At 41.6% G+C, this 129,725-nt stretch overlaps 1 protein-coding gene, 4 long non-coding RNA genes and 1 pseudogene across 7 annotated transcripts; 2 read left to right on the top strand and 4 right to left on the bottom strand.

The window, feature by feature from the left end:
* Positions 1-12,316: 12,316 nt before the first annotated feature.
* On the bottom strand, positions 12,317-57,189 carry LOC104666067. Its single transcript, XR_748499.2, has 4 exons — positions 56,634-57,189; positions 54,141-54,214; positions 47,294-47,344; positions 12,317-12,769 (listed from the first exon to the last, which is right to left on the bottom strand). It is a non-coding gene; the product is annotated as an uncharacterized LOC104666067 (long non-coding RNA).
* Positions 16,266-17,114, top strand: LOC104666066 (annotated as a pseudogene). The gene has a single exon (XR_748498.1). The product of XR_748498.1 is annotated as a nuclear transport factor 2 pseudogene (transcript).
* On the bottom strand, positions 23,234-35,587 carry LOC115894625. The gene is made up of 3 exons (XR_004054768.1): positions 35,563-35,587; positions 23,935-24,037; positions 23,234-23,277 (listed from the first exon to the last, which is right to left on the bottom strand). It is a non-coding gene; the product is annotated as an uncharacterized LOC115894625 (long non-coding RNA).
* Positions 27,369-69,137, top strand: LOC104666068. Of its 2 annotated transcripts, none has more exons than XR_748501.1 (5): positions 27,369-27,432; positions 58,644-58,824; positions 61,857-61,929; positions 63,020-63,157; positions 68,711-69,137. It is a non-coding gene; the product is annotated as an uncharacterized LOC104666068 (long non-coding RNA). The 2 variants fall into 2 exon arrangements; XR_748500.1 differs by lacking the exon at positions 27,369-27,432 and adding an exon at positions 57,382-57,751.
* Positions 61,546-73,266, bottom strand: LOC104666069. The gene is made up of 3 exons (XR_748502.1): positions 73,066-73,266; positions 69,010-69,109; positions 61,546-61,721 (listed from the first exon to the last, which is right to left on the bottom strand). It is a non-coding gene; the product is annotated as an uncharacterized LOC104666069 (long non-coding RNA).
* Positions 73,267-73,603: 337 nt separating this feature from the next.
* On the bottom strand, positions 73,604-75,890 carry SMIM2 (small integral membrane protein 2). Its single transcript, XM_010368073.2, has one exon. The coding sequence runs from the start codon at positions 75,888-75,890 to the stop codon at positions 75,504-75,506; it is 387 nt and encodes a 128-aa protein (XP_010366375.1). The 3' UTR covers positions 73,604-75,503.
* Between the last annotated feature and the right edge of the window lie 53,835 nt (positions 75,891-129,725).

Here is a 129,725-nt window from a genome sequence, read left to right as displayed (position 1 = left end):
TATTTTAGTAGAAACAGGGTTTCACCATGTTGGCCAGGATGGTCTCGATCTCCTGACCTTGTGATCCGTCTGCCTTGGCCTATAGATTTTATTTTTAGAGCATTTTTAGGTTTACCGGAAAAAATTGAACAGAAAAGCAAACTTCCCAAAATACCCCTTCTCTACCCACTTGCATCCCCCGCAAGAGTTTCCCCTATTAACATCTTGCACCAATACAGTACTTTTGCTACAGCTGATGAACAAATATCAATACATTATTGTTAACTAAAGTCCACAGTTTACATTAGGATTCACACTGTGCTGTGCAGTTCTACAGGTTTTGCCAAATGCATGATGTCATGTATTCACCATTACAGTATTATACACAATAGTTCCACTAAAACTACCTCAAGTTCCACCTATCCATCCCTCTCTCTCCCCCACAACATACTCCTGGCAACCACTGATTTTTTATTTTTATTTTTACTATCTTTGGTAACTTGCCTTTTCCAGAATGTCTTATATTTGGAATCTTACATATGTAGCATTTTCAGACCAGTATTTTTCACTTAGCAATATGTAATTAAGGTTCTTTTTTGTTTTTTCATGACTGATAAGTTTTTTTCTTTTTGTAGCTAAATAATATTCCATTGTGCAATGTACCATACTTTGTTTATTCATTCACCCACTGAAGTAAAATTGCTGTAAACATTCATGGGCAGATTTTTGTGTGAACCTAAGTTTTCAATTATTGTGGGTAAGTAGCAAGAAGTATGATTGCTGAATCATTTGGTAAGGTTATGTTTAGTTTGCAAGAAACTGCCAAAATGGCTCTACTGTTTTGCATTTGCACCAGCAATGAATGAGAGTTCCTGTTGCTCTACACCCTCACTTAGCATTTTACATTGTCAGTGTTTTGGATTTTACTTACTCTAATAGGTATGTAGTAAAATGCAAGCTTATTATTGTTTGAATTTATCTAAGTATGTTTCAAAGCCTGTTTGCATCATACTTGCTAGTGATCCCTTCACCAAAGCAAGCCATACAGACCAAGCCCCATGTCAGTGTGGGAAGAGAATACCCAAAAGGCATGGCTATCAAGAGAGAATTGTGAAGTCATTTAATAAACAATCTACCAGGACTTTGTCAGTTTTTTATCTTGGTTTTGTAGTTTGTGATATAGTGATTCCAAGTTCTGTGTTATAACCATTACTTGGTTTTAATAATCATCAAGCTAAAAAGGTATCTACAAAGATCACATTGAAAGTTGTTGACTGAGTTTACAATATAACATTCTGATTTTTTAGTCTCATTTATAATTATATAAAAAACCTTTTTGTTAAAATTTAATTATTAATTTCCACCTTCTCTGGCATCAATTCACTTTTCTTACAATTTTGAAGGTGAACTTTTTTATTTTTTGAAACATTGATTTAAAAATTTAGTGAAACTCTCTGAAAGATATTTGACATAATAAAACATTGTCTTGAATTTTATAATGGTACAGACAAGAGATTTCTAAATAGGTTGTCTACATTGTTTTCAGCATCAAGATCACATAATCAAGGAGCATTTTCAAACATCTTTTTTCAGATTCTCTTTCTATAGCACACATTTCTTTCAAAAGCAATTTCTTTCTCACTTATCATTAAAATTAATGTGTTAATGTTTTAAAAATATCAACTAGCTTAACTATTAGCCACTTGTCATGGTAGAAATGGTAAGCAATTTTGGAACACTAGTGTCTTTACAGAAGGAAGTAACTCATTTTAAAATTTAACAGTTCTTCCAAGTAACTTACTATGAGATAACTAAGGAAACTCCGTGTAGTACAAAAGTATTTTATGGTCATGGTCACAGGCACATGTAAACTGCAAAATATCAGAATATGCTGAAAATGAAAAAGTGGGGGCTGGGCGCGGTGGCTCAAGCCTGTAATCCCAGCACTTTGGGAGGCCGAGACAGGCGGATCACGAGGTCAGGAGATCGAGACCATCCTGGCTAATACGGTGAAACCCTGTCTCTACTTAAAAATACAAAAAACTAGCCGGGCGACGAGGCGGGCGCCTGTAGTCCCAGCTATTCGGGAGGCTGAGGCAGGAGAATGGCATAAACCCGGGAGGTGGAGCTTGCAGTGAGCTGAGATCCGGCCACTGCACTGCAGCCTGGGTGGCAGAGCAAGACTCCGTCTCAAAAAAAAAAAAAAAAAAAAAAGAAAATGAAAAAGTGCTGGAAGGTGCTGCCATTAACATCTCTGTCTTGTGAAACCCCTGCCAACTGTGGGTTACACAAACCTCTGACACTTGAACCAAGTGTCAGTCCTTATGTTAATGGCGAATTTTACTCCTTTATTTATTATTTAAGATAAGTAAATAAAAGTCTGTTATGTTCAGCTCTGGGATGCCTGCACCCTCTTTGGAGACCCTTATAACAAACAGCGATTGATTTTAAGGTACCTGTGAAATGGGTCTTGGAAGGGGATTTGTGGCATGGTGTCAAGGAGGGTTTCTTCAGCGTCAGGCTGTATGGTACTTGTGTCATACTGGACTCAGAATACATTTTTCCAGAGCATCCATGTTGTGATGCTTAGGGTCTTGAGTTATTTCTCAGATTTAAAAAAACCTATACCATAGCTATTCATCTATAATCTAAACTAATTAAAATACTCTTTTGGTCACATAATAAATTAAGTCAATTTTATGAGCCAGCTTTCAAAATTAACCAATATCAGGATAATTCTGAGTGTCACTTGTTTTACTTTAACTCTTTTGTACCACCATGAATACATCCACCCACTTTGCCCCCTCAATGCTGAATGGAGCAGTGGGACACAGAGAGAGGTTGTCAGGACAATCAAACATCTTCCAAATGGGTTGTACCGATAATTGCAGAGGACAGTCATGGGCCCTTTCTTTTCTGAAACCATTCACCTGCCTTTCCTTGCAATGATAATAAATATACTACATGCTGAGAATGACAAAATCAGTTCTTTACTCAGGGGTTCAGTTGATAGGTGTAAAGCAGGACTTCTCAGCCACAGCACTGCTGGCATCTTGGGCCACATAATTCTTTGCTATGAATCTCTGTCCTGTGGATGTAGGATGTTTAGTAGTATCCCTGGCCTCTACTACTTCTAGATGCCAGAAGCACTCCTTTCCAGTGGTTACAATGACCAAATGTCCCCTGAGGGGCAGAGCCATCTGTTAAGAACCATTGGTCAAAAGGTTAAAGGATCAAGGGAGGGGTTGGATGTCCTGCTACTTCTTTCTTCCTTTGCACTAAACAACAAAGGCTGTTTCCCAAGTGAATTTCTTTTCTTTCCCTTCCTACCTCCCAATCTTCTCTTCCTGAAGTCTCGTTTTTATTCCTTTCCTTTCTTGGTATCTTTACTTTCCCTATTTCCCTGGACATACCATTTAACCCTACAAAAATTATCAACCCCCAAATACACTCTCATCTTGTCAATTTTGCAGCCTCCATTTGCACAAGAATATCAAGACTTTTCTCCTTTATCCTGTTTCTGCTACCTCTGCTGAGTGGAGGAGTGAGTGCATTTCTCAGTGTTTGTGGACTCGAGGGTGGGATGAGGACACAGGAAGGGATCCAGTCATTTCTCACAACTTCCACTGTTATCGAGCAGGTCAGCACCAGCTTTAGCTCTTGCCTGGATCACTGCCCTAAATGCCTATCAGTCTCCCTGCTTCTACCCTTGCTGCCCACCATCTGTCATCAGCCCAGAAGCGAGGGGTGACCCTTTCTAAACATGAATCAGATTATGCCACTCCTCCTTTGCCACTGCAAAGGCTTTTACTCAGAATCAAATCCAACATTCTTACAATGGCCATAAGGCCCTGTATGATCTGGCCCTCACATTTGCCTCTGCAATACCTCAGCTGCTATAGCTGTGCCCTCCTTGCTCGCTCTGCTTCAGTCATACAGAACTCCTTGTGGTTCCTTGACACAGCCTGCATGCTGCTTAGATCCTGTGCCCTGGTTCTTCCTTCTTCCTAGACTACCCTCGCCTCAGACAGCCATCCAAATAGCCACCTCCCTCACCTCCCTCAGGTCTCTGCTCATGGGGCAGATGCCTCATGAATGTCTTGGTGCTGCCCTTGCATTAATGAGTGAGTTCTCACTCTTAGTTTACATGAGAGCGGGTTGTTTGAAAGAATGTGGTACCCCTTCCTCTCTCTCTTGCTTCCCTCTCTGGCCATGTGACATGTCCGTTCCCCCTTCTCCTTCTGCCATGAGTAAATGCTTCCTGAGGCCTCACTGGAAGCTGAGCAGATGCTGGTCCCATGCTTGCACAGCCTGCAGAACCATGAGCCAAATAAACATCTTTTCTTTATAAATTACCCAGTCTCAAGTATTCCTTTTTAGCAACGTAAAATGGACTAACACCCTGGGTATTGTGCAAAATGCACCAGAGAATGGAGGGGGCAAATTTCACCTGAGCATCAGTTTTAACTGATTAAGAAGGCTCATTTAAATGGCATCATAGAAATAAAAAACAGACTTGGGTCCTACAGAAAATTAGTCACAAAGACGGTTCTACTTCATATTTCTTTTTCAAACAGACACTTTTTTTTGTGGCATCAAAGGTCCTTCTTAATCTGGCTACTCTATTACTGCAGTCTCCTCTCTCATGACATTCTACCACAAACCCTACATTCCTGCTGTAGTGCTTTTTCAGGTCATGCCACAGGATAGAGACTGAATGTCATGTGTTGAAATCTATTGCCCGATGTGCTGCTATTTGGAAGCATCCTAATGTGATGACTTTAGGAGGTTATTAGGTCATGAGGGCTCCTCACAGGATTAGTAGCCTTAAACAAGAGATCCCAGAGAGCTCCCCATTTCTTCTGCATTGTGAAGACCCAGTGAAAAAAGGACCATCTATGAAACAGAAAGTGGACTCTCACTACTGAAACTGTTGGTGGCTTGATCTGGGACTTCCCAGTTTCTAGAACTATGAGAAATAAATTTCTGCTGTTTATAAGCCACCCAATCTGTGGCATTTTTTTATGGAAACCCAAATGGACCATGCTTTATTTCACTTCTGAATCTCTATTCATAACATCCTTTTGGACAGAAATTCCTATTGCCCTTTCTTCTCTAACTCTGCTTGGGGAATGTCTGCTTGTTCTGGAACCCAACCTTCAGATAATCTATGAGGGCTTTTCTAAAACATTTTCACTCTTCAGGCCTCAAGGAGAATTTACCACTCTCTCTGTATTAATTTGCTAGGGCTGCCATAACAAAGTACCACAGACTGGGGGGTGGCTTATATAACAGAAATGGATTGTCTCACAATTCTGGAGGCTTGAGCTCAAAAATCAAGGTGTCAGCAAGGTCGGTTCTGAGGGATGTAAAAGAATAATTTGATTCGAGGTTCTCTCTTTGGTTTGCAAATGGCCTTCTTCCTATGTCTCTTCACATCACCTCTCTCTGTGTGTCTATGTCCAAATTTCTCCTGGTTATGAGGGCACCAGTCCTATTAGGTTAGGGCCCACCCCAGTAACTTCATTTTAACTCTAAAAGATTATCTCTACAAATATCTTATCTCCAAATAAGGTCACATTCTGTGGTACTGGGGGTTAGGACTTCAACTCAGGAATTTTTGGGGAAATAATTCCACCCATACCACCCTATTTTATTTATTTTCCTCTATGCTGTAATAATTTTTTGAACCAGTGTATTTGTTCCTGAATGACATCTTCCACTAGTGGGAACCATATTTGATTTTTCTTTATTCCTGACCCAGTGTAATTCATAGCACAAGAGGCTGATTGCTAAACTCAATCGGTTGGTTTTCTTTGTTTTGTTTTTCATTTTTGAGGCAGAGTCTGATTCTCTGTCACCCAGGCTGGAATGCAGTGGCACCAACTCGACTCACTGCAACCTCCATCTCCCAGGTTCAAGTGATTCCCGTGCCTCAGCCTCCTGAGTATCTGGGACTATAGGTGCACGTCATTATGTCCAGCTAATTTTTGTATTTTGAGTAGCGACGGATTTTCACCATGTTGACCAGGCTCGTCATGAACTCCTGACCTCAAGTGATCCACCTACCTCAGCCTCCCAAAGTGCTGGGATTACAGGCATGAGCCACCACACCTAGCCTCAATTGGTTGTTTTTCTGATTGAATGATCAACAACAATCCAAAATGATGGTAGTCAACCTTCCCCATTTAATGTTTAAGAGGGATGATGGAAGTACGTGTGTGGAATTCTACATTTACCTTTTATATAGATCCATCTTCCCCATTAGACTATGATTTCTTTGAGGACAGAACCAGGTTTTATTCTTGATATGCTAGATAGAAATCATTAATTAATATCTTATCTGCTGTCTACCATACTCTTCCTTTTAAACAAAAGCTACATTTTGTAGTGGAAGGCAACATGTCTCAGACTCCTCTGCAGATAAATGAGGCTATGGGATGGTGTTTTGGCCAATAAGAAGTAAATGGAAATGTGGATAGGACTTCCAGGAAAAGAGGGGAGGGCCCAGCTGGCATGTTTTCTTGCCCTTTGTCATTTCCCATTTTCCTATCTGGAGTGCAGAGGCAGTGTTCAGAAGTGAAGTGACCAGTCTGTAACAGGTAAATAGAATACAGTAGAAATGGCTAAGCAGAAGGATAGAAAATATCTTTACTTCAACCTCTTTCTTGAAAGATGGTTTCCTAGCATAAGATTCTAAGTTGACATTTATATCCTCTCAGCATGAAGAAATTATTGCTGTCATTATTGCTGTTGAGAAGTTAGCCACCACTCTAATTGCCTTTTCTTTGCAGGTGGATGTGTCTTCTACTTGCTGTTTTTAAAAATCATTTTTTCCCTTTCTTTTGGTGCTTTGCTTCACTGTAATAAGTTTAAGTATGAATTTATCTTGTTTATCAGACTTGTGACTCACTGGCCTTCTTGAACATGAGGATTGGAGTCTTTTGACAACTAAAAGCAATTATCAGTCATTCTCTCTCCAAATATTGCCTTTTTCTCATTATCTGAATTATATCTCTCCAAAACTTTCACTAATATATGTCAAATATTCTTACTATCCTCCATCTCTCTTTACTCTCTTTCATACTTTCCATCTTTTGATGTCTCTGGACTGTATTCTGTATAGTTTCTTTAGCTACATCTCCCAATTGACTAATTCTCTCTCTAGCTACATCTGTCTTATCTGCTGTTTACATTGCCTTATTAATTTCAAGTTGTATATTTATTACTTCTAGAAGTTCTAAAACTTCTCTAGTGACACTTTTACAAATATATTTGGTTCTTCTTAGAACATTTCTTATTGTTGATATTCTTCCTTTTATTTCTCAAAACATTAAATATATTTTACCTTTAGTATCTGATAATTCCAGTATATGAAGTCTTTGTAAGTTTGATTCTTCTGTTTATTTTTTCTGCTGGTTTTTACTTATGGCTTCTTTGTTCTTTATGTGCTTTGTGAGTTTTGACTGTAGACTGCTTATTTTTCTTACAACATTTTCAGTGGGACTTCTTTGAGGCCTGACTTGAAATTCCTCTAAGAGTATTTGGATTTGTTTGGCTTACATAATATGATGGAAGACACCACTAATGTGGGGCCACTTTATATTCTTAATGTTTTTTTGAAACACAAAGACATTGTGAATTAGACAGCAAATCCACCATGAAGTCAGGTTTAATGGTTTGAATTCTCAGGAGAGATTCCCCTCATCCCCTAGGCAGCACCCAGGTAGAGCCAGGCAAATTTCTTTGTTATCCCTTCTAATGGTGGTTTTACTTCTTGTTTACTATTACCCTTTGGATACCAGCTTTATGTTGGGTGTTCTCTATTAGCTTCATTTCCTTATATGGACCTTAAGTTTCACTTCCTGACTCCTCTGATTTCACTAGACTAGCTCAACTTTTCCAGAGTTCAGCAGAAAATCTCAGAAAGAAAGACAACTTTGGCAATCTCTTGCTCCATGGGGTCTCTGCTTTCACTTTAGTTTTGACCTCTGTGGATTCCTTCCTTATGCACCAGGCATTAGATTATTTCTTCTCCAGCATTATGGTTGTTTCAGTTACCACATCATTCAAGGCTATCTATAAGCCATACCACAAGACACAGAAACAAAAATTGTTTGTTTACATTGGTGAAAAATTTGCAAATCATCTGCATATTTACCCATAAAAAATTTATAGTACCTATACATGTATGAGCTGTACATATAAAATGTCATGAAATCATGAAAAGGAATATGGTTGATGTACAGGTACTCACATAAAAATATGTTTAACATATACCTTTAAATGCAAAGAGCTAGTTGCACAACAATATACATAACATTACTCTGTTTATGGCTTATGTTTTAGAAAATGAGAAACGTATGTTCTTTTGCAAAGACACATTTTTATTTAAATGCACAGAAAAAGATCCAGATGCTTACATACTAAATGTAAAGGAATTTTATTTATACCTTTTTTTAACTTTTTAAAATGAAAATGTATTCCTGTACTACTCGAGTTTATTTAAAAATAAACACAAGTTTAAGAGATTATAAGTTATAAGGCATATGAAGCACTTAGTACAGTGCCTGACACATCATAAGACCTTAAAAAATTTTTGCTTGTATTGTTATTTTCATTTAAAAGAAAGAATTGTTGATACATAGTGAAGTATAGTATGATATGATGGTGGATTGTGCTGCTCTACTAATCAGTAGCAGACCTCAGATTGGAAATTTCATCTTTTTTTTTTTTTTTTTTTTTTTTGAGACAGAGGTTAGCTCTTGTTGCCCAGGCTAGAGTGCAATGGCATGATCTCGGCTCACTGCAGCCTCCACCTCCTGGGTTCAAGCACTTCTCCTGCCTCAGCCTCCCTAGTAACTGGGACTACAGGCATACACCACCATGCCTGGTTAATTTTTGTATTTTTAGTAGAGATGGGGTTTCTCCATGTTGGTCAGGCTGGTCTTGAACTCCAGACCTCAGGTGATCTGCCTGCCTTGGCCTCCCAAAGTGCTGGAATTACCGGCATGAGCCACCGCGCCTGGCCTGGAAACTTCATCTCTTTTTTTTTTTTTTTGAGACGGAGTCTGGCTCTGTCGCCCAGGCTGGAGTGCAGTGGTGCGATCTTGGCTCACTGCAAGCTCCGCCTCCCAGGTTCACGTGAAACTTCATCTTTTGATTAAAAATACCTATCTATTTCCAAACTATAATTTATAGATCACTTGTTTCACTCGCCACTTTCATATGTTAATGGGTATTATTAAAAAAAAAAAAAATCCAGGATCAAATGTATTTTTAAATGCTGGGTTACACAAGTATAATAGTTTTTTGTTTGTTTTGGTTTTTAACAGAGTTATAAAATTCTAATATACATTACGAGTCTCAAAGAGGGAGATCTTGTATAAAACACTCCTCAGCTTATTGAAACCTAGACTCCTTTCTTTCAAGCATCCCCAGGGACTTCTCTTCCATGAAACACCCTTTTGGAAACACTTCACTAGACCATAATACATATAACAGATACCACAATATCCATTTACTGAGTCTGAATAAATTGTGAGTTTTTGTAGCCAAGTTGTCATGATGTTTAATGGATAGTGCATTCTCTTTTGTCCTTTAATTCATCTAGAACAGATTCCAAGTATAAACAATGACTTGTTTTGTAACTGAAGGCAAGAGACCTTCCCTGTCGAGACATTCCCTGTCCATGTCTCAGTATACGAAACAGTTCTTTGGATTAGCGTTGATTAATGGATGGAAAATATGATGCATCTAGAGCTGTTTCTTGGCATCAGATAACCTAAAGCCAAACAACAGGGCAGGCATGAAAAATAAGAGGAGACAAAAACAAGGCCCCTGATGTCCTTGTTCCTGCTGACTGTTACTACACAATTAAGATCCCTGCTGATTGGGAAAAAAAATACACTACCATCTGTAATTGGATGAAAAAAATATTTTTTGCACGTTTGGACTGTATAAAGGAAAACTCAATGAAGTCAGAAGATACCAAAACAGAACATGCAATTTGTTAGCTGTAAGCTATATAAATAAGCTATGTAAATAATGAATGAATGTATACATAATGCTAAGTATCTCCTTCCTCCACTTTTTACATCTGCTAATTGTAACATGTTTGCAGAGAGCTGTTATCTTGGCATTCTTCATCCTTTTGAAAATACACCATTCACACTTGTTAATTTGTTCTTACAGCATCAGTTAACCAAAGGGCAGGCATGGAGAAGAAGAGATTGTTACTGGTGGTAGGTATATGAGTTACTGGTGGCAAATCCATATGGGTCTGCAGCAACCTCAGTTCTTTTCTCCTCGGAAGAAAGAATTTGACTGAGGGGCATAAAGCAGAAAAAGAGATCAAGGCAAGTTTCAGAGCAGAAGTGGAAGTTTATTAACAAGGCTTTAGGGGTGGGTGTGGTGGCTCACGCCTGTAATCTCAGCACTTTGGGAGGCCGAGTCGGGTGGATCACAAGGTCAGGAGTTTGAGACCAGCCTGGCCAACATGGTGAAACACTGTCTCTGCTAAAAATACAAAAATTAACCAGGCGTGGTGGCAGGCCCCTGTAATCCCAGTTACTCGGGAGGCTGAGGCAGGAGAATCGCTTGAACCCAGGAGGCAGAGGTTGCAATGAGCTGAGATTGAGTCCCTGCACTCTGGCCTAGGCAAAAGAGTGAAACTCTTGTCAAAACACACACACACACACACACACACACACACACACAAGCAACAAACAAACAAACAAAAACAAGGCTTTAGAATAGGAAAGAAAGGAAAGAACACTTGGAAGAATGTGAAGTGGGTGACGTGAAGAACAAGACTTAGTTTATTCCAGATTGTGGGTGAAGAGCAAGTGTGGTATTTAACCATGATCCTAGGACTTTATAGGCTGCCATCTTGCACCCCTTTCCCATGATTCTTCTCTTGGGGTGAGCTGCCCACATGTGTAGTACACTCCTTACCCTTGGGAAGTGAGCAGTCACAGTGTGTTTAGGAAGTTGTATGCACGTCCATCTCAGGCTTTCTTCCCTTTTCCAGTGGAGTGCCCCCAGAAGATCATATTCTACTATTTTCTCTTAATGCGTATGCCCAGGAAGTTGCTTCTCCCTGACATCGGCATTCAATTAACACTTTAATGTTAACAGCTGTGGATCACCTGAAGCTTGTCTCTCCCTGGCTCTGGCCACATTTTTTAGAGAGGCAGTATGATAATTGTTGAACCATCACCTGACATCCTAGTGGGTGGCGGAGAAAAGCCCTCTCCACCCTCACTCATGTCTGTCTAACTACCTGTAACAAGAAGATAAAATGAGATCCCCGATGTCCTTGTTTCTGCAGTCTATTAGCATCTTCAGACAGGACCATCCCTAGGCACACGCATTTTTACTATGAATGGCATATTAGGAATACAGAGAGAGTACAACCTGCAGATGTAGAATGGGGACTTGTGACTTCAATAGAAAAGAATTGCTTCCGTTTTTAACATTGGAGATTAGGATAGTTTTGCTTCTGTAGTATGTGCAACTGGGCTTAACTTAGATTATTCCAGACTGTGGGGGAGAAGGAGGTCTTGACTTCCAAGAACTGTCTGAAGAACAGAGAACTCTCCCTGGAACATGATTTTTTAAAAGCCTTCTAGAAAGAAAAGACCTCTCTGGTGACATCAAAGGGCTTCCTCATTCTAATCCATAAAGAAGTTCAGTTGAAGTGAATAGAAGTTCCTCCATGGCCTGAGATTGTAACGTTACTTTTTTCCTCAATTACGTAGAAAGCAAAAAGTGATCATTTGGATTCTTTAATTTTTTAAGCACAAAAGTACTAAGTACAGTGTTTCCTGACCCTTGCCTCTGAGTTGCTTAATGAGGGGAGGGCACTGGTGAGAAGGAGGTATATAGATTACTGTCTGTGACCAGGAAGTTCTCCATTCTCATAAGGTTGAATTTGATCATTCTATTAATAATAAGTGCTAAAGTCTGGACTACGTCTTCTATTGTCCTATATTTGTTAAAATTGTTCATCTGTGCTCTCTTGCTACTCATGAAAATGACAGTGAAAAATAGCTATCCATTAACACAAAAGCAAAATGTGATGCAGTAATGATGCTTGAAGCTTCCTGCAATGTTACAGTTTTTAGAAATCATTAATAATAAATTACCAGCAATGCAATGGGCAGCTGATAACTCCTTTCTTTGGTAGGTAGAACTCTCCATTATAAAATAGTAATACACTAAGTCATATGCCATAGCCTTCAGCAATTTTCTTAAAGTTATTTTACATTAAGACCAGTGTTGCCAACACTGAATTCATTTTACAGATAAGAAAACTGAGGCTATTTTACTCAATGATAATGTCAGAATGACTCGGAATATTGTAACTGAAATCACTAGCTTAGTTCCAGATTTAAATGAAGGCCTCTCTCATATTTGTAAATGTGACAGGCACCAGTAGAGATCATTGGTTAATGAGTGGAGGGTGGAGTGGAGATAGGGTTTCATTAATCACAAACTGTAGGCCATATTTCTCAATGTGTGGTTTGGGGCCATATGGGGAGTAAGAAAACATACTCTTGGAGGAAAAGAAACAAACATAAAGCTTGCAAACAGGATGCAAAACACTCTTGAGTCAAAGACCCTTGTTTATCAGCTCAAGGGCTCAATACTCAGTTATCAGTGTGTAGCAGGGTCCAAGGCATGCAGCAAGTCCAAACATACTCTGAGATGCTTCTCTCTTCTCATTTCCCTTAGTTCCATTCAGCAATTATCCAAGAACCTGACGGCTTCCTCTTTATGATAGAGTCTGCAAGAATACAAAAGTGAAATAAAAATGGCCATCCAATTCCCAGAGCCCACATCTAATTCCCAGAGCCCATAAAGAGGGACTTCATGAAGGATAGTTCTGTCCGGTGCTATCATCCAACAGTTTATCTTTGTAATATGTGAAATCAGTCTGTTAGATAAAGATTAGCTCACACACTCAGTTCTTTTTTCTGAAGAAGAACTCATAGGAAGATGAATTCTGAAATACAAATTGTGTGACTTTTGGCAGGACACTTCCCTCTGTGCCTTTGTTTCCTTATAGATAATGGGAGGTGGAAGGATTAAAATAAGTCAGGATCCTAAATCACTGGCCCACCAGAGAGCGGTGGCTTAAACACGATAGTTTAAGTTCCTCCCTGCTTCAAAATTTGATGGTGCTTTTATGTTGAGCAGCATTGATATTAAGCAGTCATGGTTCATTGTTCCACCCAGTTCTAGGCTAGATATATATAGCCTGATACTTTATAGACTCCTAAGGGATAATCCTCAAACACATCAGAAATACAGAAAACCATAGAAATAACAAGTTTCTGAACATCTACCACTGCTTGTGAAATAGTTGTAAATCATTTGTCTCCAACTATACTATTTGTATAGTTATAAAATTCAGGACTCCATTCCAAGTGAGGAAGCAGATCTTCTCTTCAGTTCTGCAACTGTTGAAACTTTAGGTAGACTCAATAATAATGGCTTAGGGCAAAACCTTAAAATTCAAGCTCTTTTAAGGAAGAACGCATAATTTTAACCACATAAACAATCTTACAGTCCTCATTCAAATCAGATACCATAACACATTTCTTATCAGACCTTAATGAATAGAAATTCAATTTCTTATAACTTAAATTCTGAAAGAATTAAGTGACATGAGACAGAAGAAGGAAAAATGAATTGAACAAAAAGAACCTGATACATCCTCATAAGGTTATTGGTAAATATTTCAAAAAATAGAGAAATAATCATGAATACATGTCTTTTTTTCCTGGATATAAATAGACTTCACTTCAGGCTGCCGTCTTCATTGTGTTCGTTCTCTCTCTCTCTCTTTCTTTCTCTCTCTCTCTCTCTCTCTCTTTCTTTCTTTCTAGATGGAGTCTCGCTGTGCTGCCCAGGCTGGAGTGCAGTGGTGCAATCTCAGCTTGCTGCAACCTCCACCTCCCAGATTCAAGCGATTCTCCTGCCCCAGCCTCCCAAGTAGCTGGGATTACAGGCATGTGCCACCATGCCCAGCTAATTTTTGTATTTTTAGTAGAGACGAGGCTTCACCATGTTGGTCAGGCTGGTCTCGAACTCCTGACCTCATGATCCACTTGTCTCAGCCTCCCAAAGTGCTGGGATTACAGGTGTGAGCCACCACATCGGGCCAACTGTGTTCTTTCTCATGGAAAGAATTTCAAAATGACCTGCCAACAGGGTCCCAACCAGCCTGGAACAAAAGAAATGGCATCACCCACCCTGGTGTTCTAACAAGAAATTGCTTTGGAAGAGTTGATTGGCCTTTCTTTTCATACGACACCTGATTCATATCCTTGACAGAATTAATTTTCAGTGAAGGGAGAGCTAGTTAGTAATTCATTGAAATGGCCCTGTGCATTGAGAGCCAATTCTCCTAAACTTGAACATCCTTGTCTGGCATCTTCCAGGAAAACAATCTTGCCTCCTTGAATGGCTTTTAACACCTAGAGCCAGGAAAATTCCCTGACACATTTAGACTCTGACTGAGGTCAATGTTCAGCACCCCACCAGCACTCCTAGGGATAGTGACACATTTTCCACCTTCTCTCTTGTTTCCATTACTCCCTGGGAAGGTTCAAATTAGGCAAGCATCAATATTTTGATGCAGTGACATGACAAATATCCACGGTCAAGGCTTGCAATTGCATTTTTGAAATGTCAGACAGAAGGGAATAAAACAAGCAAATAAAACCAACGAAAAACACCACAAAGAGAAAATATATTAAGTGCCTTGAGAGATGTCCTATAGAACAATCTCTTATAGAAAAAAAAAAAAAACCTTAATATCAACATGCCTAAAACAGAATTTATTATTTTCCCTTTAAAACCCAGTCTGTGTTTCTTAGAGAATGGCATCACTGTTAAACCCACTTGTACAACCAAAGAACTAAAAAGACATCCTTGATGACTCCCTTGCCCTCAGCCAGCATGTAGAATTCTTCACCAATGCCTGTTGATTTTACCCCTTAAATATCTCTTGACTCTGACTCCTCTCCATCTCCACTGTCATCACCATCATCCTTCATCTCTAGTTACTGGTTGTGTTAGGTCATTCTTGCACTGCTATAAAAAGGTATCTGAAACTGGGTAATTCATTCAAAAAAGTTTAATTGGCTCACAGTTCTGCAGGCTCTACAAGAAACACAGCAGCATCTGCTTCTGGGGAGGCCTCAGGAACCATCCAATCATGGCAGAAGGGAAAGGGGGAGCAGGCACATCAAATGGTGAGAACAGCAGCAAGAGAGAGGTACGGGGGAGATGACATACAACTTTAAATGACCAGATCTCACAAAAACTCACTATTACAAAGACAGTACCAAGCCATGGGGGATCTGCCCCGTGATCCATCTGCCCCCATGATCTCCCACCAGGCCCCCACCTCCAGCATTGGGGATTACAGTTCAACATGAGATTTGGGTGGGGACAAATATCCAAACTATTATCACTGGTGAAAACTGCTGGATTGTCTAGCCTCCTCTGTTAACTCTGACCTTCTACAATTTATTCTTATGCCACAGCTAGAATAATCTTTTTCAAACATAAATCCAATAGTAATATTGCTTTCTGGATAAAGTCCAAGATCTGTACATGGCTGACAAAATTCTGAATCTTCTGGCCTGACCCACCTCTTCAGGTTGACTTTGAGCTACTTCTCTTCATACACTGTGATACACTGTGCTTTAGTCACTTGGACCTCCTTTCAGTTCTTCAAACTCATGTTTCCTCCCAACCATAGCATCTTTTAAGATGCCATGATGCCCAATGTCTAATGCTCTTTGGTTGACATTTCTTCCTCCATTCACCTAATTAGCCATTATTCATCTTTCAGAGCTGAGATCAAGTGTCGCTCTCTCAGAAAGGCCTTTCTTGATTCCCTCAGTCCAGCCATGTTCATTGTTATAAAACTGTTTTTCTTTCCTTCAGAGCAAACTGCTAACGTGCAATTTTACATTCATTCATCCTTTAATCCATTGTAAGTTCAATATAGGTGGAGACCATGTCTGACTTTCTTTATCAGTGTTTGTTTATTCTACCAGTTTCAGTGAGAAATATGTTTAAAAGCTTCCATTGGGATTGTGAATTTTCTTGCTTCTGCTTTAATTCTATCTTTTTTTATACATTCTGAAGCTACACGATAAAACACACAAATTAAGACTATTTTATCAGCCTAGTGGATTGACACTTTTACAGAGGGTCTTCTTGACTTGCAACTTACTTTGTTTAATATTAGTATAACTCAGACCGCACTGGGTTGCCACCACCGCCGCTGCCGCCATCGTGCCAGCCCCTCGGGTCTCCGTGAGGCCGGGTGACGCTCCAGAATGGGAGACAAGCCAATTTGGGAGCAGATTGGATCCAGCTTCATTCAACATTACTACCAGTTATTTGATAATGATAGAACCCAACTAGGCGCAATTTACATTGATGCGTCATGCCTTACGTGGGAAGGACAACAGTTCCAGGGGAAAGCTGCCATTGTGGAGAAGTTGTCTAGCCTTCCGTTCCAGAAAATCCAGCACAGCATCATCGCGCAGGACCATCAGCCCACTCCAGATAGCTGCATCATCAGCATGGTTGTGGGCCAGCTTAAGGCGGATGAAGACCCCATCATGGGGTTCCACCAGATGTTCCTATTAAAGAACATCAACGATGCTTGGGTTTGCACCAATGACATGTTCAGGCTCGCCCTGCACAACTTCTGCTGACCTCCTCTCAACTAGGCACTCACGCTGTTTCCTCCTCCCTCCTCTTCCCAATACTATTCCCACTCCTCCAGATGCTCCAAATATCATGCACAAATGAGCAGGGCCGCGGCGGGAGTGGGCGCAGTGCGCTGCTGCCACCGAGGTGTTGTGCATGATGTTTGGACGCTAGACTAGTTGCATCTGATGGGAGAAATTTGTGTTGTACTAGCGCATGCCTTGGAAAGACTTAAGTAATGGAAAAGGTTGTCCTTTTTTTTTTTTAATCTACTGACAAGTTGCTCTAGTAACCCAAAGAAGTGAAGGAGAAAGCAGCTGCCTCACCGCCCAGACATTGATTTGTTCAGATGTTTCAATGCCTTATGATACAATAAAACCATAAAAATTTTCTTAACAACAACAAAAAAAATTAGTATAACTATGGCAGCTTTCTTTTAGTTAGGGTTTGTATGGTGTATCTCTCTCCATTATTTCACTTTTTTTCCTGTATCTTGTATTCAAGATGCTTCTCTTGTAAGCATTGCGTTATTGGGTCTTGTTATGTTTTAATACAGTCTGACAATATAAATGTTAAGAATTATTTACATTTAATATAATTGCTGAAACCCTTGGGGTTTTTTATGTTATTTTTTCCAATTTGTTTCATCTGTTCTACATTTTTTTCTTTACTTTCTTTGGAGTTAACCAAATTTGCTTTACTACTCCATTTTTTTCACATCTTAGCAGTTATAAATAATCTTTTGACATTCTTTCAAAGGTTATGTTAGAGATTCAACATGCATCCTGCATTGGTTAATGTATAATACAAATTTGTACTTTTATCAATTTCTGTACAATTGAAGCATATTTGAACATTTTGACTTTATCTTCTTTCTGCCTTTTAGGCTAACATTCTCATGTATTTTAAATCTACACATTAAAAATTTAAAACCTTTATAAGGACATTATTAGTATTGGCTTATATAGTCAATATTTATTTAGATTTACTTACATATTTATCTTTCTTTTACTATTCATTCTTTGCTACAATTTTTTCCTGTCATTTAGCATCACTTTTCTTCTGCCTGAAAAACTCCCTTGTATTTATTTCCTTTACAGCAGGCATTAGTGACAAATTCTTCCAGAAAATACAGTGTTCAAGGCTGTGGGTCCAGCCAAAATTTTACTGGAAACACAGAGAAGAGAGGACTTCTTGAGCTATATTCTGTGACTATGAGATTAATGAAATCCAGACTTCAGGAAATTCTATAGGTGAAACATCCCTAGATTTTCAACAGATAAAGTGTGAGGAGAAGAAAGGATTAGAAGGAGGTACAGTGGATTAAAAGAGATTTACATATCAAACATTTCTTAATGGGCAAGTCTAGACTATATTGTCTAGGGATGCATATGGGGGTAATAAAGCTATAAACACAAGAGAGAGATTACAATAAAAGTGTAATAAAAGTGTAAAGGTTGCTTCTAGGGAAGGTGGTGCATTGTGATCAGGCTAGCACACAAGGAACGTTTCCAAGTGGCTGGAAAAGTTCATTTCTTTATGGCTGTTACAAAAGTTTCTGCCTTAAAATAATTTATTAAGCTACACATTTGTTTTGAGTGGTTTCTGTCTTTGTGCTTTTTATTTTACAATAAAAACATACAAAGTAAAAAGTGAATTAGAAATTAGTAAAATTTCAACTTCAGTATTTTTTGTTATCTTACTTTGGCAGGGATATTTTACACTTTAGGGTGACTTACCATTGTCTTTTGCATCCATAATTTTGGTTGAGAATTCAGCTGTCCGCCTTATTGTTTTTAAAAACAATATGTCCTTTTTCCTTTAGCTATTAATATTTTATCGTTGTCTTTGGTTTTCAACAATTTTATTACCGTGCACCTTGCTGAAGTTTATTTGCATTTGACTATCATTGAATTCATAGTGTTTCCTATAACTGTGGCTTCAAATATTGCTTCTACCCATTCTTTCTTTTCTCCTCTTTCTGACATTACGATGTCCTGAATATCTCTTACTTTCTTTTTATCTTGTTTGAATCTTTTTTCCTCTGTGATTCAGTCTAGATATTTTCTACTGACCTATATTCTAGTTCATTATTTCTTTCTTCAGCTATGTTCAGTCTGCTCCTAATTAATTTCTTGAATTTAAATTTTGTTTATTATGTTTTAGTTCTAGAATTTCCTTCTTACTCTTTTTTATAGGTTTTAGTTTTCTGTTGAAATTCTCCATCTCGTCAACAACTTTCATTCATACGTTTAATAAAGTATTTAAAGTCTGTGTCTGATAACTCCAGGATCGATATAGTATCCAGATCCCCTGTGGATCTCTTTCTATTGTCTCTGAATGATTTTTGGTCACTTGGCTTATCTCCTCATATTCTAGAATATTTTTAAAAAGAATGTTGGGCTTTATTCTTTGAAAAATTATGGAGATTATTTGAAGTTCTGGATGATGTTATTTTTCTTCCTGGAAGTTAATGCCAGCCAGTTAAGTGAACCAAGTCACCTTAGTCCAACCGGGTTTAAGCTGATTTTACTTTTTGTGAGAGCTGGTCTATACCTAGTTTGCCTTTATGCTTAGAGTGCTGTCCTTGAGGGATCCCAGCTGAAAGCCTAGGGTGTTTCTCAGTGCCTATCCTCCTTGAGCCATGACCTCCAATTTTGTTCATGAGATTGCGGAAAACTATCTTCAGTCACTTACGAGCAGGCTAATGCTTCAAGGACAGAGTAGAACTGCATTTTGATCTTAACTTCTTTGTATTTATCTTCTGTCTGGAATGTTGTCTACTGATGCCCTTGCTGCCTTGATAGCTCTCATAATCCTTCAAGTAGTTTTTAAAATATATCATCCATTTTGTTCCCAGTTGTTCTTTGTGAAGGGTTTGTCTAATAGAAGCTAGTCTGTCATAGTTACAAAAATAAGTCTCTTTAACTACTATTTATTGATCATTTACTCAGAGGTCCTGTTATTTTCTCACATCACTCTTGAGTTTTTTCTTTATTGAACTCTCTATAGTTTATAATTATTTTTATGTTTCTTTTTTTGACATCTGTTTTCCCCTTAGACTGAAAACTCAGTGGGTCATCAGGAATCATGTGTTTTGCTCATCAATGAATCCTTGATATCTAGCCAAGAATAGGCACTCAATAAATATTTTTAAAAAATGAATATAGGCTCTTGGTCTAAGCATTTTATATACTTTATCTCATTTAATCCTTTCCATAACCATATGAAGCAGGTATTGTTAGCTCTGTTTTAGTGAAGAGATAACAGAAAATTAGAGAGATAAGTAACTTCACATGGTCACTAGATGTAAAATGTTCTGTAAAACTCCTCTTCCTGCACACCTCATCATTATGCTTCTGCAACCTGTTACGTGCAGCCAGCTTTTTATTTTTCAACATACAGGTTATAAAGTGTGTTCCAGTTCCTTCTCTTCATTTTCTCCTTCCTCCTTTTGTTAATACTTCATGCCTTGTTTTTTTAGGCCTTCAGTGCTCATAAGCATTTCATTACCCAGTGAGCTGGAAAAATAAAAGACGATGAAGCTCACATAGCTGAGCAAGGAGTCTATGCTCCAAAACACCAAGAGGAGGGTGCGTCCTCCCCTCCCCTCAGGCCACAATTGGTAGCTTTGGTAACTAGACTCATTCATTTAAAATTTTTAAACATTTAATTTAATTTTCTTCTAAAATACACTGTATTTTTTAGAGCAGTTTTAGGTTCACAGGAAAAATGAGCAGAAAGTACAGAGAGTTCCCACATACCCCCTCACACACATACAGAGTGGTGCATTTGTTACCATCGATGAACCCACATTGGCTCATTCATTTTTATGCTGTATAAAACCATCTGGGATCGTGTGTTTGCCCAGTTTCAGCTACCTTGTGTTAAGAGTCCTCTTTTGACCTGCAGTTAAAATTAAAAAGTCTCTACTTCTTTGTCAGCATTCATTCTGTTCTTAACATGCTGCAGTAAAGTTCACTTACCCCTGAACTTTGACCGTTCTAGCACATTTCAGCGTTCGCATGCTCAAAATCAAGCAATTAACTTTAATATGCATTCTTAAAGGAAATCAGGTACAAACTCTGGAAGCCATAAAGGATCACATTGTCACATTGAGTCTCAAATCTTTGTGATGCTGCTCACACTCACGGTGCTCTCTCCTCCTGCCCAACAGACCAAGGCCTGGCTCAAGTCCCACCACAGCTGTGAAGCCTGTTCTAACAAGCTCCATCCCACGACAATTTTTTTTTCATCTTTGGCATCATATCTGGTATCACACGCTCCCAGAGAAAGTCATTAACCCTCTCTGAGCTTCAGTTCTCTTTTCTGAAAATGTGGATCAAAACACCTCCTGACAGGCTTGTAGATCAATTTATATGCACCAAATGTGTCCAGGAGAGGCACAGAGCAGACAGGCAGGAAACGTCAGTACTCCCCTTCTCCTTGCCTGCTCAGAGAAGTTTTCCTAGAGGACAGGTACACAATGTGGGAGACAAAACTGTAAAACTATATGCAAATGTGCTTGGACATAGATTAAAACGAAGAAACAAAACCTCTGTGCTATCAAGTCCTTTCTGGATTTGTAAAGAAAGGGGAGTAGGAAGTTGCCGGAGCAGAGCAGGGGAAAGATAGTAGAGCTGCCAGTGAAAGTCAAAGAAAAAGTGGGGAACAAGGCACCATGTGGCCCAGGAATATCTTATGAATCTCCATCCATCTCAAAAGGAAATGGAGCATGACATGGCTACTCATCAAGACAGGTAGCCCTGTGCAGTCTCCATCTATGTGGAGACTGAGCTTCCAGTCACAGTACAAAAGGACATGGGTGAGATTTGGACAGACAAGGAAGAGGAAAATGGTTTCTGAAGGGGGAAGACAGAGAGATCCATAACTCTAGGGCACAAAATAAAGGTATTTAAGCACTCTCACCACACACCGAGACAATGAGCAAACCCACTCCATGGGGTCAAGTGCCTGCAAAGTCAGCAGGAAGCTAATCATAAAGGATTTTGAATGTCTGGTTGAGGACAATGGGTTTTGTAGGGAACTACTGGGGAACTTTGAGCTGGCATATCACATGACGACTGAGATACTTGAGCAGCACACACTGCACGGGAAAGACGCCAGAGAGCAAGTGCAAGGTTCTTACAACAGTCCTGGCAGGAGCTGAGAAGGCTTCACCTTAAATGGTTACAATGCAAATGGAGCAGAAGGAATTTGTGTTCAAGCCCTGCCTTCTAAGATATTCCCGTGGCCTCCATTTCTTCTGGATTCTTTCCCAGTATCACTATATGGCAGACTTCAGGTGTTTAAATATGTTTTTTTTAAAGTTGGTGAGCATTAAATATATATATATATATAAAATATACATTTTAAAATATATTTTAAAATACATTTTAAAATATATTTTAAAATACATTTTAAAATACATATTTAAAAATATATCTATAAATATATATTTTTAAATGTATATTTACATATAAAATATATTTATATAAAAATATAAATAAAAATATTTATATATAAAATATATATATTTTAAATATATATTTATATTTAAAAGTAAAAGAAAGTAATAAAATGGCCTTAATTCTGAGGATTTATTTAAAAAGAATTGTAACACAAAGAATTGGCAAACCTTCTCCCTAACCCACCATCAAAGAGAGATCCAGAATACAATATAATATAACATCAAAACTGGTGCTATTCAACTGAGGAAGCAAAGAGCATAACTATGACAGCCATTGTGATTTTTCTTATATAGTAGACAGGATCAGCACAGGCAGAAAGAAACAAAAGCTTCTTAGCATTCATGAGTATATTGTTCCAAAATGCAGAAGGTGAAAGTCATATATGGTCATGCAGAAGTCAAGTGACCTGGGAAGAGAATTGTCCATGGCTCTCCAGGTGAGGAGGAGACAGAAATGAAGCTGGGAGACCTACACCCTTCACCCTTGCTCATGGAACCAAGCTCAAGCCTCGCTCCCCTGCTCGCAGTATAAATTGAATAGAGAAGTATCAATGAGTATCCAACTGAAAGGCTTAAGGAGGAATATTTTGGGATATTTCAAGATGCAGAAAAGGATCCAAACATCAGTTCTCAAATGAATGATGAAACATAGCTACCATTTGTTGAGACCTCTTCTGTGCCACGCTCTAAATGCCCTTCTGTTGTCATGTCACCTAATTCTCACCATCAAAGTGGATTTGGGGGTGGTCTTCATCCTATTTTATATATAAAACTGTGAAGCTCAGAGACCTGCAGTAAGTAGTCCAAGACCTTAGTGTAGAGCCAGGATTAAAATCCAGCTATCCCTCCCTCCAAGGACCTATTCGCTTGCCTTGTTATGGCATTGAATATTATCACACATAAGGCTTATAAAGTGGGGAGAAGACACCTTTATGCAGTGCCCGTGTTTTGTTGGCCTCATTTGAGTCTTATTTTCTAGTCCAAAACATCACAGTCCTCCCACTGCACAGCTGCCTCTACCTGGCCTGTGCCTTCTTGCGAAAAGCTCTTTGGTGTGGCTGGCAAGACTTCGGAACTGCATGTTTCTGTTGAAGAAAAAAAAAGTCTGAGTTAGGAATTTAGTCTCACTCAGACTCAGCCCTTTGGCCTGAATGCACAGAAAGAAGTCCAAGTCCCTGAAGTCCAGAGAAGGGAGAGTTTCTGGAGTTAAGCCAGGGTGACCTTTCAACAAGAAACACCCTTTATTGAGGCAAAGGACAGAATCTTTGCTCTTTTGCTGAAGGTGCCCCCTCCACTTAGAAAACTGTTTCCCCCACTCTCCACTTGGCTGACTCCTGCTAGGTATTAGTAACCCCCAAGTCAGGAATTGCCCCTCTAGGACACTCACCCTCCTACCTCCTGTGTTCCCACCACACCCGTGCTTTCTTCTGACATCACACTTGCCCTTTAGGTGACTTCTCTCCTGCTAAACTATGAGCTACTTAAGGTCAGAGCCGGTTTTACTCTGCTAAGAATCCCTAGTGCTATAAAATTCATAAATGTTGAGTGAATGAATGAACAAAAGTGGCCAATCCAAGCCTTTGTGGGGAGTATTAGAGTAGGGTTTAGATCTGGAGTACAGAGAGGGCCAGATACCTCCTACCTGACTCCAGAAACTTCCCCTCTCCTCTGTCACCCCTCAGACTTTGATGCTCTCTCAGTCATTGGTAGCAACGATACCAGAAATACCCTAGGAGATTCACCTTTGTCTGTGAAGTCAGAGGTGTGAAAGCAGTTCAGCTCTTTGCTTTGGGTTCACGCTTCATTCTAGGAGGCTGAAAGCTGAGGCTCTGCCCTGGTGGGTTCCTAGCAGAGGAGAAGGAAGGTGCAGTTTCAGAATCCCACCTGATTATATTTACTTCAGACAGTTATGGCTAAAGGTGCTCTAGGTTGGGGAAACAAGAATCAGAGGATGCTTGCTTCCCATTCGACAGTATATGTCAATCAACATGACCTTCTTGAGTTGACCACAACATCCTGAAGTATGATTTAGAGGCAGCCCAGAGAACCTGGTGCAAGCCCTGAGCTGACACAGTGCAGGATGACAAGGCAGACACTGGGGAAGGAAGTTCATCTCTCTGCAGGTAACTGAGTGTGCATAGGGTTTTACCTGCCCCAGTCAGGCCATGCCCTGTTCAACTTTCCACCAAATGTCTCTCCTCTGTGCCAGCTTCTGAGGGTTGGACGGAAGCCAGGTGCTGCTGCAACCATGAAGACCAGTTATTTGCTCACTTGGGCTACTCTCCTTTTGGAGTAGCCTCACAGGAGAGCCTCACCTGCAGGCAACCCCCATGCTGTATAGCTGGCTCAGGGTGGCGGTGGAGCCTCCTGTGCACAAAGCTCCTGTGGGGTGCTGCTGCCCTGGGCTCCTTTTTCCTTGTCTGTGTGCTCTGTCTGTTCACTCTACTTAAGGATTCATGAAACACATGTGAAGCAAATTGGCATCAGGGATTGGTGGCCAGACAGACTCAAGGTTGAAGTCCCTGATCTTGTACAAGTTGTCTGTTGACCCTGGGCCCTATTTTCTTTATCCATCCAATGAAGCTAAAAATTCCTACCTTGCAGGTTGTTGTGATGATGAAAGCTGTGGTTCTCAACCTTAGCTACACATTTGAATTCCCTGGGGAGCCTTAATGTGCCAATGCCCTGGCCCTACCCAATCAATCTTTGGAGAGTAGACCCAGACCCCAGTATTTTGAAGACTCCTGGGTGATTCCTAAGCGAACCCCAGGTTGTGACCACTGGATTACAGGCAATGTGTATAACCTGAGTGGCATACTGCTTTTGGAATAGACTATCCCATTAATAAATGATACCAATATTACTATAATATTATTGCTGCTCCTAATCTTCCTTCTGCCAAGAAAGGAAGTATGGTTATGGGGCTAAAATATCCAAACTGTAAATAACAGAGCACATATAAGTGACATCACTAGCCTCCAAGCTGCTCAGTGAGATAATAAGAAGAGTGGCTTGAAGTAGCCAGTCAGCTGTGAGGACCCCAGTTCTTTAAAATACATGCATGCCATCTCTCACGTCCTTGCCTCATCCAGCCTGGGTCTGTGCCAGTAGAAACATTTCCAGTTAAAGTCCAGTGCCTTTATTTCTAGTACTGATTGTCTCCTGGGAGACAGCTGTCAACTCGTGCATCCCAAGTTACCTTTGCTCTGCAGTAAACAGATGAGTCACAGTTGGCCCCAGCAGGTCAAGGAACAAGCAGCCCTGGGCCATCCTGTCTGGTAGCTGAGGCTACTGAGACAATGCCCTTGGTGCCTATGAAGGAGTCATAAAGTTGGGCTTGACACTCTAAAGTTATCTTAGTTTGCTGATTGTTTGGCTAGAGGGACTGGTGTTGAGCCCTTCCTGGCCGTATTAGGGCTTTGCATGATAAGCGTAATTAGGGTGAAGGGAGGCTGAGCAGCCTGCAGTGTCTGAGGCAGCAATGGGTCAGGCAGAGCAGTGCAGATCATTGACCTCAGTAGAAAACCCCCAAGCTGCACTTTACGTACCAGGTCCCTTCTTTTTCCAAACTAAAAATGCCCTGGGTGTTGGTAGCAGAAGGGCTGACTATAGGTTAATGTTGCTACGTATCCTGATTTGTGGGGCAGGGAGGGCTAGCTTTAGTTTTAAGTCAAATGTTTAAATGATTCTCAAATCTATCTGCCTCTTTACCTCCAAACCACCCAAGTCTGGGGCAGAATCATTAAAGGATGGTGCACTTGTGCCGACTCGACAGCCATAGCCTCCCACCAGGATCTCCACCTTCTCTCCTGCCTCACAGAGCAGCCAAAATGATCCAGCCTCACCTCAGGTCAGACCATTTCACTCCCAACGTGAAACCCTTCTGTGATTCCCTGATACTTTCAGGAGCAAGTCTGACCCTTTGACATGGCCTCCAAGCCTAGGTCAGCCTGACCATCATCCTCTTGCCGCCTTACATTGCTGCAGGTGGGTGGAAGACCTTGGCTGCTCTCAACTCCAAACTTCTTTTCCTTTTAGGTCTTGGAACCACATTCGTCCACCTACCTGGGGCTCTTTCTCAAGCATAACTCTCAACCCCCTTCAGTTCTGAGCTTAAACTTTACTTCTTTCTCCTTCCCCTTAGAGTTCCTCACACATGAGCCCCTTGAACTCTTGAGTTTGGGATCCTAACCCTTCTTAGGTTTTATTATTACCCCTTGCCTAACCAGAATCTAAGTTCCACGAAGGAGGGACCCCATCCATACTCCCCATGCCAGTGAATACATTTCGCGTAATCCCCGAAAGTATTTGCCAATGATAAGGTAAAAGCAGTGGGTTCACAAAGGACAATACCATTTGCAGAAGAAGCACTATGTAGCAAGGAAAACCCAAATGGTTACTCAGATTATGTGAGGGCCACAGTCATGGGCAAGGTCCCTGTCATGTGTAAGAGACAATGTGAGTTATTTTATCTACGTGAAATATGCCTTTTTTTGGTAATTGTCATTTTTTTCAAAGAACTTTTTGCTAGGCTATCAAAAAGGTGAACGACTCAGGAGAATGAGCATTGTAGTTGATGGTTATTTAGCACTACAGTGTGCCAGGTCCAACAACCTTATGAAGTAGGTGCTATTATTACTGCCATTTGGTGAATAGGGAAACTGAGATGCATAGGAAATTAAGTAATTTGCCCAGTGCTGTAGAGCTGATCGGTTGAAATTGTATCTGAAGCCAGGCACTGCTGTTCCCGGGCAGACACCCATTGTACTGTCTCCCTGTGGAACTGCAGACCACCTTCCAACACTGAGGGTCTTCCACATTTGCCAGAAAATACCATGGGCTGAAGATATGCAATAGGCTTTACCTCGCTCTCTCAAGAGGTGGAGCTGGTGCATGCCTCAGAACATAAAAGGGTGGGGTTTGATTTCTTATCTTCGTGAATTATTTCCGAAGAGTTTATTGTATAATCAGTGACTAAGTAATTGTGGCCATGAAGAGATACAAAGTTGTTTCATTACGGACGGTGTAATCTTGAACTTCATGGAAAGGCCCCAGGGCTCTGTGGCTTCCCATCCATCTTGTGATCCGGAATCATGCTGATCTGAAAGAGCACTGTGACTCTGGGAAATTTGTTACCAATGGATGTTAGCCACAAGTCCTGTTGGCAAATGGACCCCAGGTGGCCTGCAGTGCCAAGCTGTTTCCCTGCCAGCCTCCCAGTCTGGCCCTAACTCCCCAATGTAAGTGAAGGGCACAATGGAAACGTTATTTTAGGCCTTTCCACTTTAATTTCATTTCCTATAAGGGCATCTGCTGGTTTTTCTTCATTTTGCTGGTGCTTCCCATATGATTAGTGGAGATCCACTGAGCAAGGGCATTGACCTACTAATTGTTAAATGCATGTAGAAGCTCTGAGGGTTCGGCTCTCAACGATATCCCAATTATTACTATACATTGTTTAGATGTTCTCTTCCCCATACTGCGTTATTGGGTTCATACAGGCTTGTAGTAGTAAAATCACTTGCTCTGTTTCTAAGCCTGGTGACAATTCTGTTGTGATTAACTCTTTCCCAACTTCTTGAATCTGAGAAATATATTATTCTATTAGAAGGAGCTCAAAAATGGTACATATATGTTTCTCTTTTATAACACACTTCTATGAAGTGAAGTATCAGACATTTCATTTGCACTTTCTCATCTAACCTTCGCAACATCCTTATGCATACTTATTATTATTGTGTCCATTTTACAGAGAGGAATATTGAACACACAGTGTTTGTTTGTTTGTTTTGTTTTATTTTGTTTTTAAGTGATTGACCTATCAAATGTCACACAACTAGTAATTAGCAAATTGGGTTATAAACTCAGGCAACTGGCTTCAAGCTTAACTATTTCATGCTTAACTACTGTACTGTGCTGTTCTACTTGACTCCCTTGTACTGTTTTTAATTTGAGTGATTTTATCCATTATAGTTGAATCGATGACTACTTGTTTGTTTATTTATAAAAAACATACGGTCTTGAGTAATTAGGATGTATTTCCCAGCGTCATTCAATTTCCATGACACATATTCTTCCAACCCCAACACACACAAAACTGTGCACAACATATCATTGGATTCAGACATACAAACGTTCGTGTATTTTCCTTTTCATGATATAAAATTGTTCTCTTTCTTATACCCTATCACCTTACCATTTTTTTCAAGATGATCTGGAACCTACTCTTGGTGAGCCACTTTGGAAATTAGGGGGACTTTTCTGAGACAGAAATAGTGTCTCTAATAAATATGGAATTCCAGGGAAGGTACACATAGTGTCTTAACACTGGATGGACAGTGCTTATCTCTTCAAATGGTTTGAAAGAATCCTTCAAATCTTTTTGGAACTGATTTCACTTCACCTTAGAAATCAACCACATAACACATTGGGTTGGATCAATGCATCCTCTGTATCTCTTGGAGCAGCAGCAGTGCAGAATTTTCCTTCTAAGATCAATGGCAGGCTCGGAAAATACCCAGACATTGTACCCAATGTGACAAGCAATAAGGAGTGGAGGTAAGAGATCCAGGCCAAGTCTTGGCCTCACCCCTGCTTACTGGTCTTATGATCCTAGGCACATTACAGCTTCTTTGAGTCTTGCTTTTTATTTGTTCACAATGGACCTGACAACACCTGCTCTCCTTCTAGACTTTTCAGAGGGTGAAATGAGATGACAGCAGAAGCTGCCAGGCATGGTGGTGAGCACACAGCAGGCCCTCACTAATGTGGAGTCCAAATCCCACACCTTAGCAAGGCTGGTTTAGGAACACTCCAGGGAATGTCTCAACATTTTTCCTGTAAGGTAATTTCTTAAAATGAATACATTGCTATATCTCAGATCCCCAAATTTCCAGAATATAATAGAAATGAAGTTTCAGTCACTTCACAATGAAACCGCAAAGAAACTAAATGGAAAGTAAGTGATTTGAAGACTGTCAGAGACACAAGGAAGTAGTCTCTTAAGAATCATTTTCTTTCTTCTAGATTAGGATTTGGGAGTAGATTATTTAGATTCTTTTTTAAAGTAATTTAGATAACTTTTGAACAGTCGGACTATTTGAGGTTAGAAAGAGTGAAGATAGATAAAGGTTAACAATCATTTGATAACAGAAAAAAAAAGTGTAAATCATAGTAACTGTAACAGAACAAAATCCATTTTCCCCACTTACAAACAGTAACTATTAGGTGGACAGAACCCAGAGAAAACACTTTAGCAGTATTGTTTGCTAAAGAGAATTCCTGTAACTAAATCAAAAATATTATTTTCGTGGGCCCTCTACCAAGGCATAGAAATAATTTTGTTATTACAGGCTCAACTTTCTAGAGATGATTTTGTGAGAGGATTTCACAAATGGTTGTGCTTGTCTTTTAAAGATAAATGGTGATGAATACACTGAGAAATCAACTACAATCTTCAGGGTATGTGTGAGTCTCAGACTCAACACCTTCATGACCTGTTTCTTTTTCCTGTGAGAGTTAGGAATCCCTCCTACGTGTCTGTGCTGTTGCATAGAGATGAAAATTTACTTTCTGTTATGTTGGGTACTGGAACTGGCAGAGGTAGATCTCATCCCTCTTGGTCTTCCAGCCATTTGCCTTCTTCCTCTCTCTGCAGAAGCACATCAGTAGACACTGCTTTCAATATTCAGGCTTCTCAAGAGGCTGTGTTTGTTGTTTGTGACTTACAACTCATTAGAAGAAGGTGAAAGATAATTCTGTACCTCCGTGGCTATTTAACTCCTTGAGAACTGTGTGCTTATGAAATCAAGCAAGACTGGAGAGGGTGCTCTGGGACAGTGAAAGAAGCCCAGGACAAATGATTTTAATTGGCAGAAGCAGTGCTGACTGGGACCCCAGACAGCCACCTGAGACCACTATAACTTTTCTCACTGTTGCCTATCTCTGTTCTGGTAGATGCTGGGTTGTGGGTTAGATGTTATTTTGCTTTTAGAAAAAAAGAAAAGAAAAAAGCACCTGAAATTATCTCTGCTTGTATTCATTCATTCATCAAATACTGACTGAGTGCATATTGACAGGCAAAGATCTGTGCTAGTAGCCATAGTGATCAGTGCCAGGCCCAGGGTAAGGCAAGTGGGACACTCATCCCAGGGGCATCATTTAAGGGGACACACACACACACAAACAGGAATCAAGATAAATAACACCTTAATGCAATATTTTAAGAAATCAAAAGTAATGCAAAAAAAGTGTAGTAAAGACAGAATCAGTAACAGTGCTATGCCAGGCCATACTAGTGCCTGAGGCAAAAGGAGAAAATTGAAAGGAAAAGGGAAAGTAGAAGGAAAAATACGGATCTTGTCTTTATTCATAATGTTGATATATTGTTCATCACAGATTTTGCACTCATTTTTTAGAGTGTCACATTAAAGTATTATTTATTTTGACTTTTGTTGGGGGGGCCCTTTTAAATTCTGTATCTGAGGTAAACACCTCAGTGGCCTCACACTAGTCCCAGTCCTGATGGAGATGCAGAGCTCCTGCCCTTCAGCAGTTTATAGTAATAATGGGAGTGCTACATGTACTAAAAAAATTTCTGTATTCCAGGGTAAAAAGTGATACATGCAAGAAGAGAGGTTATGGATAAATAGCATAGGCAATAACAGGAAGGAGAGTGTATTTCTATGCAGGGGTCAGTGAAGGTTTTGGAAGAGATTGTGTTTAAATGGGATCTTACCATGTTCTGGTTGGAGATTAAGAGAGAGATGACTCCAGAAACCACATCAAGTTTTTAAATGAAGAAAGAAGCCTTACCAAGTCAGAATAGAGTAAGGGAGCTCACAGGCTTTAAATGGAGAAGGCGTGCCAAGTGTGGATGAAAGGGTGTGTTTATAGGGTGCAGAGCGTGTCTGGGAGTCCTTCCTGTGGCAAAGGAGAAGGCATGTAGGGGTGGATTCATTTTACAACCACCTTATATAAACAAGACCCTTCTTTCCAGTTCTCTGGATGGTGACAGAAGCCAGTGTGTGGAAACGAGTGAATAAATCCTGCTTGTGAATGATGAAGGAGGAGCCTTGTACCTAAAATTATCTTCATTCACCAAGTTAAATCTTGCCTCAAAGAGTGATCTCTGACCCAGCAAGCAGCATTCTGCAGCGGTCAAGATGCATACCAATGACAAAAATCTTAATGTAGAATATCAAATTGTTATAAGCCACAGTTACACAAAAGCAGAGGATAAAGCATGAATTCAGAATCTTCTACAAATTAATATCCAAGATCGAATCAGGGCTGAGCTAGAGGGTTTGATTCTGAATTCTGTAATTCATTCAGGGCCCAACCTCCTTTATTTACTACTAACCACCTCCAGGTTCAGAAACAGAGATTCTGGGAGGTTGTTTTACCCTAGTTCTCTGTTTTGAATAAGAGGAATCATTTGCGAATCTCCACTAACGCAGCTGGAGGAGGAGCAGAGAGAAGGTTCCCGCTATGTAGAGTGAAAGGGAGTGTTAGCAAGAGTCAGTAGAGATCACCTGATCCACAAGTCAAACCTAGACTGCTGGGCAAGCAATGAATAGTCACCATTAGCAATTATTTGTTGAGTTAAGAAATGAACAGCACAAATCCTGTAGATTGTATTTTTCTAAAGTCAGCTCACAATCACATAATATTTAACAGGAAGGGGGAGAAACAAGCCACCTGAAGATAAAATTGATGGCATTCTATGCTCCCAAAAGACATTCACCATCTTCCAGGAGGAGTGAAGGTATTGATTGTCCACTGGGTGACTTTACACTCACATCGTTAAAGCCTTTACCTCACCTAGAGGCTCTACTTTCTCAGAAAACCAAATGATCAAGTTACCAGATTAGAAAAACAATCTGTTTTAAGAACGAAAAAGTTTTGGCCTAATGAGCATTGATGTACTTACTTTTAACAGAGTGATAGGAAATAGTTTTTCATAGACTCAGAGGAGGTGAGCATAGAAAGGGGGCATGGATGTCACTAGCCCAGCAGTGGTACAACTGTGGAATCCCTTCTCCAGGGAAGGCCCCTCAGCTACCCCGGTATATAAAAGAAACCAAAGTGAGCTGCTGTGGCCAAAGTCAGAAAGGGCCTGGAAACCTCAAATCACAGCTTTTGCCTAACCCTAAATAAGCCAGTGTAAAACCAAACAAAACAAAACAAAAAAGGAGAAGACGATGAAAAATCCCCAAGGAAGCAGAAGCTGTGAAAGTTTGGATGATTTGCTCAAAGACACACAGGTGTAAGGGATGGGTTTGGGATACAGCTCCTGACTCCAGGTTCTGGCTTTTCCTGCTGTGCCCACAGAGAGGATGTCAAATCCAAAAGATGCCATTTCCCCTTGCAGTGTGTGCACTCACAAGACCCACATGGTGTATCTGTAAGGCGCACTGGAGTAATGGATGGAGGTCATTGGTCCTTGGGGATTGGGTGGTTCCAACCCTGGCCCAGCCACCCTGAGGGGCAAGAGACATTTTTCTCTCCATACACCTGTAACCCATCCCTGTGGGGAACATGAGCTGGGAAGCTCTAGGCTAAGTAGTCTGGCTCCCTACTCTTCCAGAGAAAAACAAGAGAGGAAAAGATTTGGGCCTGATCATGTTCTAACTGTGTCTTCAGTGCTAATCATGTACTGTTTTCAACACTTGCTCAGCAGCAAGATCTCCTATGCACCTGGAACAGGGCTGTGTGCTAAACCACGTCAGCAGAAGTTGGCTGTAGGGATGGGGAAAGAGGATAGATGCCAAATGTCTAGCACGGTGGTGACAACAGGAGATACTCAATGAAGAACATTCTCTCCCACATCCCCACCCACCCCTAGGACTGTTACCAACAGCAGTCTGCAAACCACAAGGGGTACATCAAAGCTGACTTCCAGTAAACCAGGCTTGCTCAAACTGGTTAAGAGAAAAAAAAGGAACTTTTGCTTTAAACATAGCTTTAAGGAGAAGAGTTGTGTCTCTCAACTAATACAAATATATTTAATATTTGAGATGTTGGCTACAACCACCCTTAATAATGTTTTGAAACGTTCAAGCAGTAACAGACCACAAATTGAGAGATATGCAGGCTTCCTCGATGTGCCAGCTCGATTACACTACTTACTCTGTGGACTTTCTGCTCAGAGATTAACTGTGACCGTTTCATTTCATTTCACACTTTCCCATTTAAAATGGTATGTCGCTGAGCTAATGCACTTAGCATAGCCATTTCCTGTTTGGTTTTCCTTTTCTATTTAAATACTGTAAAAGATATTGCACTATTCCCTGTGTGGGCTTTAATCAGTAAGTAATTTTATTGTGTAAATTACATAACCAGTGACCTACAAAGGCATCTGCTTCTAGCCAGTTGTGTGACCTTAGGCAAGTTTCTTATCTTCCTTGGTCTCAGGTCTTCGTTAAAAAAAAAAAAATAGGATTAATAATGCCCCCACTGTTAAGAAAATTAATTGTTGGGAGGATTGAGATAATGTGTTTACATTTCTTGGCACATAGGCCCCTTCCCAGATTCTTGTAGGAAGGTAAGAGAGTAATAATTCAGATTCTGAATGTGCTAGAACTATTCTAAATGCTTTCTGCATACTTACTCACTTAATCTTCTCAAGGACCTTGTGAGCTAGAAATTATGATTATTCCCATTTTACAGAAGAAGAAACTGGGACATAGAGAGGTTAAGGAACTTGACCCCACACACAAGTAAGCGGGGTCAAGTTTATGCAGTTGGTTCCAACGGCTGAATTCATAGCTCTACGACCCTTGACAAATGTAGGTTCCTAACATCAACATTTTTGGGTGATTCCATATGTCTGTGATTCATAAATTTTTGTGAAAGAAAGCCAACTTCTCTTTTAAGATAGTCAAAGTGCTGGACAGAAGTTTAATAATTCTATTGGTATAGCCTCTTTTCCCAAGAATAATACTAGATTCAAACCAAGTCAGATAAATGGCTGCCCAGGCACCTTCCCCTTCTCTGCTCAATGTCCTGTTAATTTAACCAAAGTCTCAGAGAAAACCAAAATCTGTCCTTTGAGTTTCAAATGAATTGCCTCATATTCCCATCTGAGGGACGCTTGCACCCCTTTCTCCTGCTGGATTCTAGATGAAGAGGGAAGGTGTACTTTTCCATACTGCCGGTCAAGTTCCAGTTCTTTCCACAGAAATATTAAATCTATGTATAAATATGTACATCACCACATTGTCCACTGTGGGCTTTCTCTAACATGTGGATCTGGATGTCAAAAATCCAATCCCTTCCCTTGATTTATACACAGACACACACAAACACACACACACACACACACACACGTCTTTATCTGTTCTGTTTTGTAATTTATATGTACTTTAGATCCTTTGCTGAAGACTTGGATAAATAAAGGGGTTTATATGATACCAATTCCAACAAATGAAAACAATTTAAAATTGATGTTATATAATTTTTTTTCCCATCAACTGGGGCCTGTACCACATGGTTCAACAATCTCCCCACCCTTCTACCCAGATTCTCACTAGTAAAAAATAGCATACTTTCCTTTTTTTATGCAGAGCAAGTCAACCCTGTCTTTGTTCTATCTTTTCCTTCCATAACTTTCCTTAGGCTTTTTTGTTCAACTCTTTGCATCAGGCTGGCTCATCAAGGTAGGAGAAATTCTGAAGCCAGCTAGTTAGATAATCTGTTTTCTTAGATGTCATTAAGATTGTCCACAACTGGAATAAGTCATGCATCTCTGAGATTAACCAACCTTGACAGTTACATAGCAAGTTTCAACATCCCATTATAATTCTCTCTCTTACAACTCAAGGCAATTGCCTCTTGTCCTTTGTTCAGAAACCCAGGGTGCAGGATTCATTAACCCTTAACTAAGATTCCATTCTAGAGATTGTGGACTTCTTGGTGTGAAAGCTGTTTTTAATTTTCTCCAACCCTTGAGGACACTGACTGGAGGTGAGGAGATAGAAAGTGAGGCAAGAGAAGCAGTTACCTGGGAAAGCTCTCAGCACTATGGGGGTGGGAAAGAAAGAGCACTGATCAAAGGACAAAGGGGCAGAGTTTAGGTGGCACCACCGGAGGTGACTCAGAGAAGGGACCATGGCAGAGACAGCCTCAAAGCTTGACTTGTCTGGGAGAATAATTTTCAGTTTTCAGTAACTGAAAATTAGGTCCAGGTCTGCCCTGTTTTACGTTTTGCTAATGTGCAGCAAGCTGCCATTTTTCTTTCCTCTATTCATTTGATCTCATGACCAGCATTTCCAATTAATATTTGTTTAACACCAGGCCTGGGGTAGATATTTGGAGAATAGACTGAGAAGAAAATGCCCGTACCCTACCCTGGAAACTTTTGGAGATACCTGCTGATTCTTCTGGTGCTGCTATACTCGTAACTGCAAAGCAAGTGGACAGCCATTCTGCCCAGATTCAGTCCCAACCAGCTTCCTACTGGGGGAAGGAAGAACACAATAGGAATTAGTGAAATTTCCAGTTTTGCCAAATACATGGACTTTGACACACAATAAAAATATGCTTCTAAAAGTTAAAAATGCCTTATGAAAGTGTACACTTACAAAGTAGAAAGCTGTTCAACCTAGTCCTGCCAGCCCTGGGAACGCGGACAGCCCTGTCCTGAAGGATGCTGCCCGACACTTCAGAGTGGATGCCATCGGATGGCTTCTCCTCAGGGAAGCCATTTGCCATCAAATAAAAATATTTCCTCTCATTTAATTATGTAGATTTTTGCTAAATTAAATGTACTAAGAGGCTGGAATCCAACATTTACAAAGGAGAAATCTCAGACTCCTCTGTTTTCTGCTGGCCTGTGCTTTCTTGAAAACAGACACTGGGCAATGGAAAATGTGGTAAAAGTTTTAATGCTCATGCTAAAAGGAAAAATACCTTTCCTTTCCTTTCCTTTACATTGGCCAGCCACACCTGGCAAGGCAAAGACCAGCTGAGTGAAAAGTCATTTGTGCAAAATCCAGCCAAGCTGTCAGTTGAGCTTAGCAAGTAGTGACTTGGAAACAAAAAAATTAGGGGAAAGAAACTCATCTTCAGATATATTTTATTTTTGGTGTTATATATATACATATATAGATACAGATATAGAATAGACAAGGAGTAGATTGAATTCACCTTCAAAGAAATGTTCTCAAGAAAATATCCCAAAACATACCATTTTAATTTATATTAATGCTTGACATGAAATGGGAGAAAATGAAAAGTAATGAAAACTATTTTCCATAAAGTAGGACATATTTGCTCTAAAATTTCCAATGTGATGCTAGTCTTTTATGGAGCTGAAAAAAGAGGGAGGCAGAAAAGAGGGACTCCTAACAATATCTGTAAGTCTTTTCTCTAATTCAGCCACAAAGGGATTTACATGTTGTTCTTGCTTGATCCCAAAACATGTGTCCCCAGGTGGGAAAAGAAATCTGGTTGTAGGGAGAGGAGAAAATTCTACTCTCAGCTTTTCCACATGGCTTTATTAAAAAATCATTTTACTTTTTTGGAAACAATTTTTATATATGAAAAATAGAAACACAGATGCTTCCTAACAGATTCTGATGGTCCCATGCCTTGAAACTGTATTCAGAAAGGTGAAGAGATAGAGATGTTTCTCTCTGCTCTGAAAAGTGGGGCAGTGCCACACAGTCACTGCCTCAGCACCACTACCTCCCTGTTCAGGGCAAGTCTTGGGATGCTTCTGAATTTGTACATAACACTGAAGTCTGCAAAAGCCTTCTCTAACATTAAATTCCCTAGTCAACTCTTAGGCCCCTTTAAACTGTGAACAAGACGACCCTTGTTCTGGAAAATCTATCTATCTTGCCAACACACACACATATACAAAAACACAACTGTTGGGCAAATAAATCTTTCCAGAGAAAATAGATTCCTTTCCAATTCAGTCAACTGTACTGAGCTGGAAAGTGAGAAACGTTATTTTTCCAGGACGAAGGAAAAACAAGATCTCTCCTTGTTTACCCTGTCTAGCCCATTTCAAAAGAAGGTCAGTTTAATGCCTTCATTAAAAAAAAAAAAAAAAAAAACTCAAGTGTTGTATATCAGAAGACACTTAGTTCCTTTCAGGCTGGGAATCATACATTGAAGCTCTGTGTTTTTTTCCCTTTGACCCAAGATACACATGGCAGGGCTGAATTGCCTACTGCCCTGGAGATGTCAAAAGTATCAGGAGTGGGAAGGACAGAGTCTGGTGATGTGGAATTCCTTGCTATTGGCCAGCCTCCTGATTGCCAGCCTGTGTCCCACCCCACTCACTGAGCATGAAAGATGGAGCTTATGAATTGATCCCCACATCATTCAAGGCCACACACATTCTCCATGCTCACTTCTCCATATTCCCCATAATTTGAGGGCCTGGATCATCCCCTTGGAGAGTGATAAAACATGGAGTTATAATGTTCCTGACTGAAGAGCATGGATAGAATGTAAATTAGACACAATGCTTGTCTATTCCCTGGGACGCTCTTTAGGACTTAAAGTTCTAAGTCTCAAGGAAGTCCTAACTATAGCGACAGTAACTTGTGTCTGAGGATTCCAGCTTCCTCGTTCCTCAACATAAATATAGTCTTCACATGTATAGCATGTAGCATATAGTTGTTGCCAAGTAAAAATTTCTGTTTCTATTTTTTCACCAAAAAATTTCTATTTGCCATTAGATATGGGAGAAAAAAGGTAATAATTTCATATATTTTCATTTCTTCCAAGCATCATTAGTTCTTGTCTTATCTAATTTGTGGTTGCCATAAGGGTATGCAATTATACATATTTCTTCTCTGCCTCATCCCAAACCTATTCCAAACAGAATAGTCTAATATATGACTGCTGGGTCACAGTGGCACATGAGCCAGAGCCAAATGGAAAAAAATGCAAAATATCTTACTAGTAACTATATTGATTACATGTTAACAAGATAATATTTTGTATATACTGGATTAAATTCAATATATCATTAAAATCAATTTGACCTATTCCTTTTTACTTTTTTAACATCACTACTAGAAATTTAAAATTACATATGTGGCCTGCACTGTATTCCTATTAGACAGTGCTGGTGTAGACTACTTTGTGAAATGTAGAATTAATAGGGTAATAATTGAAGGTAAGGGCCTACGATAATAACTAGCCTTTATGGTACATTTACTATGTCTGGCATTTTATATGATTTTATTTCATTCTAATAACATTTATGAAAGGTAATTATTATTAGCCCATTTGTTGAAAGTATCCTGCCCAAAATTTTATAGCATGCTAGCAGAGCTGGTATTTAAATTCTGGGTTTCTGGCACTAGAATACACGAGCTTTACAGTCTAAAATGATATCTCTTAAGTATTCCTTCTCTCACTTAAAAAAAATTCCCAAGAATGTTGACATCAGGTGACCTGGAAAAAATAGGATTATCTACTCCATTAGTTACTAATTACAGCTTTAAAATTTTGATAATCTGAAAATCAGTGTTATATATTTTTTATTTTATTATTGAGAAGGAATAATAATAGAAACGTTGGTCTCTAACCTATGAATTTAAACTGGAGAAAATTAAAAATTAAACTTCTGTCTTTCCTAAACATAGAAGAAAAGGGAAACTTATTTGATGGGAAAGACATTAATATTCATTGAGCACCTACTATTTCCATTCGTGTCCCATAAATGCGTTATTCTTAATAGGTCCAAAACAGAAAACATCATCTTTATCCCCAAACCAGCTCCTCCTCATCCTCCATTCTCTATCTTAGGTATAGTCACCTGAATCTACGTACTTACTCACTTACGCCAGAAACCTCATTCTTTTCTCAGCTCCTCTCATTTCTTTACCCTCCTTTCAGTCTTGCCAGTTTATAGAACACGGGTATTCTTGCTTTGCCTGAGCAGTAGAGATTGTGCTTCCCAGTGACTGTGCCAAGTTCTTATTCTTATCAGCCGAACGTTTTCCCATATCCCCTAGCACATGGAGTTATTCAGCTTGCTAATGTTCTCCAAATAGGCATAACATTATATCTCATTATTATGTTAATTAGCTGAGGTACTTATGATTTGTTCACTTTTTGGGTTCATTGCTTTGTAAATTGCCTGTTCATATACTTTGCCCATTTCTCTAAATGAAGTTGCTCTCTTTACCTTGTTTGATTTGACTTCTTATTTGATCTGGTCTCTTCATTTATATTCTAGATAGGAATCCCTTGTCTGTTTGAATATTATAAGTCTCTGTTCCTATTTTTAAATATGTTTCTAACTTTATGCATGTTATGTGTCTTTCTGTATAATAAAAAAAAAAACTTAATTCTGATATATATCAATAATCAATGTTATACCACATGGCTTTTGTGAAGTTTTTGTTTAAGTTTTGAAATGCTCTACTGGTCCAACATTACATACATTTTTAGAACAAATTTATTATGAATTTCACACTAGAATTTTGATGGAATTACACTATACCTACTAGATATATGCAGGGAGGGTTAACGTCTTTATGATATTAAATCTTCCCATATAACAATAAGAAATATTTCTCATTCACTCAGGAAGTTTTTCAAGGGGGCTGTATGTATTCTTGTTTAATTACCAGATATTTTTAGTTGTTGCTCTTGTAAATCGTATCTTGCTTTTAAAAAAATAACATTTTATAGTTGCTTGCTGTTGGAAATGCTCTTATAGTTTGATCACATGTCCACCAAGTTTTTACTGTTTAGCTGTTGATCCTATTGTTTATTCTGAGTAGATGGATATATCATCTGCAAACACTGACAGTTAATTTCTTCCTTTTCAGTCACCATTTTTATCTTCTTTCCTTCAGTGTGGGTTAGGATTTCCAACAGTGTCATATTGGTTGTGTTATATAGTGGCTTATCACAGTGAGAATGCTTGTCTTAACAGGAATGCACTTAAATTTTCTCCATTAACTATAATGTTTGTGGAGGTTTTGGAATATAACCAAAATCCACTTAGGGGAATTAAAGAAATCCTTTTCTACTCTTTGCTAAGAGCTTTTATCATAAATAAGCAAAGAATTTATCAAGTACTTTTTCTGCATCAATTGAAATTATTGTGAGATTAAAAAATTTAATTTACTAATGTTCTTAATTTTGTTGGCAGAATCCCTAATAAGGAATCATTCATTAATCAAGCTGTATTATTTTAAAACATACTATTGGATTCAATTAGCTAATATTTTAAAAGATATTTTTCATCTACTTGAGTAAGATAAATGGAGCTATAATTTTCTTTCTTTCTTTGTAAAACACCATTGTTGTAAAATGTCCATCTGATTGCACCAATATCATAAAATGAACTCAGCCAGCTTTTGCTATATCTCTTTTGCAATAACTTAGAATACAGATGAGAATTTGTTGTTCCTCAAGAGTTTGATAGAATGCACCTGTAAAACCATTTGGGCCTATAATTTTTTGAGAGGAGACGTCATTGATTGCATTTAATCTCTAAAATCTGTTGGTTTAGTCAAATGTCCTATTCTTTATGTCAGTTTTGGCATTTAATATTTTTTCATTTTGATTAGGTTTTCAAAATTTTTATATTTTAATAAGTTCTCATCCCTCTTCTAGTATTTCAATGTTTTTTAAAAATGATACCTGTTGATAGAGAATTCAAACAATATAGAAAATATTAAAGAAAAAAATAACAAAAATCCACCCCAAATCCTATGCTCCAGAAATAATCATAATATAAACATCTATATATGGAGATATTTTTATAGCAGTCATCTTTCTATGTACAGAATTATAATAACAGTAGACACACATATAGCACTTATTATTATTACACACAGATACTGTATTAGTCTTTTCTTGCATTGCTATAAAGAAATATCTGAGACTGGGTAATTTATAAAGAAAAGAGGTTTAATTGGCTCATGGTTCCTCAAGCTGTACAGGGAAGCATAGCAACTTCTGCTTTTGGAGAGACCTCAGGAAACTTACAATCATGGCGGAAGGCAAAGAGGGAATGAGGCGTCTCACATGATGGGAGCAGAAGCAAGAGAGAGAGAGGGGAGGTGATATACACTTTGAAACAACCAGATCATGCAAGAACTCACTCAATCATTACCACAAGAACAGTACCAAGAGGATGGTACTAAATCATTCATGAGAAACTGCCCCAACGATCCAATCACCTCTCACTAGGCCTCACCTCCAACACTGGGGATAACAACTGAACATGAGATTTGGGTGGGAACACAGATCTAAACCACATGAGATACTGATAGAATAATTATGTACATACATAGATAGAAGAATGGATGCTTAGAAAGCTAAATGATGGATAGACAGATATATAACCCTGCAAGCATTTCTATTACAAGACCTACAAGAACTTTTTATTTGCATTTAATGATCACAAATATATCCCCTGCAGGATTCTGCACTCAATGAGAGTGGGAACCCTGTTCTATGCATCACTGCAGCCAGGCTGGTTTCTGGCATTGATTCCAAGTTTATAGGATGTTTATTGAATGAGTGAGTAAATGAAGAACATGCAGTGCAATGTGCAAACATTGTTTAAGGAACGACATACATTTTGCTTATGTAATCCTTCCCAGCCCCTTGCAAAGAAGATGTATCATCCCCATTTTTCAGATGAGGAACTGAAATAGGAAGAAAGTAATTTGCCCAGGGCGTACAGAGCAACATGCTGGATTCTGGCACGGGCTCTGATTCTGATAGCCCCCCTTTCCACTATACCACACTGATACTCAGAACAAATACCCGCAACAGGCCAAAAAAGGTATGAAGAATCTGCAGTTCCTTCATTGAAAAAATATTTATTAAGCTCCTAAACACCATGCACTGGGATAGGAACTGAGTTTCAATGACTCCTAAACAAGTCTCCTGCACTGTATCCCAACAACGCAAAAAAAAACAACCTACGGTTATGCTGTGCTCTGGAGTGTGTTGTGTGAGCGAAGGGAGAAGTACAAGAAAGAAGGTAGTTCCCAGAAGCCTCCTATGTAAAAGCAGGAAAATAGAAGGCAGGCAATTGGAGGCGCCAGGGACACTGCTCCAGGCCAACACGGGTCCAGCAATGGAAGTGACGAGAAAAGGAGGGCCCTGTAGGAGACACAGCAGCCCTGCTTAGAAAATGGGCCTACCAACTTTGGGCCTACCAATTAGGGAAAAAGGCCCTCTCTGCTGACCAATTAGAAGAAGGTTCCCTTTCATCTCGCTGACCCAGCCCCATGCTGCACACATGGCAGGGGCCAAACAAGAGCGGGTCTCAGTCCCGACTGTCCTGACTTAGCTGGGTGACCTTGTCAGAGCAAAACCCACATCATCACCCAGCTCCCTGGGCGAAGCTCTCAGTAGGGCAGCCCTCATCATAGCTCCCTTTATTTAAGGCCACTTTTACAAGTCATTAAAACAGATCCTGGTTGGTTTTATGACATCTGCCCCCTAAGGTTAACAAATATGTCAATCAAGAGGATTATAATCCAAGGAGGGAAAGGAGGCAGGGCAGGTTATTTTCTAGTGACTTTCGTATTACCAGAAATCCCAATCAAGAATATCAGATTTTTCTTTTTATTTTTTGAGACACAATCTTACTCTGTCACCCAGGCTGGAGTACCGTGGCACAATCTCAGCTCACTGCAACCTCCGTCTCCCAGGTTCAAGTGATTCTCCTCCCTCAGCCTCCCTAGTAGTTGGGATTACAGGCACCTGCCGCCATGTCCAGCTAATTTTTGTAGAGAAGGGGTTTCATCATGTTGGCCAGGCTGGTCTTGAACTCCTGACCTCAAGTGATCTGCCCGCCTCAGACTCCCAAAGTGCTGGGATTAGAGGCATGAGCCATTGCACTGGCCAAGAATTACAGATTTCTTAACATTGTTTTCAAACATCACCAGTTCTCCAAGAAGCTATATACACTGGAGAAGAGTGTGTTTAAAAACAATTTTTTGTACTGTGTTCTTTTCTCTTTGTTAAAAATTTTAAATCTTCATTTTGAAGTTTAACATACACACAGAAAAGTGCACAAATTTTAAGTGTACAGCTCAATAAAGTTTTACAAAATGACTGCATCCAAGTAACCAGCACCCAAGTCAAAAAACAGAATTATTAATAACATCCAGAAACCCTCTCATATCTTCTTCCAGCCACTGCTCCTTCTCCACAGGTAACCTCCGCTTTTAACTGCTAACACCCCAGGCTCACTTTGCCTGTTTGTGAACTCTACATAAACAGAATAATTTAGTGGGTTCTCTTTCCTGTCTGGCTTCTTTTCCTCAACCTTATATTTGTGAGACTGATACATGGTCTTGCCAGTAGCAATAGTTCATTTATTCTCATGCTATATTATAGTATGCCCTTGTGGGGATGTATCATAAATTATTTCATTCATTCTACTGTTGGTGGACATTTGAATCATCTTCAGTTTAGGGCTAATGTGAACAGCTACCAGTCTGTTTTTAGTGTTTGATTGTTATTAACATACCCCTGCCAAAAGCCACACCAAATGTGAATGTGAAATTCAAGGGCTGATAAATTGCTATGGCCATAGGAAGCAAAAAAAAACTGTAAAAGATCTTTTATCTTGATTAGAAAACTTAAAGACATGTTACCATATAAGTCAATTATATACTGTATAAGCAATTATATGCAGTTCATTGCATAATGCTGGTAGTCATTAGACAGTGAGAAGCAAATAAGATTGATGAATTATCAGGTAAAGAATGGGGGCTATGTGATTCTGGCAACAGCTGGTCAATTTTACCCCCTCCGTTTAGAAGAGCTTGGTAACTTTTTCATGATATGACAATGTGATATTCATAGGATTGTGCGTATAAACTGTGCTGATTGACTTCAAACTCTGTGAGGTAGGTGGCAAGTAGCATCACTTTCATTTTCCAGAAAAGGGAGTTTAGACAAATTGCTTTCCCTCCCTCTCCCCATGCTCAGGACGGCAAGTCAGTGTCATGGCTACAGAACGCATAGGCTTCTGCCTGTGAGCTGAGCTTCTCCAACTGTCCTCCCCACATGTGCCCAATATGCAGCAGGAAGGCAGTGGGAGGAACTGCAGCCTTGAGGTGGGAGGAATTCTATTAATACCTTGGATATTTATAGTACTCTGGAGTACTTCGAGCATCTTTTCAGAAGAGCTGGCCAAAGTCTGTGACTCATATGCCAACACAAGGAGCAATGTCACTTTGGAGACAGGCTGTCACATGGCTCTTGCAACTTCTGAGACTCCTTATAGGGGCCAATTTCTCACCCCTGGTTATTATGTTCAAGAAATTGATGAATTAATCAAGGAACAATCCTTGAAGATGTTTTCTGGGCATCTCCACACAGGCTGGCTCCATCCCAGGGGTTCTTTGCCTTTTGTGCTGTGAATTTCCTGGGCCATCTGGTAAAGGCTTACAGACTCCTTTTCAGAATATTGTTTTAAAATGTGTAAAATAAAATACATGGAATTACAAAGGAAACAAAGCATATTGAAATACAGTTATACAAACTGTAGAAACAAAAACAAGTTTGTGATCTAATAATATGTGTGTTTCTTTATGACATGTTCGGCAACCAGATCTAGAGGTGAGAAAAGAATTAACATAATTTCAAAGTAATGATAAGTATTCACAATATTTGACAATACCTGCAATAATGTGATGTGATATTAAAATACTTTTCTTTCTATTGGTGACAGTCACAGATACTGCAACTACTTCTGCAGTTTGCTGCCTATCATCATAGTTGAAAGAGATCTAAAATTTCCATTAGAGGTTAGTAAAAACATCAGAGGTATCTTTTTTTCCTGTCTAAATTCACAGACACCTGAATTCCATCCCTCATCCCTGAAATCTATTCCTACCTTAATACCCCAAAGGTGGCTCCTGGGTTAGGTGCACACACACACACACACACACACACACACACACACACACACACCTCTAAACACCATCAGCTATCTGAAACCTGGCAGCCTCTCTCCAGAAAGCTGGACTCCAGGCCAGTCCTATGGCCAGGCCAGAGAGTAGAAAGCTAAGGGCTTGTGATTATGAATCTCAGATTCTGCTAGTACTACCAAGTAAGAATTGGCCTTAGGTGTAATCAAGGTCAGTTTCTGTATGGCTCCTTGTGACAGGGCTGAGTAACAGGCCTTCTTTTCAATGATGTTCTAAACAATTGGCAAGTTCAGATGATATCTAGGAACTACTGTTAATATTAAGTTGATGCTCATTAAGTGGATGAAAGCATTATGGTTCTTAAAGAAAATGTCCACATTTTTAAAAGATGCATGCTGAAGTATACAGGGGTAAATAACATATCTGGGTTTTATAATTAAAGTTTTTTTTTTTTTTTTAAATGACTCTGGGTTAAGAAGGGGATGAATGAAGCAAGAGTGGTGAAAAATTCAATTAAAATTTCTGGACTGTAGGTGATGCTTATATAGGGGCTAGTTATATTGTTCCCTCTGCTTTAGCTTATGTTTAAAACTTTTTCCTATAAAAACCTTAAAAATAATTTTGGACCAAAAAATTAGGTGGAGAATAGCTTTTTATAGTGCCAATTTGCTTTTTATTATTTTTTTTACATTTTTACAATATTTTATTTTATTTTATTTATTTTTTATTTTTATTTTACTTTAAGTTCTGGGATACATGTGCAGAAAGTGCAGGTTTATCACATAGGTATACATGTGCCATGGTGGTTTGCTGCACCCATCAACCCATCATGTAGGTTTTAAGCCCCAAATGCATTAGGTATTTGTCCTAATGCTCTCCCTTCCCTTGCCCCCTACCCACTGACAGTCCCCGGTATGTGATGTTCCCTTCCCTGTGTCCATGTGTTCTCATTGTTCAGTTCCCACTTATGTTTTTTTTTCTTTTAGTAAAATTATTTATTTATTTTTTTTTTATTATACTTTAAGTTCTAGGGTACATGTGCACAACGTGCAGGTTTGTTACATATGTATACATGTGACATGTTGGTGTGCTGCACCCATTAACTTGTCATTTACATTAGGTATATCTCCTAATGCTATCCCTCCCCCCTCCCCGCTTCCCACAATAGGCCCCGGTATGTGATGTTCATCTTCCTGTGTCCAAGTGATCTCATTGTTCGATTCCCACCTATGAGTAAGAACTTGCAGTATTTGGTTTTCTGCTCTTGCGATAGTTTGCTGAGAATGATGGTTTCCAGCTGCATCCATGTCCCCACAAAGGACACGAACTCATCCTTTTCTATGGCTGCATAGTATTCCATGGTGTATATGTGCCACATTTTCTTTTTTTTTTTTTTGAGACGGAGTCTCACTCTGTCGCCGGGGCTGGAGTGCAGTGGCCGGATCTCAGCTCACTCCAAGCTCCGCCTCCTGGGTTCACGCCATTCTCCTGCCTCAGCCTCCCGAGTAGCTGGGACTACAGGCGCCCGGCACCTCGCCTGGCTAGTTTTTTGTATTTTTTAGTAGAGACGGGGTTTCACCGTGTTAGCCAGTATGGTCTCGATCTCCTGACCTCGTGATCCGCCCGTCTCGGCCTCCCAAAGTGCTGGGATTACAGGCTTGAGCCACCGCGCCCGGCCTGTGCCACATTTTCTTAATCCAGTCTGTCAATGATGGACATTTGGGTTGATTCCAAGTCTTTGCTATTGTGAATAGTGCCGCAATAAACATACGTGTGCATGTGTCTTTATAGCAGCACGACTTATAATCCTTTGGGTATATACCCAGTAATGGACTGGCTGGGTCAAATGGTATTTCTAGTTCTAGATCCTTGGGGAATTGCCACACTGTTTTCCACAATGGTTGAACTAGTTTACAATCCCACCAACAGTGTAAAAGTGTTCCTATTTCTCCACATCCTCGCCAGCACCTGTTGTTTCCTGACTTTTTAATGATCACCATTCTAACTGGTGTGAGATAGTATCTCATTGTGGTTTTGATTTGCATTTCTCTGATGGCAAGTGATGATGAGCATTTTTTCACGTGTCTGTTGGCTGGCCAATTTGCTTTTTATAATAATTATTACTCAATTTAGTTCAACGTACAATGCAATGGCTAAATTGTATCATTTCTCTTATAGTAAGTATACAAGTTTTAAAAACTGGTTTTTTCCATACCTTCTGCCAGTTTTCATGCATGGTCTCACCCTCCAGGAGTTCATTTTTAAGCTGTGAAGACATAATGGATACACATGAGACCAGAGTTGGGAAACAATGTCAGACAGGGTATGATGTAAATGCCAAGACAAGTGACAAAGATGGAAAATGTGATACGTGTTCAGGAAAAGGGGTGATCAGGTAGGGCTGGAAGGCAAGGCTGGTGGCTTTGAGTTACAAGTTGTTTGCTGCCTATTGGTCTCAGAGCTTTGGATTCATTGCCTCTTTCCGTTTAGGCTTCTTTCTTTGCATTCATTTCTCCATGGTAGAACTCCCTCTGGATTCTTAAAGCTTGTAAGCAACAACCTTCTTACTTTCAGTATCTCCCTGTGCCCTTTCCTTATGAGGCTGTATTTGACACATACTGAGTCTCCATGGATGTGCACCCTCCATCTGCTCACGGCTGCTCCATCTCACGTTCCGTCCCAGATGGTGAACTGCAGTGCAGATGCTACCACCACCAGCATTCTTGCCCGCTCAACCCACTGTCCCCCTGGCCCTGAGTGGCAGTAATGTCTGCCAGGCAGGCAGCCAGGCAGCTAACGTGCCTGGACCTGACAGTGGCCTCAGAGGAGAGCCACTTCCTGCCAAATGCTGGGGAAGGGGAAAATTGTCAACCATAAAGGAAAGAGTGGACACCTAACCAAGATAGGGAACCCAGTTGGCGCTGAAATCACAGCCCTTCAAATGGGCTAGAATGATCTCTCAAAACAGGAGGAAAAAAAATTCCCTAGAAACCATTCAAAGAAGACCTAAGTTCAAGTCATGGATGATCTAAATTAAAAAAAAAATTTTTTTTCCCAACATTTCCTAGGTCTTTGACACAAAAGAAAGTTTTTTTTTTTTTGCTTTTTTTCCCTTTTGGCTTATTCTCACTCTGAATTATCTGAAGCACTGTGACCAGGTTACTTGGCCATGCCGAGTTGGCAAACAGATAAAGCCATGTGGGTGAGGAGGTGGGATATACCTAAGCATCTGCCATCCACATGATACTGGGAGACTGCCATGTCACAGGAGCCATTGGATCCTTTCATGGCTTAGAACCACAGTTTGAAGTAAAAAAGAAAACATCAAATCCATGTTACTTAAGAGTGGTAGGATTCAAGAAGACTATCAAAACAGATTCCCTGCCTCACAGGCAGAACTTCAACCCAAGCAGTCATCCGTCTCTGGACTCTGCCTTCCCCGGGCTCCGTATCATTCCCCACACCTCCTTGGTTATGGGGGACTCCATAGGAGACTCGGGTCTACAGGACTAATTTCATTCCACCTCTCATGTGTACGAAAACGAAAACAAAATGCTTTAACATCATCAACGACAAAAGGAACACTGCTGTTCTGCATCTAGGGGAGAAGCTTCTCAAAGGAAAAGACATCAAGGTGTGGCCATGATTTATGCACACGAGGTCTAAGTCTGACCCGGAGAGGATGGGACACAGAACCACTGAACTTTTGCTGAATGAAGTAATGGGAAGTTTGAGTTTTCTTCAGGGAAACAAAGAGACACCACAGGGGCTGCTTTGCTGGGAACAAACAGGGGTCTCTGGTGAGAGACACGAGAGTCATGTGCATGTGGCAGGTGAGGGGCTCAAGAAGGACCGTGAGATATTTATTGGGGTGAGGATAGCTACGGCATTTTAAAGAACAGCGGCATTTGATTTTTTATTTGAAATAGTTTTCCTTCTGCATCATCTTGTGACCCCTTCCATAACCCCAGCCCTCCCATAAGTCTTTACATATGGCAGTTTTGTGTGAGGGAATCTTTGGGGAAGAACAGATGTGAGATGCTGTCTGGTGAGGGGAAGGAGAGATAGGACAGTAACCACAGGAGCTGTGAGTAGTCACTAAGAAGAGGTGGTCATGGAGAGAAGGCTGGAGCACAGGCCACCTCGCCTCAGGAGTGGATGTATTTCACTCAAAATACACTAGAAGAAGGTGACCCTGACGACAAGGTGGGAGGGGAAAGCTGGTTCTTATTGGGGAAGAGGCTGTACTGGCAGGAGACACTTAGGTCCTTAAGAAACAAAAAATCACATTTCCCTGGTTTGAATGAGAACCCACATACACATACAGATACATATAATTAATCTTTGCCATTTTTGGCTTACTAAAGTTTTATCTTTCATTACAGAATTTATCACATTATACTGTATTATTTCTGATATATTCATATGTTTTATAAATACCCATGTGAACTTTATATCTTTTGTACCAGCAAAGTGCCTGGCATATGTTAAGAATAGTTTGTTGAATGAATACTTGAATAAATGGCTGCTACATATATTTGTTAACAAGATGAAACTCTGAGTCACTCAGCAGAATCAGGTCTCATTTGCCATCATGGGGCTGATGTCAGTTTTGTTCCTACCTTTCTCCACCTCCCTGATCCGTTTAGATGAACCCTGAGATTCAGGAAGTACTAGTTCTGTGATGTCCTGCACTGGAATACACAACACTCTTCTACGCATCACAGTTTCTGGCTGAGGAGGAGGTGTGAACAGGCTGGCGTGGGCATGTCACTCTCACTGGGCCTGGCAGAGCTGGCCAGCTGCACCATGCAATACAGGGGTCAGCTCATTGCCAAGAGCAGTAGTGGTCTTGTGAGTAAGCTGAGTGGGCAGGCATGGCCTGAGTCATTTTGCAAGTGCCCGGAAGCTGACCATCCCACAGCCTCCGACATTGAACTTCCCATTTCCTGTTACAGTAGCCAAAACTCTACCACCCTTAGCTATTCATGCTTTTGGATCTTTCAGAGATCTCAACTAGTGAGTATTTGTGTTGGCTTCCAATACAGGGAGAGAAAGACAAGGGAGGAAGACAGTGAGAAAAAGAAATGGGAGGAAGATACAGATAGGTTTTGTACCCTTCCCTGTCCTTGTGCAGGACAATGCTTTCTCGAAAGAATAGCTTTAGCTCTTCCAAACTGCCCAGACAACCGTGAGAAGCCCACAGGGTCAGGACTCTCCACACATCTTCTTACACACATACTTTCTCTGCCAGCCATACAACATCTGAAAACTCACACACATGACAGAGATGGGAGAGAAGGATAAGAAGATCAAAACAAAGTGTGCTGTATAGTAAAGGCACTGTAATCTTGACCCGATACCCCAGGCCCACATTTCAGGCTCCCTTCCCCAACTAGGTAAGACCTAGGACCTGAAGAAGAATCCTTTTCTAGATGAAGGTTACGATTAAGAGGAAACACACAACTGTATTTTCCTGATCCCAAATTAGAATGTAGGATCAGGCATATCTGTAAATATTTTTATCTATGAAGTCTTAAAAAAAGGAAAACAAATGAAATTGCTGCAGTTTACATGTAATAAATCTCCTTTATTGATGAATGGATTTAACTTTATTGACTTTGGTCTGGAAGAGAGATACGAATCAGGTCTTCCACCGCATTAAGACCACTCTGGAGCTGCTGCTCTTAACCACCTACACCATGGACATATGCACAGGCCAGTCCCTGGAATCTCCATTTCATTTGCCTTTCATGACCTTTTGCCTTTCAAATCATTGAACAAGTGATCTGTTATGCTCTCACTTCTCATTCTAAGTAAATATTCACTTTTTTTGTTTGTCTTTAAGAGATGAGGTCTTGATATGTTGCCCAGGCCAGACTCGAACTCCTGGGTTCAAGTAATCCTCCTGTTTCAGCCTCCTGAGTAGCTGAGACTACAGCCCTGAGCCACTGTGCCCAGCTAATATTCACTTTTCTACCTAATTTTGCATTTGTGATTTAGTATTCCTTTTCATCAAGAGGGCCCCCATGTTATATAAGTTTCAGTCCCTACAAAGCTGTATCTGCCCTTTCATATACTATCCATGTAGTACACGGTCTTAGTGTGCATAATTACACAGGAAATCTCAACTAACGGATATCACATTACCATGTTTTGTTTTTTGTTTTTGTTTTGAGACAGAGTCTTGCTCTGTGACCTAGGCTGGAGTACATCTTGGCTCACTACAACCTCTGCCTCCTGGGTTCAAGTGATTCTCCCACCTCAGCCTCCTGAGTAGCTGAGATTACAGGTGCCCGCCACCATGCCTGGCTAATTTTTGTGTTTTTAGTAGAGATTGGGTTTCACCATGTTGGCCAGGCTGGTCTCGAACTCCTGACCTCCTCACGCACCTCGGTCTCCCAAAGTGCTGGGATTACAGGCATGGGCCACTGCTCCCAGTCACCATGATTCTTAATTAAGCAGAATGTTGTCTGCATGATGCTCTTAGAAGTAATTAATGAAATTAAAAGCATGAAAGCAGATAGTGGAGATTTCTATTTCAGAAATGTAGCAAGTACTTAACCTGGTCCCCAGACTTTTGTCCACCTGTATGCACAGAAAAATATGATAACAGCTAACACTCACATACTGTTTACTGTGAACTAGGCCCCATTTAGTCCTCGTAGCCACCCATTGGGATAGGTGCTAACTCATTTTACAGATTAAAAAAACAGCGGCACAGAGAAATCAAGCATTTCCAAAGTTACACCTAATATAAGGCACACCTGGTTTGTTGACTCAGGTCATCTAGGTCCAGAATTCAAGGTCTCCACCTCTATGCTGTTATCACCTATGTAGGGTTATTGTTGATGTGTGAAATGATGATCCAGTAGCACAGAAACAAATCATTACTTCGTTTTCTACTGACAAATATTGTCTTTTACTCTTAGCATTCTGGTTAAATAAAATCATGGTTGCTTTCCTTTCAGTTTCCTCCCTTCCTCAACCAGGAATGAGAGATATCCCTGGACATGCCTGACACATAGTCTGACACATTGGCAGGGGTTGAAGTTGGCTGAGTGGTACCCCGAAAGATATCAGGCCCTAATCCTCAGAGTCTGTGAATATTCTTCTATATGGTAAAGTTTTCAGAGATACATCTCAATTAAGGATCTTGAGAGGAGAAGATCATCTTGAATTATCTGGGTGGGCCCTAAATACCATCAAAAGTGTCCTTATGAAAGAATGACAGAGGGGAATTAAACACACAAAGGAGACAGCAATGTGAAGGCAGAAACAGAGACTGGAGTGATGTAGCCTCAGGCCAAAGAACAGGAAGGAACGCTTCCAGCAGAAGCTAGGAGAGGCAAGGGACTGATTCTCCCCCAGAGCCTCTGCAAGTAGTGTGGCTCCATTGACACTTTGATTTCACATTTCTGGCCTCCATAACTGTGAGAGAATACATTTCTGTTGTTCAAAGGCATTAAGATTGTGGCAATTTGTTACACAAGCAATAGGAAACTGATACATGGGTCAATATATAGCAGCCAAAACAGTTTAAACGCAATAATAGTCATAACTGCAGTGCCTTGCACCCTTGCAATGTACTGGGTATGTGCTGTGTAACATACAGTCCTCCATTTCATTCTCATAAGGTAAATGAAGAAACTGAGGCCACACAGCTACTAAATGGCAGAGGAAGGATTCGAATCAAGGTCTGTCCAACTCCAAAAACCATGAATAGAAAGATCACACTATACTGTAAATTCCAGCATCCCATAGACGGGATGATGGAATGTGGAACATAGACATTCATTCCACTAAAATGATATCCAAATCCTAACAGTTCTTAATGCTCGCTATGGGTAGATTTATTTCTTAAACTTTCCCTGTTTGTCCATACACCCTCTCTTATTTTGTTATCTGTTGGTTGCTCTTAGTGCCACTTAAAAAAAAAATGTCCAAATTACTATTAGCCTGTTTTCCCAATGAAGAAACTGAGGCACAGAGAGGTTAACTCACTTGCTGGAATCCTGCAGAGCCTGATCCTGGAAACTGTGCTCTCACTACTCTGATACATGCCCCTACGGAATCTTGGTCTGTGTCAGTAAAAAATATCTGGCAACTCAATACTTTTTTCTCATGTGACTTTTACTTTGTAGAGTAGGTGTATCAGCTCTCTGTGCACACTTAAAGGTTAATTAAACCACTACAAAATGCAAAAGCAGCTAGGTCTTTGTTTCCGAGGTAATAAAATCACAAAGGATTCCTGTTCAAAAATGAAGGCTATAATATTCTGTTGCCAGTGGGTTTTGTGCATTTTTCCTGTTTTAACAACGTGTACTTCTCTCTTCACCAGAAACATTAGGTCACAAAAGCCAATCTCATCTACATCTTTACAATGTTGTTTATCATCTTTTTGCATGCGGGAGATAGAACTGGTAATGAAACAGCCAAATTGGATTCCAGCTAGGATTTGTCCTGACTTAGAATACTTTCAGAATCCATTCAGAACGCCTCTGATTTATCATTAAGCCCCCAGAAGCCATTTATTTCGGGCCAGCTTTTCAGGGATAGGACATCAGTTGTGTGCTAGTTATTGGGAATTATAACACAGCTGATGAAGTGTGACAACACAGAGTCTATTGGATTCGCACAAGATTACAGAAGGGTGTTACAGAAGTCAACAGCTATTATGCTGAAAATGTCTCTGAGCAGAGAGAGAACATGAAAATAAGGAAATAGATTCTATCCTGCTGCCTGTCATCCCTCCTAGGGTCTTTGGGTTTAGTGTACATGAATTCCCCTCCCACAGTTCCTTTTCCTACCCCTGCAGTTTTTCAGCGTCTACTCCCGCCCACTCCCTCTCTCCCTCAAGCAGGTTATCATACAAAATTAGAAATAGGGAAAAAGGGTGGATTGATACTTATGGCTGTGCAGTGGTAGGTGGTTAATTCAGCCACATCATGGATACAGTTATGTTAAGCAAAGGGCAGACAGCATGTTATTAAATGAGGTTTTAGCTGACCCATAAAATCCAAAACACTTCAGAAACCAGGAATCAGTCTTGTCATACTCACTGTAGCATCCACTTGAAGGTGTTCTAGGTCAGTCTTCCGCCTTCCCACAGTGTATGTAGCATGCCCAGGAGAAGCTGGAGGAAAGGCAGTAGTGAATTGTTTCAATCTCTCTGGCAATATTTTCTAAAATTACCAATGTGCACACTTAGTGACCTAACGATTACACTTTTTGGTGATTTCATCCTAAAAGAAAAGCATGACCTAGTACATAGTAAAATATGTCCAAGCGTGTTTATTACAACATGATACCCCATGGTTAAAAAAAAATCTGGTAGGAAACAATCTGCATTTCTAGCAATAAGAAATGTCTGAAGAAAGCATGGGAAATATCTATCATGGAAAATCATGCAGCTATAAAAAAGAATGAGTTAGATCTATATGCATGAACCTAGAAAGATATCCACATAGATTATTAAGTGGGGAAAAAAAATCAGTTACAGAGTAACACACACAATACCGTATTATCAAACTTTAAATTTCTAGGGCTTTCCCCAGAGAGTGCCATCATATTCATATCATCTCTAAGTTTGAGGCAGCTCATCAGCATATCCATAATGCAAAAGGAAACTGGAATCACAAGTTGAGGTGGTTTCAATGCAGCTCTTCTTAGACAGGCAGATGGACTTCATAACATGTATGTGTCCTGCCCGAGCTTTTACTGCCCTAGTAATCCTCATAAACTAAAAATACCTCTCAGTCTCCAGAGAAATCTCTTCAAGTTGGGATTCTGGGGGAGGTATTAGGTTTAGGGGTAAGATGAAAGAAGGCATTTCAGATTTGCCTTTTCTTTTTTCTTTCTTTTTTTGTTTTTGATAGTCTCGCTCTGTCACCAGGCTGGAGTACGTGGCACAATCTTGGCCCGCTGCAACCTCTGACTCCCAGGTTCAAGCGATTCTCCTGCCTCAGCCTCCCGAGTAGCTGGGATTACAGGCACGTGCCACCACACCCAGCTAATTTTTGTATTATTAGTAGAGACGGGGTTTCACCGGGTTAGCCAAGATGGTCTCGATCTCCTGACCTCGTGATCCACCCGTCTCGGCCTCCCAAAGTGCTGGGATTACAGGCTTGAGCCACCGCACCCGGCCTGTGGCCATTAATTCTTAAAGTTTCAAGTCAAAGCCATTTTTACCTCATGCAAGCTGGGTTCCTTAGCTGATATCTTCTTCTACATCTTCTCTCTAGGCCCCCGTGGCTCCCTCTATTAAGGACAGGTGGTGAGCAGAAGTAGACAAGGCTTATAAGCCAGGCTGCTCCTCAAATGCAGCCATAGGAAAAGAAATCTGTGGGGTGTTTTAAACGCATGCCTGATATAAAGATAAACCTCGGGTATCATATATCAGGGGATCCCAATCCTCAGGCCACCTATGGGTACCAGTCCATGGCCTGTTAGGAACTGAGCCGCACAGCAGGAGGTGAGCAGCAGGCAAGCAAGTGAAGCTTCATCTGTATTTACAGCCGCTCGCCGTTGCTTGCATTGCCGCCTGAGCTCTGCCTCCCAACAGATCAGCAGCAGCGTTAGATGCTCATAGGAGTGCAAACCCTGTTGTGAACTGCACCTGCCAGGGATCTAGGTTGGACGCTCTTTAGGAGAATATAATGCCTGATAATCTCTCACTGCCTCCCATCACCCCAAGTTAGGACCATGTAACTGCAGGAAAACAAGCTCAGGGCTCCCACTGATTCTTCATTATGGTGCACTGTATAATTATTTCATTGCAATGTAATAATAAAGTGCACAATAAATGTAATGTGCTTGAATCATCCCAAAAGCGTTCTCCCCACCTCCACCCTGGTCTGTGGAAAAAACTGTCTTCCACAAAACCAGTCCCTGGTGTCAAAAAGGTTGGGAACCACTGTCTTATATGATATATAAAGTGCAAGTTCTATGTGTCCCAGAAAAGGATTTTAAAGGTAATTCATGGTGTGTATCATGGCGTGTATCTTATTATATATTAGTAATACTTTGAATGTGTAAAGTGCTTCTCCCTGTTGTTGGATTTATCTTTGAAGTAGCTTATAAAGGTAAAGATACGAGTATAGAAAACATTCCTTCACTGGCCCTATTTTATAAATGAAGGAACAGAGACTGGATGCAACATGTGGCAGATTATGCGAAAAATCTACTAGCTAAGCAAACGTAAGACTTCAGGTTCCCTGGATTCCAGGACAGTTGACTTCCCCATCTGAAGTGATACCTGACCACAATAGGTTTTAATCGTCAGCTTATAATGGTTCCTTTTACTCTGATAATATTGCTGATATTTCTAGAAATAACTTGTTCATCCATTTATTAATCTCATAAACCCCTGACTTGGTGAAAGGGAGTGGAAAGTGGTCAGAAATGGGGCTGGAACCATCATCAGGAAGCCAGAACCTCCACTGCCTGGAGAGTTCAGTTCAGTGTCAGGCCTTTGTCTTGAGGGCAATGGGAAACCATGCAAAGGTATTTAAGTTGGGGGAATGTGGTGATCAGTAGCATTTGGCAGCAATTACCCTGGGCTGGAGTGGGTCTGACAGCAATGGCAAATCTCGGGGCAGGAAATCCAGTCAGAAGATCATGACGATAAAGCAGGTGAGAGACGACGGTGTCTCAAGGGCAAAGGGGTTCCCATCACGACATGAGATGGCCACATCGTTCTTTCCCCAATACCACTGTTTCTAGACTTTTCCTTCTAGGAGGTCTGCAAATGTCTGTTATCGGGGGGAAAATCCGGCCCTGCTATTTCTCCAGCCTTCTCTTGTTCCCAGTCCGGCCCTGCCCCTTTAACATTCAGGAATGAGAGTGGAAGCAGAAGGCCCAGGTCCCCGCGGGTCCCGACGCCCGGATTCCACAGCTTGTGAGGATCCCTTGCGCATAGAGGGGGACGAGGCCACTGGCACTACGTCGTGACTTCACCAACAACCTGCAGTTCTCGTTAATGAGATTTCGCCAGGCCCCTTGGACTAACGCCAGGATTCTCGGTGCCCGCCCTCAGCGCTCTGAGATTAGACAATGCTCCACAGGCCGCAGCTCTCTGTTGACCAGCCGCAGCGCCGAGACCCGCGCACCCAAGCCTGCTGCCGCTAGCTCTCCCACAAGGCCGAGCGCGGCCAAAGGGCAGCCCCGCCCCCGCCACCTCCTGCAGCTCTATTGGCTAATTCACCTGCCACTCAGCCGCGCGACCTCGGCCTCGGGCCTGGAGGAGGGATCCCAAATCTCGGCTCGGCTCGGCTCCCGCTGCCTAGCTTCTGCTTGATGTTTACTGTGTTTGGCATCTCTGTTCCAATGCCAGCAGCCGTTTCGCGACCCACGGCGGACTTGCATAAACACTTTCTAGTTGGAATCTCACCCTGCGAGGTGGGCAGGGTGGTGATATTCCTGTTTGACGCCGACAGAAGTAAGAGAGATTGACTCTCAGAATCATGTGGCGGGATTTTAAAGGGGGATCTTAGTAGTGGCTCCAGACAGACCCGTGTTTTCTGCTTCTAGCATGAACTACGTCATTAAACACTTCTGAATTTATTTTGTCTGTGAAATGGGGAAAAGATAGCCACCTTGCATAACTGGTGAAGAATTCGTAAACTAACAGAAGAATCTAGTAAGAGGACTGGCCCGTGGTCGGCTCTCAGTGGTGTGTGTGGGGCTATGAACATTCCCAGGTCTTCTGACCTCTAGTCTGGGACTCTTTCTGCTAAACTAGTGATTCTCAGAGGTCCAGAGACTTCGGGAGATCCGGGGGCATCTTCAAGGGGATCCCTGAGTTCTAAACTGCAGAGGAACACTCTTAAGAGGGGTAATAAATATTTCCACCATATTATTACGGATAATATATATATTGTCATCTATTTGCCAAAGACTGTTGTAAGTGCTTGTATACATTAAGTCACTTAATCTTTACAGTGAACACTACGGTACATCCTATTATAATTCCCATTTTACAGGCAAATAAACTGAGGCACGGAGACGTTAAATACCTTTCCAGCTAAAAAGTGTGGGAGCTGTTTTATGTTCATGCAATCTAGCTGATAAAGCCACACACATTAGTGTTTGTACTATATATTATTGTGCAAGAGGTGTCTTTGATAATGATTCTTGAGTCACCATTTACAAGATGCCTCTGACTTTTATTAAACTCTCAAAGGGCAGGAGAAGAAAAAAAAAATACAGCAGAACCTAAACCCTAAATCAGAGACAGATTACATGCAGATGTACAAATGGAAGATTAGAAACCCAAGTTGTGGATACCATGTTTGGAATTCCGTTTTAGCTGAGTGCTTTGAACTATCACGTCCCTTGGTGGCTCCCTGGAGCTGCCCACTAAGGAAGAACGATTGAGTGACAGAATTGGAATGGAATGTAGCCATCATCTTATCTGACCACACAGACACCTCCCAGCAGATGAATGCATCACCTCCACATGATAATTTTGAAGACTTTCTGAGAAAGTGATAATATTAGCCTGTTACCTCACAATCACAAGGAACAGTACAGTGACTACAAACCCTATGTGCCTTATTCAACAGATGTCACAGAATAAAGAAAAAGACTGGGAGAGAGATGGGAGCTGATAGACCAGAGGAGACCAAAGACTTAAACTGAAGACTAAACCATGGGAAATGGGAGCAAGGACTTATTTGTTTAGAGGGTGAAAAGAGTGAATTTGCCTACAGGGCAAATCTGGAAGCAGCTCTCCCTGGGAGCCAGGTTCCCACTAAGGTGTCCTTGGCCTCTGCAGTGGTGGTGGCCTTGAACTACACAGCACACTTGCATACTCAGCTTCTGAATGTCCAGAGCAGTCCTGAGTCTTGCCTGAGAAAAATACTCAGGTTCTTGGGCTTCGCCTCTCCCTTCTGCCTTCTTTTCCTCTACCTTTCCAGGTCAGCCTGGGGAATATGGGGTGTGAGGAGGGAGGTAAGTGGAGGCTGAGTTTTGACCAATGTTATATGACATTTGAACCTGACCGATGGCAAAAGGAAGATCCTTTGGGAGGCAGGCCTATGTTCTCATCCCTTTTCCTGCCCCTTTGGTTCAGATAGCTGTCAATCATTGTCTCTGGGGCTGGTAAAGAACAGAGAGGGCACCGGACAACATCAGCCAAGTAAAAGTAGTGCTGGGGGTTGGGTCCCAAGTGATCTGTCAACACATCCTGAAATGGTATTTTGAGTGACCAGAGAAAATGCAGTCTCCATGAAGGAGAGAAGTCTAGGGTGATTCCTGCAGAAAATATTGGTTGTGAGATTTAAGGGGTGAAAGTGACATAGACAGGAAATGAGGCAAGAGGCTGAGAGTCAGTGGCACCACTTGCTTTGGAAATGGAGCAAAGGCTGTGAAGCTCACAAAAGCTTGGTCCTGGGGTGAGGTGTGGGGAGGGTTGGCCACGTAGGACAAGAGCAGGGCTGCAGAGTTAAAGGCCCAAGGACAAGCAATGTGACTCTCTTTCCAGAAAGATTGGGACCTCACCAAACTACCATCTCCCAAGCCCTTCCATCCAACAACTGGATATTCTCTCTATGGCATGAATAACAGTTATTGTGCCACTTGGTATACAAAGACAATTATTATACATTTGCTTTGTACTGGGCTTTTGCTGACTGGCTGTAAGTGCTAACCTTTCATAAGTGACTCTAAAAAGGATGATTTCTGCACAGCTCTCTAAGCATTTTTGGACCCAGTCAGGAAAGCTGAAAGAAGCAGCAGGCTTAGCAGATCATTCTGAATAGCTTTGGAGACATAAGCCAGGGAGACCCAGAATGAGGTAAGGAAACCAGTCTTCTCATTTGGAACCTAGAACATTTGAATATGGACACTTTGATGTTTACCTTGGCACCATTAGTATTGAGCAGGTTTGTTAAGTATTAGTTTGAACCATCTGAATGATGTGCTGATATTCAGCTGTTTTTGATGCACAAAACCTAGCAATTTCCTATGGCTGAATCTGATAAAATCCTGAGGTAATATGATACTCTAAGAGATGTTAACTTAGTTGACTAGGGGAGAAAACTGAGGAACTTTGGGGACCTAGGTCTCTAGGAGTGAGTGTTCCCAATTATAAAACAATTCATTAAAAAGAGGCTTGCAGGATCTCCAGTTAAAAATTCTAGTTTCATTTATTTATTCATTCATTGCAACAACATCAAAAATCATTGAGCATCTTCCATGTGTCAGCCACTGTGCTAGAAAGACAATAAAATGATGGTCACTGCCCTGAAGGAACACACAGAATAGCGGGAAAGAAGTGAGGATGGTGCAGTGGACAGGACTACAGGGAGGGCCCTGGGGAAACAGAAGAGGAACAGAGAGAATGATTCTGGGGAAGGAAAGGAGGAAGAGAAGGAGAGATGTGGTCTTAGCCAGAGGAGGTTTTGATGTGGGAAAGGCAAGTAATAATTAGCCAAATAGGCAAGGCAGGAAGGAAAGTTCCAGACAAAACCAGGCAGAGATGACCATATGATTTAAAGAAACAAGTTATATTTAGAGTGAATATAGGTGTATTAAGTCTACAGAAAGGCATTTATCAAAGGGCTTTAGGCGTCTCCAAGTCAGGAACCATGTCATATTTATGTTCATGTAGCCAGTGTTGTGTCCAGGACCATACCTAGCACATGGTAGGTGCTTGGTAGATACTGAAATAAACTGGCCTGAGGTAAAAAGCCTGAAATTGAAATATACCACAAATTTAAAAGAAGCTTTTTCTTTCCTGCTCCCATTAGTCTGAATTGATGAGGTTTCAATGTATTACTTGAAATGTTATGCACGAAAACATTCATTTGCAACCTATCTCTAGAAAGAGATGTGGTTATATAACCTTTTAATTTGTGTGTCTAAGTAGATTTCAAAAGTATGTCTTGCCTTGAGGACTTTCCTAAGTCTGTTCAATGCTGCTATAATAGAATACCTAAGCCTAGGTAATTTATAAAGAAAAGAGGTTTGTTTAGCTCACAGCTCTGCAGTCTGGGAAGTACGAGAAGCATGGTGCCAACATCTGCTCAGCATCTGGTGAGAACCACGTGCTGGATTAAAAAACATGGCAGAGAAGGTCACAGGGGAAGCAAATACTTGTGAAGAGAGGCAAAACCTAAGGGACTCTGGGTTTTATACCAATGCACTCTTTTGGAAATAAATCCACTCTCACAAGAACTAGTCTAGCCTCCCCAGAGCAGGAACTCAGTCACTTGGTGAGAACCATGACAAGTCATTCATGAGGGATCTGCCCCCATGACCCAAACACCTCCCATTAGGCCCCACCTCCCACCACCACCACAATGGGGGTCAAATTTCAACATGAGTTTGGTGGGAACAAATAAACCATATCCAAACCATAATACAGACTTTTTCAGTTCCTTATTTTGAATATTTAGTGTGTACTCTCCATAGGCCAGGTGATGTAACAGGCTTGTGACCACAGTGGTAAATAAGGCAAATATAGACCCTGCCTTGAGAGAGTTTAATATTTAGTAGATAAAGCAGTTATTATCTGTTAATTTGCCTGGATGAATCAGGGAAGGCTCTCAAATGGAGCAGCCTCTGGAAGATGAGGGCATTCCATGGAGGAAGGGCGGCATATGCGCCAGCATGAGGCGGGAGGAGAGAGCATGATGTACCTGGAAAAGAACAAATAATGAGTGCTACACGGGGCTATTGGAAACGAGGAGGAAATGTGGAAGAAGAAGTTAAAAAGGTGGGCAAGAGTTAGCTCTTGAAGTGTCTTGAAAAGGAGTTTGTATTTTATTTTGTAGTCAAAGAAGAGCCATTGGAGAATTTTAAACCAGGAACCGAAAATAGAGTCTGAAAATAGAGGCGCAGAGACTGGTAAGTTGGTGGTTGCCAATCAGTGGTCCAAGGAAAAGATAGATAAGCAGAGCCGTGATCAGCACCAGAGAGGAGGCAACAGAACAGAAGGGAGATGCTCAGGATACAATTGATGGGCTTCGAGAGTGACTGGACGTGGGGCACTGGAGAATAAGTGACATGGAGAGATCTAGATTGACCTCTGGGCCTACAGCTCAGGAAAGTGGGTGGGAGGTGGCATTCAGAGAGACCAGGAGCACTCCTCATCTTTCAGAGCCCAGCACATGATCAACAACAGCTGACTTATGAGTAAGATCTTGGGGTCCTTGAAACATCAAAACACTGATATTTTTAGAATTTTACATTCTTACTGCCCAAGGAAACCCCTTGCAAAGAAAAAAAAAAAAAACCTTAAGAAAAGTAAAAGTATTTAAAAGGCTCCAACTTCTCCAAAACACCTCCTCTTTTCTTACTCTCCCAATTGTACAGTCAAAGCAATAACAGCAGCCACATATTAAGTCATTACCATCTATAGCCAAATAACTACAAAACCACAAGAGGGCAATGAAAATGGCCGTAAAGGCACAGAGTAGTAATTAGTTTCCCATTAGCACCAGCTACACTAATGTCAACATAGAACAATTAACATTCCTAACCTCATAATTAGGCTATAACCTCTGCATGTCTTGCCAGAGTAGATTGATGAATGGCACAGGAGGAATAAGCAAAATAAGGCAGCCGTGCAGTGAGACCACTGCATCCTGACCTTGTCTGCGGGTGATCCACAGTGCTGTTGGATAGAAAAGCAGTGGGAGAACTCGGTTGTGATTTCCACTGATCTAGCCAGTCCCCAGCTAAAAACCATCTAATTCAGCTGCACTTTCTTTGAGTCCCAGGAAGTGAGTGTTTGAGTGGGAGAAAAGCTACAGCAGTAATAACACAGAAGGCAGAGTCCTTTTGCATTTATATATCTTTATTCTGTCCATCACTAGGCAACCATTCTTTGTGCTTAAAACTACACATCTTTGTACATGTGACACCTTCTTCTTTGAAGTAACCACTTTGGTTTACAGTGTGCTAAGGGATATCTATTCTATTTATTTCTGTTTAGGTCAACCGCAATGAAGACCAATCCATTTGACCTCCATCCTGGCTCATCTCCTCTGTGTTCTCATAGCATCATGTTACAGAATGGATCACAAATGCCTCTGCAGTTGCCTATTTATTTGTCCATTTCTCCCTCCAGACTGTGAGTTCCCAGAGGGCATGTCTTATCTATGTTAGTAGCTACATCTCCAGTACCTGGCTTTGTGGACAACACTCCATAACTGTTGGAGGAATGAATGAATGAGTGAGTGAGTGAGTGAATGTTTTCCCTGAAATTCAAGCCTTGGTGGTTGAACTTGTGATTATTTGGTTTACGGAACAAGCTAGGCTGATTGAATCGACTTGGGCAGGCAGAATTAGGCAAAATGTAACACAAAGAAGATGAGTACACCAGCCTCGCTGATTGAAGAGGTTAGCTGTGGATGAGCCAAGTGCCAGCTGCCAGCTGCAGTTGCAAGGCCATGTTCTTCTTCTAGCTAAGAACATTTCGTGGCAGAGACTCACTCAGGGGTCTGAATATCAGAATCACAACCAGAAAATGGCGTTATTACACAGGCAAAAAGTTGGCGGCTGTCTCCAAGTAACAGTGTCTAAGTTAGGTTCCCTAGAAGCAGAGTCTAAGACAAGGACTCTTGGTCAAGTGATTTACTGAGGTCATGCTCTCAGGAGAAAGGGAGTGAGAGGAGCCTAATAGGCAGGGAGAAAAGCTAGAGGAGAGCTCAGCTGGAGACTGACTGCAGCCTGATCACCTTGAGCTATGGGGTTGGCCAACCCTTTGTCTTTCTGTGTGGATCAGTCATTGGCTGTGGGCTATCCCCCTGGGGACAGGAACCATAACCTGCTAGTGAACACATCTCTTATTTCAGTAGAGAGCAATTCTCTGGAAAAGTGGGCAGCTGTGAACTGTTGACACTCAGTATCCAGAGCTGGAGGATGGGTGCATGGCTGGTAAAGGTGCTCTGGGCATGGCACCTCCAGCATCTACAAGAGTTGTATTGTGTAAAATATTGTTACAGTCACTTCTCAAAAAAAGACATTTATGCAGCCAACAGACATATGAAAAAATGCTCATCATCACTGGTCATTAGAGAAATGCAAATCAAAACCACAGTGAGATACCATCTCACGTCAGTTAGAATGGCGATCCTCAAAAAGTCAGTACACAACAGATGCTGGAGAGAATGTGGAGAAATAGGAAAGCTTTTACACTGTTGGTGGGAGTGTAAAGTAGTTCAACCATTGTGGAAGACAGTGTGGCAATTCCTTAAGGATCTAGAACTGGAAATGCCATTTGACCCAGCAATCCCATTACTGGGCATATACTCAAAGGATTATAAATCATTCTACTATAAAGACACATGCACACGTATGTTTATTGCAGCACTACTCATGATAGCAAAGACTTGGAACCAACCCAAATGTCCATCAATAACAGACTGAATAAAGAAAATGCAGCACAGATACACCATGGAATACTATGCAGCCATAAAGGAGGATGAGTTCATGTCCTTTTCAGGGACATAGATGAAGCTGGAAACCATCATTCTCAGCAAACTATCACAAGAACAAAAAACCAAACACCGCGTGTTCTTACCCATAAGTGGGAGTTGAACAATGAGAACACATGGACATAGGGAGGGGAACATCACACACTGGGGCCTGTTGGGGGGTGGGGGGCTAGGGGAGGGATAACATTAGGAGAAATACCTAATGTAGGTGACAGGTTGATGGGTGCAGCAAACCATCATGGCACGTGCATAACTATGTAACAAAACTGCATTCTGCACACGTACCCCAGAACTTAAAGCATAATGAAAAAAAAAGAGTTTAAAAAAAATATTGTCATAGCAATCACTACTGATTATTGAGCACCTACTATAAGCCAAATGCTGTGATAATTAGATGTATTTGCTCAGATACTCCTTTGGATACACCTGTTAGAAAGGTAATATATTAGCATTTTCATCCGACAGATGAGGAAACTCAGATTCATGCTTAGAATAATTCCTTTCTTTGTCTACATTCCTATGATAGAATCAGGATAGTGCTCATCCAACTGGCCTGAATTCCATGCATTCATTCTATTAATGAATTCCACCAATGCTTTTGAGCACCTATTACGTACCAAGACTAGGCTAGGCCCTAGGGATATATATCAGTGAAACGATAGTCTTGGATCTTGTCCTCAAAGGATAGGACTAAGCCCCAGGCCTAGATCCAATGTGATCTAATTAAAAAATATTATTTGGACATCTGCTATGTACATTCTGATTCACCATGCCCTGATCAAGAAAGCATCCAGACCCCATGCCTCTGTAAAAGTCCACTTGAATCCCTCACGTAAAACATGCTATTGGATTGGGAAAACTGTTTTCTTCATACAAACCAAGCACGGCAGGCACTCTCCCTGTGCATGAAGATTAAACTTGGTGATCTCTAAATTCCCTTCCAGCTATCACATCCTCAGATTCCCATCTCTGACCATCCACAGTACTCATGGCTACACCTTTACTGGGGACTGTGACGGTCTGTTTTATGTGTCAACTTGGCTAGGCTGTAGCCAGTTACTCAATCAAACACTTATCTAGGTGTTGCTATGGCAATATTTTGTAGATATGATTAACATCTACAATCACTTGACTTTAAGTAAAGGAGATTATTGTCACTAGTATGGGTGGACCTCATTCAATCAGTGAAAAGCCTTAGAAACAAAACTGAGGTTTCTCTGGGGAAGAAGAAATCCTGCCTGTGGAGTGTACCTTCACCTCTGCCTGAGTTTCCAGCCTGTCAGCCTTCACTACAAATTTTAGACTTTCAAGCCACCCCCACAATCACTTAAGTCAATTCCTTGAAATAAAACTCTCTCTCCCTCTTTCTCAACACACACACGTGCGCACACACACACCCCTCTCCTCTTGGTTCTGTTTTTCTGGAGAACCCTGAATGACACAGGGACTCATCTTGTACTTTTCTTCTTGTAAAATTGTCTGGTATATACAGTTTTACAGCTTCTGATGTGCATAGTTATGGCCCATCCAGGTTACTAGTAGGTAGATGAAGCCCATGCTTAGAACACCAACAAAACAAGGGTACCAGAACACGAGAAATGCTCGTCTTCAATTCAATTAACTTAACCAGAGTTTTGCAATAAGAACATGCAGAAATTTTGCTTACACATAAATTCTGTTTTTTTTTTTTAAGCATCTGTATATGGGTGGGAAGGACTATAATCATTTCAGGTTGGAGCCCCTAAATGTATTAATCCAGCTCTGTACATCTCCAAGTAGAATATAAGGTCCATGAGGTCAGAGGCCAAGCCTTGGTTTGTTTATAAGCCTGTAGTACCCAGTATGATGTTTTACAGATAATCACATACATAGGAGGTGCTGCATCAACCTACTATTTTCCTTTTGTTTTATTATCCAGAATATGTTAACTTTGGGAAATGGGAAAAACAGGCTCAGAGAAATGCAAATTTGTTTGTTTTTAGGAAAATTGATTTACCATCTCCAAAGGAGAGGCTACTTCCTCCATATGGCTAGATTTATTATCTAGAAAGCAGTCCAGAAACCAGCCCTTCTCTTGTTTCTGTGTCCATTGGCAGGTGCTGGGAGTCCAACTGACTGACATGTGTCAGGCTTTGTGAGTGTTTTAAGAGAGATTCATTTTGCAACAGCACATAGGCAGGCTGTCCCAAGCCAGCAGCAAGTATTGTTGGCAGTGGAAGGGATTAAAAGGACTTTTGCAGAGACTCAGAGTCTAGACTCTTTCTTGAACACAACCTGGAATAGCAGTGTGATGTGTAAACAGCAGGTGTCCAGTAAATTTGTGTTTATAGGCCAGCTGACCTTTGACCCCTGAATGATTAACACCCCTGATGGAGTACATAGAAAGGGGTCCAGATCCTTAAGCAAATAACTTCTGCTTCAGGTGAGAATCTATCAACTTGAAAAGAGTTGTTTTGACCATAAAAAGGGACTTCAGGTTGAGTCCAGCCTGTGGTAGGAACTTCCACTAACTTGAGTGTGCACCCTGGTGTGTCTCATCCCCAACCAAAGACAAAACTGGTCATGCAGCCTAACATTACAGAAATAGAGGATAGAACTCAGAGCCCAAGAGAAATATATGGAAAGGCTTCCAGAATAAGAAAATTAGGAGAATTATAAGACAACTGTGTGTAGGGGTACCCGAAAGGCACTGAAGAGAGAAAAGCAACATAAGAGCTGAATGAACTCCATCTCCCATGCATCTCTGAAAGGTTTTCCTGCAACTCCAGTAATGTTGCCCACTTTCCTGTGGGCCTTGCTGGCCCTGGCCTTCCCTCCTTCCATCCGGTCCCCTCCACACTGGCCAGAGTGAGGCTGTCTACGTCCTCTGTCTACCTAGAGCCGGTTATGTAAAGCCCACATCCTTCACAGGACACTCAGTAGCTTTCAGAACTAGCTATTCTCAGCCTCTCTCCAGCTGCATCCCCTCACTACGCCTTGCCCCAGATGCTCTTTGGTCGCACAGAACTACTTCACATTACTTTAACTACTCCATACCCTTCCAGCTTCCAGGCCAAAAATGCCTGCAGCCAACCTTTCAAAAGTTCACCAACCCTTCCAGGCCTAATTCAAAGGTAGCTCCCATCTCCTCTGGCTGAATCCATCAGCCTTTCTTTGATGCTTTCCTAATACTCCCTACTCTCCATGGATATTGTATTCCAATTATTTTTATAGTATATTCACACTTCAATTCTCAGCAGAATGTGAGCTCTTCAAAATCTCTGGGCAATGGTCCATTATTTTTAAAATTCTTGGTGTCTTGTTCCATACTTGTCACTTAGTGGGTCCTCAATAAATAGAGTTAGATAGATGAAGTATTCAACTGAGTGACCTATATTGCCAAGCCTGCCCTGCAGCTCACACTCCGAAATTTCTCTCAAGCTCCTCCTCCGTTTTACCCCATCTAAAAATTGATGCTCATTAGTGTGTCCGATGCTACTGCCGCAGATTTCCATATATGCCCTGTGCCTTCCACACAGACTCTGTGCTCATGTTGCAGGAAAATAAGCTTCACAGGCTGTACGCATCCAGCGCCAAGCAATGTGAATATGGGGTGTCCAATAAACACTGATTACGTTAACGATTTGTGATATTTTTCTGCCATTCAGTTATGTGCTTTGAGAAAAGAGATAATGGCACGGGGTCAAAGGCCGATCTGAATTGCAGGAAAATCCACTTGTTGGTTGGGGGCATTAGGTGCACCCTCTGCCTTCCTGCAGTCATTCTCTATCCACTGCGGGTGGGTGGCCCTCAGACACAAAGGCATCCATCCCACTGCAGGGCCCTGTTTGTGGAGGGGCTGATGAGTGACCTCTCTCAAGTCAGGTATAGCCCTTAGGCCAGGAGAGAAGCTGGAAACATGCTGTGGCGCCCAGTTCCAGGTCTCCAAAGACCTTACCTCATTTGAGTGGGGGTTGCTCTTCAGATTGAACTGAGGTGTAATTCAGCTTAAATCAACATTCAGGACGAGCCATAACTAATGACAGCTTTTCATTGCTGCTGTAGCTCCATAAGCAAGATTATCTTAGCAATTAGAGGGTAATTATTGTCTACAATCAGAAGGGGAGAAGTGTCAGAACAAGGCCGGCAGAAGTGGTCACATGGTGGATAATTTATTAGATGGTGAGTGGCTGTTTTTCTCTCTCCAGGCCTTTGTGAGAAAAACACCCAAATGCCACAAGTGCATCCCCAGGGAGCTGCAGGGTGGCAGGAGCCGAGGATGCAAAAACATAATTGCCTTCTATCTACTCTGATTTGAGCTTCATCAAATCCTTTGGCTCCCAAGGTATTCTGCAGCAGATGTGTGCACAATATTCCAGCACTGGGACTTGTGTCTGCAGGTACTGCTGGGGGCCCAAGAGTCTGAGGGTCTGCAAAGCCTCCAAGCCCTTCCCCTTCCTCCCAGGCCTCAGGGCCTGCGCTGGCCACCCTCCTATACAGCCCTTACTTGGCATTCTTGCTAAGTTCTTTGGGGGCTCCAACCTTGACTCTTTTCATTCCACGCTGATTTCTTCTGGGCTCTGCGCCTCGGGGGAGAACTTGCAATGCTAGTAATAAAGAAAGAGCGCTCATGATTAAAAAAATGAATTTTCCTGTCTTAGGAGAGAACAGCAGAGCTTAAGGGCTTTCATAGGATTCTGAACAGCCACCTGTCTTGTCGGGCCATTGTCCACCCATGCATCCATCCATTCAGTAAAACTCTTTTGTGCTCACTGTGCTCAAAAAGCAAGAAGGTTTTGCCCCAAGGTAGTTCACAGCAAAGTGAAATACAGACTAGAAACCAGATAAGCACCATGCGGTGATTTGAAAATAAAAGATCATTCTCCTCTACCACAAACCATGAGGCCTTAGGGAGACACGGGTATACACACACCCTCCCCGATGACAAAGCAATAGCTTATACATGGGATTTCAGCTTCCCTGGAGGAGCTAAATAAGTGAACCTACTAATGCCAGTGTTTGGTCACATAGAAGGCACTGAAAAACCTATGATGACCAAAAAGGTCAGTGGTTGCCCCACCCTCCAACACTCACCCATACACACACACTCTTCTCTGATTTGACCAAGCCATTCTATTGCACCTCTCTCACACAATAGGCTGTTTCATACCTTTGCTATCTTTATGTTTGTCTTCCAGGGCTGCTTGGTGAGACCTCAGCAGCTTTGCAACCTGCTTTTCTAGAGACCTCTCCAGAATCTCCTGGCCAGGTTCAACCTCTGCCATTACTGTGCATTGTCCAAATCTTCCTTGCACTCAGCACCCTGGAGCATGTATGTGTGATCTCAGGCCAGCCAGTGAATGTGCACTTGGAAAGCTCACTCATCCTTAAATCCATGAGGCCCAGAACAGAAACAATCAGATGTTCTGAAAAAGTATCAGTGTTAAGTACTCAAATATCTTCTTGTTAAAATATTCTTCTTGATCTGTCTCTCATATTCAATCATTCACTAACTCAATTTCAGACATTTATTGAGCACCTACTATGTGCCAGATATTATGATCAGCCTACCTGTCATGGTCTCTTTTGGAAAGAATCTTCTAAACCTGCATCTTAAAATTACCTTTGGGGGTTGTGCTGATAGTGTGTATTCAAGTCTTGTGGTGAACAGGAGGAAAAATATATCATCTTACCTTTGCAGAGGTTATTTATTTTTTATAAAGCATCTTCAAACCCTTTGGTTAAGACCTCTCACAGTTGAGCAAGTAGAGTTGTCCTGAATTCTAATATAGGGAACCATGGGAGGCAACATGGTTTGAAAATCTGAGCTGTGTGTCTTCTCTGGAGAGAGCACATGCATCCACTAGCTCCTGACTCCACTTTGAAACAGGGATGAATAATAAATGGCATCAGTGCCACTCAAAGAGTTGTAAGTGGCAGCAAGCTATTCCTCTGCCTAATGATCACTTTGTGTATTCATTTTCCTCTTTTCTCATTTTGATCTCTCCCATTTCCTATCTTCCCTTGCTTTCTGCTTTCTCTCTTTCTGATGACTTTATTCTTCCATACATTCATGCCCTTGAAGGGCATTACTTAACACCCACCACTAGGCACTCAAGAGGTTTGCTTCCCCTTTGCTTCTAGGCTGGATTAAACCCATGTTCCAGCATGTGGTATGGGAGGCAGGGAGGGCCAGAACTGGCACAGCCTCTGTGTCTTCAGGCTGCTGATCATTCCATTCCACACCAGACTTTCTGAGGTGAACAAGCTAAACCAGTGGCACAGGTCTGAACTATAAACAAGGCAGCACCCAGGAACAGGCCATTGTTGCTTTGTCTGGGTTGAGCACTTAGCTTTGTACAAGTCAGACAAGACACCTGAACATGGAGCCTGGGCTCCTGCCCAGGGTTTCATTCTCACTGTCGCTAAGCCACAGAATGGGAGCAGAAAGGCAATGCTTGCTTTCAACCGCCGTGCACACAGAAAAGCCTCCTCAGCCCAGCATCAGCTTCCCTAAACACCACCCAGAGGGCAGTGAATGTTGATTGACTTGTCCTGATTTATTGGAGCAGAAGAGGAAAAGAAATGACAGGCCCTAAATGTCAAGGCAAGGAGGAGTGTGGCTGGCCGTAAAGAGAGCCGAGAGTGTGCACTGGGATGGGTCACATGACTAGGATTCTCAGGCCAGGAGAGACCAGAAGCCAATTCAAGTGGGAGGTGTCAGAAACGCAAAGTCGGCTGTAAAAATGTCAAGAGCAAGGCAGGGAATAAGGCAAAGGGAAGAGTGCCTTCTGTTTTGTGGGAGGCAGGTTACAAAATGTTAGGAGTGCACATTTACTTTCATGTGTCTGTTTGGTTGCAAGTCGAATCTGCTGTCTGCTGGAGCTCGGGAGAACTGATGGGAATGCATCATCCAGAAACTGGATCCTACCCCAGGGAGTTCTGATGCTACCTTCCTATGCTGCAGAGGACTCTCCTGCTGCAGCACTAATATTTAGATAGAAAGTCAATCCAGACATGCGCCGTGAAAGTGAGCTCTTACAGGCGTGGCTTGCCCAGTGAAAGGTAATGAGGAGTAGCTGAGGCTGCACCTGCTCAGGAGCCCATGTGCTCAACAAGAAAACTCCAAGCTGGCTTCAATTTGGCATTGTTTTTAATGAACATTCACTGTTTTAATTCCATTCACTGTTTCTTATTTATTTGAGATGGGGTCTCTGTCACCCAAGCTGGAATGCAGTTGTCATCTTAGCTCGCTGCAGCCTCAAACTCCTGGGCTCAAATGATCCTCTCACCTCAGCCTCCCCAATTGAGACCACAGGCATGCACCCATCTTCATTCTGTTTCTTATCCTTGCTGGCCTACTGGAGGGGTCCTCCTGGAGAGGAGATTCTTCCAACATGGAAAACTCTATAATTATTTCTACCAGAGCCACAGTCTTCCTGGCCAGTGGCTGAAAGGGGGCAATGCCCAACATGGAAATGCATACCTGCCACTCAGCAGGAATCTGGCGGGGCTGAAAACCCACCACATACAAGGCACTCTCAGGAGGCAGGAACTGGGCCACTGTCTTAGTTTCGATTCCTGACACAGGAATCTAGATGCAAATGTTTACTGGGGATATGACCCCCAGAAACACAGTGAGGGATTGGAGAAGCAAGATAGAGAGAGGCGGGTTAGCCAGTAAAGGGGGTATTCATGAGCAGGATGCTGCACAGAGCACTTGGGTTTTACTTGCCCTGGAGTCCCTCTCAAAGGCTCAGTAGAAAACACGTCGATTTTCCTGTTGGAGAAAAAAAAAGACTTTATTATTTTTTTTAAACCAGTTCCATCCTTCATTGGTTAAGGGTTGCTCCAGGCACCTTTAACTCTGATGCTCTTCTGGGCTTCCCCATGCAGGGGCTTAACAAATTTCTGTGGCCAGAGAGAGTCATCAGGCAGAGATGCAGAAGCATCTCTGGGTAAGAAGCCACAGTGTGTCCATGAAGCTGCAGATGACCTGCAAGGGAACCTGTTCCATCCACCTGCCACAGCCATCATGACAGTAATGTCTTCTCATCTGTGTGCCCAGATATGTGCACATGTGCATGCACACACACACACACTCACACACACACAAATGCAAATTGTTGTACCCTTTTCTCATTTGCACTCGCCCCCACCATGACCACGTAAAAATAGAGTCTCCAAATAGTCTCAGCCCTGCTGAGCCATATAGCCTTGCCTGCAATATGAGCAAGTAGAAACAGTATATGTAGCCTCCCAGGCCCCAGCTACTCCAATGTAAATCCATGCCAGTTTCTAACTTCAGCCCAGCTGGAAAGGCTAGGACTTGCATTGACTGTTTTCCTTAAGCCCTGCTGAAGGGCAACATGGGGTGATGGGAAAAACTGGAACAGATGTCAGGAATTTGAGGTTTCTTGTGTCCTGTCTGCCAGTAAGTTACATAACTTCCTTAGTTGACTTTTAGAACTTAGTTTCTCCCTTGGTAGAACTAGAGTAATAATACCCACCCTATTTGCCTCTAAGAGTTGTAGGAAGACCCAAAAGGAGCCAATTCACGTACCTGCGATCACCTTGACATGCCAGGGATATTCCTCGCAAAGCCTTATCCTGCTCAGTCTTCACCTAATTACACTGGTTTTAGGCTTGAAGCAGGGACCTTGCTGGCTGACCTCTCAAAGCCTCCCTTTCCCTTGTTCCCAAGTGTAGCATTCTGTTTTGGGAGCACAAAATGTCCTCTGGTCTAGAGGAAGCTAAGCCACTGTTTGTAATCAGTCCAAGCAGATCAAGTTAAGGACCAGGCCATTTTGGAGGCACACAAGGAGTCCTCTTGGCAGATGGGCATGACAGGCTTGCTTGCAGCCTGAGTGGTGAACAGCCCCTTCCATCTCTTCATTTGCTCATATCAAATAGCAAATTCCAGAATCACTACACAGAGTGGTGGATGGGGCAACACAACTTCTCCAAAATATTAATAGGCACCCATGAGGGCACCAGCTGTTGTGCCTAGTCTGTGTCATTAAGGCCTGAGTGATGTCAACAGAGAAGCCATTGTTGGCTGGACCTGTCCCCTCCAGCTCAACCAGGGAGTGTTTGTTAGTCACTCAGGAAGAGCTGCCCTAAAAGGTGAGTTTGTGGTTCTCAAAGGTGGGAAACACTAACAGTTCTTGAAGAGGACTCAAGGTTTATTGGACCATCAAATACTGGAGTTGATGCTGAAGTCTGTAACAATGGTAACAATATCCAACGTGTATTCATTGTGAGCTCAGCCAAGATCTCTGGGGAGTAATGAGGGGAAGGGTGTTGAGCCCTTCTACACAGGCTCAGAAAGAAAGGTTCTCATCATCCATTTAGAAACAATGGAAGCAAAGGAACTCTCTGGGACAGAAACTTTGTCAGTCAGGGAGAGGCTTGAAGGAGACTCTAAATGGTGCCCAGAATGAATTCCCATGTAAACCTAAAGAATGCTGATGGGGAGAAGCCACTGCTCATTCTCCCTTTTAAGCCAAATAATATCCTCCTGCCGGAACAGAGTTGTTCTTGGCACTTGGAAGTAAATGTGAGGAGGGAATCAAAACACAATGCCTGAGAAAGAAAGCCATAAGAAATCTGAAGGCCAGGACGTGGTGAAAAGTAATAAAGACAGATGGGTCAGTGGCAGGAACAAAGATTAACTGTACCAGAGGAGATGGCGCTTTGGCTCTGAAAATAGGGATGAGCCAAAGCCGGAAGTGCTGCAGAGACACACGTGTCCTTCATTTCCACCCTGAAGGCTCAAAGGAAGGCTGCTGCCCAGCCACGCGTAAGCTGCAAGACCGGCTTCTGGAGGCTGGGGCCTCCTTGCCCTAATCCTGGAAGGATATTCCACGTCTAAATCACTGAAGCTTCATCCTATGATGCAGAAGCTCTCCCCTTGTGAACAACCAACACAGGAAGTAGTGAAAACCTGGTAGAGAGAATATTCTCTTTCACCACCTTCAGTTATACCAGAACTGCCTCCAGGGACTTTGGCAGGTTTGACAAATGGCAGAATAATTTAGAAGATTTTCTTTGTTGGCAAAGGAAAGCCAATGGTTGGGCACAAACATGCTGCTGCGGTTGTTTGTACAATGAAGCTCTAGACTGCAGGCAGAAATGTCAGGTTCCTTTCAGCTCTCTTCAGAGCTAATCTAGTTCCCACGTGCAAACTCAATCTGTAGCATTTGGGTAAAGAATACTCAGTCCTCTGCCATGACAAGAACAAATTCATCACCCACACCATACATTGTAGCTAAGGGCATCATTGTGCCCACATGAATCACCAGGCAGAGACGGCTGCCGACTCTGAAATTCTTTACTCATAGAAGACTCACGTACACTAATAGTGACTATTTACGCAAGCACATTTCTCCAGGTGGCCTGGAGCAGTTTACAAGATGCTGGCTCATTCTTCATCATGTCACTTGGAGGGAGAGCAAAAGGTGGGGAAAGAGGAAGGGCCGGCATCATCATCTTCATTTTATGTGGGGAAACTGAGGCTCACACAAGCCGTAAAGTGAAATGTATAGACATTTATGAGTCAGAAATTGACCATGGAAGAGGCAAAATGAGCTCATCTGAATCATGAGTGGACTATGTCTTGCCCAACAATTTCATGCAGCTCTTCCAACACAACTGTTTTGATACAGCAGCCTCAAAACAAGCCAAAATTCAGACTCGCTGTATTTGGTTTATAACCAGTTTCCCATCTTTCATTCCTTCTCTGACTTATACCTGATTTCTGAATTTGGTTGACCCTGTTTTTTGTTTGTTTGTTTGTTTTGTTTTACTTTAAAAGACCCTCAACCCTCCTGGGGTCCTGACCTGCTATTTCTTTCATTTTGAACCTCTACCAGTCCTTTCTTTCATCTGTTCCCAATCCTTATACCCTTGATGCCTGGAGGTAAGATTGACAATGGGGTGAAGATCAAGGTTGAGGCAAAGCTCACAGATGGCCTGCAAGATGCCTGTTTTACTCATCATTTATTTTTTAAAAAGCTGAACATTTATCGGCTGAATTTTTGAGCCATACCAAAATATCCTCATGTCAAAATAGCTGCAGTAAAGTGGTTCTATTAAAATAGCTGCCTCCAAGGAACTGAGAGTGGAGATGTCACCTGCTTCTGGCACCTGACTTTGGTCCTCTTCTGCGTGGCATTGCCTTCTGCTCTGCTGGATTCTGGTGTGTGGCTCATCAGAGGAGGCACTAACACCAGGGCTGCCTTTTATCTTGCTGATCCAAGCGAGGACTATGTAGGTGTCCAAGATGAAACTCATCCAGAAGCCGAACAGGATGCTAATGGCATGGCCACGTGTTTCTAGCACACCATGAGGCAGCTGGCTGGCATCAGTCCTCTCCCCAGCCTCCATCCCACCCCCATCCACCCATAAGCTCTTCTTGGTCACAAATGCAATTCTTTGATGGTGCCAGACAGCCAGATGATGCTGGAAAGAAGAAAGAAAAAGAAAAAGCAGGTTTCTAAATTAAGCACAAGGCTCGTTTATAAAAATAAATAGCCACAGCCTAGCAACGTGCTCACAGCTCAGCTTTCCTCCGTAATAAAACCTCTGTGGCTGAAGCCTGGGATGACACAGCCTTCAGAGGGCCCCACGCCCTGGCCCTCCTCATGCCCTGGCCCCTCCCAGGGTAGTACTCATCTGGAGAGTGCTGACAATGGTACTTTGAGGGCCCCATTCTTCATTCAAGGCCAACCAAGGGCCAGACTCCAAAAAGCAGAAGGAAGGCAGAGCTTAATGAGGCCCATGAACACTTGCAGACTCTTGGCAGCAACTAATACATCTGTAGCAAAAGTGGTCGAAGTTCCTTGGGCTACTCAGTTGAAACAGGAACTCCTCCTTAAGACCATGTCTTCTTTGTTCACCATTGAACAGTACTCAGCTTAGCACAGGGCACATATTGAGTACTCATTCACTATGTGAGGGCAGGCTGGTTAGAGGTATAAATGAGTGAATGAATGCTGCCATCCCATTATTGATGCTCCCCAAACTCTTCACTACAAATGGAGTCAGTTTCAGAATCCAAAGAGAGGCATCCTTCTCCTGATTATGACATGCACCAAAGAGGCATCCCCTGAGCTGGATGTTTAAATCCGAACCCACAGCTGAAGTGAGCACCAAGATGTACTGAACAAGTGTAGGCTCTTACTGACTCAAGTGGTGAGGCTGTTACAATGGGCAAGGGCAGAGGGCATGGGATATGTAAGTAGCTATTGTTAGCATTCCTGAATCTTCTCCTGTTCTTTAGGCAGCAGCAGCTCCAAGGGTGAGCTGTTACTCAGCAGAGAAATGGCAGGACAAAATAGTACATTTGCTTCTGGTCTTAGTCCTGTTGGAACACAAAAAGTGGAGTCTTCAATGCTGTTGGAGGCTCAACAGGTCAAATACATCAGTAATAGGCATGGTATGAAAGATTTAATCCTGCTACCGACTCCCCCAAGTCATGGAGTGGTTAAGTATGGCGGGGGTCATACGGAGACAGTCCTCAGAATACTGAAAATTTGATCATCCTGAATCCCATAAGGATCCTTGTGAGGTTAGAAGGGGCAATGTGACTCCACTTTGACACCTGAGAGCAATTGCTTTGATGAGTTTCTACGTATTCCTTTGTGATCAGAGAGTGGTACAGGACAGCATGTAAAAGTCATAAATCACCATCTCAGAGCAGGGCAACTTAGTTACAACATTTAAAAAGAACAGAGAAGTTGCCACACAGCATCATTTAGAAATCTGTCTTCAGGCATCTTTGTCTGGCCTGGCTGGAAACAGTAAAACCATATTTATGTCAGTGAGAAAAAGGTTCTTAATTAAATTCAAATGTATAAGAATATATCCTAGGTCTACTTTTGGAACAATAATCTGGGAACAACAAAAAAAAATCCAAACAGCAACAAAACTGGTACAATAGCATTTAGCTTCACACAGCAGCATATAATAGAGAAGCAGCGGCCGGGCGCGGTGGCTCAAGCCTGTAATCCCAGCACTTTGGGAGGCCGAGGCGGGCGGATCACGAGGTCAGGAGATCGAGACCATCCTGGCTGACACGGTGAAACCCCGTCTCTACTAAAAAAATGCAAAAAACTAGCCGGGCGAGGTGGCGGGCGCCTGTAGTCCCAGCTACTCGGGAGGCTGAGGCAGGAGAATGGCGTAAACCCGGGAGGCGGAGTTTGCAGTGAGCTGAGATCTGGCCACTGCACTCCAGCCTGGGTGACACAGCGAGACTCCTTCTCAAAAAAAAAAAAAAAAAAAAAAAAAAAAAATAGAGAAGCAGGAGTCCTCGTAGACTCTGGACTCTTAGATTGACAAATCCCACAAGCCAGAGCACCAAAGTCATTGCACTGGGACATTTAGAAAGAGGAACTCAAGCAGTGACCTGATTAGGAGACAGCTCCAGCAGAGAGTCAGCACACAGACTGGCCAAGCTACCCCCAGATCTTCGGTGATATCTCTTTGGTGGAGATAAAGGAAACCCTTTCCAGAGCAGGCCAACTATGGCATCCACAACCATAGTCCCTGCTCCAGCCTAATGAGGACATAATGTGTTCCATAAGTCCCTAAGGCTCCATGGCCAGGGCTCCCACTTCTGACACGGCTGCTCAAGGATAAGACCCCACTGACCCCATTCTCTATGGAGGGTATAGAAATCCGTAAGAACAGAGTCCAGTACTCAGCTCTGTGACCTTAACTACTTGGAAACTCATTTTCCTTGTTCATAAAATGGATAGAGTAAAAACAATGCTTTCCGTCTTCCAAGAATGTATGAGGATCAAATAAAACACTATTATGTTCAAGTGCTTCCCAGTCTGCAAGCTATTGTTCCACGTGACCATGTTTTATAAAATATAAAGGTATACAGTGAGAAGTTTGCTTCTGATGTGAAGATTGAGACTTCCTTTGTCACAAACTTTTAGGGTGCTGCCTGGTTCCATCTTATTCATAACCCTATTTTTTTTCAGAGACCCCTGGCCAATTCCTTGGCTTAAAATACCAAAGACCTAGCATTTTAAAATTGTGTTTCTGTAACTGCTTCTTTCCTCTTACAATCCCTCAAAAAGTCTGCAATTCTAGAATGCATGAGGAACTCTGGGGCTCACATAGTCCACCACTTCACTTTGCAGATGTACACGCAGAGGCACAGAAATGTTAGGCACTTGTCCAAGGTCACCTGTGGAGTTTCACTCACCCTATCCTCAGCTTCTCCCACAGCCTGCCAGTGTCTGCCCTCCAGTGGGTCTTTGACAAGGGCCACAGTTCAGATTCTACTCTTCTGCAGCTGGGATATCCATATTCTGCCCTTGGACATCAGAACTCCTTGTCCTCAGGCCATCAGACTCCAGGGTTTACACTAACAGCATTCCCCTGCTGGTTCTCAGGCCTTTGGCCTTGGACTGAATTACACTACCAGCTTTATTGGGTCTCCATCTTGCAGGCGGCATATTGTCCCTCCATAATTGCATAAGCCAATTTCTATAATAAATCCCTTCTTAAATATCTAGATAGATAGGTAGGTAGGTAGGTAGGTAGGTAGATAGATAGATACCTACATGCATACATACATATCCTATTGGTTCTCTTTCTCTGGAGAACCTTGACTGATACAGATTTTGGTGCTATACTCCCTCAATAATGACCACATTTTCCCACTTTTAAGTGAGTAATTGTTACTTAAGCTAGATGTCTTATTTAGGATGTGAGGGATGGGGAGCCAGAGGATGGTAGACAGTTGAGGGCAAGTGGATTAAAGCATGGCAGTCATGGGAACAGGCACCTCTAGTGATCATGATGCCTCATCTTAGATTATACCTTTGGAATTTGCCTTTTGTTTTTTAAAAAATAAATATATAACTATTTCATTTTTGTAGCTATTTGTAATAATTTGCTTCCTCACAGAAATGACAAGAGTACATTCATGCAAAGCATATAAATGCACCTAAGTTGTTTTTGAGTTGTTTTAAAAGAATGTGTTAAGAAGTAGGATTTGTTAAGTGACAATTCTTCTACCATCAGCCCACCTTCCTCTCTGCAGATGACCTTATGTCTATCCAGGAAAGAAAAAATGAGGTTATTTTGTGTGAAATCCCAACCATCATCCCTACACCTACCTATCCATTTGAAGCCAAATTCTCCTCCTCCTTCCCTCCTCCCCAAACTACCTACTCATACAAAGAAGGATCTTTCTTTCTGTCTGTGATTACAACTCTACCTCTGTGCTAGACCTACGGTGACCAACCATCCTGGCTTACTCAGGACTGAGGAGATTTCTGGGGCACAAGACTTAAGTGTTAAAATCAGGAATATTCCAGGCAGACTGAGACAAGCTCGTAACCCTGGTAGGCCCCATGCCCTCACCCAGGGACCTTTCTAAACAAGCCACGATTGAATGAATTGATACCAAATAGTATCAAATTGCTATGTGATATTGGTGGTCAGGAAGAGAACTAGAAGGGATGAATGAATGAAATGTAGTGATTTTTTTTTAATGAAAACCTTCATGAATATGCTGGGAAAAACCCAGAGGAGGATATCCTGTTATCCAGATAAGCAGAAGAGCAGAAAAGTTACACTGAAGAATTTATATAGAGATATAGATCCCATTCACTTGGTGGGTAAGTCAGGACAATCCACATTACGTAGGAAACAGACCATAGTATTGCTTCACAACTTTCTAACTTCCTGTCATGCATTTATTAAAAATTATAACATCTGCAGCATAGGTTAAGTTGAAAGGAGAATCTTCTTATGGCCACACGTGACCATCTGAGTGGCCTCATGACCACGGAAACGACCTAGACCCCTGAGGACTGAGAGGGTCAGTATTTCAGCTCACATGTAACCCACTGACCATATACCACTATGTGGCTGGTTGGGAATCTTTGAACTATAGGATTATAGCACTCTGGCCTAAACAGGCAGGTCTAGACTCTACTCCATCACAAATCTGAAATCTTGACCCACATTCTCCCTAGGTTTCTGGTAAAACTAGCAAAGCCTAGGAGGTCAAACTGCCTCTGATAACCCGATATTGTGAAGCTTCCTCAAAGGCTATTTCCTGAAGTGGAACTAATGTGGGTTCCTGTTTACATTTCCCCTTCCTTGGTCCAGGTTTATCCTACATACGCACAGAGTTGCAGCTTGACCAATGACTTAATGATTTTGGGAAAGAAGGAAGTAATCCTATGCTACACTCCGCTTCTACTCAATAGTTGACCTGAAATAAGATTTAAAAAATTTTTAAGGATATTGCCAACAATTTAAAAATTCAGATATTTTTCATTAAAAATTTGAAAAATAAGCTGGCTCCTTTCAAAAAAAGGAAAGATCTAGCAGCTTGGGGCCATAGTTTTCCCATGGGCACAATCATCTAAGACTGAGGGCCTGGATAGTCCAGCAGACAGGTGTGTTGGCTGCCAGGGTTCAAATTCCATCCCTGCTAACTTACAGGTAACTGTATACATGAATGTACCCTTTCGGAGCCTTGGTTTCCCATCTTTAAAGAGTGTAAAACTAATAGTATTCATTTTTGTATACAAAAAAATGCTTAAAACTATCACATATTAATCATTCAATAAATGCCAATGGTTTTCCCCCAACACATACACTTATACAGGTAGCTTTACTGTTTTTCTTACCTTCATGGTCGCATGAGCATAACTGCTAGTCTAGATAATTAAACTAAATGAGTTTGGCAACTGTGATACTTCAAGTCACTAGGATAGCTCAAGTCCACGTCCTTTCCTGGGTTGACTAATCGCCATCCCAGCATGAAACATGTCCCTTCTCTGTCTCTGAGTTCCTTCCTCATCCTGGTGGAGCCCATAATGAGGCCTGACAGCAGGGCAAAGGACACACAGCCAAGCAGGGCTTCAGATTTCCTAAATTCGAGGTTTCTGGACAAAGAAACATGGTCCCTTAATTGCTTAAGACTGTCTCATCCACTTTCTAACATTGAGTCTTTCTCTACCACTTTGATTTCCCAGTCCTCCCATAGGTATAATGGGAAAATCTTTTGCAGAATTTGCCTAGAAAGTTAATCAACAAGAAGACACAAATGCTTGGGAAAACAAGGGGTGCTTTCCTCACAGAAAGTTGTTTCCAGTAAACCAATTTCTGCTGCATAGCAACTTTGATGATGCCTTTTCCACAATTACAGCTAAATAGAATCCTCTGTTGTCTACAGGGGATTAAGTGGATGCTTTCATGAGTCAGAAGAAAGCACCAGGAAATCTTGTAGTCAAGTTTTAGATGAATGTAAAGATACTGCACAAGGAGCGAAAACAGGGAGGCATGCCCTGGTTGTGTTGCATGATGAATATAGCTATTTTATTCATGCTTTGGGGTTTGACGTTTGTTTTGGGAGTTAGTCGTAAAGAACTGAGTTGTTCGTTCATAGCTGAGTAGATGGAGTCATGATACCGCCTCCCTGTTTCTCTCAAGACTAATAATTAAAGCTGTGGTTACATCTTACAGCAAACTAAGGGAGTGACAGTGGAACTCCCTGGAAGTGAGGAAGAGCTTTTGAGGCAGGTTAAATGTTGCAACTGTCAAATCCCACAATGTAGTCATTATGGTAAGATGAGGTGAACTGTGAGCCAGCCAATAAGAACAGCTGCTGAGTGGTACCATTTCCAATCACAGTCATATCTTGGTTCTGACTAGAGAGACAAGGCAGGGGCAAAACCAGTCCCACAATTCCTTTTTACAAAGTTTAACACACTGGATGACTACACCTCCCATTGCTGAAAGTAAGGAAAATCCTCTGTCACAATTTCCTAAGCTTCTAACCATATATTTCCCCCAATAACCAAATGTGCCTCTTTCAACAAAGTCAATCAGTTAAAGAACAATATTTGGAGAGAGGAACGTTTGGAGTGAGGAAGGAGGGTTTCCCAGAAAATTCAGTGTCTTATTTATAACTTTTTCTTTTTTTTTTCCACTTGATCCAGCAAATTTTTATTGCATGCCTACTGTGTACCACATGGAAAATAAAAATTAACACTTACCAAGCTAAGACATAATATGTGCCATGCTACTGGCTGGCTCACGGTTCACCTCGTCTCCTTACCATCATGACTACACTGTGGGATTTGATAGTTGCAACATCTAACCTGCCTCATACATGCACTGTTGCTAAACCTTTTCATTCATCACATCATTTACTCATTTATATAACCCTATGAGAGAAGTATCCTTATTCCCCCATTTTACAGATGAGGATGCTAAGATCCACAGAGATATAGCTATTTACCCAAGGTTAATGGCAAAGCCATGATTCAAACAAAGACAGCCTGGCTCCAGAGCCTGGGCGCAGTAAACTTTTTCCCCACAAAGTTTGTTTCTGGGTTCTCTATTCTGTTCCATTGGTCTATGTGTCTGTTTTTATGCTAGTACCTGCTGTTTTAGTTACTATAGCTCTGTAGAATAATTTGAAGTCAGATAATGTGATTCCTCCAATTTTGTTCTTTTTGCTCAGGATAGCTTTGGCTATTCTGGGTCTTCCACAGTTCCATATAATTTTATAATTATTTTTCTATATCTGTGAAGAATGTCATTGGTGTTTTGATAGGGATTGCATTGAATCTGTAGATTGCTTTGTATAGTATGGGCATTTTAATAATATTGATTCTTCTAGTCCATGAACTGGATGGAATATCTTTCCATTTTTTGTGTCCCATATAATTTCTTACACCAATGTTGTATGGTTTTCATTGTAGAGATCTTTCATTTCTTTGGTTAATTATTAGATATTTTATTTTATTTTTAGTTATTGTACATGAGATTACTTTCTTGATTTCTTGTGCAAATTAGTCGCTGTTGGCATATAGAAATGCTACTGATTTTTGTATGTTGATTTTGTATCCTTCAATGTTACTGAATTTGTTTATCAATTCTATTAATAATAGCTTTTTGGTAGAGTCTTTAGGGTTTTCCAAATGTAAGATGATATCATCTGCAATGAGGATAATTTGACTTCTTCCTTCCAATTTGAATGTCTTTTATTTCTTTCTTTTGTCTGATTGCTCTAACTAGGACGTTGAGTACTATTTTGAATAAAATTGGTGAAAGTGGGCATCCCTGTCATATTCCAGATCTTAGAGGAAAGGCTTTCAGTTTTTCCCCATTCAGCATGATGTGCATCTGTCATACTATATGGCTTTTATTATGTTGAGGTATTTCTTCTATGCCCAGTTTTTTTGAGGGTTTTATCATGAAGGCATGTTGAATTTTATCAAATGTTTTTTCCACATCAACTGAAATGATTATATGGCTTTTTTCCTTCATTCTGTTGATATATCATATTGATTAATTTGTGCATATTGAACATCCTTGCGTCTCTGGGATAAATCCCACTTGGTCACAATGAATGATTTTGTAATATGCTGTTGAATTTAGTTTGGTAGTATTTTGTTGAGGATTTTGGCATCAATGTTCATCAGGGATATTGGCCTGTAGTTTTCCTTATTTGATGTCTTTGGCTTTGATAGCAGAGTAATACTGCCTGATATAATGCATTTCGAAGTATTCCCTCCTCCTCTATTTTTTGGAATAGTTTGAGTAGGATTGGTATTAGTTCTTCTTTAAACATCTGGTAAAACTCACCAGTGAAGCCATTGGGTCCCTGGCTTTTCTTTACTGAGAGACCTTTTATTATGGCTTAGATTTAGGTACTTGTTAGTCTGTTCAGGTTTTGGATTTCTTCATGGTTCAGTCTTGGTAGGTTGTGTGTGTCTAGGAATTTATCCATTTCTTCTAGTTCTTCCAATTTATTGGCATTCAGTTACTTATAGGAGCCTCTAATGATCCTTTGAATTTCTGCAGTATTGGTTTCAGTTTTTCCCCATTCAGTATGATGTGCATCTGTCACACTATGTGGCTTCTCTTCCTTCTTTCTTTCCTTCCTGTCTTCCTTTAGTGAAGGTGATTTTCTCTGATACTATTTTTTAGTTTCTTGCTTTTTATTTTTGGTGTATTCATGTCTCCTTTTTCATCTCCAATTTTCTTGGAGTCTTCTCTCTTTTTTTCTTAGTCAGGCTAAAGATTTGTCCATTTCATTTATCTTTTCAAAAAAGCAACTTTTCATTTCATTAATCTTTTGTATTTTTTCATTTCAAATTTCATTTATTTCTGCTCTGATATTTATTATTATTTTCTTCTACTAATTTCGTGTTTTTTTGTTTTTTTTGTTTTTTTTTTGTTTTTTTTTTTTTTTTGCTCTGCTCTTCTAGTTCTCTAAGATGCATGTTTAGGTTATTTGAAGTTTTTCTACTTTTTTGATGTAGGCACTTATTGCTATAGACCTCCCTCTTAGTACTTATTTTGCTGTTTCCCATAGGTTTTGGTATATTGTGCTTCAATTTTCATTTAAGATATTTAGGCCAGGTGTGGTGGCTCACACCTGTAATTCCAGAACTCTTAGCGGCTAAGGCAGGTGGATTGCTTGAGCCCTGGAGTTTGAGACCAGCCTGGGCAACATGAAAAAAACCCATCTCTACAAAAAATGCAAAAATTAGCTGGGGGTGGTGGTGCATGTCCATGGGTCCCGTCTCCTTGAGGGGCTGAGGTGAGAGGATCACTTGAGCTCCAGGAGGTGAAGGTTGCAGTGAGCCAAGATTGTGCCGCTGCACTCCGACCTGGGTGATACAGTGAAACCCTGTCTCAAAATAGAAAGAAAGAAGGAAAGAAAGAAAAAAAAGGAAAGAAAGAAAAAGAAAAGAAAGAAAGAAAGAAATAGAGAGAGAGAAAGAAAGAAAAGAAAGAAAGAAAGAAAAAAGAAGAAAGAAAGAAAGAAAGCAAGAAAGAAAAAAGACCAAATAAAGAAAGTGAGGAGGGTGTTTAGGGTCTTTTGTTGTCTTTCAATTTCTTTCTGTCTTATGTCGTTTTTTCTTTGAGGGAGGAGGGAGGAAAAGAAAATTTTAAATTGACTCTGTCTCAAAAAAAGAAAACAGAAAATTTTACACTGACTCACTAGTGATTCAGGAGCATATTGTTTAATTTCCATGTGTTTGTAAAGTTTCCAAAATTCCTCTTCTTATTAATTTCTAGTTTTATTTCTTTGTGGTCAGAGAAGATAGTTAATATTATTTCAATTGTTTTGAACTTTTTAAGACTTGCTTTGGGGCCTAACATATGGTCTATCCTTGAGAATGATCCACGTGCTGAAGAGAATGTGTATTCTGCTGCTGTTGGATGAAATGTTCTGTAAATAGCTATGAGATCCATTTGGTCTGTAGTGCAGATTAATTCGGATGTTTCTTTGTTGATTTTCTGTTTGATGATCTGTCCAGTGCTGAAAGTGGGGTGTTGAACTCTCCAGCCATTATTGTATTGGGGCCTGCCTCTCTCTTGAGCTCTAATAATATTTGCTTTATATATCTGGGTGCTCCAAGATTGGGTGCATATATATTTAAAATTCCTCTTACTAAACTGACCCCTTTATTATTATATAGTGAGTTGTTTTGTTTCTTATAATTTCTTTCTTGAAATCTATTTTGTCTGATATAAGTATAGTGTCTTCTGCTTTTTTCATATCTATTGGCATGGAATATCTTTTTTCCAACCCTGTATTTTCAGTCTATGTGTGTTTTTATAGGTAAAGTGTGTTTCTTGTAGTGAACAGATCAGTAGGTCTTGTTTGTTTGTTCGTTTGTTTGTTTATTATCCATTCAGCTACTCTATACGTTTTGATTGGAGAGTTTAGTGCATTTACATTCAATGTTATTATTGGCAAGTAAGGACTTAGTTCTGCCATTTTGTTATTTGTTTTCTAGTTGTTTTGTGGTCTTCTCTTCCTTCTTTTTTTCCTTCCTGTCTTCCTTTAGTGCAGGTGATTTTCTCTGATATTATTATTTGGTTTCTTGCTTTTTATTTTTTTGTGTATTCATTTCTTTTAGTTTGAGGTTAACATGAGGCTTGCAAATGCTATCTTATAACTCATTACTTTAAGCTGATAACAACACTTTGAATAAATAAACAAGCCAAAAGAAAACTAATAACAACTCTATGCCTTAACTTTGTTCCCTGGCATTTTAACTTTTTGTTGTTTCTATTTTATATCCTATTCTACTGTTTATGTCTTGAAAAGTTGTTGTAGTTATTCCTTTTGGTTGGTTCATCATTTAGTCTTTCTACTTAGGGTAAGAGTAGTTTACACCACAGGTACAGTGTTACAGTGTTCTGTGTTTTCTTGTGTACTTACTAGCGAGTTTTGTACCTTCAGGTGATTATTCTTGCCCCATAGCCACCACAGCTGGGAATGTGCTGAATGTGACCTGAACTCACCAAGTCTCAGAGTCTTACCCAAGGCCTTTGACATAGTACCTGGGTATTGCTGCTGGTTATTCAGGGCCTAAGTGCTCTGCAGTTAGCAGGTAATGAATGCAGTCAGGACTGGGTCCTTCCCTTCAAGGCAGCAGGTTCCCTTCTGGCCCAGGGCATGTCTAGAAATGTCATCTGGGAACTAGGGCCTGGAAAATAGGCCTTGCAACTCTGACCAGTGCCCTATCCTGCTGTAACTGAGCTAGGATCCAAGATGCCAAAGTCCTCCCCACTCTTCCCTGTCCTCTACTCAAGCAGAAGGAAGGTGTCTCTTTTAGACCCATGATCTGTGCATCCTGAGGTTAAGGTAGGGGTGATGCCAGCACTCTTTTAGCTGCCCCAGGTGGTGTGTCAGAGGTCACATGCCCCCACCCCTCAGTCAATTAATTCTGGGCCCAGTTCATCCCTAGGATTCACCTATATGTTGCAATCCTTGTGGCCCAGGATACCTTTGAAGGTTATTTAGAGCCCAAGAGCACTTTAGCCCACAGTGGTGAGGTTTGGGAAAATTCAGCTGTCCACCACTGGGATCAGGAATTGCCCTCTGGCTAGAGCTAGTTTAAATGCTCCCTCTGTGTGTGGGCAACAGCTGAGTTTGGTTGATTTTCTTTCTGCTCTAATAGGACAGCACTGAGTTCAGTGTCTCACAGTTTCTGTACTCTCCTCCCAGTGACCAGAGACACTCTCTGAACCATGCTGCAGCTGCCAGAAGGATGGGAGTGGGATGGTGGCAAGAGTCAAGGCTATGTTTTCTACCTCTTCAATTCCTCTTTCAGTGATATGAAGTTAAAACCAGGTACTGTGAGTGCTCACCTGATTTTTGGTTCTTATGAAGGTGCTTTTTGGGTGTGTAGATAGTTGTTAAATTGGTGGGCTTGCCAGAGGGACCACTGATGAAGTTCTATTCTGCCATTTTGCTTGACCTCTCTAGGATACCAGTTTTTGGGTTTTTTTTTTTTTTTTCCTTCAGCATATTAAATACATCATGTCACTCTATCCTGGCTTGTAAGGTTTCCACTGAGAAGCCTGATGCCAGACGTATTGGAGCTCCTTTGTATGTTATTTGTTTCCTTTATCTTGCTGCTTTCTTTATCCTTGATCTTTATCCTTTCTTTATCCTTGATCTTTGGGAGTTTGATTATTAAATGCCTTGGGGTACTTCTTTGCATTCAACCTGCTTGGTGTTCTATAACCTTCTTGTATACTGCATCCTCTAGGTTTGGGAGGTTCTCTGTTATTATCCTTTTGAATAAATTTTCTACCCCTATCTGTTTCTCGACCTCCTATTTAAGGCCAATAACTCTTAGATTTGCCCTTCTGAGGCTATTTTCTAGATCCTGTAGGCATCCTTTTTTTTCATTTTTTCTTCTGTCTCCTCTGACCAGGTAATTTCAAGTAGCCTGTCTTCAAGCTCACTAATTCTTTGTTCTCATTAATCAATTCTGCCGTTAAGGGACCCTGATGCATTCTTTAGTATGCCAATTGCACTTTTCAGCTCCAGAAATTTTGATTCTTTTAATTATTTTGATCTCTTTACTAAATGTATCTGATAGAATTCCGAATTCCTTCTCTGTGTTATGTTGGATTTCATCAAGCTTCCTCAAAACAGATATTTTGAATTCTGTCTGGAAGGTCACATATCTCTCTCTCTGGGATTGGTCAATGGTGCCTTATTTATTTTATTTGGTCTTGATGCTTTTGGATGTTTATCAGTGTCTGAGCATTGGAGAATTAGGTATTTATTTTGGTCTTCACAATCTGGGCTTTTTTGTACTTGTTCTTCTTGGAAAGGTTTCTCAGGTATTCAAAGAGACTTGGGTGTTGTGATCTAAGACTTTGATCACTGCAGCTGTATCTGCTTTAGGGTACATCTTCAGCCCAGTTATACTTTGGCTCTTGCAGGCTCGTAGAGATACCACCTTGATTGTCTTGAGTAAGATCTGGGAGAATTCTCTGGATTACCTGGCAAAAACTTTTTTCTCTTCCCTTATTTTTCTTTAACAAACGGAGTCTCTTTCTCTGCTTTGAGCTTCCTGGAACTGGGGTAAGGGTGGCACAAGCACCCCTGAGGCCAACATCCCTTGGACTGCTCTGGGTCAGACCTGAAGTCAGCATAGCCCTGGGTCTCACCCAAGACCTGCAGTGACCACTGCCTGGCTGCCACCTATGTTCACTCAAGACCCAAGGGCTCTACCATCAGCAGGTAGTGAATCCAGCCAGGCTTGTGTCCTTTCCTTCAGGAAGTTCAGGCAAGTTTCCCCTGCCCCTGGGGTGCATGTCCAGAGACGTCATCCAGGAGCCAGAGCCTAGAGTTGGGAACTTTGAGAATCTACCTGGTTCTCTATTTACTGTGGACTGAGCTAGCATCCAAGCCAAAAGACAAAGTTCTCCCCATTCTTCCCTCCCGTTTCCTCAAGCAGACGAGTCTCTCCCTATGGTCACCACTGATGTTCACGCAAGGACCATTGGCTCTTCAGTCAGCTTTGTTGAATGCTGCCAGTCCTGAATCTCTCCCTTCAGGGCAGTGGGCTCCTCTCTGGCCCAGGGCAGGTCTAGAAATGCTGCCCAGGAGCCAAGGCTTGGAATAAGAGATCCCAGGAGCCTGCTTGATGATCTATCCCACTGAGCTGGTACTCAAGCTGCAAGACAAAGTCTCCTTTACTGTTTCCTCTCCTTTCTTCAAGCAGAAGGGATGTCTTCTCATAACCTCCAGAGCTGGAAATGTGCTGGGTCACTCCTGAAGCCAGCTCAGCTCTGAGTCTCCCCCAATGCCTATAGCAAGTACTGCCTGGCTATCACTGCTGATTATTCAGGGCCCAAAGGCTCTTCAGTTAGAAAGCGATAAATCCTGTCAGGACTGGGTCCTCCCTTTCAAGATAGAGAGTTCCTCCCTGGACCAGGGTGTGCTTAGAAATGTTATCAAACAGCTAGGGCCTGGAATGCAGCCTCAGGACTCTGCCTGGTAGTCTTTCCTACTGTGGCTGAGCCTGTATCCTAGTTGCAAGATAAATCCTCTTTATTCTTCCCCTCGTCTCCTCAAGTGGAGAGAAAGAGCCTGTCTTGGAGCTGTGAGCCATGCTGCCTGAGGCTGGGGGAGTGACTCAAACACTCCCTTGACTACCTCAAGCTGGTGTTTTCCTAGGTTGCATGCACCCCAAGTCCACTGACTCCCTGCCCGGTACAGTACCAGGACTGGCCTAGGAATTGCAGTCCTTGTGGCCTAGACTGCCTTTCAAGTTTATTTAGGACTCTGGAGCACTTTAGTTCATGGTGGCAAGGCTTGCTGGAACTCAGGTTCCAACTGCTGGGATGGACAATTTGCCTCTCCCTAGGGCTTATCTATATGCTCCCTCCATGGGCACAGTTGAGTTCTGCCTCATGTTTCTTTCCACTATGACTGGGCGGCACTGAGTTCCAACGCAAAATCCCACAATCACTGCACTCTCCCCCTACTATGCAAACAGATTCTCTCTCTACATTTCCCTGGCTGCTGGTGAGGGATGGGGGAGGGGTGGTGTAGATAATTCAAGGCTGTCTTTCCTACCTTTTTCAGTGCCTCTTTCCTTAATATGTTAAAACGAGATACTCTGATCACTGACCTGATTTTTGGTTCTTATGAAGGGGCTTTACTGTGAGGCTGGTTGTTCAATTTGGTGTTCCTGCAGGGTGGATGATCACTGTGGGCTTCTATTTTGCCATCTTGCTCTGCCTCTCTTAATTTGTTATAACTTTTTCATGATCGTCTTTTTGATCCTGAAAGTCAAATTTTAAAATGTTAACCTATGTTTAAATTAAACTCTTAAGTTGCTGAAGATAAAATTGCAAGAAATGTGAAGAGAAAAATGTAAGAAGTATGAAGAACTATTGTTTTGACTTTTTTGGTCGATTTTTGACCCTTTGCTCCCTCTTCCTTGTTCCTAATTCCTAAAAATATCACCAAGACCTCAGGCTTCTCAAATCAAATTTCTCTATGTCTTTTCCCACTTGCTGTGTCCTACTCTCAGCCTTTGCTTCCTCACACCTGGCCTGTGGAGTAGCCTCTTGAGTAGAGGTGAGAAAAATCAAGAGGCTTAAAAACATAAGATAACTGCCTTCCCAACTCTACCATATTCTTTCTCCTGCTGGAGGAAAAAAAACTCAAACCAATGACACATACTGGGTGATATAATTCTTGTTGGTGTCAGACTCATTAGCCAGGAAACTGTTTAACTTCACTTTCTCCAAGGTTCCCATCCACAAAAGCAAAGCTTATTCCTTGCTCCCTACTCATCACCCAGGATTGTGCTGGCAAGATTTATAAACAAAGGTTTATGGAGCGCTTCTGGCAGGAGTGGAGAAGTCTGACTACCATGTGTGTTCATTGTGAGGAAAGATCATTTGAAACTAATAAACCAACAACAAATTACTGAGAAGGAAAAGACTGAAACAGCCCCTGCCTGGGGAAATGAAAGAAATGGCCTCTAATCTGGCAAAAACTGTTTATGGTGAGGATCAGCAGACTAAAGATGCAATAAACAGCGCTGGAAGTCACAAGAAACATGAGAAGGTAGGCGGAGGGGCATCACGATTCAGCTGCCAACAAGCCCTATCAGGGAGCTGAGCACACTGTCCAGGAAAGTCAGAAATCCAGAAGATCTTTCCCACATAATCCCTGCTTTCGAGATGTTCCATATCTTGAATAGTATGTTGGATACATGGCTATATACTCTTTACAATATGAATCAGATCACTTACATCTAATATACAGTATATGTGAATTCTATCTTAATTTAAACTTTTTTTAATCTGCCTGATCCAATTTTAATCAATGAGTTTACTGATGTACCCATAAGCAGCTCTATTCCCATTTACCAATATTTACTGTCTTTATATTTATATTCAAATAAGATTCATACAACATAATCATAGATACGGTCAAATTAAAACTGGCTTTATCTGTCATTCTCTGGTAACTGTTACCGCTGCACATCTGTAACACATAGATAATTACTCATATGCCAAATGTCTTTGGAATTACCAAAAATAAAATTAAACTATGTGCCTCAGACTTTTGGTATGAAATGTATCTTACTATTTTAAAATCCATTAAAAATTGGTAAAACATTATGGAAATGTGACAACTCTATTTATCAGGATATTAGTTTTCCCAAAAGATCCTGTATTCTTACTAAGCCTAATAACAGAGTTTATGATATATTTAGACTTTGGGAAGAAATAGGTAACAACAGTTACTAGTGAATTATTAATTAATTATTGTTCAGTTTACAGTTCTAACATAAAAGATAATATGTCTCAACCCAGATTCCATGCCTTACTGAGAACAATCAATATCTGAAAGCAGCCTAAAGTTGTATTCTTGCTAAAAATCTATCACACTTTTGTAATTCACACATACTTGTGAAATTCAAGTTTGTGTATTCTCTTCCTAACGGGAACTTTAAATAAAGAAATAACATATTTGAAAATAGGCAGTAAATATAAGCCAATTAATTCATTTGCCACCAGCTGAACATTCTTGTCAATATCAGCTCAAGCTCAATCTTCAAAGACAGTGAGGTATAATCACCACACCATCTTCCCCATCATTAGGGCTTGGGTAATGTGAGTCTGAGATTCGCATGCAGGAAATGTATTGCGGTCTGCTCTAGGGAACAATCTCTCAGAAGGAGAAATTGAGCCCCTTGCAGTGACGACAAAGATCCAAGCCCATGGGAAACGGGGCCAGACTTTTTATTCCCACCTCGACCCATCACTGAATGTGAGTGTCCCTGGCAAAGGGAGCCATCAGCAGCAGAGAAAGCCCTAGACATAGAGTCACAAGACCAGGGACCTGTCCCACTGACCAGCTGTGCAGACTTCACCAAGACACACAGCTCTGAATCTCTTCTTAACCTGGAGAGGGTAGATACATTCCTGGAGCAATCAGGGACTCCTTAAGGCATCATAGAGTGGGGAGGAAGGACAGCTGGGCCAGTTACTTCTTTAGGAAGTAACTCTCCTGTGGATGTGCTCTCCACAGCTGATAGTATCCAATCATCAAATTGAAGGTGTCCACAGGAGGCAGTGAACTTGGGCACCAGTCAGGGCAGTGTCGGTATCCAAGGAGCTTTTGGGAAGTGGTAGTGCTTGCAGTCAGATGGGGAGTCAGGCAATAGCTCTGGGTTGTCCATCCATCTGGAATCAGGACTCCACACACTAGAAAAGGAACAGAGAATTCAGCAAGAGCTGCAAGATGCTAAGGGTCCTGCTGACAGGCACTAACAGGAGGGCTCTTGTTCAGCTGGACTAGTAAACTCTCAGCATGGCTTATAAGGTCATGATGATCTTGTCCCTGCAGACACACTCTCTCTCTCTGTTTTTGAGATGGTGTCTCCCTCTGTCACCCAGGCTGGAGTGCAGTGGCACGGTCTCGGCTCACTGCAAGCTTCGCCTCCTGGGTTCATGCCATTCTCCTGCCTCAGCCTCCTGAGTAGCTGGGACTACAGGTGCCCACCACCATGCCCAGCTAATTTTTTTTGTATTTTTAGTACAGACGGGGTTTCACTGTGTTAGCCAGAATTGTCTCAATCTCCTGACCTCGTGATCTACCTGCCTCGGCCTCCCAAAGTGCTGGGATTACAGGTGTGAGCCACCACCCCCGGCCCAGACATACTCTCTTGCCACAACCATTGCTACTCCCACCTCCTGCCTTGCTCCCCAACTATACTGAACTCTTCTCCCTCTCTACAACATATGCTGTGTGCTCTTTCAACTTGACTATTCTGCCTGAAGACTGTTCTCCTTGGCACTCTTTCTTTACTTGAATAATGCCTACTTGTCCCTCAGGTGTCCACCAGGACCTCCCAGGAAGCCTTTCTTGACCTCCCTAGACTGGGTTAGGCGACTCTTCTGTGTTCTCCCAGAGCAGCACATGTGCAAGGATTATATAATGACTGGCACATCATAAACACTCTAAAAACAGTGGCTACTATTGATATTATTCTTCCTTGATAGTACATATCTTTCTGAATTATATGCCTGGGCCACCTGGGCCTTCACTGTATCTCCAGTTTTTGGTACATTGCAGAGCATACAATACGTATCTGATAAATGTTTGTTAAAAAAAAGAAATTCTCAGTTACACAACTGGGCAAACATGGATGTAACAGCATGGGGAAGGGGTTGGCCAGGGCTCCTTTGCAATATCCCAGAGACTTGCCCTCAGAACCAGTGCCCATCTCTGCCAGGGGCTGGGTCTAAACCCCTATCTGTGTTGGCTGTTGTACTTAAGATTGTGTACGGAAAAGGGAGGAATCAACCTGTTGGCTGAAGACTCTCAGAGCCTGCAACCAAGAAGGACCAGGGTAGTCACAGACAGTCATATGGGCAGGACTGCTGCTCATAGTGCAACTCCATCATTTGTTTATTTAGGAGGCAGTGCAGTTTATGGAATTAACATCATGTTCTGTCCATATTAGTGCCTGTCAGATACACCTGTGATTTGGGGTCAGATACACCTGAATTCAAATCCCTATTCTTTACCCTAGAGCTATGGGGTAGAGGTTAAGGGCAGAATCTTTGGGGCAAGACTTCTTAGAATTGAATCTCAGCTTCTCCACTTACTGGCTGTGTGACATTAGACACATTATGTAACCTCTCTGTCCCTCAGTTTTCTCATCTGTAAAACAGAGAAGAATAATTCCTGCTTCATAGGGCCATTACGAGGGTTAAGGAGTTAATAATTATGAAGTTCGTAGAACTTCATTTGACAAATAGTTAAGTACGATAGCTAGGTTTACCTAACCATTCTAAGCCTCAATTTTCTCATTAGAAAAAATGGACATAATGTAGAACACTTGGTACAATGTCTCACATATGGGTCATTCTCAGAAATTATATTTTTCCATCACTGTTACTTCTCTTGTAAGTGGAATATCTTTTCTAAGGTAATCTAAATTGATTAATAGAAACCTTCCTGTGGATACTTCTGGTCTCAACTGACAATTTTTGGAGAAAAGAAGCTGTTTCTATGTGGTTCTGGACCAGTCACATTCCTTCTGGCTTGCCTTTTTTTGTCTAATGTTCTGAGAACCTTCTTCATAGATCCAAACACTTAATACATACCCATTTCTCTGGCAGATAAACAAAGGAGAGTTGCATTAGTTTCCAAGGGCTGTCATGAGAAAGTACCACAAATTTGTTGGTTTAAAGCAACAGAAATGTATTCTCTCACAGTTCTGGATCCAGAAGTCTGAAATCAAGGTGTCAACAGGGCTATGTTCCTCTTAAGGCTCTAGAGGAGAATTTACTTTCCTTTTCTGGCTTCTGGTGGCTCCAGGCATTCTTTGTCTTTAGGCAGCAGAATGCCAGTCTGTGTTTGTCTTCACTTGGCCCTCTCCCTCTGTCTGTTTCTGTCCCAAATCTCCTGCCTTTTTCTTATTACCTGTCTTTGAATTGGGAGTTCACCCTAAATTCTGGATAACCTCAAGATCCTTTACTTAATTACATCTGCAAAGACACTTTTCCAAATAGGTTCACATTTACAGGAACTAGGGGTTAGAATGTGGCCACATCTTTGGGGGTCGACTATTGAACTCACTATAAGGAGTAACTGAGCCCTAACTGGGGCTGAATAGAATGCGTCCGTTTACCTTGTTTGGACCTACCTGTACTTCCTTTTCCTTTGTTCTTTTCCATGAACACTTGTTCCAGTTTTGTCTATTTCCCATAGATGGGATGGTCACAGCCAGAGGAGCAAGCAAGAAATCACAACCCACAAATCTGCTTATTCCTGAGCCTCACCCTGGCCCACACCTGCAACTGCTTCTTGCCTCAGTGTTTGCTGTGGGCAGTACATGAGCTACTTGACCCAATACTCATGTGAAAGTTTATTCTACTTGGCCCTCCCAATTGCCTTGCAGACATCCAGGAGAGTTGGGTATCACTCGGGACCTGGCAGTGCCAGCTTGCCCTGCCAGGCTCTTCAACAGGGTTGCCTTGGTCACATATTAGATTTCATACATGGGGCCAAACCAGGAGACCTTGGTGAGCTGGAACAAGAAGAGGCAGTGGATCTGGGTCAGAGCAGGAGTTATACTTGCAGTTGGACTGGGCAAATAGGCTCAGAGAAGGAATCTGGGTCAAAAGCTTGGCAGACTGGCAGAAAACCTGAGGCCTGATACACAAATTAAAATGGATACTAGCTTTCCATCTACACAGGCCAGTTCTTGTTTCTCATAAGTCTGACTTGGGGGGTTCTGTGACATGTGGCATATCTTGGATTGCAAGGGCCAACTAAATTCTTTTTTCTTTGTTTCTGAGTCAGAGCCTCACTCTGTCACCCAGGCTGGAGAGCAGTGGCACAATCTTGGCTCACTGCAAGCTCCACCTCTGGGATTCAAGCAATTCTCCTACCTCAACCTCCCGAATAGTTGGGATTACAGGCATGCGCCACCACTCCTGGCTAATTTTTTTGTATTTTTGGTAGAGAAAGGGTTTCACCATGTTTGCCAGGCTGGTCTTGAATTCCTGGCCTCAAGTGATCTGCCATATATAATCTCAAGGTAAAGGTAAGATGGCTACTGCTCATTATTGCCTGCTCCATGCATTTTTCGTATTTAATGAATATCTCTTTGAACTTTCTTAGGGGTGTCTTCTAACACAACATCTTTATAATTAGTAGAGATGTTGTTAAATTTGAAAATGATGCATTTCACAGAGTATTAATTTTGTTTAATTATTATTCGGTTGCATTTAAGTAATTTAATTGTGTAAGTTTCAAATATAAGGTTTAAATGTATTCCAATAATAGAACAAACATAGATATATTACTCAACTTTTGATATATATAGCATATATGTCAGCATTGAATATAAAATTCAAATAGTTTCTAGAATCATACAACAAATCTCTTTTAGATAAGAGAAAAAAAAAATAAATAAAGAACATCCAAACTGGAAAGAAGTCAAATTATCCTTGTTTACAGATAAAATGATCTTAGATTTAGAAAAGAACTAAAGACTCCACCAAAAAACTGTTAGAACTGATAAACAAATTAAGTAAATTTGCAGGATACAAAATCAAATACAAAAATCAGCAGCATTTCCCATAAGCCAACAGTGAACAATCTGAAAAAAAAGAAATCAAGAAACCAATCCCATTTATAGTAACTACCAAGAAATAAAATATCTAGGAATAAAATTAAACAAAAGAGAGAAAGAATTTTTTTTTTTTTTTTTTTTTTTTTTTTTTTTTTTTTTTTTTTTGAGACAGAGTCTCACTCTGTCATCTACCTCCTGGTTTCAAGCTGTTCTCCTGCCTCAGCCTCCCAAGTAGCTGAGATTACAAGTGCCTGCCACCACACCCAGCTATATTTTGTATCTTTAGTAGAGACAGGGTTTCACTATGTGGTCAGGCTGGTCTTGGACTCTTGACCTCAAGTGATCTACCTGCCTCAGCCTCCCAAAATGCTTGGGATTACAGGCATGGGCCACCATACCTGTCCCGAAGAAAAGAAAGATTTCTGCAAGGAAAAAGATAAAGCACTGATGAAAAAAAATTTAAGATGATGCACCCCCAAAAATGGAAAGATAGCTCATGTTCATAGATTGGAAGAATTAATATTGTTAACATGTCCAGACTACCCAAAGTAATCTACAGATGCAATGCAAACCCTATCCAAATATCAATTACATTGTTCATAGAAATAGAAAAAAACATCCTAAAATTCGTATCAATTCTGAATAGCTAAAGCAATCCTAAGCAAAAAGAACAAAGCTGGAGGCATCATACCATCTGATTTCAAAATATACTATAAAGTTACAGTAACCAAAGCACATGGTACTGGCGTAAAAACAGACACATAAACCAGTGGAACAGAATAGAAAGCCCAGAAATAAACTCATGCATTTACAGCCAACTAATTTTCAACAAAGGTGCCAAGAACATACATTGGGGAAATTACTGCCTCATCAATAAATGGTGATAGGAAAACAGGATATCCATATAGATAAGAATAAAAGTAGACACCTATCTGTATTAATATATAAAAATCAAATCAAAATTAGTTAAAAACTTAAATGTAAGGCCTGAAACTATAAAACTCCTAGCAGGAAACATTGGGAAAATATTTCAGAACATTTGTCTGGGCAAATATTTTTTTTTTAGTAAGATCCCAAAAGCATAGACAACAAAAGCAAAACTTGATAAATGGGATTACATCAAACTAAAAGGCTTCTGCATAGCAAAGGAAACAGTTAACAAAGTGAAAAGACAACCTACAGAATGGTGGAACACAAATTATCTATCTGACAAGAAATTAAGAACCATAATACATAAGGAACACAAACAACTCAACAGCAGTAAAAAATCTGATTTTATAATGAGCAAAAGATGTGAATAGGCATTTCTCAAAAGAAGACATCCAAGTGGCCAACAGGTCTATGAAAAAATATTCCAAATCACAGTTGTCAGAGAAAAGTAAATCAAAACTATAATGAGATATCACCTTATCCCAACTGAAATGACTATAATCAAAAGACAAAAAGTAACAAGTGCTGGTGAGAATGCAGAGGAAGAGGAATACTTTTACACTATTGGTGGGAATGTAAACTAGTACAACTACAAAAAATGGTAGGGAGATTCCTCAAAAAACTAAAAACAGAATTACCATATGATCCAGCAATCCCGCTGCTGAGTATATACCCAAAAGAAAGACAATCAGTATGTGAAGGAGATATCTGCATTCCCATGTTTATTGCAGCGCTATTCACAATAGTCAAGACATGGAATCAGCCTAAGTGTCCATCAACGGATGAATGGATAAAGAAAATGTGGTATATATACATAATGGAATATTATTTGGCCATGAAATAAGATGAAATCCTGTCATTTGCAGCAACATGGATGAAACTAGAAGTTATCAAATGAAATAAGCCAGGCACATAATTAGAAATACTGCATGTTTTCACTCATATATGGTGAAAAATACATTGAGGTAGTAAACAGAATGGTGGTTACCAGAGGCTGGAAAGGGGAGAGGGAAGGGGGATGAAGAGAAGTTGGTTAATATGTACAATAACACAGTTAAATAAAAGGAGTAACTTCTAGTGTTTGATAGCACAGTAGGGCAACTACAGTTAACAATAATTTACCGTAAATTTCAAAATACCTGGAAGATTGAGAATGTTCTCAATGCAAAGAAAAGATAAATGTTTGAGGTGACGGATATCCCAATTACCCTGATTTGAGCATTACACATTGTATAATTGTATGAAAAATATCCATGTACCCCAAAAATATGTGCAACTATTACGTACCAATAAAAAAGGGGAAAATAAGCCTTAAACAATACAGAAGGAGCCAGACACAAAAGGCTGCATACTGTCTGAGTCCATTTATATTTTGAAAAAGGCAAAATTACAGGGGTACGAATTAGCTTGGTGGTTGACAGGGGCTGGGAGTAGGGGAAGGAAATTGACGGCAAAGGAGCATAAAGAAATTTGGGAATGATGACAATATCCCTTACCTTCATTGTGATGGTGGTTACATGATTGAATGTATTTGTAAAAATTCAGCCAACTATACAATAAAAATTTTACTTACGTAAATTATATCTCAAACCTGACTTTAAGGAAAGTCAGGTTAGTCCAGTCTCCCTTTCCAGGCAAATTCACTGCTGCGTCCATTTTTTCTGATCTGTTTTTAAGAATACCTAGAAGGAAGAGTTTGAGAATTATTCATTTAATATCTCTTTAAAAGAGGGGTCTTGGAGTATGATTCTGCATGAGTTGAACCCCAAGATCTTGAACAATTTAAACTTGAACAATAATTGTAGGCATAGAGGTATAGGGCACTTTCAAATTGTGTAAAATAACAACATGCCTACCCACAATATTTTATAGATACATAATCATTTATTCTAGCATTGCGTGGCTTCTTTACTTGTGAAATATTTACTTGTGACTACAAGTGCATTAGTTTCCTAGGGCTGCTGTGACAAGGTACCACAGACTAGATGGCTTAAACAACTAGAAATTTATTTTCTCACAATTCAGGAGGCTGGAAGTCCAAGATCAAGGTGTCAGCAGGATTAGTCTCTTTTGAGGTCTCTCCTAGGCTTATAGATGGCCGCCTTTTTGCTGTGTCTTCACATGGTCTTCCCTCTGTGTTCTAATCACCTCTTCTTATAAGGACACCATTGATATTGGATTAGAGTCCACCTTAATGAGTTCATTTTAACTTAATTACCTCTTTAAAGGCCCTATCTCCAAATGCGGTCACATTCTGAGGTATTGGGGGTTAGGACTTCAATATATGAAATTTGGGGAGACACAATTCAGCCTGCTTCCCACCTCGTCCCTCTTCCACCAGGCACATTTTTCCTATTCCAGCCACCCTCCAACCACACTGCCTCTTCCAAGATGTAACTTTCTTCTTCTTGGTTTGCTTTGGTTACTTCCACATGTTGATCAAACATCTGTAAAAGGAAATCAAAGCACTAAGACACTGTAAAGATGCCAATACACTGTATGCAGGCCCAGGTGGAAAAAAAGTGTGTCATTTAATGTTTGTATGTATTTGTTTGCTTTGGTATATTTCTACAGATCCTTCTCTTGAAAGGCTATATGGAACAGCTTTGAACATCCAAACTATATCGGGAACATACCAAATATGTGGAACAGAAGCCTAAGTGCTGCCCATACCACACAGCCTTGTACTCACTGCTCCTGCACATATAAATGAGTGAACAGTGGTTGAATAGAAAATCTGCAGCAAGGCAACAATAGTCCAGTTTTTAACCTCAGCTTCTCTGTAGCTAACATAAATAATTCATGGTAAGTTGGATCCTTACAGTAATTTATCGATGAGTATTGTAATCATTTATTTCAAGCTAAACACATTTCTCTGGCTCTGCTTCCTCCACCACAAGATATCCTGAGGCAGCTGTGGAAGAATTAGAAGCATGTTTCCCCTCCAGTATTTGCCTGGTCTCATAGAGCAGCAAATAGGAACATAAAGAGCCCAATCTGTATGTACAAAAGCAGTTGATGTAGACTACTTTTTGGTTCAAGTTTTGAGCAAACAATATATAGAGAACGCTTTGCAATTAATACTAAGACAAGGAAGTGATGAGCCCATCAAGGTTGGGTGTGAGGCATGGATGAGGATCGGTGAAGGACATAAAGTCAGGGTGATAACAAGCAAACAGGACCTACATAAGAAGGAAGGCAGAAACATTTCAGGTTACACCATAACATCATCAGGAAGGGACTGGATGAATAATTGCAGCACCGGCTACCTTCTATTGAGTGTTTCTTACTCTGCAAGGCCTACACTAGGCGCTCTACATATCATGGGCTTAAGCTGAGCGCAGCACTGCCATTTTCCTTGTAGGATCCCTCATTTGCAGATAAGGATAGTGAAGCTCTGTAAGACACACTACATGGTGGAGTTAGAACCCAAGCACCGAGTTTTCCCTGACACCCAAGCCCATTCTCTTTTGATATCCATTATAATGGTCCCACACTGTGGCTATAGCATTATGTTGTATTATGTGTTATTCATAGTTCATCATATTGAGTAGACAGGATGGACTTTCAGCAAACTGAGCAGAGTTTGTTTCTAAGTGTGGTTTCAATTCATCTCAAGTTTTCTTGTTTTTATTTGCCTATATAAAGTTCAAAGAAACCCTATCATGCAGATTCTGCTAAGAAGAAGATGCTTCAAGCAGAGAAATGCAGTTGACTTTTTCATTGAGGGTTCTAATGTCCAGAGTGGGCTAACTTTATTAAGGAGTGTAGGCCCTTTATTGAAAGGGGTGGGAAAGGTTCTATTTTGCAGCAGTTGGGAAGGCATGGTCTCTCCACAGGTGAGGTTGTTGTCTAGTGGGAGATAGAACAGACTGGGTTTCTGAATAAGTACATGAATACATTTGATTTCAATATTCCCCAAGTGATTGAGGGGGTTGCTATAATGCTTGGTGCAAATTGGCAAGGTCAGTAGGGACAAGTGGGAAGAGTCCAAAAGAAGAAACCTGATGAAGGAAAGTGAATAGAAGAGAAGAAGGAGCACCAGGGGATGGCCACGGTGGCCATTGTAAGTGCCTTTGACCCAGACACTCAACAGAGCACCTAAGCCTAGATGGGTAGAGCTAAGATTGTTTTTGATGCCTGGGTTGGATCCAAAACTTCCAGCCAGATCTGCCTTTACTCGAGTGTCTTGGCTTTTGCATTCCCACAGCTGTGACTCAGACCTGTGTTTTCTGGGATGGAAAAGGAGTATGGCAAATTATTAGGCAAGAAGGGAAAAAAGAATAACTAGCAACCATTATTCTTGCACGCTGGGAAAGAGGGTCCTGCCTGCCTGGCCCTGCCTCTCTTGGTGATTCATGATGTGGTCGTGACAGTGCCTTTGACTCATCCAGCCTAGGAACCCAAGAATCAACTCTGACACTTCATTCCCATGCATGGCATACCTGGTCGTCAACATGGAGGAATTTTAATCCCAGACTATTTTTTGAGCCTGTTCCTTGCTCCATCCCACTACCAATGTGTTGAGTCAGGCCTTCCTCCTCTCTTATTTGGAGTAGTAAGAGTCTCCCAACTTGTCATCCTGCCTCCAGTCTACCCAGGCAGCCCATCCTCTGACCTTCCACCTGAATGATCTTTCTGGAAAACAAACCAATCCTGTCACTCCTCCCCTTCTTAATGCCAGAGCAGGATTCTCAACTGAAGACTCCCCTGAACTCCAAGGATCCAGGGGCGAAAGTACACATTTATGTCATGTAGCAGAGTTAGTTAGTGATGAATAAATATTCCTTGTGTATCCCCATATATTCCAGCCTCCCTTGCAGTCAGGTTGGAGCATGGGACTAATTTGATCAACTTAGTGTGGTAACATGCTATATATTTCACAGTTATCTGTGGCTCTGATTAGAAGTCATGAAGGTTGGATGACTTTTTTGAATGGGGAAACAAATTAGTTACTTCTTACTAATTGCAATATTTGGGGGGATTAAAAACAAATCTATGAAGACACATGAGCCATAGGAAATAAAATATTTAAAGAGAGTCCTTAAGAATGAATATTGTGGACCACTGGCCTACAGAATAAAGTCCAAACATGATACTCACATCAAAGCAGATGAGACACAAAAGCCATTCTGGCTTTGTTGACAATAAAGTCTTGTTGCCCTGTGCTTTGCCAACCTGGACCTTGACTCATTATTTCCCAGTTACGCTTTACATTTCCAGGTGGGCCTGCCCTTGCAACCTCTAGTCCCTCATCTCTAGCCTGTCCAATTCTCCCCTTATCCTGCAAGACCCAGCTAAAATGTTGAACTCAACCTTCTCTGTTGAATTCCCATTGCCCTCAGCCACAATTTTAGTCACAGTGCTTCTTTCATCATATTGGCATCCCTGACTGTTCGTTAAAATGTGAACTTCTCCCATACAGGTAGTGTCTCCTTCCCATTGCTGTACCCCCTAACACCCAGGATAGTGCCTGGCACAGAGGGGGCATTCACCAACTACAGTCTCCTTGGGGGTACTCTTCTAGGCTCCTTAGATGGATAGGTTGCACATGACGATGAGTAAACTATTTATCTAAGTGCCCCCTTGCTGTTCCTCAAGTGTGCCAAGCCTGCTCTCCCCCACAGCCCTCAAGTTTGCACCTATCTCTGCCCAGAACTCTCTCCAGACCTCACATACCCCTCTCCCCAACATCAGTCAGAGCGGCTTTCTCTGGTCCTTCTCCCTTTCTCTCCTTATTCTGCCTTGTGTCTTCACAGCACATCTGGTATATTTTATTTTGCATTTACTGCTAAGTCTGTTCATTGTCTCCCCCAAGTAGACTATAGGCTCTGTGAGGTCAAGGGCTTTGTCTTGTTCATTGCATACTAGTGGTTACTCAAAAAATATTTTTGAATGAAGAAGTAATAAAGTTATGATCTTTTAACACATCATATCTGAAACCAAGCCTCATTTTTCAAGCGTTCTTTTCATAAAGCCGTAAAACTTTAGATTAAGAAAGGAATTTAGAGGGTTTACTTGAGCTCTGTATTCTCATTCAACTGAGGTGGAAGCAGAGATCTCTGACAGCAAAATCACTCGCCCCATGCAGCACTGAAGCTAGAACCCTCATCTGACTCCTGGGCTTGACTCCTAGCACAGTGTTTTGCGTGCTAATAAGCATTCAGTTAATCAATGAGTGTTAAGTTGAATTAAAACTAGAAAAGGCTGAGCAGTTTGATGCCTGTGTGTGCAGCTTTCTGCCCTGTAATCAACTGAGCTCAAAACACATGGGCCCCTAGGGAGTTACTTGAGAAAACAGAAGTATAGCAGCTGGGGATCCAGGTTCTTACCCTGACACATAGACTCTGTTGGGCAGACCTAGACCAATTAACCATACAATCACTGGACCCTCCATGCTGCATGTCCCCCAGATCTGTAGACATAGCTGGCACTGTTTGCTGGTCACTTCACCAGTAGATGTTAAGGGTCAAAAGAGAAAAGGATCTCTCTTTTTGCCAGGAGCACTGACTGCTAGGGAAAAGCAAGAAATGCAACGTCAGCCCACCATGGTAGGTAGTGGTTGAGGAGCCTGGGAACAAAAGCTCCTTCCCTTCTCAACCTCACACTCTGGGCCAGTTACTAAAATTGTCTAGACCGTCACTTGGAAAATAAATCCTATAGTTAGGAATAACCAGGGTTTCATTACAAAGTTCTTGGCATATACTCCAGAACAAAATTATATATGGTAGTGGTGCAAATTGGCAATCAAACAGTGCCTTCCACAATGAGGGGCAAACCTAATGAAATCTTAGTTTGGTAGATCATAACAAAATTGCTCATATTATTTCTTCATCTCTCCTTTAGATGGAAAAGTGTCACCTTTTCTATATGTTCTATGCCTATTTCAGCTTCTGCCCGCAGACTCTCAGGAATACAGAGAAATCTTTCTCTAAACACTCAAGATTAAACAGATTAGGAGATTTCCTGGCCTGACATACGGTTGTTCAACAAGGACCCAGGTTCCACCACTCTCCTCTTCTGCAGCATGGCAGACAACCCGTCAATAACCACAGGGTCCCAACCCAAGCCTTGGAGCTCACCTCATAATTCCTCATGGTCCACAGAGTCTTCATAATCAACTGGAGCTGTTTAGATGTAATGAAATTATTTGCCCTCCTCAGTTTCAGTTGTATAAATCCAGGACCAGAACGTACAAACTTTCCTCAAACTTTTATCTATCTCTACATCATGCATTTCTAAATCAAAGGCAGTTGCCTGTCTTGCAGGATTTGTTTTCTTTCTTTTTTGTTTTTCTATTTTCCTCTAAGCATACAAGGAAGAACAGATTTCAACCATTATTTCTCAGTGAACGAAACATCAAACTATAAGTTTTCAAGTCGGCCATGACCTGGCATCTCTCTGCTCTGTCTTTTGAAAACAAAGCCAAACAATCTGTGGTATGGTCTCCTTAAGTTGTGTCCTAAATATACAGGGTTGTGCAAGATGCAATGTTTTGGTCAGTCACTAGGTGGCATCTAATTGAGGGACTGGGTGAACTCTCCGAGAAAGCATGTTTTAGAGCACACCACAGTTCTCCATTTTGGCTGCCATTGTTTGGTGGGCGTGTTGGAGTTAATCCATTGCCATCTGTCTTTATTTTGCTAACTTACTCAGTCGGACGCCACACAATTGAGTTCTGCAAATGTCGGCTCTCCAGTACAGCAATTACCGAATCTCTCTCTAAACAATATCACCGCACAGCATTCTTCCTGCCTTGCCTAGAGCTTGAAGCATTCAGGTTCATTTTGACTTCCTTTGCTTATAGCGCTTGTCATCTTCAAAGATGAAAGAAAAATGGTCTGAACTCAAAGCCACAACAAGGCATGGCTTCTCTTTCCAAACTGAGAACCTACCAATCAATGTGTTCCTATTACATAAAAACCCCAGGCAGCACAGCCAAGGATGTGGGCTTGTGCTTGTGCAGTCCAGGAAGACACCACCTCCTCCTCCAGGACGCAGACAGAGTGCATTTTGTTGTTAATGATGATGTTGTTCTTTTAATATTTGAGGGACTGGTGGGAGAGGTGGCAAGTGAGGCACATGGAAGTAATAGGAGGAGGAAGGAAGGAGAGAAGGAAGGAAGGAAAGAGGAAGGAAGGAAGGAAGGAGGAAGGAAGGATAGAGGGAGAGAGAGGAAGGAAGGAAGGAAGGAGAAAGAGAAAGAAAGAAGAAAGAAAGAAAGAAAAGGAAAAAGAAAGAAAGAAAGAAAGAAAGAAAGAAAGAAAGAAAGAAAGAAAGAAAGAAAGAAAGAAAGAAAGAAAGAAAGAAAGAAAGAAAGAGAAAGAAAGAAAGAAAAAGAAAGAAAGAAAGAAGGAAAGAAAGAAAGAGGAAGGAAGGAAGGAAGGAAGGAGAAAGAAAGAGAAAGAAAGAGAGAGAAAGAAAGAAGGGAGGGAAGGAAGGGAAGGGAAGGGAAGGGAAGGGAAGGGAAGGGAAAGGAATAGAGGAGTGGGGAGTGAGCTGATATTTGAAGGACCTAACTTCCATTGCTGTTCCAGAAGAGGGATGAATTAATTATCTCAGTAACCTAGAAATGGTGTTTATTTTCCATTGTTTGCTCATTTCATTCATTCATGTATTGTGTACTGAAGACCTACTCTGTGTGTCAGGCAGTGTATGAGATGTTCCAGATACAGGTAGGATCAATCCACCAAGAATCATTGTCCTCTTGGAGCTTACAATTTGTGGGGAGACAGATATTGATCAAGTAAACACAAGCATGATAGCTGTTGTGAAATAGACACAAAAACACACAGGGTATTGCACAAGCACACAATGGGTGTCCTCCCCTCGTTCTGGGGGCCAGGAAAAGATCTCTGAGATAGGTGAAGATGAAGGGGGTTTTTAGAGTGTCATTCTTCTTTGTTGTACTCTCACATGCTAAATACTCTACTCTGCAATTAGCAGATGCTAGATTCATGTTTGGTGACCAACTAGCAAGTGAGAAAGATCCAGCAGAATGAGAACCAGTGAAAATACAGCCCAGTCCTCCTTAATCCTTTGCTTTTGCCTTTTTTCCCCACCAAAATTATATTAAGATTTTCATCCATCTTTTATCTTTATTTAAGTCCATTTTGTTCAAAGTTTTCAATGCCTGGTAAACGAAAAGTGAATTAAACATTAACATATTAGTTTACATTGCTATCTACGGTAGTTCTTCAGAATTGATTCACTGTTTAAATTTTAGAAAATATGAGGCAATTTGGGGAGCGAAGAAGAGGAAGCAAGAAAAAAAAAGAACATACCGTGTTTGTCTTCTCCACTGTATTACTGTGTTTTCAAATATAATTTCTGTCTTCAGGGTTTCCACTATGAAGCAGAAGGAGTCCATATCCTATGTATTGACATAAGATTCAAGCAAAGGCAAGCCCACCAATATGCAGTTTTTGGGAACTGTAAGCTCCCTGAGTTTCATGATAGGTGCTGGAATAGGTGGATATTGTAAGGATGTAGTGTGGTCTCACTACTTACCAGTGCATTTGAGAGTGACCCAGTCTTGTAGGACTTTATCTTGACAACCAAGTCTATTTGTCATTAAATATTTGTGGTCTGAGTCCTTTAAAGTCGTCTCCTGGGAGAACTGCCTTGCCAGGTAGTTTGAAGACCAACCCCAGCTACATAGTAAAATAAGGAGCCTTTGCCTTGCTTTATTTTGGTCTTAACTCATTGCTCCCCTAAGCTGAATCGGGAGTGTCAGGCAGCTGTCCTTCATGACAGTGAGATTCTCCTGCCTGAGGCTACAATCTTCCAGAAGGCTCAGGTGGCTGGGGCCTTCCAGGGGGAGTGGCTGAGTCTGTCAGGTGGCCCATGGGTAGAGCTGGGGTACCCTCTTCCTCCTACCTCTCTGGGATCTGCCTACACTGTGGACCTGGTGGTGTCCTGGGGTGGGGGTGCAGAGGGCAAGTGGGGATACCAGGGGAAGAAGAAATGTCACTCGAGCTGTGGCAGACACTGGAGAGCCAGGCTCTGCACAACAGCCACTGTTACCATGGAAACTTCCAAGGAGATCGCCGAAGGCCACTAGAAGCAGCCCTGGCAACATTCTTCCCTTTCTGACCTCTCATTACATTTGACGTAACTGACCAAACTCATTCTAGAGACTTCTCCTTCCTCGGTTTATGTGACATGAGCCCTCTTGGTTCTGCTCCTCTCACCCCGAGTGACCTCTGTCAGCCTCCTTTGCAGACACTTACTTCACTCTTTCTTCATTCACTCTCTCTTCATTCACTCATAATCACGGTTACAAAAACCCAGCATTAGGACCCCTGCTTTCTTTCTCCCCTTTTTTGCGATGTTTCTTCATTTTCTGGGTTTGAGCTATAAGCTTTCTAAAGAAGACATAGGTGGAGTTCAGCAAAGAGAGGGAGGAAACAAGTGTTCACTGGCTGGCTGCTGCTTCCTCTGTACCTGTGGCCCTGCCGCCCTGCACGTGGTGCCTCTGCTCATCCCCAAGAAAACCCTGCAAGAGTGGTGGGTCCTTGGCCTTTGCTGTTTTGTACATGATGTCCCTTTTGCCTGTGATGTTCCTTTTGTCCATGATGTTCCTTTTATCTGAAATTCTTTTTGATTTCTCCCTCCACTCACCTTCCAAATTTCTACTCCTTTTCAAAGCCCAGTTCAATTACTGTTTCCTTTGTGGGATCTGCCTGAACTCCCCAAGCCCCATTATTTTCTTTGTCTGAATTTCATGGCACGAATGTCATCCTTCTATTAGATTACTTACCACATTACAGTACACAGTGTAGTTTGCAAATTTTCCTCCCTCTCCCCTAAGGTTGTCTTTGGGGTGCTAGAGGACAAGATGAGGTCTTATCTGTCTTGGCATCCTGACATCTATCACAGTGCCTAACACACAAGCAGATGCTTCGCAAACATTCCTTTATCATGTAATAGCTAGCGTTTCTTAGCTCAGCGCATTATCTCAGGCAGTCCTTCATATAACCCTATGGAGTTGGTCATTATCCAATGAGGAGAGTGAGCTTTAGAGAAGTTAAATAAATTGCCCAAGACCATACAGGCAGAATGGGGACATGAACCAGGGCAGACTGAATCTCGAGTCCACACTGTGCTGCATGGCCACCCTCTGGAAGCCTGTGGTGTCCCCTCTGGCTGCTGCCCTATAGCGAGCAGAGACGATCACTGAGCCCAGGCACTTGTACAACCCAAAGGTGAAGAAGGCAGGTGTGGATGCGTGAATGAAAGATGAAGGAGCAAGTGAGTAAACCCACTCTCTGGGTCTTTCATACAATCCAGCTTTCATTCCTGCTCATTAACCCTACCCTCTGCTCCTCCCTTTTAGTCCCATCAGTACCCCTCCAGCCCTGACCTCCCTTATCTCACACTGACTTCCTGCAGCACCTCGTTGATGGGTTCCTCAACCCACAGCTCTTTCCTCCTCTCTGCCTCCCTGTGCCACACGACACATACAACACCTAAAAATTAATTCTCAAGGCCTGTTGTCAGATCCACACTCCAGGATTGATTTTGGCTTCTGATTCATTGTTGAGTAAAAGCTCTGCACTCGAGGCTGTCATTTCCCTACATGTATCTGTCGTTCTAAACCAAGCAGCGTTGTTGACTGCCCCTGGCCTGTGATTTGCCTGTGTTGCCTCCAGATCTTTGCCTGAGCCATTCTTCTGTGTTTTGAACACCTGTCCCATATCAGGAACTGAGCTGGGTTCTGGGAATACAGAGATTAAAGCTTCAGTCTCTGATGCTCCCAGATTAGTGCGAGACAGCTGAAAGAGCAATAACAAGGTCCCAGCACTATGGCAGGTGTTTCAGAGGAAAGCCCAGGTTGCTATGGAAGCACCTAGGTCATCTACCTTCCCCATCTCCAGTAATCTCAGCCCTCAGCCCCTTTTCCATCTGACCCGACTCACCTCTCCTAGAGGACTTTCTGTGCCTGACCCTTCATCTGCTCCCCTCATTTATGCAAAATCTTCAGAATATATTGGTATTTGTTGATTTATTCATCTGCAACAATATATTTGCTGAACGTGCCTCCTCAATTGGTGAACTGTAATGAGGGAGGAGAGGATAAAAGAAGGCCAACTGGAAGAAATGAAAATGGTGTGTCTTCTTAAGGAGGTTGGATCCCAGAGAAGGAAGATAATGGGATAGAGAGGGGTGGCTTTTGTTGGGCTTCAACCTAACTATCGATTTTGGTGGTGGCTGAGTATGTCCTGAAGAGAAAGGATTATATGTAACTCAAACCTGATCCACAAAACTTCTCTATTCCAAGCAACTTCATGTGGGACCCTTTAGAAGAGGAGACCACAAAGAGAGGACGCAGTGTCTATACAGCCGAGCTGACCACTGAGCACGGGCAGCATAGCCTTGGAACTCTCAGAGATACTGGGGCGGGGAGGGGCTCATACTGTGAAAGGAGGACCAAAGTCCCACAGGGGCATGCAGCTGAGCAAGCAAAATCTGGTCTGCAGTCATCAGTCTCACTTAATGAGGCCCGGGGAACACTCACAAGGAGTCTAGTTATGGCTCTGTAGTGGTTTACCCATTGACTGAAGCAAAACAGGGTCCATAGAAGATCCCAGGAGAAACAGAACAGCTGGCCAGGCTCACCTAGCCAGACCCATAACTTTTCGCACCATCTTGCCAGGCAAACCTTGTCATCCCAACACCTGGATCCAAGACACTTTGCTGCCATGTTTCCTCACATCTTATCCTCTCTCCCTTCCTAGTCAGAATTCCACATTTATCACTTTCTGACCTGCATTTGACAACACTCAATGTTGTCTTATCCAACCATTATCTATGCTTCAGCCTTCTTGCCCTCAACTCCAGCATGTTTCTCTCTGGCTCCAAGCCCCTTTCCCTCCTCCAGCCTTTTACAACCACATCACTCCATGTAAGTCACTTGTCCTTTGAACCAGCTGATCTGTAGGCTGAGGAAAGTCTCTACTTTCCTCACAGAGGAAAGGGTGCTGGGAGCTGAGCTGTAGATGTTCTCTTTGCTGTCTGTCATTCTAGGGGATTGCCAACATTGGGCAGACTCTCCTGCTGGCTGAAACTCTCTCATCACAAAGGATTTCATTTTATGTCAGCAGTTTCATAGGCTGAGGGGGTGGTAGAGATAAAAGAAACATGAAGAGAATATGCCACAAATGACTAAACTCAAGATAGATTTAGGGAAGAGATGTAGAGATTTGGTAAAGGTCCAGAAATCTAAATGCTGGGTGTGCTTACTAAGTGTACCTGTGCATTAAGCTAAGCAAACGGATTCCCTGTCTCCTTGACAACCAGAATACAAACATGTCTTACCTGCATTATCCGTTCTTTTTGCCATAGCCAGTGCATAATTAGTTGGGGGAAAATATGCACGCAAGATGAAAGAGTCCACAGCTCTTAAACGATATTCGTCCCTCATTGCGCTCTGGTGGAGAGTTCACCTACTCAACCTCACTAACATCTCCCTTGCCTCATTTATCAGCCATGCCTTTCACTTACTGTTGGAAAGCTAGTATAGCCCTGCTTCTCCCTCTCAGTCAACACTATTTAAGGGACTGATAAGGAAATTCACTAGGAAGATTTTTCTGGAAAACTCTCTATTTATAGAGACACACTGAGATAACCATAGACACTGACTGTTAAATAGCCTCCGCTGTGCGTGAAGGCCATGTTGTCACCATCTTAGACAAGGAGGAGAGACCTTTCCTCCTCCTCACGAAGACCATACTCCTCTTTTGCTCTCTTGGCATGCAATACCAGCCATGTCAGGGATTTGCCTAACAAGCTGGACAATTTCCAGGATATGGGAGGGAGCAGCCTCTAAACGTTTAGGGGTTTTAGGGGCATGGTCTCCTAAGACAAGCAGCAACCAGAGTAAAGTCAGCCCTGAGAAGATAGAATCTCAGTCCTCAAGTCTAGAATGTTCCTTCCCCTATGCCTATCCTCACCACCACAGCCTGGGGCTAATGGGCAGACTGTCAGCATGGGAGGACCATGTCCTGACTCCCTCCTGGTGGGACACAAAGGGCCTGAAGGCTGCATTTAGAGCGAGTCATCACACTGAGCACACACACACACACCCCAGACTTGTACCGCAGGGCAGAACCTCCCCAGGGGTGGAGGAGGAAAGGATGGGAGCCAAGTGGGTGAGAGGAAGAGAATAAACATCAAGGTAGGGGCCCTGGTTCTTCAAAACAAGTGTGAAGCAACAGAATGAAAGAATTAAAGTGGATTGCGCTTTGAGGCGCCACTCCTTGGTCGCTATGTCAGGTCTTTTCAGGATAAGTCTGAATATTGTGTGAAGAAGAGAAGGGGCGTGAACGTGTGTACATGCAATGGGTATGTACTCCATGTGGATCCTGTGTGCATGTGCAGGTGCTTCTGGATGTGTACAAACCCATATGATGCTGCAGACTATACAAGCACTCCACATGTTAGCCTAAACACAGAACCATTGTCAAACCCAGCTCTAACGCGAAAAGCCTCTTCCACGAGTTGACAGAAACCATATTCAGGTTCACATTCTGGGAATCACTTAGCATAGCTGGAGGAAGGAGGAGAGTTAAGTAATGAGATGGAATGGAACGAAGAAGAATGTCTACCCATTGTCATCACCAACATCCTGGTGGGGAGGTCACTTGGTGAGGAAAAAATAGGACCCATTAGGAATGAGTTGGGATTGGATTCCTGGTGGCCTTCCCAGAAGGCATTCTGCTGTCTTGTGAGAAGCAGGAACCAGAGACAGAGAGGCTGGCTGTGCAGATTCCTTCCAACACTGCCAGCAGTCGCTTAGTGTGAGGTGCAGGTGAATTTCTTGACAGGCATACATATCTTGGAAGTGGTAACAGATTTACGGCAAGCAATTGCACAATAATAGCTGGCCTGAACAGAGTTCTTGAGCAATTGCCAGAACTCTGTGTTACTACTATTAATTTACATAACAAACATTTTACACCTACTTATTGAGAATAACTAACTTTTATTGAAGGTCACATACTGTTCTGAGCTCTACATATCTATTGATCTCCACAATAACTCTATGAAGTGGGTACTGTTGTTACCACTCACATTCGACAGAGGAGGAAACTGAGGCATAGTGAGCTTAAGTAAGTTCCCCAAAGTCTCTCACTGTATGCAAAAGCCAGGGTTAGAACATAGGACATTTTATTTCAAATCCCACACTTTTAGTCAGTAAACATACCTGCTTCCTATATTTACTTTTGTACAAAGCTAGTACAAATAGTGGGCATTCGAAAGAAGCTAAAATATCATGATCCCTCCCTTTAATGGAGTTTATAGTCGGGGGAGAAACAGACAGTGCTGCCTTCTGACTTAAGCAAATTTAGCCATTCAGAAAATTGCAGGTTCTTTTTACAACGACTGGTAACCTCTTGAGGTCAGAGACTTGTGGGGAACTAAAAATCCCCTCCCTATGACCTCAAAAATGTCTAATTGAACCCCGTGTGACATATAGATGCATATTGGCAATGAAGCACAAATACACTCATTCAACTTGTTCAGCAGTTTGGGGAAGACCCACTCTGGCCTAGGCACTCCAGCAAGCACCGTGTATTGAAGACTCCAGCTGGGGCAGATGTCTTGATAGTCCTAGGACAGTGCTGGACAGTTCTGGGTGGGATCAGGCAAGAGGGTCCTCTGTGAAGGAAGGGACAGAGGGCCATGGGCTGACTATGGGTCTAGATTTACCATCTTCTTGTGCCTTGTTCATAAAGGAGAGTGAAGTCAGTGCAATATGTCTAACTACTCACCAGTCTTGACACTATTCGTATTACCAAAGAAATGATTTCACTGAAGATGTGCGGAATGCTAGATACTGCTCCTGCAGATTCCTGTTCATGACCAGGCTCCTCATGGACTGGCTCACCACCCCATAGTGTTGCTTCTGATTTGCTGCTTATGCTTCCTGTTTCACAGGTCCCACCTGATTACCTCCATGTGTCCAAAATGAGCACCATTGAGTCATTTTGTTCTAGTATGCCTTTCCCAAATGGTACTTTGTTGTTCCAAATTAAAATAATTGGCCTGGTGCAGTGGCTCACACCTATAATCCCAGCAATTTGGAAGGCCAAAGTGGGAGGACTGCTTGAGCCCAGGAGTTTGAGACTAGCCTGGCTAATACAGTAAGACCTCATCCTTCAAAAAATTTAAAAATCAGCTGGGCGTGGTGGTGTGCACCTGTAGTCCCAGCTACCCTGGAGTCTGAAGCAGAAGGATCGCTTGATCCCAGAAGGCAAAAGTTGCAGTGAGCCATGATCACACCACTGCACTCCAACCTGGGCAACAGAGCGAGACCCTGTCTCAAATAAAACTGAAAAATATAAAATAAAATAACAGAGAACATCCCATAATATAAGAAACTTTGTAAGGACCTGAATGTAAGGCAAAGCTCTCTATATGAAAGGATACTTTGGGGGAAAATATGCCCTATATTTATTTGCTTACTGTCATAGAAGAGCACCTAGTGTGTGCCTGACATACAGCAAGTGCTCAATAAATGTGAGCTTTCTTCCCTTCCTCACTATCTCACTTAGTTTCATGACAGACACTATGAGGAAGCTATCATATTTACTTTACAGACAAGAAAACAAAAGTTTAGAGTTTAAGTAACTTAACCTAGTTCACGTGACTACAAAGCGGCCACTCTGGTTTCTAACTGGAGCGCCCTTGCTCTTCCTAGGATGGACACTGCCTCTCTAATCATCACAGCTGAGCTTTGCAGGTGTGCATTGACAAAGCCCTTCCACATGCCCCATGTCACTGGATCCTCAGAACACTCCTGTAATATCAGAATCATTATTTTCTTCAATTTTAAGTGAATGAAGCACCTTGGGGAATTATAGCAATCTGCCCAGGTTTTCTAAGGTAGCAAATGGGTCCATCGGGATTTGAGCCCATGTTTTAAACATTGCCCAAATCTTCACTTTTGGTGCCACACTATGTGGCATCGCAGCGTGGCACCCAAGGATGGCATTTAACAAGTACCCCACTTACCAAGATATGGTAACATTAATGTCTGGTGTATACTTCCTGTGTGTGTGTATAATGGCTTCATAATATTTCATCAAATATACATGTATGTGCGTACCATTATTTATGTAAACATTCCGTCCCTAATTCCTAATTAATTAACAAACGTTTGCTGCTTGGTTTCTTTTCAATGCATATACAACATTTCAATGAAAATCTTTGAGCATTCATCTTTGTATACTTGTCTCATTTCCTAGAAGTGGAATTGAGCGTAAACTGAGCGATGGGGGCCCTGTTCACAATCCGACTGGCTCATCAGTTTCAGAGCAGCCCTTAAATCCTATCTCAACCCCATGGAGAGGCCACTTTAAATAATTATAACCAACGTTTTCATCACATGCTATTGTTTATAAAATACCTATCTCGTGTTCTCATTTTGAATGAAGAGCCACTGCATTCAAAAACAGAACAGTAAGGTGACGATATTTTTCAAGCTGGCTAGGCCCAGTCCTAACAATATGCTTAGATGCCGAATCAATTTCCACATCCTGAAGGCGGCTTTCCTAAGTGACACTGAGCTTTCTTGCTTCACTTCATCTCCTTGAAGTTACCTTGATCCTCTAGGTATAATTTTCTTGATCCTTTAAAAACAGATTTGCTGTATCATGATTATACAAACAGTATCTGCCTTTTGAAAATAATTTAGAAAATACAGGATAGAATAAAGAAGAAAGTAAGCATTTAACAAGTACCCCACTTACCAAGATATGGTAACATTAATGTCTGGTATATACTTCCTGTGTGTGTGTATAATGGCTTCATAATATTTCATCAAATATACATGTATGTGCGTACCATTATTTATGTAAACATTCTGTCCCTAATTCCTAATTAACAAACGTTTGCTGCTTGGTTTCTTTTCAATGCATATACAACATTTCAATGAAAATCTTTGAGCGTTCATCTTTGTATACTTGTCTCATTTCCTAGAAGTAGAATTGCTGTTCATGGGAATATACTTTTCAAAGGTTTGTAAAAGCATGTTGAAAATTACCCTCCCAAAAAGTTGAGTCTATTTATACGCTCACCACGACAGCATAAGCATATACCTTTCCCACACTGCTGCAACAGTGAGAATTAGCAAACCTTTATTCTTTAACAGCTGATAGGGAAAAACAGTAACTTTGTTCATGTTTCTTTCACTACTTACAAAAGTGAACATCTTTTTATTGGTGTATTAGTAAGACAGTCATATCATTTATTTCCAATCTGGAGTATTTTAAGAGTAGAAGTGGGTACTGACTGGAGGATCAGTAAGAGCTTATGGTCACACTATGGCTAACCACTTGCATTTTTTAGTTTGAGAATTCCTTGTTTGTAGCTTTTCTTACTTTTCTATTGAGTTGTCTGCTCTTAATTACATAAAGGTCATGTTATAATAATAATAATAATCCTTCATAATTTGTGTAAAATATATATTCCCTGTAGTTCACTTATTTTATTTTTAGTTTTGAAAGCAATACAAAAACATAGTTTTTAAAGTTTGCTTCAGATTTCTTAATTTCAACTCTTTTGAGACTATTGTAGATTCTCATGCAATTATAAGAAATAATATAGACAATCCTCTTTACTCGTTACCAAGTTATCTTCAGTGGTAACACCTTGCAAAGCTATGGCACAATATGCCAACCAGCTATTGGCATCAATGCCTCTTGTTGCTCTTTTAGAGTCACACCCACTACCTTTCCACCCTCTCCTTAACCCCTGGCAACCAGTAATCTGTTCTCCATTTCTATAATTTTGTCATTTCTAGACTGTTATATAAATGGAACTATACAGTATGTAACCTTTTGGGATTTTTTTTTTTTCACTGAGCATAATTCTCTGGAGATTCATCCAGTTTGTTGCATGTATCAGTAGCATGTTCCTTTTTATTACTAAGCAGTATTCCATGGTATAGATGTATCCCAGTTTGCTTAACCATTCACCCTTTGAGTAATATCTGGGTTGTTTCCAGTTTTTGCTACTACAAAAAACTGCAATAAATATTCACATACAGATTTTTGTATGAACATAAATCTTCATTTGTCTAGGATGAATGTCTAGGGGTATGATTGCTGCCTTACACAGTAGTTGCATGTTTCGTTTTTTTAAGAAATCGCCAAGCTGTTTTCAGAGTGTCTGAGCTATTCTATATTCCCCACACAATGTATAAATCATTCGGTTTCTCTGCATCCTCACCAGCATTTGGTGTTGTCACTATTTTTTATTTTAGCTCAGCTAGCTGGATAGTGATATCTTATTGTGGTCTTCATTTGCATTTCCCTAATGGCCATTCATATTGAATATCTTTTCATGTGCTTATTGCCATTTATCTCTCTTCCTTGAAATATCTCTTCATATCTTTTGCCCATTTTCTGACTGCGTTGTTTGATTTTTGCACTGTGCCACTGTGAGAGTTCTTTGTATATTCAGATATTAGTCCTTTGTCAGACATGTAGTCTGCAAATATTTTCTCCCACTGTGTATCTTGTCTTTTCTTCCACTTAATACGGTCTGTCACAGAACAAAATTTTGACATTTCTAATTAATTAACTTTTCCTTTCATGGATTATACTTTTGATATTAAGTCTAATGACTCTTTGCCCTGTATCCTAAAAACATTCTATTTTTTTCTAACAGTTTTAGAGTTATACATTTAACAATTAAGTTCATGATTTATTTTGTATTAATTCTGTGTAAAGTGTGAAAGTTAGATTGAGGTTCAATTTTTGCCTATGAATATGGCTCCAGAGCCATCTTTCTTGCTTTTAAAAATTTTTTTTTCAATCTTTGTTAAAAACCAATAGGGAATATTTGTGTGGGTCTATTTCTAGGTTCTCTGCTCTGTTCCATTGGTCCATGTGTCTCTCTCTCCACCACTAACATATAATCTTTTTTTTTTTTTTTTTGAGATGGAGTCTTGCTCTTGCCCAGGTTGGAGTGCCATGGCACAATCTCGGCTCACTATAACCTCCGCCTCCTGGGTTCAAGTGATTCTCCTGCTTCAGCCTCCTGAGTAGCTGGGATTACAGGTATGCACCCCCACGCCTGGCTAATTTTTGTATTTTTAGTAGAGATAGGGTTTTGCTATGTTGGCCAAGCTGGTCTTGAACTCCTGACCTCAAGTGATCTGCCCACCTCAGCCTTCCAAACTGCTGGGATTACAGGCATGAGCCACTGCACCTGGCCATATAATCTTGATAACTGTAACTGTTTAATAAGTCTTGAAATCTGATAGATTGATTCCTCTTATTCTTCCTTTTCAAAATTATTTTAGTCATTCTAAAGTTTTTGCCTTCCAATATAAATTCTAGAATAATCTTGTTTAGGTCTACAAAGATCCTGCTGAGGTTTTGATAGAATTGAGCTAAGCCTTATAGTGGGTGGAATTATGGTAGCTCCAAAAATATGTACATGTCATAATCTCTGAAACCAGTGAATGTGGGCTCATTTGGAGAAGGGGTCTTGCCAGAGTAACTAAGTTATGGATTTTGAGATGAGATCATCCTGGATTATCCAAGTGAGACCTAAATCCAGCAAAAAGTGTCCTTATAAGAGATACACAGAAGAAGACAGAAGAGGAGGAGGCCATGTGATCATCATGGAGGCAGAGATTGGATGGGTGAGGCCACAAGCCAAGGAATGCCGACAGCCACCAGAAGCTGGAAAATGCAAGAAAGGATTCTCCCCTGGGGCCTTCGAAGAAAGTGCTTGAGTGCCAAAACCTTGACTTTAAAGTTCTGGCCTTCAGAACTGGGAGAGAATAAATTTCTGTTATTTTAAGCCACTCAGTTAATAGTAATTTTCCAGCAGTTATAGGAAACCAGTAAAAAGCTGTATATCAAAATACATTACAAGATTTTGGATCTTATCTAAACCTGTTTTTAGCTGGCTTCTTCTGACCCTGCTTTGGAGGGGTGGTGGGTGGGGGATGGAAGTCACTTCCTTGTTACTGTCAAATGGAGCTAGAAATCCAGGTCCATCACTCAGCCTATATAAGCACCAGAGATGGCAGTTCCCTGCTGCTGCTGGGTGAACATGAGAGTTGGTCTCCCCATATAATCTCCACTGACACTGTTGGTGGGGAGTGGGAGACTTTTGTACAGTCCAGTGGACATGCAAGTCTTGGTTCCCTATGTGATCTTCTCTGACAGTACTGCACTGGGGGATGGGGTTCCTCAGTACAGCCTTACAGAAGGGGAAGTGTAGGTTCTCCACCGGGCCTTCACTGGCATGGGTAGGGGTGGGAACACAGTTTTTTCTAAGGTGTTTGGCTAAAATACAGCAGAGCGGTTATTGGCTGAAAGTCTGTCTTTCTAGACTGCCCCTTTCCTCTTCCTTTGGCTAGAGAGAGCAGGCTTTCCTTGGGGCTTTTGTCAGGGGCCCGGGGTCTGCTCCTATTAGCCTTTCTGGGTTCTCAGAAAGGCTTTCTCAGGCTTGGAGCTGAGCTGGCTTCCTCAGCTCCAGGCCTGGGGTAAATGAAGCAAAAGGAAAACTCAGGGAACTCACCACCATGTCATTTCACAGGTCCCGAGGTCCCTAGCTGCTCATGCCTGCTTCTCCCCACCTTTCAGAAACATCTCATGTTTGTTTTAGATCGAATATCCAGGGATTTTAGTTGTATTTAGTGAAGAAATAGGGAAAAGTACATCTACTCCATCTTCCTAGAAGCAAACGTTTATTTTATTTTTAAAAAATAACTAACACAACCTAAAGAAAACATCACAGCTCCTCGCTGCTCCCGCCTTACCCTCACTGCAGTCTCCATAAGTAACTGCTGTGTCTCCAAGTGTCTGCAGGCAGCATAATTCAAAACAGAAGGCTCATGTCTTCCACTTCATGGTTCAATTTAAAGTAAGCATTTTAAAGTAGGTACTATATTTACCTGTATGGTTCAAAAAGGCATATAGAGAAAAATCTCCTTCCCATTCTTATTTCATAGATACTAAATTATCTTCCCTAGAGGCAACCAATATTAGTATCCTCCTGTGTATGTTTCCAGAGATATTTTATGCATAGATTTGCAAATAAATCATGACTCTTGGGATAAAATGTATTATGGTTTCCAGTTATTGATACCCCCTTTCCCAGTAAAGAGGAATGCCCTCTTTCCTCATTGCTGGCTGGGCAGTGCCTTCTGGAAGGAGGCACTTCTGGAAGGAGTGGAAGGAGTATACCTGCCCCCCTATAAACAGACACACCCATGACTCACTCTGACCAATGAAATGTGAACAGAAGTCATGTATGCCAGTTCTTAGCAGAAAGTCTAAAGCCATTGTGGGCGTCCACTCCCTTCTGGCTCTTTTTCTCTGCCATGAGAACAGATGTGCAAGCAGCTGCTCTTCCAGCCTGAGTTTCACATGTTTTGTGGAGTAGTCTCAGCAAACTCACAGCCACTGTATTAGTTAGCTATTGCTGCATAACAAATCACCCTAAAATTGAACAGCAGCTTACATAAAACTATTTACTGTCTCACAAAATTTCTGAAGGTCAGGAATCTGGAAGCAACTTAATAGGGTGATTCTGGCTCAGGGTCTTGTAAGGTTGCAGTCAAGCTGCCAATGGGTCTTCAGCCATTTGAAGGCTTGACTGGGGCTTAGGTATCTGCTGCCGGTATGACTCCCTTGTATGGACATCTGCAGGAGGCCTCAATTTCTTGCTAGTTGTTATCAGGAGGTCTCAGTTCTCACCACATGGGGCTCTCCATAGAGCCACTCAGCATAACAACTGATTTCCTCCAAAATAAGTGATCCAAGAAAGAGAGAGACAGCATGTGCTCAGGATAGAAGCCACAGTGTCTTTTATTACCTAATCTGAGAAATGGTATCACATCACTTCTTTAGTGTTGTGTTGTATTCTGTTGGTTGTAGAATACCAACTCTAGTGCCATGAGGGAGGGGTCAACAGAAGGGTGTGCACGCCAAGAGGCAAGGATCACTAGGGCCATCTAAAAGCCTGGCTTTCACAGCCACAGACAGGAGGACTAAGGGGGAAAAAAGCATGCTTTTAATATGTGGGAATCAGTTGTTGCCTCAATATAACCTATCAAGAGCTCACTGGTACACTACATATCTTTGTGTATAAATAGTTTGCATTCAATGTATTTGTACCTGCTGATACCTTTGTACATGCTGTGTCTTTCTCTAACAGATCCAGATTCAATACTTACTAAATGCCAACAATGAGATGGAGAATAGTATGAGGTGCTGTACTTATCTTCACAACAACCCTGTGAGGGAAGCCTCATTTATTATTATTGCTGTTCCTATTTTCCAGACGAGAAAACTGAGCTTCAAAGATTCCCTGTAGCTGGGCTCAGTGGTGTGAGTCTGTAATTCCAGCTTCTTTGGAAATTGAGGCAGGAGGATCCCTTGAGCCCAGAAGTTGGAGGGTGCAGTGAGCTATGATTGCAGCACTGAACTCCAGTCTGGGTGACAGGGCAAGATGAAGAAGAAGAAGAAGAAGATGAAGAAGAAGAAGGAGATGAAGAAGAAGAAGGAAAGAGAAGAAGAAGAGAAGAGAAGAAAAGAAGAGACTAAGCACGCCAGAAGAAGAATACGACAGAAGAAGAAGAAGAAGAAGAAGAAGAAGAAAGAAGAGATAGAGAGGAGGAGGAGGAGTAGGAGGAGGAGGAGGAGGAGGGAGGAGTAGGAGGATGGAGTTGAGGAGGAGGAAGAGGAGGAGAGGAGGGGGAGGAGGGAAGAAGAAGAGGAGTCTGAAGGAGGGAAACAAAAGGAAGAAAGAGGAGGAAGGAGGGGAGGAGAGTTAAAGAGGAGGCAGAAGCAGGGAGGCCGAAGAAAGTAGGCGGAGCAAGGGGAGGGGGGTTGCTTTCAGAAGGGAGAAGGAGGAGAAAGGAAAGGCTTCGGAAGAAGGAGAAGAAGGAGAAAAGAGTCTTACCAAGAAGGTGTTACCTGAGGCCTCATAACTAATAAGTGCCATGGCTAAGATTTAAATTTCTTCCTAAAGATGAGCCACTCCCTGAATGCCTCCCTGATTTCCCATTCCCACCCAAGCCACCTACTGCTCAATACTCCCACCAATGGCCAAGTATCATCTCCTCACTACCACTGAAACTCTTAAGAAAGCAGAATTCATGCAAAAGGAACAAGGGGGAGACACTCCCTCCTGCAGGATGGTGACTTGTTGCCTCTGGGATTTGCTATGAACACCATGAGAATCAATCAATAACTTTGTCCATAGAGACAAAGTTATAAAAGGTGGACAAATCCTACACTTGTTTGAAGAAGCAAATTGGCTGTGGTTTGCTGACCTACCTACTTAACCCTTATAGTACAATTTATATTGGCAGATGCAATGTGAGTTCATACCATTGACTTAGAAATGAACTTGTGCAATGCACATATTTGGAGACTTGCCTCTTCCACCTGTGTGTGCATGCATGCAACTGTGTGCACCTTGTTCTTGCACTATACTGGAAGTTCAGTAGGGGCAGGGATCACACTTGTTTTGTTGGCTTGTTTTTTTCCCTGCAGCACTAGAGCATCCCTTTGGCCAGAGTTGAGGTTAATCTATGCTTTTCACTGATGAACAAAGCAAGGGAACCGTCACTTGCTTCTGTCTGTAGAAATTTTTGCAGGACAGGAGATTTGCAATCACTTGCAATTATTATTAACTGCTAGCTAACTGCAACAATTATTTTTCCTAGTGGCATAAATGCCTACGACCTTTCAGTTTTCCCTGTTGAGAATGCACTGTGGCTTGCTTTACATCCTCCCAGTTCCCTGAAAGAATCCAGAAAATGTAAAGAGAAGAAAACCACACAGAAATAACACAGGTATTGTGCTCCCTGGACCAAGGTAATATTCAGTTTCAATCTGGCGGTTAGGAAAGAGGAAGGAACATCTTAGTCTGAAATCCTACCCACGAAGAGTCCAAAATAAAATAAAATAAAACACGTATTGTTTAGGCAAGTGTTATTGCCAGATGACATTTCAATTCCAGTCTGCTCTGCCTAATGCCTTCGTTTCCTACTCTGTAGCACGAAAGCAGCCCTCTCATCCCACAGGTTCAGAAGAAAGCTCCCCTTTGCAGGCAGAGATGCCATTTTCGGCTTTGGAAGAGAAACAAATCATGTTATTGTCAAGGCTGTTACTGAGAACATCATGCTCTCAGCCCTACTGGCTTGGCCATAGTCAAAAGAATCAAACAAAGCTGTTTGCCATGAATTTCATCATTCTGGCTTGCCCAGCTGGGATCTCCCCCCACCCCTACCCTAATTCCTCTCTCAATTCAAATGCCCTAGAATTTGTTCCAGGAACAAGTTAAAATTCCTGCTAATTTCAGACTTACCAATAATGCAAGCCTTTTCTTTTTTTGTTAAGAAATGTTGATTGCTGGAAGATCCTGGGCAGAGAGCTCCAGAGTCTAAAGTCCCTGAGTAAAAGAGGGAGATGGAATGATCAGTTTGCACGACTGGAGGATATACATGAGGTGTAGGCCACTGAGCAAATATCTAATTGCCTTTCAGGGCACAGAGGCCCTAAGGCCCCACGCTTGGCTCTGACACCTGTCACCACTCTTGAGTGGACCCAAGGGAGTTTGTCTGCTCAATAAAGGCATTTGGGGCCTACCTGTTAATCTCTCGCCTCAGGGCCTGTACGTAGGTCCCTTATTCATTATACTGTCAACTCCTTCACCTTTGAGGCGAAATAGAAATGCAATAATTGTCCCGTGGAATTGGGAAAACACAAAGGATAATGTGTTCCCCCAAACAGTGTTACTTAACAGCCCATCAGATGGGGGGAAATGTACTGGCAGCTTTTCTTATGCTTGCTTTGAGCACGCATGCGTGTACACGTGCATATGTGTGTGTCTGGGTGGGTGTGTGTGTGTGCACATGTGTGTGTGGGGCGCACACACACACACATGTGGGGCGGGGAGGAGCCCTATTTCTCTTTTTGGCTTTTGCTTTGTTATTAAAATTTTCTTTGAAAAATACCATTTGCTAGAACATTCTTTGTAGAAACCTCCAATAGGAAATACTAGAGTCAATACAGGGTAAGAGATACTGTTTAGAAAGCAACACCTTTGGAGACAGAAATAATGAGATTTGAATTCTTGCTCACACAGAGAGACAGATAGGAAGCAAGTGAGGTTATTGTCTCTACTCCTCATTTCTAACCCACCTCTGGGAAATGGATATGCTATAATAAAGCCTAAGGGACAGGGTGACTGTGAGCATAAAATAAAGTGGAATATATAAAGTACACATGCGAGGAACCGGGCATAAAGTAGATGGGTAAGAACAGTGACAGCCAACATTTATTTAGCTTCTATATGAAGATGTTGGCTTCGGTGCTTTACCTAGAAGATGCCATTGAATCCTCACCACTACCCTGAGAGGTAGATACTACAATTATCCCCATTCTACAGAAAAACGAGGCTTAGAAAGACTCTGCCTGAGGACTGCAGCTAGTTAAGAGGTGGAGGCAGGATTGGAACTCAGGCCCAGCTCTATTCACAGAACCCTATACCAAGTAACTCAGGTTACTGAGTCCCACGAGCCAGACCTGGTTTATGAGTATGTTTGCTGTGGCTTACTGTATTTACTTTTAAAAATCTAACTTACTTGCCAACAGTTAAAAATTGGGAGAGGTTTCACAGTTCTTAATCTTTGGCTTCACTTTAAAAATCTGAAGCTCTGGTTACCCTGACCCTGTGTTCTCATGTGGCCATGACAGGCTGGAGCTGCCCAGTGGCTGTCACTTTTGGACAGCCAGGAGTGTGTCACAGTCCACCTGCTCCTCATCCTCACACATTCAGGTAACCACCAGGCCCCTGGGAGCATCTGAGGGTTTGACTTCTCTCCTACTGCCTTTTACATCCATATTCCTCTCTAAAGCCATAAAGTTGTTAGGCAACAATCTGGTATGTGATATGGTTCCTTTGTGGAGTAAAATGCCTGCGGTAACTCTCATGTCTGCTGAATTCTAGTCATTCCTGTCTGATGCAACTCCCAGTACAATGTCAATAACACACAAATGGTCTCCTGGATTCCTCGGGGACCCTCCTGATGCCTCCCTCTGCTCTAAGCCTGGAAAGACCCAGAAGCATCCCCGGCTCTGAGCATATATCATCCCTTAGGTTTGTCCTTTTCCTCCCTTTGATCTCCCAAAAAACTATCCTAGCCCAGAGACTCCTCACTTCTGCCTTCCTGAATTATTGTAGTAGCCTTCCACCTGACCCCCTAACATACCCCTACCCATTCAAAACCTTCATATTCATCTTCAGCAAATCCTTCTTTTCTTATTTTTTTTATTTCCATACGTTTTGAGGGAACAGGTGGTATTTGGTTACAAGAGTAAGTTCTTTAGTGGTGATTTGTGAGATTTGGGTGCACCCATCACCCAAGCAGTATACACTGAACCCGAATTGTAATCTTTTATCCCTCACTCCCTTCCCGCCCTTTCCCCTTGAGTCTCCAAACTCTATTGTGTTATTCTTATGCCTTTGCATCCTCATAGTTTAGCCCCCACTTATGAGTGAGAACATATGATGCTTGGTTTCCCATTCCTGAGTTACTTCACTTAGAATAATAGTCTGCAATCCCATCCAGGTTGCTGTAAATACCATTAATTCATTCCTTTTAATGGCTGAGTAGTATTCCATCATATATATATATATGTGTGTGTGTGTGCATATATATATACATATATATGTGTGTGTGTATATATATACACACACATATGCACCACAGTTTCTTTAACCACTCGTTGATTGGTGGGTATACGGGTTAGTTCTACATTTTTGCAATTGTGAATTGTGCTGCTATAAACATGCATGTGCAAGTATCTTTTTAGTATATGAATGACTTCCTCTGGGTAAATACCCAGTAGTGGGATTGTTGGATCAAATGGTAGTTCTACTTTTAGTTCTTTAAGGAATCTCCACACTGTTTGCCATAGTGGTTGTACTAGTTTACATTCCCCCCAGCAGTGTGTAGAAGTGTTCTCTGTTCACCACATCCATGGCAACATCTATGATTTTTTGATTTTTTGATTATGGCCATTCTTGCAGGAGTAAGGTGGTATCACATTGCGGTTTTGATTTGCAAGCAAATCCTTTTTTCATGGCCAGAGTCAGCCTCATGGGTGTGCAGTTACATAAGACCCCTGCTTAGAAAGACCCCTCAGCTGGTTTATGCCTTGCTGTTGCATTTTGAAATGTCTCATGATTTCTGAACAAAGGCCTGCATTTTTATTTTGCACTGGGGCTGACAAGTAATGTAGGTTTCAATTCAAGAAGTTTGATGACTTCTAACATTAGCAGTATTTCCATCTTTTCTGGCCAATGACAAATAAAGAACGTGATATTTGTACGCTGCAGTGGGCTGCTCTGGAAACCCAGACCCTGGCCAGCCATGCAGGAGAAAACAGATGTGATGGCAAATTGTGACTCTTTATCTTCAACCAAAGATGCTGAGTACACCTGTGAGGGCAGTTCTGGCCTGCAAGAGAGAGTCTGTGAGTTCACTATAGTTCTCATCAGCTTTATCTCAGGAAGCTTATCCTGCAGTCAGGCTCATCTCTGTGAGTTTATGTATTAGTCACACTCTCATCTCCAGGCCCTCATTCTTACACATCCAGTTTCTAGGAGTAATCACTTCCCTTCTCAGTGTTACCCAAATCCTGCCCACATTCTCAGAGCAGCTCAAGTCCGCAAAGTGTGCCCTGTGTATTAATATCAACCAACAGTGCTTCATTCACACATTGCATGATTATTGATGGCTTAATCTGTGGATGTACTGAGCCAGTGTGGGGGATATGATTGTAATAGCATGTGCAAGCCCCTGCCTGATGAAGTTAGGGATGCAAACGAGTAAAGGGGTCACTTCAGTGCAGTGTGACCAGAGGTGTCGCAGAAGAACAAAGGGGAGGATGCACCCATCTCCCAGGGCTGCTGTAATGAATTACCACCCACTGTGTGGCTTACAGCAACAAAAATGTGTTCTCTCACCATCATGGAGGAGACAAGTCTGAAATCAAGGTGTCAGCAGGGCCGCACACCCTCTGAAGGCTCTAGGGAAGCCTCCTTTCTTGCCAATCTCAGCGTCTGGTGCTTCTTGGTTTGGGGCTTGCACAGCTCCGGTCTTTGTCTCCTTCTCCATGTTGCCCTTTCCCTCCTCTCTCTGTGTCTCTCCTCTGCATGCCTCTCATAAAGACACTCCCCATTGTATTAAGGGCCCCCCTGGATAATCCAGGATTATCTCCTCTCAAGATCCTTAATTTCATTATGTCTGCAAACAGCCCTTTTTAAAACTAAGGTAACATTCCCAGGTTCTGGGAATCGGGTTGTAGATGTATCTTTGTTGGTGACGGATGGAGATCACCACTCAACTCACTTCAGAGGGTTTATGACAGGGGCAACTAACCCCACACTGGGGAGTTGGGGGAGGTCTCCTTGAATAAGTTAACATTTAAACTGAATAAGTCAGGCAAGCGGGGAAAGAAAGGTGTGGAGGAGTAAAAGTGTTTCTGGAAATAACATGTGCAAAGATCCTAATACAAAGTTAAGCATCCTGGATACCTGGAACTGAAAGAAGCTAAGTATGTCTGCAGAATACTTAGCAATTCAAGGAAGAAAGGGTAAAAGAAGCAGCTGGAGAAGTAATCAGGGCCAAATCTAGATGGGCCTTGTAACCACAAAGTCAATCTGGCTGATGTAATGGGGAGTCATTGAAGGGTTTTCAGCAACAGAAGGACATTACCAGATTTAGGAAGATTGCTACGGCTGGAGAGTGAAGAATGGTTTGGAGCAGGCCAAGACTAGAACCAAGGAGACTGGTTAGGAAATGGTAACACAATCCAGGCAGTGCATGACAAGTTAGGATGATGCTGAAGGGAAGGGAGAAAAGTCAATACATTTGAGAGGTTACTTGGGAGGTAAAATCAACAGGACTTGGTAACTGATGGGGTTTCCATATGAAAGTTAAGGCTTCTGGCTTCTGGTATGGACAGAGTTGCCATTGTTGAGGTAGGAACTGAGAAGGAAGTGCAGTTTAGGTGGGCACTATATGGGGTGAGTTTGAAGTGTCCATAGGACAGTTGACTGGAGTCTCTTATTGGGCATTTGAATTTGGATTTCTGAAGCAGAGCAGTGTGGGGCTAGAAATACAGACTTGGGACCCAATAGCACATGGATACCATGTGAAGTCACGGAATGAATGACCTTGCTCAGGAATCAGTGGCAAGAAAAAAGAACGGGTCCCAGGATAGAATGCCCAGGAGCACTGGTGCTTGTGTGATGGACAGAGGACGAGGAACTGTAGCAAATGGCAAAAGACACAGAGGGCGACCACTTCCAATATTCAGTTATGTGTGACTTTTTACCATACAATTGGAAACTTATTGTCAATTGTCCTATTCTATGTCCCTCATTTTATATTTCACTGGACAATTCAAGCACAATATTGTTCTATGTCATGCTGTCTTGACCACTATTTTGTATACCTGGGAACCAAAGCAAGGGTTGAGAACAGGGGCCCCATCTGTTAATAAGCACTGCACAATCGGCTAGGTATTAACTGTCCAGAACCTGAGTTAGAAAACAGGAAAAGGAGACATTCCCAATATCCTCTGATCCTTCCCCAAAACCCCATCATCCGATGCACCATCAATGAACATTCTGAAGAATTATCTTAAGTTATAGTTAGGTTTCTCTAAATTAAGTAGTATCTTTTTTGCTTAAGGTATTCCCTTCCTCTTCCCCTGTTCTCCTTTTCAGCTAGTTTTGTTTTGTTTTTTGTTTGTTTGTTTGTTTGTTTTTTAAGACAGAATCTCCCTCTATCACCCAGGCTGGAGTGCAGTGGCATGATCTCAGCTCACTGTAACCGCCGCCTACCAGGTTCAAGTGATTCTCCCACTTCAGCCTCCCGAGTAGCTGGGATTACAGGCACCTGCCCCCATGCCCAGCTAATTTTTGTATTTTTTAGCAGAGACATGGTTTCTCCATGTTGGCCAGGCTGGTCTTGAACTCCTGACCTCAAGTGATCTACCTGCCTCAGCCTCCCAAAGTGCTGGGATTATAGGCATGAGCCACTATACCTGGCCTTTTCATCTAGTTAAATCCTACATAACAACACCATCCAATAGAATTTTCTGCAATGATGGAAACATTCATTATCTGTGTTATGTGATATGGTAGCCACTTGCTGCACATGGCTAGTGAGCACCAGAATATGGCTAGCACAACCGAGAAACTGAACTTCTAATTTTATTTACATTTAATTTATTTAAACTTAAATGCCAACATGGGGCTAGTGGCTACCGTATTAGACAACATAGCTATGTAACTTTCCATGAACTCAAAATTCACTTCCTCAAGGAACATTCCCTTAATCCTTCTTCCAAAATTAGGTCTCATCTGCCCACTCTATGCTGCCTAGAACCTTGTTCTTTCGTAAAGTTAATGAGGATTATAATTTTGAATAAGTTTGTATGTATTCACAAGTTTAATGTCCATTTCCTCTGGTAGAACAAGCTCTAGGAGGGTAGAGACGATGTCTCAGTTACTGTAATGTGTGATACTTACTCAGTGCTCAATAAATATTTATTGAAATAATGAATGAGGCCAGACGTGGTGGTTCATGCCTGTAATCCCAGCACTTTGGCATGCCAAGGCGGGCAGATTGCCTGAGCTAAGGAGTTTGAGACCAGCCTTGGTAACATGGCAAAATCCCATCTCAACTAAAAATACAGAAATTAGCCAGGTGTGGTGGCACATACCTATAGTCCCAGCTACTCGGGAGGTAGAGGCAAGAGAATCACTTGAACCCGGGAGGCAGAGGTTGCAGTGAGCTGAGATTGTGCCA

Source organism: Rhinopithecus roxellana, chromosome 18 (genome assembly GCF_007565055.1).
Source record: "Rhinopithecus roxellana isolate Shanxi Qingling chromosome 18, ASM756505v1, whole genome shotgun sequence".
NCBI lineage: Eukaryota > Metazoa > Chordata > Mammalia > Primates > Cercopithecidae > Rhinopithecus > Rhinopithecus roxellana.
The sequence above is the reverse complement of the archived record's forward strand: the minus strand, read 5'-3'. Positions and strand labels throughout refer to the sequence as shown.

Excerpts from the sequence above, each read along its gene's own strand:
- SMIM2 (XM_010368073.2), bottom strand. The coding sequence starts at position 75,890 with ATGGAGGCTGGGGAGAGGACTGATGCCAGCCAGCTGCCTCATGGTGTG.